Here is a 144,179-nt window from a genome sequence, read left to right as displayed (position 1 = left end):
TCATTAATCTTTGCTTTTCTTCTTCCTCTGACACGAACTGCTATCACCTCATCCAGCCAGGACTCATCTCTGCAGGAAATAACACAGACATCTAAAGCTGATAATTTCTACAAGACATTCCCCACTCTTTCCCTGACTTCTACACTGTGCTAGATGAAGAAAAAAAATAAGTGCCACTGTGCCGCCATGCACAGTAACAGGACCTCCCCCATTGAAAAAAGGATCCTCAAAATTAAAATATTTTACAGCAGTAATAATGTCCCTCAATTGGCCCCTACAGTAGTTATTACCCCCACTTTCCATAATAAACTAATAATGTGTGTTCCTTATCCTGGCCCCCATACAGTGATTATGTCATCCATCCTTGCACCTTCCTGTAGTAATAGCCGCCATCCTGGGCCTTTCCTGAAATAATGGCCCCATCTTGGTCCCCAAATGTCCCCCATCCTGGTCCTCATATGCACTCCATCTTGGTCCCCATTTGTGCTCCCTTCTGGTTCCCAGTTGCACTCCATCCTGGTCACCATGTGTGATCCATCCTGGTCCCCACATGTGATTTCTTCTGGTCGCCATATGTGATCCATCCTTTCCCCTGTATATGATCAATCCTAGTCCCCATTTGTCATCCTGGTTCCCGTATGTTATCCACCCTGGTCACCATATGTGCCTCATCCTGGTCTCCACATGTGCTTCATCCTGGGCATCATATGTATCCCATCCTGGCCCCCATAAATCTCACATCCTGGTCCCTATATATCTACCATACTGGTCCCTATATGTCTCCCATCCTGGTACCCATATGTCTCCCATCCTGGTCCCCATGTGTCTTTCATCCTGGTCACCACATGTTCCCATCCTGTTCTCCATATGTGATTTATTCTGGTCCCCATATATGATTTATCCTGGTCCCCATATGTCATAATGTTCACTATATGTTATCCAACCTGGTCCCCATATGTGCTACATCCTGGTCCCCATATGCACGCAACGCTAGTCCCCATATGCACTCTACACTGGCCCCCAATTGTCTCTTATATGTCTACCATCCTGGTTTCCATATGTCTCCCATCTTGGTACCCATAAGGCTCCCAAAATAGTCCCCATTTTTCTCCCATCCGTCTCCCATCCTGATCCCCATATGTTTCCCATCCTTGTCCCCATTTGTCTCCCATCCTAGTCCCCATATGTCTTTTATCCTGGTCCCCATTTTTCTATCATTCTGGTGCCCATATGTGTCACATTCTGGATCCCATTTGACTCTCATACTGGTCCCCAAATGGCCGTTCTTTATTTTAAAAAGAAATAAAATAAATTCTACTTACCTGTCCATGGTTTAGCAATGTCCTCTTCCTACTGCAGGTTGATGCATGGCAGTGACATCACATGCTGGTACTGTGCATGCCTACGTCAGTTGCCAGCCTCTGATAGGCCGGCAGCTATGTTAAATATTGTGGTGTAGGAACGTTTTCCTGCACAGCAATATATTTCAACTGAATGTGCATCTGAGGATGCCGGAACTGCGCTGCTTCTTGTCAGTTTGGGCAACCGGCTGCAATTTTGACAATCGGTTCCTCCTAACCAGGGAGAACTGACTGACTCTGACCCCTGTCTATACTACTATAAATAGAACAGGGGTATGTATTCTGGTTGATAACCTACTGTACAAGGTTCAGGTTATTAGCTATAGTGGGGTGAAAGATTAAAGTGCTGGAGGGGCTCTGCAGTATGTTAATGTGACGCCCCTGGGGTAACCAGGTGTCACAAAAATAAGGTAACAGCTCGGGTCCTACATGACTGTGCCAGTCGCTACACACACACTAGCACTCCAGGACATTTACACTCGCTGTACCCGGCTGGGAGCCTCACCTAGCCAGATGACAGGGCTGGGCACTGTAGATAACAGGCAACCAACTGGGAAGAAGAGACCAGACCTGGGGGAGGAGAGAGTGACCTGGGGAGTGTGGCTAGACAGTCAGTGAAAGGAAGTAAAAGAGGAAGGTTGTGAGTTGAGGAGAGGAGTAGAAAGAAAGGTGTCAAGACAGACCACAGACTCTTGAAACACATTGAAAGCAGTAAAGAATCCGCAAAGACCTGAGTAGAAAGATCAGCCACTCAGAGGAGAAAAGTAGCTGGAGAGCGAGAGAGCAAGCTCAAAGGACAGAGGGATCCTGTGGGGAGGACATCCAGGGCTCACAGTACTTTTCACACACGGGTTGCAGATCCCAGAACAGACCAGGACTTCAAGCCATCTGTTAACTCTGCCAGGCAGGTGGGTTTCCAGGACTCATCTGCCACCACTAACGTCCGAGGTATTAGCAGCAAAGAGGGGACCGGGACTTATTCCCTTAAATAGTCCAAGCTGCCTGCGGCAGGACCCAGACACCAGGAGGACCTCCAAGTGCTCCATGCCAGGGAGGACCCACATACACAAGAGTGCACAGGTGGAGAGTGGTACCAGGTCGTCAGGCACAGCCATCAGTGACATAGGCGCACCTGAGATCCAGCACATCCCCAGGGCGTGAATCCAGTGAGTAAAAACCATGAAACTGCCCTCTTTGTCTGGACTGCTTCATTGTCACACGCCTCCACGTTAACCCTTCACCTACCCCTGGGGAAAAGCCCTGCTCGCGGAGGGCTCCACCATCCACGCTGCCCCCATCCATCATCCCCAGTGAGAACCCACAGCGGCGGCCCTACTATCCCTGGCCGCAAACCAGTGGCATAGTGGCATAGTCAGACTTTCTTTTTCTTTTCATTTAAAACTGGTCGACGGTGCCCCCGGGTCCAGCACGCCTCAAGCCACGGACCGCCCGGATCCGAGCAGCTCGGCTGCCCCAGGGTGCGGGATTATCAAAGGAATTTTGTCACCATAGTATTCATGATTCATGGTTAAATAGGAAGTAAATTTCAGCCCATGTCTTACCCTATAGCTGTAGCAGTTAACAAGCTTTTGTCGCATTTTCCGAGACCCGTAGCGTTCTCATTTTTCTGAATCTGTGGCTCAGTGATGGCTTATTTTTTATGTTTTGAGCTGAAGTTTTAATTATACTATTTTTTGGGTAGATACAATGTTTTTATCTCATGTTATTACATTTTAATGCAATGTTGTGGTGACCAAAGAAACATAATTCTGGCGTTTTGATTTTTTTTTTCTTGCTACAACCTTTACCGATGAGAGTAATTGATTTTATATTTTGATAGATCGAGCATTTCTGAAATTGGTGATACCAATTATTTGTATTTTTTATTATTATTACTGTTTTTTTTTCAATGGGGGCAAAAAAGAGAGTGATTTGAACTTTTAATTTTTTATTTTTTTTCATATTTTTTTAAAACTTTTTTTTATATTTCTTATTGATTATACTAATCCTTTTAGGGGACTTTATGACTGCACTGTCTGATCACTTCTGCTGATCACAGCAATGCTTCAGCAATCAGCTCTAATCAGCAGAAATGCTGGTCTCCTGTGAGTGCCGCTGTTCTGCATTCACAGGAAGTGTGTCATGACAGTCATTGGGTCATGTCAACCTATTGGCGCCTCATGATTGAGTGGCGTTATATCTCACAGCGCGATCAAAGGGGTCAAGAGACAAGATGGATCTCTGATGCATTCGTGCCTGTTAAGGACGCTTTACACGCAACGACATCGATAACAAGATATCGTTGGGGTCACGGAATTAGTGACACACATCTGGCTTTGTTAGCGACGTTGTTGCGTGTGACACCTATGAGCGACCGCTAACGATCAAAAATACCCACCTAATCGTTGATCGTTGACACGTCATTCATTTCCCAAATATCGTTGCTCGTGTTGGACCCAGGTTGTTCGTCGTTACTGAGGCAGCACACATTGCTACGTGTGACACCCCGGGAACGACGAACAACAGCGTTCCTGCATCCTCTGGCAATGAGGTGGGAGTGTCATTAATGCAGCTGCTCTCCGCCCCTCGGCTTCTATTGGTCGCTGTGTGACATCGCTGTGACGGCGCATGAACCTCCCCTTTAAAAAAGAGGTTATTCGCCACCCACAGTGACGTCGCTAGGAAGGTAAGTATGTGTGACACGTCCTAGCGATTTTGTCCGCCACAGACAACGATTTGCCCGTGATGCACAAACGATGTCGGCGGGTGCGATCGCTAGCGATGTCTCAGCGTGTAAAGCGCCCTTTAGTTGTACATGTCTGCTGATTAAACACGATCCCGCATTAAAGGAGCAGACATAATTAAGGAAATATATATACATTCTTGATCTTGAAGGGCTTAAAATAACATAGGAAAAATACATTCTACCAGAGGTAGAATTTATTGGCATGGCTGTGATGGCTCAGGAAGTGCTCACAGTGTAAAAGCAAACTCTATTTGGCTGGCGAAACCAAACAATAAAATGGACATCGGGTTGGAAATCCGAGACTCGGACACCCGGTGTTCAGTACAAGCCCCGAACTTTACAGATCAGGTTCGCTCACCCCTAAAGAAGTCTTCATATTGGTTGATATTATGTTGTTGTTTGTGGTGAAGTGTATTGATGTCTTCCAGGTTTCTGGATGGTTGAGGATGATTATCATTAGAGGAGGGGGAAACATAAGAAAATGGACATAATGCCCATGTTCCCCCTTGAAGACTCAAGTGTTATTGTAATGTGTAATGTAAGTTGTGACATGTGTTACTAATGTTGAAATGTGTTTTGCCTGAGAATAGGGAAAGTAAGAGTTACTTTATGGGACTAGCCAAGAGTGGGATGGGCTATACTGCAGGGACATAGTTACATACTGTAGTTACATGGGTTCAAAAAAGACCTAGGTCCATCCAGTGCAACCTTCCTCCCAGAGTTCTACATTTTGTCCCTAAGTCATTTATAACCAACAATGTTGTGTCTACTGAGGAAATCCTCCAGCCCTGATATAAAAGCTGTTATAGTATCTGCCATTACTACCTCTTGTGGTCGGCATCCACAGTCTGACTGCTCTAACTGTAAAGAACCCTTTCCTATTTAGCTGCCGGAATTGCTTTTCTTCCACTCGCAGTGAATGCCCCCTGGTCCTTAGTATTGTCTTTGGAAGAAATAAGTCATGAGCCAGTCCTTTATATTGACCACACATGTATTTATACATATAAATGAGATCTCCTCCGAGACGTCTTTTTTCTAACCTAAACAAATCTAACTATTTCAACCATCATATGGCAGGCCTTCCATTCGTTGCAGTTAGGGGCCACTGTGCAGTAGCGATGGATCTAAGGTCTGGCTAGTAAGCAGAGTCGCATGACGAGGGTGCCCTTGACATGAGAGGAGACCAAGGTAGAGGATATTGTGATCTGGACTACTGAGGAGATTAGACTGCAATACAGAGTGATTGGCTGGAGACAGGTCCTCGGACAGGACGCCTAGCAGTACAGCCATGAGTTTACAATACTACTCACCATTATTGGTACACTGTACAATATCTTTAGAAATAAATGGAAATGTACCAAAGTTATTTCCTCATGTTTTTTTAATTAATGGTCCAAAGTATTACAACAATTAAACATTGTTTGCCAACTTACATGTTGCAATTTCAAAGAATAAACAGAATAAACAGCCTGTGCAGCAATAAACACACCCCTAATTAATACTTAGTTGCACACCCTTTGTAGTAATGGAGGGACTGGTAATCAGGACTCCTAAACTATCCCTCAGTCTAGGGGAGCCCCTAACTGTCCCTCATCGCAGAGGTACACCTGATTGTGACGAGGTCTGGACCACCAGTGTAACCCTAACTCCTGAGAAGCCATGATCTTATACCTCGCCGCCATCCCGGGAGGGGGTCGGGAGATGCGACTCTAGTGTTAAATCCCCATACAAATAGACAGACAGGAAAAAACTAAAACTGACACTCACAGCAGTCACTCATGGAGCTAAAGACAATATGTGCATGGGGGGAAATAAAGAAAACTAAGGAAATTCACAATAATGAGGATTTCTCCACTATACACCATAATAGCAGACAATAATGCTCCAGCCGCTGAATCACCATGCACCAAGACTGGTATCGCTTTCATCATATTTGGCATGGAGGAGCAAGTTACACCATCTTTTCAAGGGTGGAGGTGGCTGTGATAGGTCTTCAGCAACTTGTGACCTCAGCAGCAATTCACAAGCTAGCAGGAATTAACTCCTGCCAGACCGATCATCTGTGAGTACAAAGCTGGTCGACGCCCGTCTCTAACTAAACAACACAGAAGCACCACGTGGTGTGTCAGACTCTGCAGTGTTAACAGAGTTCAAAGTGGCTATAACACCTGGTGCGTATAGAGCAGCAAACCACATGACACTTTGGCATTGATGACAGCCTCCAAATGTTTTTTGTAGCCATCTATAAGCTTTTTGCACTTCTCAGCTGGTATTCTCCAGCTCTTCCTTTGCAGCTTGTTGAAGGTCTTGAATTTTTGCAGGGTTTTTTTTCCCATTGGCAAAATAGTACCAGTCCTGTGTACATTTAGATGTGGGCTTTGGCTCGTTGTCTTGCTGGAGCACCCATGACCTTCGACTAAAACTAAGTTATCTTACACTAGGTAGGACATTTTGCTCTAAAATCTCTTGACAATTCTCTGATTTTATGATTTCTGTAATACGGTCAAGGCTTCCAGTACCAGAAACAGCATTATGGAATCTCCACCATGCTTAATTGTTGGTAGGTTGTTCTTTTTATAAAATTCATTCTGCCGTCTGTAAACAAAATGTTGTTTTGCATTGCCAAAGAAGTCTACTATTGTTTCATTTGTCCTTGATTGCACCCGCAAGAGCCTTGAGGGTCTAGACAGAAATGTATATGCTGTGTGCCATGGTATGTAATTTTATTCTTCGTCTTGTCTATCTCAGGAAAACAATATCTCTGTTACTTCTCTACCTGGACCTGCTCCAGCGACATGTGCTTCTTTCACCATGTGCTGCCATATTCATTCTGCTGGTGGTTCTGGTGATGGAGAAGATATTATATCCAATATTACTGTGGCACAGGCACTGTGTAGCCAGGGATGCTGGTGCAGTTGGGACTTATGCTGATCAGCAAGGCAGAATGGGTGTGTGCGCTGTGCATCAGGTCAGCAGTGGCTTTTTATTGTGGCCAATGGGGCAGTTTCCCAACTTATTTTTTTTTAACTACAAACGGAACATTTAGGGAAAAAAATTGAAATTAGACAACTCCTTAATTCTAAACATACTTCTGCAAATTTGACGCTGAAATGTCTGCACCAGATTTCAGCACCAAATTTGCACCTCCTAGAAGAAAACGACACCAAAACGATATCAAAACTGTTTTTGTGCATTTTTTTGCCAAGAGATGCCGTTTTAGTGCTGAAATTTTTATACCATATTCCTGCACCCAATCTACACCTCCTGGCAAAAAAAAAAAAATCGCATCACTATCGCATCATAGCGCATGCAGTAGTGATGTTTTGGTTTTTTTTGCCACGAGGTATAGATTGGATGCAGGAATATGGTTTAGAAATTTTAGCACCAAATCTGCATCTCTTGGCAAAAAAGATGTAGTTTTCTGCCAGGACATGCAGGTCTATGAACTCAGTGAGCGCACATTGAAGTCCCCTGAGGTCAGGTTACCTGTGATCACAGGTGGAGGGCTGTGGGAACCTCCAGCTGTGACCGCTAATAACCTGAGTGAAGTCACCACTGATCACAGAGCTCAAACTCATAGCGGTCATTAATGTTCTATGGCGTTCAATGTGAATTCAGATGTAGCAGAGCTGGAAGCGTCGTGGGACCGTGTAGTGTCGATTACGTTGAACCAGGGTGTTTGGGGGGGGTTAATAAATTGGTGAAAAGGATGTTTTTGATTTTTTTAATAAAACAATTTCCCTGTATTTATGTTTATTTATTTTTACTTATAAGATTAGTGGTGGGAGGGTCTCATAGGCCCTCCCCATCACTAATCCAGGGCTTAGTGGCAGGTGTAAGCTGCCATTAACCCTTTGTTACCCCGATTGCCAAGGCATGAGGGCAGTCGCAAAGAGCCAGGTAAAGTGCCGGGATTGTCGCATCTAATGGAAGTGACAATCTTGGGCGGCTGCAGGCTCCTATTTTTAAGCTGGGGGGGGCTCTCATTAAGTATGGATCTCCCCAGCCTGAGAAAACCAGCCCCCAGCTGTTGGGCTTTATCATGGCTGGGTATTAAAATTGGGGGTATCTGACGTTGGTTTTTAAAATTATTTATTTATTTATGTAAATAATAAAAAAAAGTCACATGCAGTTCCTCTAATTTTTCTACACAACCAAGATAAGCGCACGGCTGGGGCTGCAGCCTGTAGCCTTATGCTTTAACTGTGCTGGTATCAATATATGGGTGGACCCTATGCCGATTGTTTTATTTATTTATCACCAGTAGAAGGACACAGACAGCATGTGTGATTCCAACCAATCACACACTGTCTCAGAGGGTGGAGGCGTGGTCCAATGGCAACCAATCAGAGACTCCAATGGAAGGGGAGAGCAGTGAATATGCATTAGTGATAATTGCCGGACCCGGAAGTAGCACTGCAGCCGCAGGGACGCAGTAAGTATGTACTGCTTTAACCCTTTTGTTCAGTTTTTTTTTACAGTGGCCAATCACAGCCATACCAATATATGACATGGCTGTGATGGGTAGAGAGAGGATAGTTTGTGCCATCCGATCATTTATTGATCTTTGGCAAGATTGCCGACATTTGTAGTAAATACTCAGATGTCTGATCCCGATCCGGCCAAAGATTGTACAATTGTAACATTTTCCGATTTTTGCCGATTAGGATCACTCATCTCTAGTCATCAGTATCTCAGTCTTAAAAAAACTCCTTTAAATATAGTTCTGCACATGCACAGCTCTATTGGAATTTTTCTCTCCACATAGACATGAAGGCTAATTTTTTGCAGGATGAGATGTACTTTTTAATGACACCATTCATTTAACCACGTAGTGTACTGGAAAATAGGTAGAATATTTAAAATGTGGAGAAATTACGGAAAAAAACATTGCATTGCTGAACGTAGCAGAAATCACTGTCTCCTTGAAGTTTGCTCATAGGTTGACACCCTACTGTCATTGCCATCCATCATGTCAAAATAAGAAGAATTTGGAAAACAAAGATTTATTTCTTTTACTAATTTGCGTATTTTTTTTTACCACAGCCTGTAACAGTGCCGAATAAACCACAAGGTGTCACTAGATTAAAAATGATTAAAATATCATGATAGAGACATAGTTAAAACATCTACGCAGTTTGGTGCGTGACACTCTTATTCGATAAGGAGGACATATGAATGTTCTCATTCATCTTTTTCTGCTATCATCTGGTTCAATCTATCAGACAGCAATCAGCCTGTCAAAAACCTAATTTCACAAGAGGAGTGCCGCAGGTTGCCGAGTCCTGATGTAGGTGGAAGAGCCCTGCTGTTACCAATCGGGAAGAGAAAGTTCTGTTGTGGCCAAGGGGACCACTGAGGAAAAAATAATCCCTTTTATGAATGCACAAATTTGGCAAAATTTGATCTGGAGCAACCTGATGCATTGCTAGACAGCAGCTTCTTGCAGCATTCCTGAGAAATCTTAACACATTCCTCATGGGTAGTAACATCTAATTACCTAATATGATTGGTGCTGTCTGCTGCAACTGCCTTCCTCATATTCTCGATTCTATGGTATTCAAGTTAGGTGACTATGATGACCACTTCAGAATGTTCATTTACTTCTTCTGAAACCAAATCTTGAAGGATTTTGATACTTGGGATCACTATCAGTTTGGAAAGTCCAATAATGACCAGGCTTCAGCTTTCTCACAGAAGACATGATGTTTTCTCATAGGATTTCCTGAGTTTATTGAATCCATCTTGCCTCCACATTCTGCAAGCTTTCAGTGTCAGAGAATGTAAAACAGTCCAAGAGCATCACCAAGCAGCCAAAATGCCTGAATATAGTCATCACTGGGCCGCATCCATGCTTAACTCTAGGCATCACCAAGTAACCACCATGCTTCACTGTAGGCAGAATGTCCTTTTCAGTATCTGCTTCACTCATAATTCTCCAGATATACCACTGATCCATAGACTCAAATTGGTTCAGTTGTGTTTCCTCGATCCACAGAACAAACTCCAATTATGTTTGTGGCTTATGTGGTTATATGGTTTTGAGTAATTTGAAGAAGACTTTTTTTTGTTCTTTTTGGTGAGTAGCGGTGACATTTTTGAGTCTGAGCATGGAAACCTTCACTGTTTAGTAAGAGCTTTACTGTGAAAACTGGAAACTCAGCACCTACTCTCACCAAATCTTGCTACAGGTATTGTCCAGTCTCTCAAGGATTTTGACCATGAACTTGGAAGCTGCCAATGACAGCTTCCCCTTTCTGCCATATGTGGACTCTGCTTCCAGTTGTATCTCTAGGAAACATTCAATACCTTTGTAACTTTTTAGATCTTTTTCATTATTGTGATAGACACTGATCTCTTAACTAAACGTTTTGGACCACTATCTTGAAAACTCAAAAATATTAGCAAATCGGGCTAAGATTCATCAGTAATGGTACCAAAAGCTGGTGTTTGGTTTTGAATAACATTGGCAACAGGTTATAACAGCCAAAGTTTTACTATACAATGTGGGAAGTCAGGACAAGATGGCAAAACACAGTGTAAACAGCATACCAAGCTCAAGTTAATCAAGTTAATACATACATCAGATACATTGAGTTATTAAAGTGTCAATAGTGCATAAAGATGGATACGTGGGCAAGGTATACGAAAATGAAAGCTCTCACATAAAGAACTGATGGAATCGTAAGTGGCCCAGGTTTGAATATTATTCCAGGATGGTTGCAGCAAGTGCTAATTAAAATATGACATACCGGTATGGTAAATGTGGAAGGGCCTCAAGGAGGTAGAGGGGCATCTGTCACAGAAAATATAGAAGCCCCAATGCACGTTTTGCTGGATGAGATCACATCTGGATGAGTTGCCCCCCTGAGGAAGCTGTGATCTCATACAGCGAAATGCGTGTTGGGGCTGCTATATTTTTTGTGACAGATGCCACTCTACCTCCTTGCAGCCCCACAACATTTACCATACCAGTCTTGGCATTTCGTCACATTATTTGAGTTTCTGCCCCCAATTTTTCCCTACTTCCCCTTTTTATGTACTTGATATATATATCTATTATTAATAAATTGGATTTTCCATTATTTATTGCACTTATACTCATTGTACTGTTACTTTTTTATTTGCTTTTTGTATGTAATAGAATGTTTATACATTTTTCAAATAAACCTAATTTGCAATGTGGATTGAATAATCCTCATTACAACTGTATAAACAGACTCTGTCAAGATACTGTATATTTAATGATCTTTTTAGTGGCAGGCCTATAACAAGATTTGGTTTGGTTTGGACTTGATGAACTTGCTCTTCAGTACTACCCATACCACAGCCTGCTCTGTTTTCAATAGGTTCCATAAAAATTAAAGAGGGGGTTCACTACTTTGCAATAGTGGCCACAGCTCTGTAAAACTGATAGCGAAGGCTTTTTTAAAATACCTTGATCAGCCAATTCTGTCTGTGAGCGGTGCTATTGCAGTCTGCTCATCCCCGTGAAGTGACCCCCGGGCTCCGTGACCTCTGAGATCCAGTGATGTCACGTCAACTTCTAGTTGACCCGACATCAACGAGGCAGGCCCCAGTCTTCCTGAGTGACTGTATGTGGGCAGTGTTTCACCACTCGTCACAGCCCAGCATTGTTCCTACTTGTGGCTCTCTGCAGTCAATGAAAGAACGCGCAACGTGTTGTGCTGTGATGAGCGGTGAAACTCCACCGACAGCTCAGTCACTCAAGGTTCGGTGATGTCACGTCAACTGGAAGTTGTTTCTCATGTTAACTGGAAGTTGACGTGACCTCACCGGATCTCAGAGGGGATGAGCGGATCGCGATAGCACTGTTATCGGGCAAAATTGGCTGAACAAGGTATTTGACAAAAGCCATCCCTATTATTTTTAAAGGGATTTGGCACTATTGAGTAGTGAACCACCCCTTTAAAAACCACAAAGCAAAATTATTCTGTCTACAAACGAACCAAAAATTTCAAAATGGTCAGTTGCCATTTATATTGTTTCCAAAAGTGTCTAAAAAGGGAGTGTGGCCAAGTTGAGTAATGCAGCCAAGAGTTGGAGTAAAGTGGGGAAAGGTATCTAATCTGTCATGCAACTGCAGCAAGTGTCACACTTCATTGCCTCAGTGCAGATACTAGACCTGATTCAGATTGACGTTGTTTTTATTTTTGCCAGTGTTAATTATTATGAGTATGGCTCATGACTATATTTCTCTTTCTTTGCAACTTCCTACTTAATGCATGTGGTTTATGAAGCAACGCATGTTGCCTCACCATTCTCCGAGTTTCTCCTTTTTGCTGCCTTGCACAAATAGCAGATACAATCAATTCATATTGTTTTCTCAAAAATGTTTACTGCTTTGACAATGACTTTGTAGACCTAATTATTAAAAAGAATGGCCCTGATTGATTAACACTGGCATTCCATTGGTGTAACCAGGGGCCCAAGAGATTGGGGGGCCCATATCTAACTCCAAAAGCAGGTGCAAGTTTGCATTTTTATGAGCTCTTGGACTGCAAAGGACCCATATATTCTTCTTGCACAGGGGCCCTTTTCCATCTATGTCCACCAGTGTTGGCTTTGTCTTGATGAGGGGGCATGCTGGAGACAGAGACGCTTGAACTATGTGCATCTTAAAAATGTTGTGCATCCCCATGCACCATTTTGAAAATCTTACTCAAGTGAGGGATTTGTGGTGAAGGCAAGAGCTACTGAATTATCTGATTAGGCGTCACATTGCAACCCCGTTCCACCCCAGCTCCCCTGATTTCGGCAATGCTGACCAAAAATGGGCAAAAATGTGGCAACTGTTCAAACTGTTTTACACCACATCTGGTGTAAACACCTTGATGATGCCAATATATTCAGCTAAGCTTTAGCAGAATGTGTTTGGGTTGATGATCAGCAATTTGATGCGGCTCAAGATTGACAATGCCGGGGTTCAGTTCAGTCCTACGGTAGCTATTAGATAGAGGATTAAGGTGGCAAAGTTGTGTAGTAAAAAATAATTGCAACTATTTCTCTTTCTTTTGAAGTTTTTGCAGTTTATCCTGAGTCCAAGGCAATCATGGTGTAACATTGAGCGGCATATCCAGAAGCAATCCAGAAAGGAAAAAGTCCACTGTGCCAGAAGATCTTTATTCAAAAAGGTGCAGGGTAAAAGGCAGGAGAGGAGCTAGGTGCAGGCTCTTCCCATGGACGATGGCCGTTTCGCATCTGATTACGCTTCGACTGGTCCCAGTCGACCAGTCGAAGTGTAATCAGACGCAAAACGGCTGTCATCCTTGTGAGGAGCCTGCACCTAGCTCCTCTCCTGCCTTTTACCCTGCACCTTTTTGAATAAAGAAGATTTTCCGCCACAGTGGAGAGTGCGGTCTTTTTTCTTTCTGGATTGCTTCTGGACTTCTTATTCTACTTGGATGAGCACTCCCCAGCCGTGATCATTTAGTGCCCGAGCTATGCTCCATGCAAGTGTATGATACCGCAAGTGGTGCGGGACTGTTTTCTTCATTCATGATGCATTGAGCGGCATATGTGTAACAGACAAATTAGTCTTTACAATTAATATGATCTTTTTCATTTACAGTCATATGAAAAAGTTTGGGCACCCCTATTAATGTTAACCTTTTTTCTTTATAACAAATTTGTTTTTTGCAACAGCTATTTCAGTTTCATATATCTAATAGCTGATGGACTGAGTAATATTTCTGGATTGAAATGAGGTTTATTGTACTAACAGAAAATGTGCAATCTGCATTTAAACAAAATTTGACCGGTGCAAAAGTATGGGCACCTCAACATAAAAGTGACATTAATATTTTGTAGATCTTCCTTTTGCAAAAATAACAGCCTCTAGTCGCTTCCTGTAGCTTTTAATGAGTCCCTGGATCCTGGATGAAGGTATATTTGACCATTCCTGTTTACAAAACAATTCCAGTTCAGTTAAGTTTGATGGTCGCCGAGCATGGACAGCACGCTTCAAATCATCCCACAGATTTTCAATGATATTCAGGTCTGGGGACTGGGATGGCCATTCCAGAACATTGTAATTGTTCCTCTGCATGAATGCCTGAGTAGATTTGGAGCGGTGTTTTGGATCATTGTCTTGCTGAAATATCCATCCCCTGCGTAACTTCAACTTTGTCACTGATTCTTGCACATTATTGTCAAGAATCTGCTGATACTGAGTTGAATTCATGCGACCCCCAACTTTAACAAGATTCCCGGTGCCGGCATTGGCCACACAGCCCCAAAGCATGATGGAACCTCCACCAAATTTTACTGTGGGTAGCAAGTGCTTTTCTTGGAATGCCGTGTTTTTTTGCCTCCATGCATAACGCCTTTTTGTATGACCAAACAACTCAATCTTTGTTTCATCAGTCCACAGGACCTTCTTCCAAAATGAATGTAACTGGCTTGTCCAAATATGCTTTTGCATACCTCAGGCGACTCTGTTTGTGGCGTACTTGCAGAAACGGCTTCTTTCACATCACTCTCCCATACAGCTTCTCCTTGTGCAATGTGCGCTGTATTGTTGACCAATGCACATTGACACCATCTGCAGCAAGATGATGCTGCAGGTCTTTGGAGGTGGTCTGTGGATTGTCCTTGACTGTTCTCACCATTCTTCTTCTCTGCCTTTCTGATATTTTTCTTGGCCTGCCACTTCTGGGCTTAACAAGAACTTGTAACGCCTGCCTGGATCCACAGACCCAGATGGGCTGTAATGGGGAGGCTAGAGGGAAGCCACTCACCAAGCAGGACTCCCAGAACCCTTAAACCCTTTAACCCCTCTACAGGGATTTGAAATTGCACAGGGAACTGGAGATCAGTATCTGTGGAAGGCTGCAGTCCGATGAGAGTAGTAGTCAGGCAGGGTCAAACCAGGAATTGCAGAACAGGAACAGAATCGGCACGCAATGACGTAGTCAGCAAATGTAGCAGAGGTCAAATCCGGATCGGGCAGCGAGGTACAGAAACAGTAGGCAGGAGGGTAGTCAGAAAACACGCAGAAGTCAACACACAGGAATCACCAACAGAATAGGACGTAACAGGAGCCAGGAAAATCAGAACTATCTCTGGCAGTGGTCATGTGACAGGAGGGGGAATAAGAAGGGTGTAGTATCTTCCCTTTGGCTGTAGCTGAACGCTGGCAACTTCAGCTGGAAGACACATGCCACCCAGAGTCAGCCAGCGGTACTGCAGATCCCAAGCTAACCCAGCCCAGTGGATGATCGGAGCCTGCGCCCACCGCTGGCATTGACTCCTCTCCCATCACCAGCACCATCCACGGCAGGAACACGGCGTCGCCTGGCGATCGGAGCAGAAGTCGCTGGAGCAAACTCCGGCGGTGACGTAACAGAACTGTACCTCATTTCAATCCAGAAATATTACTCAGTCCATCAGTTATTAGATATATGAAACTGAAATAGCTGTTGCAAAAACCCAAAGTTTTATAAAGAAAAAAGGTTAACATTAATAGGGGTGCCCAAACTTTATCATATGACTGTACATCTTGTGATGCCTGATCCTCCCCTGATATCTTCTTCTTTCGCTAGGCACTACTGTAAACTACTGTAAACAGGAGTCAGGAATATAATGCAAGAAATGCAGCTCGGTGGTGACTCACAAGAAGTATTTATTTTATAGGAAAATAAATTAAAGGGAGGACAATTAATGAAACAAATGTTCAAGATAAGGCAAATCAATTCACAGTGAGCAAGATACCTGATAGCAATTGATTGTTCTATTTCAAACAACTTTTAAAGATTTTAGTTACCAAATTGTACCATCGTTAGCCTAATCTCAGTCTTTTTGTCCTGGGACCATCAGTGTCGCCCTACTGATAGTGCATACAAATCAGAGTGAAAAGGGGGTTAATGCCGCGCATCAGCCAAAATGAAGATGTAGCACGTTGATGTTATAAATACTATGTTGATGCACTGGTCATGAAGAAGAGGTATATCCTCGAAACGCGTAGACCGATGGAATAAAAGAATACGTTTATAACATCAACGTGCTACATCTTCATTTTGGCTGATGCGCGGCATTAACCTCGTTTTCACTCTGATTTGTATGCACATTCACGTGGGGCTGCAGCAGACGCCATCATCCTATGCTCTATCAGTGGTTGTGACTATCACAACCATTTCAGGTGAGTGTATTTTTCCTGATCTACCTCACTGATCTGTTGGTATTACACTATCAGCGCTCCTTATTTTTCAGCCCTACTGATAGTCACAGTATACGCTTATGCATGGAAACTCAAGTCCTATATAAGTCTATTTATCGTAACGGCACTCTAGGTTTCACGCTGTTGAATTGGAATTATCTGTTTCAACAGTTTAACTTCAGTAACTAGTAATATTCTCTAAATACCATACGTATAGTTGGGAAATAACGGCCCGACTCATACTGCACTGGAGCAAATGTTTGTTTTACAGTCTCTGGTATTCTGTCTTCGGTGTTTGACCACACAGTGTGGTCCTTTTCTGGAGACAGTGATTAATGTTCTATTTTTGGTGCTTGACCATGAAGACTGGTCTTCCTCTGGAGATGGTATTCAGTCTTTGGATTCCTCCGGCAAAGGTATTCGGTATTCAGCCTTTTGGTTCCTCTGGAGGTGGTTTTCGGTATTTGTATTCCTTAATATTCGGTGTTCTGTTTCTTCTGGAGACAGTATTTGGTCTTCAGACTCCTTTGGAGATGGTGTTCGCTATTTTGCTTTGGGGTTCCTCTTGAGACAGTGGAACTCAGGTCTTCTATGCGTCAAGGGTGTCAGGTGTGTCACGGGCCAATCGCTGCCCGTGGCGCAGAACATCGCTAGGACCCGTCACACGTACTTACCTGCCTAGCAACGTCGCTGTGGCCGGCGAACCGCCTCCTTTCTAAGGGGGCGGTTAGTGTGGCGTCACAGCGACGTCACACGGCAGCCGTCCAATAGAAGCGGAGGGGCGGAGAGTAGCCGAAAGAAAGTGACGCACACCTCATTACCGGAGGACACAGATAAGGTGTTGTTCCTCGTTCCTGGGGTGTCACATGCAGCGATGTGTGCTGCCTCAGGAACGACAAACAACCTGCATCCAGCACCAGCAACGATATTTGGGATTAGAACGACGTGTCAACAATCAACAATTAGGTGAGTAATTTTGATCGTTAGCGGTCGTTCGTATGTTTCACACGCAACGACGTCGCTAACGTGGCCGGATGTGCTTCATGAATTCCATGACCCCAATGACATCTCATTAGCGATGTCGTTGTGTGTAAAGCTCCCTTTAGACTTAGGGTACTGTCATGTCGCGGGCGGAGGAGGGGACGCCGCGCTCTCCCACTGCTCGGGTCCGGCTGCCACTGCTGCTGCGGCCTGCTGCTGCTCGGTGGCTCGAGCGGTGGGCCGGATCCCGGGGACTCTAGCGGCGCTCCTCGCCCGTGAGTGAAAGGGGTTTGGTAGTTGGGATAATGTATTGTCCGTGACGCCACCCACGGTTGTGGTGATTGAGGGTACACCACCGCTGCTCTGGCTGGGGAACCCGGGAGTGATGGTTTGGAGCAGCCAGTTGTTGTTTTGCCCCTCCGTGGGTAGGGGTTGGTGATCCCGGGGCCCAGTGATGGGGTTGGGTAGTGGACAGGCGGGTTATGGGGCCTGTGGAGGTGCAGGGGCGCAGGGACAGCGCTGTGCCGCACGGCACGGAGGTACTCACTCAGCCAGTAAACACGACACAGTTCTCGGTAAACAAACGGCTGGTTGGACAGGTCCCTCGGACGGCCACGGTGCTGATGTTCCCTGCAGTTGACGGTGACGGTCTCTTCCCTGCACCTATGTGTAATCTTCTGGTAGCGATGGGTTCCCACCGGTAACCCGCTCCCCGACCTGGATATGAGCCGGAGGAGCCCCACTCTTGCCCGCATGCACTGGCCCTGGGAAACTGGTGCCTTGGCAGTGGCGGTGTCTCCCTTTAACGGTCGGACTGTTGCCTTCAATCGGGACTTGGTTGTTGGGAGACAGACGTCCCCTTCACTGACGGATTTGGCAAATTATGGCGACTCCTAGCCTTGCCGGGATCCGAAAGGCCCCTGCCCTGGTGCTGACTGTTCTTTGTATACTGCTCCGGTACCGCGGGGTCACCACCCGTCCACGGTCCTTTCGGCAACCTCGGAGCAATCTCTCCTGCAGACGGTCACCGCCGTCTGCCAACCTTGCTGTCACTTTTCTCTGTCACCTACAACTCTCCTCTTACTCTCACTGTTTACTCCTTCACTCAAGCTCTGCCTGAGCTAAACTGCCTGGTTTTCCTGCCTCCAGGGCTGTGAACTCCTCGGTGGGCGGAGCCAACCGCCTGGCCCACCCCCTGGTGTGGACATCAGCCCCTGGAGGAAGGCAACAAGGATTTGTGTTCTGACCTTGAGTGTTCCTGCAGGGAATGTGGGCTGCGTGTGGTGTTGTGACCTGTGACCCCTGGCTTGCCCAGGGCGTCACATTCCCCCTTAGCAAAACGCAGACCGTTCTCGGGCTGCCCGTCCAACACCGGTTTTATTTTCCTTTTGTTTTTCTGTGAAAAAGATAGAAAACGGTAACATATTTACAAGTAAAATAACTTCTTCCCACATCGGGAGGTACTCGTACTTAAACGGTTTCAAACGGTGTACGGTCACGGTCTCCGCTCTCTCCCACCCAAGCAACCTGGCCCTGATGCTGCCCCTAGAAAACAGGCAGCACCCCTTGACCCCAGTCCTGCACCAAGTTACCCGAGCGGGATCTGTCCTTCCCCTCCAGAGGGTAGCCACCGGTTACTGTGGTGGCTGGGCCCCAGCCGGCTCTGCTGCGGGCCCTCCCTCCAACCTGCCTCTCCGGAGGCGGCAATTGCGGAAATGGTAAAACTTCCTCCCCCCTTTTAAAGGACGGTTTCCCTGTACCTAAGTGGGGGTCTACCTAAGTTGGGACGGGTGGACCTCCGGGGTCCGGTGTAAGTAGGGCTAGGCAATGGGGCGGAAGGGACAATCAGTTCCTCCTCCCTGCTATCGTGTGGGGCAGGCGGAGGCATAGGGGAGCTGGGTACAGGTTCATCCCTGGGCACTGGTACTGACTCACAGTTGACCGCTTCCATCACTCCTTCATCCACGGGTTGTGGGAACAGTATCACTGGAAGAATCACCGCGCCGTTCTGTGTAGGCCAGTCCGCTGGGAAGTCTCCCATCGCAGTGTGGATCATCTCTTTTGCCTTTTCTGCTGGTAGGGGAACCGGTACTTCAGCCGCCGCTCTTAAGGCTGGTGGGCACCTTTTCAGATGGTCCCGGGAAACTGTGGCTAGAGTGCCCCCTTGGTCACGACTGATTTGGTAGGCCTTCCCATCTTCCCATCCTGTGGGCTGTATGACGTACGGGTTTTGTTCCCATTGATCATCCAGCTTGTGGGTTCTCCTCTTCCGCTTCAGTACGACATCTCCGGGCTGAAGAGGGTCAGCAGACGCCTTTTGATTGAAGCGCTGCTCCTGCAGTTCCCGACTCCGACTCAAGTTCTTCTCAACATATTCTTGAATCTGCCGGTATTGTACCCTCCGCCGAGTTTCCCATTCAGCTGTCGAAGGGAGTGCTTCTGGGGCCTCCAATCCCATTTCCAGGTCCACCGGCAATCGGCCGGGGCGAGCCCTCATCAAGTATACTGGGGTGCACTTCGTTGAGCTGGACGGGATGTTGTTGTACATGTCGACCAAGTCGGGTAGCTTTTCCGGCCACAGGTTCTGCTCTTCCAGCGGTAACGTCTTGAGGAGTCCCAGGACCAAGTGATTCATTTTCTCACACATGCTGTTGGTCTGGGCATGGTAAGGGGTGGTCCGGATCTTCTTACAGCCGTACAACTGGCAGAACTCATGGAACACCTCTGCTTCAAAAGCCGGGCCTTGGTCAGTAAGCACCTTTTCTGGATATCCATGTGGTCGACAGAAATAAGCCTGGAATGCTCTAGCGGCAGTGCGACCAGTTAGGTCCTTGACTGGGACAACCACCATAAATCTCGAATAGTGGTCCACTATGGTCAACGCGTAGGCGTACCCACTTCGGCTGGGGGTGAGCTTGACATGGTCCAGGGCGACCAGCTCCAGCGGCTGATGAGTGATGATCGGATGTAGGGGCGCCCTCTGGCTAGCCTCGTCCTTCCTCCTTAGCGTGCAAGGACCGCACTCTCGGCACCAGGCTTCTACCGACTCCCGCATCCCACTCCAATAGAACCGCTCCCTCAACAGCATCTCCAGCTTCTTCCATCCGAAGTGTCCGGCACCATCATGGTATGCCCGCAAAACAGTGGCCACATTAGCTTGTGGAATAACCAGCTGGCAGATTTTCTCATGGGTCTTCGGGTTGATCAGCTCACGGTACAGCTTCCCTTGATGTAGATACAGCCATTTCCGTTCCTTCCACAAGCGTTGGGCCTCAGCTGGGGCGGCAGGGTCCATTCCAATAGCGCCTTGTTCCACCAGGGTCTTGACGAGGCGGACAGCCGGTGCCTGGTTTTGGGCTTCCTGCCATTCTTGACTGGGCAGTGGATCCAGGTTCACCCGTTGTTGGTGAACCTGTACCTTCTCGGTTGGTGGCTGGTGAAATGCAGGCAACTCGATCTCCTCGAGGTCTTCATCCTCGCTCCCTTCTTCCGACAAGTGGGGCATCCGAGAGAGTGCATCAGCATTGATGTTGACACGACCAGCCCTGTATTTGATCGTGAAGTCATAGTTGGCTAGTCTGGCCACCCACCGCTGCTCCAACGCACCCAACTTGGCCGTGTCCAGGTGAGTCAACGGATTGTTATCCGTGAAGGCGGTGAACTTTGCTGCGGCCAAGTAGTGGCGGAACCACTCTGTGATAGCCCACACCAGTGCCAGGAGCTCGAGCTTGAAGAAGCTGTAGTTCTCAGGGTTCCTTTCAGTTGGCCGGAGCTTTCGGCTAACATAAGCAATCACCTTCTCCTTCCCATCCTGGACCTGGGACAGGACTGCCCCTAATCCCACATTGCTGGCGTCTGTGTAGAGGATGAATGGGCAGCCATAGTCGGGGTACGCTAGGACCTCTTCTCCGGTCAAGGCCGCTTTCAGCTGGCAGAAGGATTCCTCATGCCCTTCTTCCCACACCAGTGGGGCTCCGATGGGCCTACCACCCTTGGTCTGTCCCACGAGGAGGTCTTGCATGGGGGCAGCCATCTTCGTGTACCCCTTGATAAAGCGCCTGTAGTAACCCACCAGACCCAGAAACTGCCTTACTTCCCTCACTGTGGTTGGTCTCGGCCAGCCTTGGATGGCAGTGATCTTCTCAGGGTCGGGAGCAACACCTTCTGCACTCACCACATGCCCCAGGTACTGCACTCTGGGTTTCAGCAGGTGGCACTTGGAGGGCTTCAACTTCATCCCGTATTTAGCAAGGGACGCGAACACCTCGGCCAGGTGCTCCAGATGGGCTTCATACGTCTGGGAGTACACAATCACATCATCCAAGTATAACAGGACGGTCTCGAAGTTTAGATGTCCCAGACAGCACTCCATCAGCCGTTGGAAGGTTCCTGGGGCATTGCACAGCCCGAACGGCATACTGTTGAATTCACAGAGCCCCATTGGGGTGGTGAAGGCGGTTTTCTCCCGGTCCTCCGGTGCCACTGCCACCTGCCAGTATCCACTGGTAAGGTCAAGGGTGGAGAAGTAATTTGCAGTTTTCAGTGCGGCCAGAGACTCTTCAATACGGGGCAGCGGATAAGCATCTTTATGCGTTATCTGGTTAATCTTCCGGTAGTCCACACACATCCGCATGGTGCCATCCTTCTTCTTGACCAGCACCAACGGGGCAGCCCAGGGACTACAGCTGTCCCGAATAACCCCTGCCTCCTTCATGTTCCTCAACATATCTTTGGCGCACTGATAATGCGCAGGGGGAATAGGCCTGTACCTCTCCTTGATAGGGGGGTGCTCACCGGTGGGGATGTGGTGTTGGACCCCCTTAATCTGCCCAAAGTCTAAGGGATGTTTGCTGAAAACTTGCTCATACTCCCGCACCACCCTGTACACCCCCTCTTTGTGATGTGTAGGGGTATCGTCAGTGCCCACATGTAGCTGTTGGTGCCACTCATTTAACTCCCCTTGAGGCGGGTGAGTGCTGGCAGTAGGTGGAGAGACTGGGGGAGCTGCCTCGTGAATCGTGTGGGGATCAAGGGTGAGTAGCTTGGCAAGGGTGGCATACCGGAGAAGCCTGACTTCTTCCTCCCCACAATTCAGCACCCTCACGGGCACTCTCCCCTTCCTTACATCTACCACCTACATCGGGCGGCCATTACGGTGGGCCAGTGTTCAGAGGGCATGGGCTCTATCATGGCAGGGTAGTCACGCCCCTGTGGCCCTACTGCCGCTCTACACCAAATCCTCATCTCACTCCTAGGGGGTACAATCAATGGAGCAACATCCATCACTCTCACTCCACCAATCTCTCCTCCTGTTGAGTTCACATGTTGGCGGTACATCAAGGCTTGGATCTCACGCTGCACCGCCCTCTGTCGGCTTCCCGCCGCCGTGGCAGCCAACTGCTGCAGTAGGGCCAACACATCACCCATACAGTGCTCCATCACATTGGTTCCTAGCACTATCTTTGGGTTACGGTCACTGGGTTCGTTCATAATCACAATCATACCCTGGTGTTGCAGTTCAGCTCGCCCCACAGTCATAGCCACTTGTTTATAACCCAATTGGGTCAATGGAAGTCCATCAGCGGCAATCAGTGTTATACTAGTATCTGGGGGTGCCAGCTCGTCTGTCCCCCAATACCGCTGGTATAATGTGTATGGTATGGTGGTTACCTGTGATCCAGTGTCCAAGAGAGCCATCACCAGTATGCCGTCCACAGCCACGGGGATGATGGGTCGGGCACCGATGTACCGGTCCCGCCAGTCTGGGGGGCCACGTGGTTCTACTCCTGAGGATTGGCCCGTGGCCCCAGGGGTTGCTCGTTTAACGGGCACTGACGGAAGTAATGGCCAGGCTTGTTGCACTTGTAGCAGGTGGGAGGTCTGTTCCGTGGGTTGTTAGCACCTCTCCGCTGCATCCAAGGAACATCTTCAGGGCGGTCGGCGAGCTGGATCTTTGGTGGAGGCTGGGACCTGGTCAAAGGTTGGAGTGCAGCGAGAATCTTGGCGAGGTCCCCATCCATGCGGCGGACTTGGGCTGCCAGTTCTTCCATTGTGCTGCTGGGAGCTGTAGGCCTTGGAGAGGCTGGTGGAGCAGGGGCCACTGTGACAGGGGCGGTCTCAATTGGCCACGGGGCTGACTCCAAGACTTCTGAAGCTGGGGGTTGCAGTGCTTTAATGGCCCGTTCTTTTAATACAGCAAAGTCCACATCAGGGTGTTCCAGGGCCCACAGCCGGAGCTGTTTGCGATCCTCAGAGGACCTCATCCCCTGCACGAATTGCTCTACTAACATCTTGTTGCTGTCCGCCTCATTGATAGTGTCTATCCGCTTTATGGTGCGAAGGGCGGTTTGCAGGCGTAAAGCGTAGTCCCGAATGCTATCCACAGGCCGTTGCCGGCATTGGTAAAACTGCATCCTCAGCTCAGCTTCGGTACGGGTCTCAAAGGCAGTCTGTAGCTTCTCAAAGATGGTGGCTACAGAGAGCCGGTCCCCCTCGGCCCAGGTCTCCGCTTCCTGCTCAGCCGCACCGGTTAACTGGCCCAGCACTACCGCTGCACGTTGCTTATCAGTCAGGGGGTACAGCTCCAAAAGCGGATTAAGCTGTTTCCGGAAGACCTGTAAAGCATCAGGTTTCCCGTCATACTGCGGTAGCCAGGTAGCATCGGGCGCATAGGGCAAGGAGAACGGCATCACCTGAGCGAGAGCGGGGGCCGCGGCACCTCCCGCCAGTATGGCCGGGACCTGGGCAGGCCCATTCCCATACACGGGTGCCCCTGCGGCCGGGACCACCGCTCCTCCAGCGGCTCCGTCGGACGCAGACATCTTGTTTCCGTCCCCCTTAGCTTCATTCCAGCCCCTCCTCTATTGGGGCGGGGTTTTGGCCTTCGCGCCTCTGCTACTCGAGAAGACGCTCGAGCGGGAACTTTTCGCGCCAAAGATGGCGGCTTCTGAAATTTTTCTGCCGGACACCTCCGGCGGTCACAAGGCGCACCTCTACCCAACGGCAGAACGGTAAGATCCTGTTTGTGACGCCAAGTTGTCGCGGGCGGAGGAGGGGACGCCGCGCTCTCCCACTGCTCGGGTCCGGCTGCCGCTGCTGCTGCGGCCTGCTGCTGCTCAGTGGCTCGAGCGGTGGGCCGGATCCTGGGGACTCTAGCGGCGCTCCTCGCCCGTGAGTGAAAGGGGTTTGGTAGTTGGGATAATGTATTGTCCGTGACGCCACCCACGGTTGTGGTGATTGAGGGTACATCACCGCTGCTCTGGCTGGGGAACCTGGGAGTGATGGTTTGGAGCAGCCAGTTGTTGTTTTGCCCCTCCGTGGGTAGGGGTTGGTGATCCCGGGGCCCAGTGATGAGGTTGGCTAGTGGACAGGCGGGTTATGGGGCCTGTGGAGGTGCAGGGGCGCAGGGACAGCGCTGTGCCGCACGGCACGGAGGTACTCACTCAGCCAGTAAACACGACACAGTTCTCTGTAAACAAACGGCTGGTTGGACAGGTCCCTCGGACGGCCACGGTGCTGATGTTCCCTGCAGTTGACGGTGACGGTCTCTTCCCTGCACCTATGTGTAATCTTCTGGTAGCGATGGGTTCCCACCGGTAACCCGCTCCCCGACCTGGATATGAGCCGGAGGAGCCCCACTCTTGCCCGCAGGCGCTGGCCCTGGGAAACTGGTGCCTTGGCGGTGGCGGTGTCTCCCTTTAACGGTCGGACTGTTGCCTTCAATCGGGACTTGGTTGTTGGGAGACAGACGTCCCCTTCACTGACGGATTTGGCAAATTATGGCGACTCCTAGCCTTGCCGGGATCCAAAAGGCCCCTGCCCTGGTGCTGACTGTTCTTTGTATACCGCTCCGGTACCGCTGGGTCACCACCCGTCCACGGTCCTTTCGGCAACCTCGGAGCAATCTCTCCTGCAGACGGTCACCGCCGTCTGCCAACCTTGCTGTCACTTTTCTCTGACACCTACAACTCTCCTCTTACTCTCACTGTTTACTCCTTCACTCAAGCTCTGCCTGAGCTAAACTGCCTGGTTTTCCCGCCTCCAGGGCTGTGAACTCCTCGGTGGGTGGAGCCAACCGCCGGGCCCACCCCCTGGTGTGGACATAAGCCCCTGGAGGAAGGCAACAAGGATTTGTGTTCTGACTTTGAGTGTTCCTGCAGGGAATGTGGGGTGCGTGTGGTGTTGTGACCTGTGACCCCTGGCTTGCCCAGGGCGTCACAGTCACACTAAACAACGTACCAGCGATTCCGACCACGATACGACCTGGTCAGGATCGCTGGTACGTTGCTACAGGGTTGCTAGTGAGCTGTCAAACAGTCAGATCTTTCCAATGACACAGCAACGATACGGCGGTCGCTAGGACCCTGTCGCATAGTACGATTCAAATTTTGATTACTAATATAGGCGTGCATCTACATTGCCTTTTCCGCGCCCCCTCTGCTCCAATTGGTGGTCGTAACTGCGTTGTGACTGGGCGGCCTTAGGGGTACTTCTCACATAGCGAGATTGCTGCTGAGTCACAGGTTTTGTGACGTACCAGTGACCTCATCAGCGATCTCGCTGTGTGTGAGCAGCGACCTGACCCCTGATGTGAAATCGCTGATTGTTACACACTGTTCTGGTTCATTTTTTGGTCGTCGGGCTCCCATAGGGCAGCACGCATCGGTGTGTTTGACACCTTACCCAACGATCTCGTTCGCAACTCAAGTAGGCATGCATCTTCGTTATTTTCCACGCCCTGTCTGTTCCGATTGGTGATCGCTACTGCATTCGGGTTGGCCGCTTCCATCCTCTGTTCTGGCTTGTGGATCGCAGTACATTTCAGAGGGCTGAATTCACTTGTCCTGGACAGCGTGTAGCAGCAGATCATACTACAGTTCATTCTGTAACGGGACTGAAGGATGGACAAGGATGGAGAAGGATGGAAGAGCTATTATGTTGCCTTCTCTAAAGGCATGGCCTCCCAGTCACAACGCAGTTACAACCACCAATCGGAGCGTAGGGGGCGCGGAAAAGGCAATGTAGATGCACGCCTATGTTACTAATCAAGATTTGAATCGTGTTATGTGACAGGGTCCCAGCGACCGCCATATCGTTGCTGCGTCATTGGGAAGATCTGACTGTATAATGGCTTACTAGCCCCTGTAGCGACGTACCAGCGATCCTGACCAGGTCGTATCGTGGTCGGAATCGCTGGTACGTCGTTTAGTGTGACGGTACCCTAACTTATCGATGAGCTACCTGAGTCGCTGTTATTAGCAGTAAACAATTTAGACAGCCAGAACATCACAGCTCCGTATTGAAACCATAAAATCCTATTAAAGCTATGTGTCATTTGTCAAAATGATTTTACTGAAAAAACACAGTCCTTTTATGGTGTTTTTTAGGATTGTGTTAGATCATAACACAGAGCTAAGATGACAGTACCCCTCTTGTCTTGCATTGCCAATCATTTTTGCAGATGTACGGAGCAGACAGGAGATTAGTCAATGCGTGGGGACAATTTCCTCTATTAATGTCTATTAACTTTTACAGTAAAATATTGCTGGAGTTTTTTTATGTAAAAAATTGTTGCACGTCAATGATATTTCACAATCCTCTCTGGTTATTTTAGTAATATATAGCATTGGGCTTTGAGCAAGGCTTTGACTTTTATGTGGAATAAAGGCTCCCCCACATTCTCTTATTCACCACTGTGTTGCTTCAAAATAAATCGTGGAAGTTCTGACGTAATCCACAGAGTAATGTCCTATGACGTCCATTGATTCCCATGGGCCTTGTTGTGGGAACTTTCTCAGAACAACGCTTCATAGTTCATTGCGGGTCTTTTTCAAGAGTGGAAGAATTCAGTGCATACCGATGACCGGCAGTGACCCCTATAGGAATCGATGGACGTTGTGGGACATTAATCTTTGGATTATATCGGAACTTCCAGGATTTATTTTGAAGCAATAAATTGATGAACAAGAGTGTGTGGTGTTTCTATCTTCTCTATTCAATAACACTGGACCTTCCAGGATTTTTTTTTCATGCAATAAATTGGTGAACAAGAGCATGTTTTCCCTTTAGTGGTGTCTTTTTTTTAACTCTTTACTTGCCGGGTTAGTAATGGTGATGTCTGATAGACACTTCTCCATTACTAACCCTGGGCTTGATGTCACCTGTCAATTCACAGCTGAAATCAACCCCACAAGTATTACCCCAATTGCCACCATACTAGGGCAATCGGGAAGAGCCGGCCAAAGCATCAGAATTCTTGTATCTAACGGATGCATCACTTCTAGGGTTGCTGCAGGCTGCTATTTTTAGTCTGAGGAGGACCCAATAACCATGGCCCTTCACAGCCTGATAATACCAGCCCCCAGATGTCTACTTTGCCTTGTCTGGTTTTGAAAACTAGAGGGGACCTCCACACAATTTTCTTAAATTATTTATGTAAGTAGTAATATAAAAAAACGGCATGGGATCCCCTCTATTTTTGATAATCAGCCAAGGTAAAGCAGACAGCTGAGGGTTGCAGCTCATAGCTGTCTCTTTTAGCTGCACTGGTTATATCAAAAATAGGGGGGAGCCTGCATCAGTTCTTTTTTTAATATTTATTGTTCTCAGCAGCGTAGTTATCTTTCACATGAAATAAAGTTTGTTGATTGACTGCGCCTTAGCCTTTAAACAAACTTTATTAGCAAATCAAAAGTACTCAAACTCTGATGCAGACCTTTTTTTTTAAAAGTTCATGTTTGAGTCCAAGCTCCGGACACCAGGTATCTGGTACGAACCTTGAACTTTACCATTTGGGTTCACTTATCCCTACTTACAAGTCACCAGAAAAGAAGGGACCACGGGGAAGACTATTCTCCATACGGAGATCTGACAAACCAGTCTGGCTGCCAGTGAGGAGTCTTATAGCTGAAATGCCCCTTTGGGAAATATTCAAATGTCTCTCCAGGGAGGAAGGAGATGAACTCTAGCACCACCTATTGGAAGTAGCAATTCTAAAAGTTAAAGTCTGGCATAAATCCTTAGAAAATTTACTCTTCTAAAATAATGGAAGAACATCAAAATTTTTTTTTTAGAATGAGTCAGTCCAAAATACTGCATATTAAAGGGTTTGTCCTAGACTAACTTGTTGATGAGGTATCTGAGTCGCTGTTATTAGAAGTAAACAATTTAGACAGCCAGAACATCACAGAAACATATTGAAACCAGAAAACCCGTTTTAAGCTATACTTCTCATGTGTCAAAATGATTTTACTGAAAGCACACAGCACATCTATGGTGTTTTTAAGGCTTGTGTAATGCACTGGTTAGCAGTAGCAGATCATAACACAGAGATAAGATGACGGTACCCCTCTTATCTTGCATTGCCAATCATTTTTGCAGATGTACGGAACTGGCAGCAGACATATTAGTCCATGCGTGGGCACAATTTCCTCTATTTATGTCTATTAACTTTAACAATAAAATATTGCTGCCGTTTTTTTATCCCATAAACAACCACAATACTGGTTGAAACCAGTGACACAAGGTCTAGTATTTACCGTATTTTTCGGACTATAAAGCCTGCTTTACACGCTTCAATAAATCTTTCAATCCGTCGTCGGGGTCAAGTTGTAAGTGACGCACATCCTGCATCGTTCGTGACGTATTTGCTTGTGAAACCTACGTGCGTTCAAGATTGACCGAAAATACGGTGATCGCATACACGTCGTTTATTCCTCATACATTGAGCGTTTTGTTGTATGAACCTAGTGAATTGTAACGTGTGACATCCCTCATACGATTTTGGTGTCTGAGGCTATGTGCGCAGGTGTGCGCTCTGCACCGCAGCTTAAAAAAGGTCCGCTTCAGAGCGCAGCTGAAAAGCTGCGTTCTGAAGCGCCTCACAATGTCTGTCATTCCCTAATCTCTGTCAGTCGGTCACTATCTGTGTCCCTCTCTCTCTGTCCATGTCAGGCTATCCCCCTCTCTCATATACTCACCGATCCCCGATCCCCGGCGCTGCACGGCGTTCACACTGCTCCGGCGGCTTTTACTGTTTTGAAAAAGCCGGCCGCCCATTAAACAATCTCGTATTCCCTGCTTTCCCTGCCCACCGGCGCCTATGATTGGTTACAGTGAGACATGCCCCCACGCTGAGTGACAGGTGTCACGCTGCACCCAATCACAGCAGCCGGTGGGCGTGTCTATACTGTGTAGTGAAATAAATAATTAAATAATTAAAAAAAACGGCGTGCGGTCCCCCCCAATTTTAAAACCAGCCAGATAAAGCCATACGGCTGAAGGCTGGTATTCTCAGGATGGGGAGCTCCACGTTATGGGGAGCCCCCCAGCCTAACAATATCAGCCAACAGCCGCCCAGAATTGCCGCATACATTATATGCGACAGTTCTGGGACTGTACCCGGCTCTTCCCGATTTGCCCTGGTGCGTTGGCAAATCGGGGTAATAAGGAGTTATTGGCAGCCCATAGCTGCCAATAAGTCCTAGATTAATCATGTCAGGCGTCTATGAGACACCTTCCATGATTAATCTGTAAATTACAGTAAATAAACACACACACGCCAGAAAAAATCCTTTATTAGAAATAAAAAACACACACATATACCCTGGTTCACCACTTTAATCAGCCCCAAAAAGCCCTCCATGTCCGGCGTAATCCAGCATGCTCCAGCGTCGCTTCCAGCGCTGCTGCATGGAGGTGACCGGAGCTGCAGAAGACACAGCCGCTCCGGTCACCTCCACGCAGCTAATGAAGACAGCCGCGCGATCAGCTGCTGTCACTGAGGTTACCCGCTGTCACTGGATCCAGCGGTGGCCTCGGGTAACCTCAGTGACAGCAGCTGATCGCGCGGCTGTCTTCATTAGCTGTGTGGAGGTGACCGGAGCGGCTGTGTCTGCTGCAGCTCCGGTCACCTCCATGCAGCAGCGCTGGAAGCGACGCTGCATCATCCTGGAGTACGCCGGACATGGAGGGCTTTTTGGGGCTGATTAAAGTGGTGAACCAGGGTATATGTTTGTGTTTTTTATTTCTAATAAAGGATTTTTTCTGGCGTGTGTGTGTTTATTTACTGTAATTTACAGATTAATCATGGAGGGTGTCTCATAGACGCCTGACATGATTAATCTAGGACTTATTGGCAGCTATGGGCTGCCAATAACTCCTTATTACCCCGATGTGCCAACGCATCAGGGCAAATCGGGAAGAGCCGGGTACAGTCCCAGAACTGTCGCATATAATGTATGCGGCAATTCTGGGCGGCTGTTGGCTGATATTGTTAGGCTGGGGGGCTCCCCATAACGTGGAGCTCCCCATCCTGAGAATACCAGCCTTCAGCCGTATGGCTTTATCTGGCTGGTTTTAAAATTGGGGGGGACCGCACGCCGTTTTTTTTAATTATTTAATTATTTATTTCACTACACAGTATAGACACGCCCACCGGCTGCTGTGATTGGGTACAGTGTGACACCTGTCACTCAGCGTGGGGGCGTGTCTCACTGTAACCAATCATAGGCGCCGGTGGGCGGGGAAAGCAGGGAATACGAGATTGTTTAATGGGCGGCCGGCTTTTTCAAAACAGTAAAAGCCGCCGGAGCAGTGTGAATGCCGTGCAGCGCCGGGGATCGGGGAATGGTGAGTATGAGAGAGGGCTGCTAACTTCAGTCACTCGGGGGATTAGTGGTCACCGGTGAGCCCTTCACTGGTGACCGCTAATCAGGACTCGGCACAGACAGAGCCGCAGCATGACAATGAAGTCGGGTGAAGTTAACCCGAGTACATTCTGACAGTGCGGCTCTGTCTGTGTCTGCTGTCATCTGCCATTCAGCTCTGCTACATGGCTGTCTGTGTCTGCTGTTAGCGGCCATGTAGCAGAGCTGAACGGCAGATGACATAGTAAAAACGCATCCCTACACATTACACACGCTTGGCAAGTCAATAAAAAAAAAAAAGGGTGCCCAATGCATACGTCACAGAACACATGATCTAAAGGATCACACACAAAATTGATCAATTTAACATAGACTACTAACGCTCGTGTGACAGCAAATGAACGACCTATGTGCAATCTCATTCAATCGCATATGCGACCTGGGCGTGTCACATCGCATACGAGATCGCATACCTAATTGTAAGGTGTAAAGCTGGCTTTAGATGCACCAGACCATAAGACGCACCCTGGTTTTAGAGGAGGAAAATAGGAAAATAGAATTTTAAGCACAAAAGTGGTCATGACACACTGTTATGGGGCGAGAATCTACTGCTGACACTGTCATGGGGGTAATGTCCCTAAATTCTCTACTAAGGTCCCTCATCCTGATAATGATCCTACTGCCTTGTATATACAGTATATGTCCCTCATCCTGGTATAGCCCCCATCCTGCTATATACCGGCATCCTGTTATATACCCCATCCTGCTATATGCCCCCATCCTGCTATATGCCCCCATCCTGATATATACTGCCATCCTGATATATACTGCCATACTGATATATGCCCTTATCCTGCTATATACCGGCACCCTGCTATATGCCCCCATCCTGATATATACTGCCATCCTGGTATGTGCTCCCATCCTGCTATATACCCCCATCCTGCTATATGCCCCCATCCTTATATATACTGCCATCCTGATATATACTGTCATCCTGGTATATGCCCTTATCTTGCTATATACCCCATCCTGCTATATGGCCCCATCCTGCTATATACCCCTATCCTGCTATATGGCATGTATCCTGTATCACACAAAAAAATAAACGTTTATACTCACCTTTCCTCGCTCCATGCAGCATTGCTCCTCCCCCTGTCTGTGGCGGCAGCAGCGCCGCTGATCTGTGTGGAGTCGTCACCGGTCATTTCCCTGCAGCACCGCTCGTCCTCCTGTCTGCCGGTTAGCTGACCTGCGTGACTAGCGGCGCGCACCGCGATGACGTCATCGCTGTGCTCACCGCTCTCTACACAGATCAGCTGGCCGGCAGACGGGAGGACATCGCGGTGCTGCAGGGGAACGGTGAGTATTACGTACTTATTCACTACCCCCCGTGCTGATAATGATGCGCGGGGAGCAGTGAATACAGCTGCACATGATCACTCCAGGCTGTAGTTGCCAGGGGTGATCACGGCCGTCTGTTAATTATGCGCTCACCCCCCGCCCATCTGTCAGCGCCGGCTTCAGCACTGACAGATGATGGGCGGGATGATGGGCGTGCATATTAAATGAGGGAGTCCACGTGGTCACGGCTACAGCCTGCTCATGCCCCCGATGACCCACTCCACTGCAGCACCCTCATTCCCGGCCGCAGCCCTATATTCAGACCATAAGACGCACCCCCCACTTTCCCCCAACATTTGGGGGGAAACAAGTGCGTCTTATGGTCCGAAAAATACGGTAAGTAAATTTATTAAACAATATGTTCACAAAATTTTAGATACAACAAGGTGTTTCAATGAATATTAGTATAGCACTCGGGACTATTGGACACATATATGGACGAAGTGCACAAATATTACAAAGTCACATTCCAAAAATGCAAATTCTACATTAAATATACATAAACATAAACCAATGTATGGAAATAGAAATTGAAAACCAATTGGTATCAGTCAGGGATTGAGAAACGACACCATAAATAAAATAGGGGGCACATGACCTAGATGTAGGTAAGCCTTATACTTAATAAACACCTGTGGTGATGAAATGTCGTAACAAAGAATTAAGCCTGCTTTACACGGTACGACCGATTGTGCGATTTCACAATCGATCGTACCCGCCCCCGTCCTTTTTGTGTCACGGGCAAATCGCTGCCCGTATCGCACAAAGTCAGTAACCCCCGTCACACATACTTACCTCTCGTGCGACCTCGCTGTGGGCGGCGAACGTCCACTTCCTGGAGTGGGAGGGACGTTCGGCGTCACAGCGACGTCACACGGCCGCCGGCCAATGGAAGCGGAGGGACGGAGATGAGCGGGATGTAAACATCCCGCCCACCTCCTTCCTTCCACATAGAGCCGGCGGCGGCCGCGGGAGGCAGGTGAGTTGCTCATCGTTCCCGTGGTGTCACACGGAGCGGCGTGTGCTACCACGGAAACGATGGTCAACTAAATCAACCGATATTATGGAACCTAACGAGCAGTACCCGACTCACGATTTGTGAACGATACTGCGTCGCTAGGAGGTGTCACACAGGCCGGCATCGCCAGCGATGCCGGATGTGCGTCACAAAGACCGTGACCCCGACGATCTATCACACGATAGATTGCCTGGTGTAAAGCAGCCTTTAGGCATCCCTCGCAATATGACAATGTCAGTGTCAAATCACACGCCCAGACTGAATGCAGAGTCCATGGATATCTGTGTCAAATCTGAAGTGACAAAAAAATGAAGGTACATAGGTATTATATCTTATTATAGTGTACATTTAGTAGAACAACCATAACAGTCTGTATAAATAGAGTGACCATAGGGACAGTGGTAACCTGCAACTGACTGTCAGATGTAAGACAGTAAGGGGTACTTTGCACACTACGACATCGCAAGCCGATGGTAGTGATGCCGAGCGCGATAGTCCCCGCCCCCGTCACAGCTGCGATATCTTGTAATAGCTGCCGTAGCAAACATTATCGCTACTGCAGCTTCACATGCACTTACCTGCCCTGCGACGTCGCTCTGGCCGGCGAACCACCTCCTTCCTAAGGGGGCGGGTCGTGCGGCGTCACAGCGACGTCACACGGCAGGCAACCAATAGAAGCAGGGGGGCGGAGATGAGCGGGACGTAAACATCCCGCCCACCTCCTTCCTTCCTCATTGCAGCCGGGACGCAGGTAAGGAGATGTTCCTCGCTCCTGCGGCTTCACACACAGCGATGTGTGCTGCCGCAGGAACGAGGAACAACATCGTAACATCGGTCCTTCCGAAATTATGGAAATGTCAGACCCTACCCCGATGATACGATTTTGACGCTTGTGCGCTCGTTAATCGTATCAAAAACGATTTACACACTCCGATGTCGACAGCGACGCCGGATGTGCATCACTTTCGATTTGACCCCACCGACATCGCAGCTGCGATGTCGTAGTGTGCAAAGTACCCCTAAGGATTACCTACAAAAAGGCCAAAGAAGGGTCAGCAGATGGTGGTATTAAGACCATAGGTACTATATTACCAGGTGCTACTTGAATACCGAAGGATCAACGCCAGACAAAACTATACAGTACCATTTGGGGATCTGGGTCGTGGACACAGCACTGGATGGCACACATTCAGGTACATTCTTTATTATTGTAGTACTGTATAGTTTTGTCTGGCGTTGATCCTTTGGTATTCAAGTGGCACCTGGTAATATAGTACCTATGGTCTTAATACCACCATCTGCTGACCCTTCTTTGGCCTTTTTGTAGGTAATCCTTACTGTCTTACATCTGACAGTCAGTTTCCGGTTACCACTGTCCCTATGGTCACTCTACTTATACAGACTGTTATGGTTGTTCTACTAGATGTACACTATAATAAGATACAATACCTATGTACCTTCATTTTTTTGTCAATTCAGATTTGACACAGATATCCATGGACTCTGCATTCAGTCTGGGCGTGTGATTCGACACTGACATTGTCATATTGCGAGGGATGCCTAATTCTATATTACTAAATGTCATCACAGGTGTTTATTAAGTATAAGGCTTACCTACATCTAGGGCATGTGCCCCCCATTTTATTTATGGTGTCGTCTCTCAATCCCTGACTGATACCAATTGGTTTTCAATTTCTATTTCCATACATTGGTTTATGTTTATGTATATTTAATGTAGAATTTGCATGGCCAATTGTAATTTTTGGAATGTGACTTTGTAATATTTGTGTACTTCGTCCATATATGTGTCCAATAGTCCCGAGTGCTATACTAATATTCATTGAAACACCTTGTTGTATCTAAAATTTTGTGAACATATTGTTTAATAAATTTACTTAAATACTAGACCTTGTGTCACTAGTTTCAACCAGTATTGTGGTTGTTTATGGGTTAAAAAGTGTATCCTAGTGTGGTCTGTGACATAGGACTAATACAGGACTTGATGTTTAATCATGCAGTTTTTTTTATGTAAAAAATTGTTGCACGTCAATGTGATTTCACATTCTTCTCTGGTTATTTTTGTCATAAATAGCACTGGGCTTTGAGCAAGCCTTTGACTTTTATGTAGAATAAAGGCTTCCCCATACTCCCTTATACACCAATGTATTGCTTCAAAATAAATCCTGTTCTGACTTAATCCAAAAAGTCATGTCCCACGATATCCATCGATTCCTTATGAGAACTTTCTCACAACAACGCTCCGTTGGTCACTGTGAGTCAGTGATCGGCCCGGAGTTTCTTAACAGCGTGAGAGTTTCAGTACATATGGCTGACTTCACAGCTGAAATCAACCCAACAAGAATTACCCCAATTACCACCACACCAGGGCAATCAGGAAGAGCTGGCCTAAGTATCAGAATTGTTGTATCGAATGGATGCACCTCTTCTGGGGTGGCTGCGAGCTGCTATTTTTAGTCTGAGGAGAACTCAATAACCATAGCCCTTCCCAGCCTGATAATACCAGCTCCCAGCTGTTTACTTTGCCTTGGCTGGATTTTTTTTAAAAATAGAGGGGACCTCACCCCATTTTCTTAAATTATTTATTTAAATAATTAAAAAAAAAAAACTGCATGAGATCCCCTCTAATTTTGATAAGTCCATGTTTGAGCCCAAACCTTGGACACCAGGTATCTGGTACGAACCTTAAACTTTACCATTTGTATTCGCTCATCCCTACTTACAAGTCACCAGAAAAAGGAGTTACATCATGACAGAAAAAGCACTCTATGGGTATGTGCACACGATAAGGATATGCTGTGTCCTGGACGCGGCAAGTCTTGACCTGCTGGGCTGCAAATCTCCTCAACAGGAGACTACAGCTGCTCGTGCCCATGATCCGGGCTCAGGCAGTTGCGGTCTCTCGCTTGTGTTCTCCCTGCGGAGAACGCCTGTGTCTCCGCAGCAAAGAATTGATATGCTGCGGCTTGAGAAGGTCCACCACAGGTCAATTTTGGCTGTGGGTAAAACAAGCACATTGGGCATGGGATTTCTAGAAATCCCATCCACTGTTCTTTTACTCTACAACACAGCATTTTAGACGCAGCTGACATACGCTGCGTTCAAAACTCTGTGAACCCTAATCATGGGCACGCGGCATACTGCTCCAGCATGCAGTAAATACATTACGAGATCTTTTTCAAGTGAATTCTGCCTGTAATTTACCTGAAAAAGAGTTACATAAAATTAACACAGTGCACAGCAATGTAAAAACGGCATTGCTTTACACATGATCTGTCTTTTGTTGCTTCTTTAAACTTGCTTCAGATTCCTAAACCATGAAGGAGTTAAAAGAAGTGGCATGTTCATTATTTGCTTTCCGAAACAGTGGGAAGTGTAGAGAAAACGATGAATGATGACGATAAACTGCCAGCAAAGCTGCTTTGGGAAAAACCCCGCCGGCATTTTCCTGAAACGGCATTGACTACAAAAACTTGGTGCCTCTGCTGCTGGAAAACAGATGTTGCGTGCATTATTGGTTTATACTAAAAAAAATCATCAATATCTTGGCATGGTTAAGGACTGTTTGGCCATATGAAATGAGTTGGAATTTTTTACAGTTTGGGGAATTAAAGGAAAATGTTAATGGTGTCCCAACGAAAAAGCAAAAAGGTTTAAAGCCAATATGAGCAGGTTTTTTTTTCCAGTTGAGAATATTGCTGATTTCCATGTCTTCAGCATTGAATCCCTCCCAAATTTGGTTTAGATTATGAAAATAAACTTGCTACAAAGCTGAAATATTGATCATTTAATGAACACAGAAAGGTCAGATTTCGGCAAGACAAAAGTTTTGTCGCCCACAGAAAGTAATGTGAAATTCAAACAAATAATTAACTTCTAAAACAAAGATATGTTGCATAACATTGGTGAATGATGTTGTAGTGCTATTAGAGCCATATTTAATATTTTGTGTGACTTCCATGAGCTTGAAGGACTGCATCCATGCGGTTCAACAATGATTCATACAATTTATTGATGAAGTCATCAGGAATAGCAGAGAATGCAGTCTTACATGCCTCCCAGAGTTCATCTAGATTCTTTGGTTTTGTCTTCCAGGCTTCCTCTTTCATCCTACCCCAAACGTGCTCAATGATGTTCATGTCTGGTGACTGGGCTGGCCAGTCCTTCAGCACCTTGATCTTCTTTGCCAGGAGGACCTTTGTTGTAGAGATGGATGTATGAGATGGAGCACCATACTGCTGCAGAATTTGACCCCTTTTATGATTGGGAATGTAAGAGGTAGCTAATACTTCTTGATATTTTAGGTTATTGTTATTGCCTTCCACCTTGCAAATGTTTCGCACACCCCCATACTGAATGTAATCCCAGACCATGATCTTTCCACCTCCAAACTTGACGGTTTTCTGGATCCATACGGGCTCCAGTAGGTCTCCTGCAGTATTTGCGGCGGCTGTGGTTTAATTCAACTGAATATTCATCAGAGAAATCCACCTTCTGCCGCTTTTCCAGCGTCCATCTGACCCTCACTCAGAGCTGAATCTGGCTCTCAAGGTCAGAAAGGTTGGAAACACAAGTCTAGAACATCCAAACTTTTGGGTATCAGGTATCATGGTATTTTCCCATATCTAGTGTGACAGATACCATGTCTAAAATGTTTGACTTGGGAGATTGAATGAAAAAGACATTTGACTTGCAAGTTATTTGGGTCGAGGAAGGAAGCAACCAATTCAGTTTTCTTTGCACAGAATCACATTTTGGCCAATAATTTTTAGGAAATATCGGAATAGCATTTTGTTTTCTGTGTACTGTATTTTTCGTTTTATAAAATGCACCGGATTATAAGACGCACCCCAAATATACACTCTAGAGATTTTTTTTTTTTTTTAAAAAAAAGGGGTCCGTCTTATACGCCAGTGGTGTCTTACCGTAGGGGGGGCGACAGCAATGGTCGAGCAGGAGTCACAGGAGACAGGGGGTACTGGAGTCAGGCAATGCTGGCTGCTGTGTGGCCGGCTGTGCTGTGTGGCTGGTGGCTGTGCTGGCTGGTGTGTGGCCGGCTGCTGTGTGGACAACTGCTGTGTAGCCGGCTGCGGTGGGCTGTGTGGAGCAGAGCAGTGCCGCGGGTGATATGCTCTGTTGGTGTTGCGCTAATAATAATAATAATGCCACCGGGAATTGGCACCTGCACAGACTGAGCTCTCAGATGCGGGTTGTGTGGAATAGAATGGTGCCGCGGGTGAGATACTCTGTTAGCATTTCGCTACTCACAATAATGCCGCCGGGATGCCGTGAGTAGCGAAATGCTAACAGAGTATCTCACCCGCGGCACCATTCTATTCCACACAACCCGCACCACCGACAGAGCATCTCACCCACGGCACCGCTCTGCTCCACATAGTGCCCACTGCAGCCAGCACAGCTCTGTACTGCCGGCAGAGCATCTCACGCTCAGCAGTCAGCACCACCGCATCTAACCCGCCAAAGTCAGCCCAGCCTCGCACCACCGACAGAGTATCTCACCCGCTGTAGCCAGCACAGCCCTGCTCCATACAGCGCCCACCGCAGCCAGCACAGTGCCCATTCTCCACCATCCCGGTAAGCTACATTCGGATTTTAAGATGCACCCCTCATTTTCCTCCCAATTTTTTGGGAGGAAAACGCATCTTATAATCCAAAAAATACGGTATTCATTCTAGTTAGAGTTTAAAAATGGTTCCAAATTTAAATCTGTACAGGGCCCAAATATACCAGTAATAATGCTTGGGTCTACCTATTTAGCAAGCATGGCTAAGTTCAGGGCTCAAGTGCGACTGCACATCGTATCACATCACCCCCAAATGTCATACGATATAACCTTTATCTTCTCAATTACTCTGCTTTATCCTCCAAAGTATCCCCACATGGAAAAGATTTCTGCAATTGACATTACCAATCCATAAGTCGTCTTGCTATAAAAAAATTAACAGTTTTAAAGAAAATAACCATTTTTTAAAATTATTTTAATAGCACTTATACAATTACACAAGACAGAATTACAGACAAGTATAGTCACAATATACTATTTATTGTGAGAGAATACAATCCATTTTGTTCTTATAGAAACTATCTTGTCTTATAAGTGAATGATGTCAGAGGGCTCAGCTAACACTGATGGGCGGGGAAGTTTCACATTTCTGTACACACCCCTGTGGCTCTTATTGGTGCATAGTTCTGAGGAGTTATTTCTTTGTTTGAGGTACTATATAAACTGGTCGCATGATGTAATAAAGCAGAAACTTTCAGTAAACCACAAAGCGTGTGTGCTGCAATGATTTCCCAAGCGCTTGTAAAACAAATCTTACTAATTTGGAGCTCCGATGGCATAGAAGGAGTGTATTTTGCTCACAGTGTCAATATATTAAAGAACTGAATTCACATATTGTATTTCACCCTTTTTTATAACTATGGCTTATTTTTTTTCACTACTGCATATAGGCTGGTATCTGTAGGTTTTTCTGGTTGAGTGTCCTTTTTTAGGATGTTCCTGTTCAATTTGGCATACGTGATTCCATCATAATTATCTTCATCCACAACTGTATCTTTCATATCGACCTTCATCTGTAACATCAAATATGTATTATTAGTTTTTTGTGCTGCTTTATATGTTTTTCTATTACAATTAAAGTTATTTTTTGTGTAAAAAAACCCCCATAGTAGTGGGAAAGTTCTGTTCCAAGCCCATAGTTACTAACAATTAAATACCAATTTATGTAGTATTGTGTGACCCAACCAGTAATGTTAGAAAAGTCTCTTTAAGAGCCTGTTGGAGAGACAAGTTGTCACCACTCTCCATCCAGCATCCAGGCTCGTTATTGAGGAATGTAAAGAGATAGATATTGGAATATATCAACAATATAAACAATAACTTGTTCATTTCACGCCTGAAAGGCTTGGTGCTGTCCTTAAATGTCATGGAAGTCATGAAAAATACAAGTTGTGGTAGTTTTTCATGTCGGGTGTACTCCTTTTTGCATCAACTAATTTGAATCAAATTGAAGATGTATATTATTAACCTTACTTTCACGTTAAAATTCATGTTATATATTTTTAAAGTGTTATTATGTTCTGTGAGATATTGATTAAAATATTTCTGTATTTTCCAGATTGTAAGATACACTCTTTTCCCTGAAAACTGGGGGGAAAAGGGGATACGTCTTATAATCCGGATATGGCTTACCGGGGAGGCGGTGATTGAGTAGGATCACCGGTGGCAGGGTCAGAGATACTGAGGACTCAGAGGAGGGTGTGTCACTACAGTAGAGTGGCTCAGGAGGGTCACAGGACAGTACTGCGGGATCAGGAGTGTCGCGGCAGTGGGTACCATTGATCTGCTGGTGGGCTACCGACTCAACAGAACTGCAGCCTCCATTGAACTGCTGGCGGTATGCAATGGACTTGAAGAAAATAGCTGCGGAGGCCAATCTGTGCATGCTCTTGAAGTCCATCATGTCAACCACTGGCAGTTCAATGGAGCCCACAACCTGCAGCGCACCAGGAGATCAGTGGCACTCATTGCTGCGATACCCCCGAGCCCGCAGTTCCACTGACCCTCCTGAGCAGCGACACCCCCTCCTCCGAGCCCACAGCATTGCTGACCCTGCCTCCTGTGAACCTTCTGAGCCGCTCCACCACCACCACTACGCCCTGGTGAGATATAATAAAACACACTAGAATTATAAGATGGACCCACATTTTAACATTAAAAAATATTTTTCCTATTTTCCACCTCAAACTCTGGGGTGCGTCTTATAATCCAGTGCGTCTTATAAAACAAAAATATGGGACTTTTCAAAAGTAAACCCCATGACCACATTTAGTTATTACATAAAACTATTCTATCAATGCCAAATCTTGCCACCATACAGTGAATAAATGTTACTGTCCTACTATTACTTGTACTGTGTGAAGACCAATATTACTAAGATTACCAATATACAAGGCCAACATAATATCACCAAGTCATGATCACTACCATTTTCACGTCATAGAGACTTAATATTATCATACTTAATTTATACCAGTATATAAATACCAATAACACCAATTTTCAAAGCTGAAGTATTATTGTCACACCATGACCACATTACTACAAAGTGACTGAATAACATTCAATCCAACAATCACTGAATAAAAAACATTTGCCACATATTTCTGAGAAAATTAGATCCTGGTGCTGCCAATTTGTGTGTTACATGATTGGCACCTACAGAGGTGATAGCCCAACTGCCTGACACCTTAGCAGATATGTTTGATTATACCCCAATTTTTGATGATGGAACCTCTAGGACAGTAACACTTGATATCACCTGAGTAATCGGTCTTCAAACAATGCTCTTTAGACAGCCCATATCCTGATTGGAACCAGGATACAGATTGAAGCCTTCGTCTATCTTATCAAACCAGATCCCTTTCAGGCTGTTCACAAAATAAGATTACTGACTAAATGAAACGTTAAAGGGGTTGCCCATTACTAGGACAACTGCTTCTGATTCCACATCTTTCCGCCCAGGTAACATCAAAAAGTCTATACTCACCTCCCATTCCGGTGATGTTCCAGTGGTGCTTCAGCTCATGTTCCCAGGGCTCACATGACGTTGTGACGTCATGAGAGCAAGGCGCTCAATCTCTGCCGGCTTCTGTCTCCCCACTTTCAGACCAAACGAGTTAATCAACAGGAAGTAAGCGTTGCGGCTGCCGCTCACTTCTTGTTGGTAGCTCCTATGTGCGAAGACTGGGAGATAGAAGTCGGTGGTGATTATGCTGGAAAGGTGCCAGTACGTGAAGTGAGTATAGGCTTTATTATTTTACCTGGAGGAAACATGTGGCATCAGAAGGGGTTGTCCTAGTAGTGGACATCCCCTTAAAGGCTCTCAGACATTCAGATTGAGCTATTGATCTATTCACTGTAAAATCATTCTACAAAGAGACTGTAGAAACCTAATAGTTACATCTTTTTAATAAAATGCTAAAGCCAAAAATTCTTTATAGTAAAAAAAAAACCCTACATGTTGTTATATATACTAAAATTTCCCCAAAAGTACTGTTAATCATTACACTTTAGGGTCTAGATCAAATTAGCGCTTAACTAAGGGCAGAAAATGAAGCCAGGAGACAATACTTTGGAATTTGAATGTCATCATAATATGGCTATGAGTTTCCTGAGGGAAAAAAAGCAGAGATTGCACTTTGCATGACTTCATTTTTCCATTCTATAGAAAAGGAACAGTTACATCTTCTGTTTTACAGTAATGATGCAAGTGTGTTCTAAAAAAAAATTAAAGCTGAGTTCAGCAAGTTATACAGGGCAAATTACTTATACAGCGGGTAAAATAAGTATTAAATAATTCACCAATATTCTAATTAAATATATTTCTAAAGGTACTGTTGAGAAGAATTTCTCACCAGATGTCGGTAGCAACCCATCCAATCACCACAGGCAAAGAAATCAAACCATAGATGTCCATAAATGAAGTTATGTGTAATAATAAGAAATGACGCAGGGAAAAAGTGTTGAACACAAGGAAAGAGATGCAAAAAAACATGGAAAGTCATGACATTTGCTGAGACCTATCAGTAATTAGAAGCAATCCTGCCATTTAGTGAAAAATGATATCAGCTGGTTTAACTGATGGCCTATAAAAAGGTGTCTCATTACCAAGGTGTCACACAAGAAACATCTCATGATGGGCAAAACCGGTGAGCGCTCTCATACCTTCACAAAGTTATTGTTAGGGTTGGCGGATTGGAAGTAAATATTGTGTTCCAATCACAACCCGGGGTCCACCATGCTCTAAGATGGTAACGAGCTGCTAAGGTCCTGAGGACTGGCCGGACAACAGCAGACCACAATAAGGAGAGCACACTACAGGCTGTGTTACACATCCCACAGGTAGCATGCAGTAACCTATGTTACTTCACATAAGTATATGACTCTGCGTTACTCCACACAAAGCAAACATACTGAAGTCTATGTTACCTCAAATAGACTTGAGGTATAGAGATTAGTGTTACTTCACACAGAGCTAGCATACAGAAGTCTATGTTACTTGACATAGACAACACAAACACACACTGAAATAACTAAAGAGGCTAACAGACAGTACAGCAGGCCACAAGAGCGTTGCCGTAAGAAAGGAGATAGTGAAGACGCAAATTCAAATGGCTAGGAATGTGTTTGCATGCAACCACGTGCACACACCACTATGTTAGAAAGGTTGATACTAACATATTTGCCTGTCTAGTGTTGTATAGTGATGCTTCACCAGCATGCAAAACCTACCCGGCACACACACACAGACACCAGGACACCGTGACTGCGTTCATACAAACACTCTCTCAGAAGTACATTGATCTCTGCGCACCCATGTGCACCAGTGGAAGGTTTAAATAACCTAAGCACCTCCCCAAACAATTGACACCCAGTCGACATGGGTGTTGACCGTGCACCACTCCTGTAGCGCCACGTCATCAGCCCTGCTGACGTCAGACCCCCAATGGGAAGCTGCCACGTCACACACGTGCAATAGAGCGGAATCTATTCTTAGTCTCTGCAGGCAAAGCAGCTCCTTTCTGCGCATGTGCCATGGAGCCTACTTGGGACTTAGCTGTAAGGCCCGTTTCACACGTCAGTGAAAAACACAGACGTTTTTCACTGGCGTGTAAAACATGAATCACGGCACACGTGGGTTGTCTAAGTGCAATCCGGGCTCCGTTCTCCGTGGCCTGTGATTGCACTTAGAAATCAACTCACCTGTGCGCGCTCCCGCTCTCCATGGTGCTGATCGCTCCCGCGATGCAGCATCCGGCCGGCGCTGACCCCTACAGCAGCTGCTTCCGGGTCGGCTGTGTCGCGCATCATTAATATGCGCGACAGTAATCAGCCGGCTTAGAAGCAGCAGGGAGAACGGGCTGCAGAGAGCGCGGCTGAAGACGGGTGAGTAAAAATGTTTATTATTTTAAATGCACGTTTTTTTCTGGCACGTGTTTCACGGACCACACCACTGCGTGGTCCGTGGGACATCAGTGATGCCAGAAAAAAATGGACATGTCTCCGTGCGGCAATCACGCACACGCGGGTACGCCGCACGGAGACACGTGCAGTGAAAAATCACTGACGTGTGAGCAGACCCATTCATTATAATGGTGTCAGTGATTCTGGTACGTTTAAAAAAAAAGCACAAACGTACCAGAATCACTGACGTGTGAAAGGGGCCTAACATGCAAAGTAAAGTGAGTGTATCTCACATAAGCATGCTAAGCGCTGGGACTGGTGCCTTGGCTGAGCAGCAGTCTCAGCAGCTGTCCCAGAATGGTAGACCTCAGCATCCAGGGGCACTTGGGATCTATCCCACGAAGCAAGAATATGCCGACACATAACACTTATTGCTGCAAAACATACTGATAGCATTGGTTATAGAAGAATTTCTAAACTACTGAAGGCTCCAGTGAGCACTGTCAGGGCCTATTATCTGAATGTAGAAAGAACATAATTTCATCATAAACTGGCCAGAATCAGGTGTTCCCAGCAAGATTTCAGACAGAGTAGTGAAAAGATTTATCAGATGAGTTGTTCAAAATACCTGGAATCAGTAGGTACAATTGTTTCAAAGAAAACAATAAGTAATTTACTCAAGCTTCATGGCCTGTATGCACGCTCACCACGCAAGACTCCATTGCTGAACAAAAAGCAGGTTCAAGTGAGTTTAAAGTTTGCTCAACAATATTTTGACAAGACTGTGACATACTGAGAGAATATAGTCTGGTCAGATGAGAGCAAAATTGAACTCTTTGGATGCACACCAAGTTTGGAGGGCAAAAGGCATATGACCCCAAAAACACCAACAACAGTGAAGTTTGGAGGTGGGGACATGGCGTGGGGATGTTTTCTGGCATACAGCACTGGCAAACTTCAAATATTTGAAGAAAGGATGAATGGACAAATGTACCTAGACATTCTTGGTAAAAATCTGCTGCTATCTACCAGGATGATGAAGATGAAATGAGGGTGGACATTTCGGCAAGACAATGATCCCAAACACACAGGCAAGGAAACTCTCAATTGGTTTCAGAGTAAGAAAATAAAGCTGCTAGAATGGCCGAGCCGATCACCGGAGCTGAATCTAATAGAAAATTTATGAAAGGAACTAAAGCTCAGAGTTCATAGAAGGAGCCCACAGTACTTTCTGGACTTGAAGAGTTTGTGTGGAAGAATGGGCCAAAATCCCACCTGAGCATTACATCCCACTAGTTTCTCCATACAAGAGGCGTCTTGAAGCTGTGATCACCAAAAAGCTTTCGTACAAAGTATTAATAAAATTTTCAGTAAGCGTCTTCAATACTTTTTTGTGGTGTCATTTGTCGCTGTTGCACATCACTAAATTTATGACAACTTTGGTTTGATTTCGTTGCCTTTGTGGAATGGTTGGGTTGTTATTGATATCGAGTGAGAAATTCATGTCAAAAGCACTTTTAGTGTAATATTTACTTAAAAAACTGGTTACGTGGTCAATACTTTTTACCCTCTGTATGGTAATTTGATACTTTTTTTAAAATAAATATTTGTACCCTCTATTCCATAATACATTTGTGATATGCCGATAACATTAGAGTTTATCATCCTCAGATAAAAATTGTCCCCTGATAATAAGAAAACCACAAGGTGTTCCATAGTTAACAAATAGACAAATGCCCATCAAGTTCAACCCAGGGATGGGAAAGGATAAAAGGAAAAGACATCTGAGTAACAACAATACATGATCCTGTGCAAATTAAGAGCTCATCCTTCCCACCTCATTCCAATTTTCAATCCACAGAACTAATCACTCAGAAAAGAACATTACACATTTGCATAATTATTTGTTATTTTCTTTGAAAAAAGCATCTAAGCCTTTTTTCAACTATCATCGGGTCCCACTATGACCAGTTGAGGTAGACTGGTCCACAGATTAATAGTTCTTAAAGGGGTTGTCCACTATTTTTACATTGATGGCCTGTTTTTAGGATAGGTCATCAATGTCTGATCGGCTGGGGTCCAATAGCTTGAACCTCTGTTGATTAGCTGTTCTCAGTGCCGGCTATAGCAGCCAGAAATGCTCAATTCCAGAGCTGCTCCATCTTCTGATAGTGGCCACGGGTACTGCACATCCGCCTCCCATTAATCTGAAAAAGAGGCAGATGTGTAGTACCTGGTCACAACCACTATCAGAAGATGGAGCAGCTCCGGAACTGAGCATTTCCGCTTGCCTGCTGGCGCCGTCGGCACCAAGAACAGCTGATCAGCGGGTGTGCTGGCTGTCTGCCCCTGGCTGAACAGACATTGATGACCTATCCTAAGGATGGGCCATCAATGTTGAAGTAGTGGACAACCCCTTAAAGGCAAAGAACTTTTGTCTCCTCTGGAGATTGATCCTTTTTTCTCTCCCTCTTTTGAAGGTTGATATGGAAGGGTTAATAGTTTCTATATTTCTAGATTATAAATACTTTATTATTACATTCAGTTTTAATTAGTACATTTTGTTTTAGTACATGCAAGTCTCATAGTCTGATATTCAAGGTTTTATTTTTGTATATAAATCATCTGTGTTTCTGAGAGTTAGGCCTCTTTCAGACGTTAGTGATTCTGATACGTATGTGCTAGCTTTTATACATACCTGAGTCACGAACATACGCAAACCCATTATAATCAATGGGTCTGCACACATATCAGTAATTTTTCACTGACCGTGTCTCCGTGTGTTCTGCATGGAGACATGTCCGTTTTTTTCTGGCATCACTGATGTCCCTCGGACCACGCTATGGTGTGGTCCGTAAAACATGTACCAGAACAACAAAATGAAAAGCATTTTATACTCACCTTCTCCAGCGACGCTGTGTTCAGCCTCTGCTAGCAGCTGCTTCCTTCCCGGCTCATTACTGTCGTGCATATTCATGTATGCAGCTAGAGCCAACCCGAAAGTAGCTGCAGAGGTGAGACAGCAGGGCTGTGGAGTCGGTGTTCATTTTGGTGGAGTCGGAGTCGGTATAAAATGGACCGACTCCGACTCCTAAAATACAGTTAGATCGAGAAATATTTGGACAGTGACACAAGTTTTGTTATTTTAGCTGTTTACAAAAACATGTTCAGAAATACAATTATATATATAATATGGGCTGAAAGTGCACACTCCCAGCTGCAATATGAGAGTTTTCACATCCAAATCGGAGAAAGGGTTTAGGAATCATAGCTCTGTAATGCATAGCCTCCTCTTTTTCAAGGGACCAAAAGTAATTGGACAAGGGACTCTAAGGGCTGCAATTAACTCTGAAGGCGTCTCCCTCGTTAACCTGTAATCAATGAAGTAGTTAAAAGGTCTGGGGTTGATTACAGGTGTGTGGTTTTGCATTTGAAAGCTGTTGCTGTGACCAGACAACATGCGGTCTAAGGAACTCTCAATTGAGGTGAAGCAGAACATCCTGAGGCTGAAAAAAAAGAAAAAAATCCATCAGAGAGATAGCAGACATGCTTGGAGTAGCAAAATCAACAGTCGGGTACATTCTGAGAAAAAAGGAATTGACTGGTGAGCTTGGGAACTCAAAAAGGCCTGGGCATCCACGGATGACAACAGTGGTGGATGACCGCCGCATACTTTCTTTGGTGATAAAGAACCCGTTCACAACATCAACTGAAGTCCAAAACACTCTCAGTGAAGTAGGTGTATCTGTCTCTAAGTCAACAGTAAAGAGAAGACTCCGTGAAAGTAAATACAAAGGGTTCACATCTAGATGCAAACCATTCATCAATTCCAAAAATAGACAGGCCAGAGTTAAATTTGCTGAAAAACACCTCATGAAGCCAGCTCAGTTCTGGAAAAGTATTCTATGGACAGATGAGACCAAGATCAACCTGTACCAGAATGATGGGAAGAAAAAAGTTTGGAGAAGAAAGGGAACGGCACATGATCCAAGGCACACCACATCCTCTGTAAAACATGGTGGAACATTCTGCAATGGCCAAGTCAATCACCAGATCTTCACCCAATTGAGCATGCATTTCACTTGCTCAAATCCAGACTTAAGACGGAAAGACCCACAAACAAGCAAGACCTGAAGGCTGCGGCTGTAAAGGCCTGGCAAAGCATTAAGAAGGAGGAAACCCAGCGTTTGGTGATGTCCATGGGTTCCAGACTTAAGGCAGTGATTGCCTCCAAAGGATTCGTAACAAAATATTGAAAATAAAAAATTTTTTTTTGGGTTTGGTTTATTTGTCCAATTACTTCTGACCTCCTAAAATGTGGCGTGTTTGTAAAGAAATGTGTACAATTCCTACAATTTCTATCAGATATTTTTGTTCAAACCTTCAAATTAAACGTTACAATCTGCACTTGAATTCTGTTGTAGAGGTTTCATTTCAAATCCAATGTGGTGGCATGCAGAGCCCAACTCGCGAAAATTGTGTCACTGTCCAAATATTTCTGGACCTAACTATATATAATAAATTGGGTACAGTAGTTGAATGCGGAAAGTTATGAAATGTCCTGTAAATGGCTGTTCTATTCCTGATCTAAGGCTACATTCACACAGCGTTTTTGCTGTATTTTTTGAGGATACGTTTTTCAGCTGCAAAAGCAGATCAGCTTTTTAAAAAAACCGCATCACCTGAAAGATTTTTGAGCTCATAGATAATATTTTCAATAGCAAAAGCAGATTAGAAAAATGGCACACAAACTGATATGCTAATTCTTTGTGAGGATCCGTTTTTGAGCCCAAAAATGGATCCTCAGAAAACAATGCTTCAAACATGATAAGTACAATTAAACTGATGAATGAGAGTAATGACCAACATCTAGAAGAAAATTTAGAATTCAGTATGTTAGAGATGGAAGGCCACAGTACTTTTAGTTCAAGCAATCGCTCAATCATTAAATAACCATTTCTTATAGATATGGTGAACCCTTAGGTAATCCTTAATGCAGGTCAATGGACAGAGGTGGGTGAATTGAAGGAATTGCTGAATCACCCATTTACCGTGACTAAAAAATTACAAGCTGAGGATTTAACTCCTGGCATTTTCATAGGGGAGTGGAAGAACTTGCTATTTTGCCTGTCCCAAAGAGGTTTAATCGCACATGGCATTTCTGCTTCACTGAAACGGAGAGAGAGACAGCTATTGGAAAATAAAATTCTTCTGGCAGCTGTTTATGTGGACCCAAGTCATCGAATACTGCTTGATGATCAACAGCTTACTAAAGGAACAGAAGCTCTGACTGAGGTAGCAGTTAGGATGAGTGGCCTACAGGACTGCCAGGCGCAAGAGGACTTGGGTCCTGACAGTGCTACTGCTGCCATACCTTTATTCTCATCAGATGAGGAGTTTAACTTTGACAAGTATTTGGATGACATGGAGCAGGCAAAGCGTTGCCACAAGGAAAAAGATTTCACTCCATCTCCTATAGCAGCAGACAGAGTTTCCAGAGATGCTCAGCACTGGTTGACCCTTTTGCCTTCACTCTGCGGTCCAGCTCACCCCAAACCATCTCGATTGGGTTCTGGTCTGGTGACTGTGGAGGCCAGGTTATCTGGCGTAGCACCCCATTACTCTCCTTCTTAGTCAAATAGCCCTTACACAGCCTGGAGGTGTGTTTGGGGTCATTGTCCTGTTGAAAAATAAATGATGGTCCAACTAAATGCAAACCGGATGGAATAGCATGCCGCTGCAAGATGCTGTGGTAGCTATCCTGGTTCAGTATGCTTTCAACTTTGAATAAATCCCCAACAGTGTCACCAGCAAAGCACCCCCACACCATCACACCTCCTCCTCCATGCTTCACGGTGGGAACCAGGCATGTAGAGTCCATCCGTTCACCTTTTCTACAAAGACACGGTGGTTGGATCCAAAGAGCTCAAATTTGGACTCATCAGAAAAAAACACAGATTTCCACTCGTCTAATGTCCATTCCTTGTGTTCTTTAGCCCAAAAAAGTCTCTTCTGCTTGTTGCCTGTCCTTAGCAGTGGTTTCCTAGCAGCTATTTTACCATGAAGGCCTGCTGCACAAAGTCTCCTCTTAACAGTTGTTCTAGAGATAAGAAGGTGTGTCCAAACTCTTGGTCTGTACTGTATATATATATATATATATATATATATGATCTATATATAAATATATGTAATCTATGTTACATATTGTATTACATATTTACAATGTATTAGTTTGTGTTCTAAAGTTGCATTCCAATAAATATATTTTATGTTCTGATTATTGTATGATAAAAATGATTAAAATGTCTGATGTTCACATTGTCCTACAATACATTTTTCACTTAAATATTAGCAATATATGTGGGAGTCGGAGTCGGTGCAAGGGAAATTGAGGAGTCGGAGTTGGAGTCGGAGTCGCAGGTTTGGCTTACCGACTCCAGAGCCCTGTCAGACAGTGGTGGCCGGATGCTGCATCATGGAACTCTTCAGCACCAATCAGAGCACAACAGCAACAACAAAGGTGATTTACAGGAAACAGCTATAGACCATACTTTTTGTATGAGCAGTTAATGAAGTCACCCCTAAAAGACATTTCTTCTCAAGACTAAATAAATGTTATTTAAATTTTTCCTCATTTTGTAGCCCTTATTCATTGTTTGAAAGGCGCTCCAGCAATAATTTGTAATCTTTAGCGGAATATAATGGCAAATGTTCAATTTCCCTGCAGCACGACCCCAGGAGAACTAAGGGGAAGTATTTATTAATAATCTCTGGGTCCCTTTTTTACACCAAGAAACACTGAACTCAGTCATACTTCCTCACATTTCTTCTACTAGCAGCCAAACAATCTCTTGCCCAACCGCCTTCCTTCTTTTTTCCCTTTTGATTCTGTTTAGCGACTGATACTTCAGTTACACACCCCTCCAAAACTCCATTTACTGATCCTTATTAGGACTATAATGACTGTAACGATATCTGGCTCTTTTGCCTTTCTTGGTTCCTTCAATGCCTGATAGGAAGGATGTAGTATTAGCAAGTTCAAATAAATTTAAATATCACTATGCAGTGCATAGAAAACCTCCTAATAACACGAAATACAACAATGCAGCACAAAATACTTCCCCAGAATCTTCTAACAAGTGGAACATAGAAGCAAAAAGTAGTACTCGAAAATTATAACTCAAATTGTACAGTTCAGCAGAAAATACCTTCCTGAAAGTGCCAAATCACATAGTGCACCAGTAAACACAACACCTATAAATTGAGGCCGCCTTGCCATTGGCTGTTGGGCTCACATAAAATCTGGCCATTTTTGTGCTAAGTATCTAAATTTTACATGTTTTCCATAGCAGTAATGCATATCTATATTCCCATATTTATTGTTTCACATATCCTATCACTACAGAGTGCAACTGTCTCCTTTTTGTTACTATATTTCATGCTCAGTTTGCACCTGTTCACATTAGAAAGGTAGGATGTGCCATCAGTCTTTTTCTCAGCAACAAAAATAAGTTTACAAACAGTGCAAAAGATCAGACAGAAATACCTGTGCAGAAGTGCCAAGGACCACAGTGCAACATAAAGTAGCTCCCCAGAAGAGCCATAGAGCGTATTATTAAACCCTTCACCCCCGAGCCTGTTTTCACCTTCCTGACAAGACCAATTTTACAATTCTGACCATTGTCACCTTATGTGATATATTCCAGTGATTCTGAGATTGATTTTCATGACACATTATACTTCAAGTTAGTGGAAAAGGTTGGTCGATATTATTTGCATTTATAATAATCAAATATAATATATTTGATAATATCAAACATTTTACAAAAAAATTCTAAAATTTCACAATTTTTAAACTTGGAATTTTTATGGCCTTGAACCACATTGTTATATTACATAGTTAATAATTTAACATTTGCCACATGTCAGCACCTTGAAGCATAATTTTTTTTTGTTAGAAACGTTAAAATGTTTATCAACAATTTCTCATTTTTCCAACAAAATTTCCCAAACTAATTTTTTTAAGGACCACATCACATGTGACTTTGAGGGGCCTATATGACAGAAAATTCTCAAAAATGACACAAGTTTAAAAGCTGCACCCCTCAATGTACATAACTGTAATGGCAAGCCACCCACTAAGTAGGACCCCGAGCTACTGCAAAACCCTTTAACCCCTATACAGGGATCTGGAATTACTGCAGGGGCCAGGGGTTCACTGCCTATGGTAGGCTGCATTCCAGAGGTGGGGTAGTCGACAGACCGAGGTCAAACCGAGATGTCAGGCGAGGTACAAAACAGCAAGCAGGAGGAATGTACAGAAAACAGGCCAAGGTCAAATCGAGATGTCAGGCGAGGTACAAAATGGCAGGCAGGAGGTACGTCAATAAAGAAAGCCGAGTTCATATGAGGCATAAAGCAAGTTGCACAGTACCAGGAAGGATGTGGCTAAAGGCAACACAAGACTATCTCTGGCAAGGAATCAGGGACACTGAAAGATATAAAAAGGTGTGGTGCCTTCCCATAGGCTGAAGTAGGAGCTGATAGTAGCTGGAAGGCACACACCCCTACAGTCAGTCAGCAGCCCACCAGAACCACTGGAACTGACTTCTCCACAATCATCAGCACAGCCTGCAGTGTGAGCAGAGCAGCACCTGGTGACCGGGGCAGATGTCACCGGAGCAGGCCCTGGTGGAGACGTGACAATAACTTCACATGACATACAATGACAAAAAAGACAGTTGCCTTCTGTAATGTTAAAGTATGTAAACCATGAATGTAAGAATGAAGACATGCATTACTGGTAAAGGAAATGTAAGAAAAAATAGAGATATTTAGCATACAAAAATGGCCATTTCTATATCTGCCCAGGAGCCACGTCAAGGCAATCTCAAATACTGGGTAGCTAATCTAAACTGAAGCCTCTCTCTGGATTTAAAAACCTCCTGTGTATGGGCAAGTAGGAGCTTTCTGACTGTGCACCCCTACAGGAGATTACCTTGACGCAGCTAGTGGACAGATATAGAAATGGCCATTTTTGTATGCTAAATATGGCCAGAGACTATACCTGGCAAACCTGGTAGTCTTTATCGGACTTTGCGTTTCCATAGGAATTATTGGCAACCCATGATTACATTGCAGGAGTCCCAATCACGTGGGAGAGAGAGTGCACTCCCTCTCTCAGCCTCCTAAATGCTGCGATCACTATTGATTGTGGCATTTAGGTTGTTTAACAGACCGTGGTGGTGAGTGGACCAAGCTCCCTTCAGTGATCGTGTAGGCACAACTCAGGTGCCTCCTTGATTGGCACGACGTACCTATCCATCATCGGTTGGGAACCCCTATCCCACCATGATCTATGGATGCGTAAAGTGTCGTGAGATGGTTAAATACCTTCCGAATGGTCACCAAAGTCCATAATCCAAAACAAATACCACAGCTTCGCACAAATACCTCCTTAGAACCATCCCAAAGTGCACTAGAAAATACTTTTGAAAGACCAAGGTGCAGTACAAAATATCACCCCTGTATGGCCTAAAAAATACTAGAAAGTAGCTCAAAATACCTCCCGAGAAATAAACAGACATCCTCAGCAGCACCAAACAATTGACAGCTGCATTAGCATTCTTTTCCCCCTTTTCCTTGTATTCTTGCCCAAACAATTCTTCCTCACTGAGAACAATTTCCCCATTATTACCCCTTTCAGATTGTTAGGAGCATTGTTGATGTTCTCCCCATTACCTCGTCTATAGGTAATTTGTAGCCTGTAGATTGTTAAGAACCAACTCTCTGGATGCAAAACCTGCAGATCTATGGTTATTGGACCATATTGTCATTGTAGGTCCTTCATATATTCTTGCTTCAGCAACTGCACTGATAATGAAGGGTTGGCATTGTCAATGTAGTCCCTGTTTTGTATTTTATGCTTTCTACTCATGCCCACTTCTGATGAAAACTGGAAAAGGTCATTGTGTTGGGAAGGAGGATAGCTGTGATATCACTGATCACTGCTGGTTGCATCTATTGTGAATGGTGTATCCTATGTTATGTAATGTATGTACAGGTGTTGTCTGCACAGATAATGAGACTGCTGAAAAGTCTTCTGTAGAAAACAAGAAGTATGAGTTGAGTTGACTTATTGACTTAAACAATAGGTCCTTCTTTTCTGATGACATGTGGAGAATACTCACATCAGTAGTTGCTCTCAACTCCTCCACTGTACAGTCTGTAAAAATCAAACACAAAGAAAAACATTGAGACCAATACGTTCCATAAAATTAATTAGGATACAGGTTAATATTGTATTTCTAGTTCATTTCCTTTCCTGGCACAGCATGTTACAGATATAACTTTAAATCTAATGTTCGTATACAATTTGTGTAGAATGACTATGTAAATTAGGCCACATCCTACACAAATAGCTAATAGCATAGTGAGCAGTGACTGTATGGTTTGGGCAGTTTGTTACATTTATGGATTGCTAAAGCATATTATATTAAAAAAAAGTCATACATTTTAAATTAATTTCATGGACTTGATGGGGCTGGTGTACTTACATTGAAAATGAGTAAATACATTTAGGCTTAATTTTTTTTGTATTAGGCGGTAAAAGTTTCAAAAAGATTATATAGCCATTTTGATACGGATTTGAAAAGTAAGTAAACAGCAGGTCTAAGAGGTTAGGTATATCAATTATTGCAATGCAGCTTGTATTGTGAAATCTGGTGATAGATTGACTTTAAAGGGGTTGTCTAGGTTTAGGATGACAGAATGCATACTCTGTATATTACTGCAGACTTAAGAATTATCAGAACATGCTGTCAAGATGTTCTGGTGCCAGCGGCAAGAGTGGGCAGTGACGTGTCTGCAAGTATTTTACATAGTTATATTATTTTACATACTTTATTTACATTACATACTTCTGGCCACATTCCAACTAGACGTGCTCAGCCTCACTCAATACAAGTCAATGGAGAGAAGCTGACTAGATGGCAAATCACATACTTGCAGTCTTGTAACTGCCCGCTCTCACTGCCAGCACCGGAGAATCCTGACAGTATTCAGTGTGCATGCTATTGTCACGGGGTATGTAATGACAGGTGCCCCTAGGCTGGCCCTCAGACTAGAGTCCTTGTGCTTCAAAGAGGGGGGGAGCCAGCACTGCCTGAGAATGGTGTGCAAAAAAAAATGTTTTTGTGTAAATTCACAATTATTCCAACTGTACTATAATGCAAATTGAGATTTTTAGCAAATGATTGATCAATAATTTGAGCCGCCCCTCCCAACGTCAAGGCAAATCTCTATAGAGGGGTCCTACCTATATTAATATTTGCAATGTACCATATGGCTAACTAATTAAATTAAAAGCAGAACCATATTAAAGCAAACAGGGGCGGCTCAAATTATTGATCAATCATTTGCTAAAAATCTCAATTTTCATTATAGTACAGTTGGAATAATTGTGAATTTACACTAAAAAATATTTTTTTGTATGCCATTCTCAGGCAGTGCTGGCTCCCGCCCTCTCAGTTAGAGTCCTTGTGCTGTCCGTTATCTTAGAGGTAGATTTGATTGTAACCAGGTCTGAGCTTCCAGCGTCACCCTAAAGCTGGGTTTACACACTGCAACATCGCAAAGGACATCGCTGTAACGTCACCGGTTTTGTGACGTAACAGCGACCTCCCTAAGTCTCTGCTAAGTCTCTGGTGAGCGTTCAAACAGGCAAACCTGGCCAACAACACAACAGCGATCCGGACCTGCAGAGCGACCTAGCTGGTTGTTGGGGACGTTGATAAGCAGCCTTTTGAAAGGGAAGTTGCTAACAAAGTCGCTGCAAAGTCTTCACACACTGAAACTTCATGCTGCACAGCGGGAAACAAAGGACCTAGGAATGGTCCTGAACGATTTGTAACGATTACAACTTCACAGCAGGGGCCGGGTTGCTGATAGGTTTCAGACACTGCAACATCGCAAACAACATCGCTATTGCGTCACAAAACCGGTGACGTTACAGCGATGTCGTTTGAGATGTTGCAGTGTGTAAACCCAGCTTAACTCCTTTTCGAGCCCTGATCTTACTCTCCCTCTCCCACATCCTCGGGGCGGCCGGAAAACACAGACAAAACCCCACAAAAAGACATGGACAAGGGAGAATGGAAACTTATACACACTGCACTCATAACTCACAAGACAGACAATATGTGTATTGGGAAACAACGCAAAAGGGGGGTGTGAAGATGTAATTTACCCTCTCACTGTATATGCTGTACAGATTCCTATTTCAAGCTGGGTTCTTTGTCTTATTTGAACTACTTCTGTGTACATTTCTATTGTTGTAGGTAATCACCCCCTAAAATGCAAGGTTATATCCTCTTGAGGCACTTCCATCCCTGGGAGTAGGGGGAGGTGGGCCTAGAGTCCAACTAGTGTAAACTCTGGTTACCTGGGAGATTCTGGCAGAGTGAGCTGAAACTTGAAGAGAGCAGGAGCTCCAGCCTGTGTGGCTGTGGACACGGACGGAGCTAGGCCTGTGTGGCGGCCCGTGGGATTGTGTGGAACTCTTTGGACTACTGTAAGGACGATTGCTTTGTAATCCGGTCCGAGGATTGTCGGGAAGGGCCCCCGAATCTGTTTTACGTGGACTTATCGTGTGCTGTTACAGTGTTCTTGTGAATAAACCTGTTGGATCGTCCCTCGGCCTCGTCCATCCTTTGCTCTGTTGTACACCCCCGTCACAAACTGGTTGGCAGCGGCGGGATCAGAGCAGAAGAAATGGAGGACAACAGCCAATCGACGTCTGAAACCAGAACCTCAGGATACAGGAACTGGACTGTGGCGAGTCTACAAACAAAGGCCCGTGAATTAGGTGTCGGCTACAAAGGACTCTCTAAGGAGCAACTAATTGAGGCATTGGAACACGCTTGCCTGCAAGATGGCACCGAGGAACAATTTCCACAGCAAGGGGAGCAAAGACGGGAGCCGGAGGTGAATACCCAAAAAAGTCAATGGGTTGTGTGGTACAAGGAAAAGATGGCACTGCTTGGAGATGAGGCCACCATAGAAGATAAGAGGGAGGCCATGCGTGGAGCTGAAGAGAAGGAGCGCAGGATGGAGGAGATGGCATTGCTGGATAAGCAGCTCGCTGTGGAAGCCGCGAGAGGTTCCAGACAGACTGTAACTCCAGCACCCATCATGAGGGAACTTCCCAGGGTGTCCCGCAAAGACTTTAAGCCGTTTAATGAGGCTGCAGGCGACATTGAGGGCTTCTTCCAGGACTTTGAGCATCAGTGTCGATTAATGGAAGTCCCGGACAGGGAGCGTGTCCGGCATCTGGTTGGGCTCCTAGAGGGGGGAGCTGCTGAAGCCTATAGAGCTATGGACCCTCGGTGGAACTGTGAGTATGCGGATATTAAACAGACTATTCTAGAACATTATGCTGTGACCCCAGACACTTACAGGACTCAGTTCCGTGCTTTAGCATGTGATGGGGAAGTGTCTTTTAAGATATATGCTCATAGACTCAAACAAATATGTAATCGCTGGCTGGAGGCAGAGGAGGCCTTATCTTGGGAGACCTTCCTGCAGGTCATCCTAAAAGAACAATTCTTTGCCCAGTGCCCCGCTGAGATCCGGGAATGGGTGCGTGAGAGAAAACCAGCGACAGTGGAGGAAGCTGCTGCTCTCGCTGATGAGGCTCTCACCATCAAGCCTCAGTGGAGGGTTCTGTTGGAGGATGGAGAGACGCCTAACAGCTCCACAACACCGGATGCCCCCAGTTATTCTGTCCCCATTGTTCCCCATTCCTCTAAGCCACCACATGTTGATACCCGTGTTAATGTGCCTCCAGTTGCTTCTACTGCACTTTCTGGAATACGCCGGGGAGAGGAAGTAACAGAGCGCAGGTGTTATGTTTGTAGGCATCCCGGGCATTTGCAGGCCTCATGCCCAGCCAGGCCATGGAGGAATCATCCTCAAACCCCTACAGCACCTTCAGGTGGGAGCCGGCCTCCAAGTTCCCCTACCCCTTACCCAAGAGGACGCCTTGGATGGAGGGAGACCCAGCTCAGATGCTATCAATGTGGACAGCCAGGGCATCGGCAAGTCTCCTGCCCAGCTGTTCAAATGAGGACTGATCCTGCACCCAATCGGATTGTTAATTATTTACAGCCCAGTGCCATGGAGGAAGATGTGGCACCGTTATGTGAGGACTGGCCTAGTGACTCAGCCCCCCATGTTGCACCACCAGGAGTTTACGGGGTGCGACCCGCAGTTATGACGACTTCTGATCATCGAGGTAAGCACTTGCAGGAGGTTGTGCTGGATGGACAGAGACTTGTTGGATTTTGTGACTCGGGTGCTTTCCTCACACTGGCTGATCCCCGAGTGGTTCGGCCTGAGGCAATCCATAGAGGACCTGGGATTGTTATTGAACTGGCTGGTGGACAATGGAGGACTATTCCCACAGCCACTGTGGATCTGAACTTTGGTTTTGGGGTCAGGCGATGTGTGGTTGGGGTGATGGGTGGTCTGCCTGCAGCTGTTCTCCTGGGCAATGATGTGGGAGAGCTACGATGCCAATTCGTGGCTGCATGAAGCCACATGTAAGTAACGCTCTGCCTGTGTGTACTTAACCAGTGACCTGTAGAGGTCCCTAGTACGTACACAAGTTGGGAGGGGGAGGGATTGTGAAGATGTAATTTACCCTCTCACTGTATATGCTGTACAGATTCCTATTTAAAGCTGGGTTTTTTGTCTTATTTGAACTACTTCTGTGTACATTTCTATTGTTGTAGGTAATCACCCCCTAAAATGCAAGGTTATATCCTCTTGAGGCACTTCCATCCCTGGGAGTAGGGGGAGGTGGGCCTAGAGTCCAACTAGTGTAAACTCTGCTTACCTGGGAGATTCTGGCAGAGTGAGCTGAAACTTGAAGAGAGCAGGAGCTCCAGCCTGTGTGGCTGTGGACACGGACGGAGCTAGGCCTGTGTGGCGGCCCGTGGGATTGTGTGGAACTCTTTGGACTACTGTAAGGACGATTGCTTTGTAATCCGGTCCGAGGATTGTCGGGAAGGGCCCCCGAATCTGTTTTACGTGGACTTATCATCGTGTGCTGTTACAGTGTTCTTGTGAATAAACCTGTTGGATCGTCCCTCGGCCTCGTCCATCCTTTGCTCTGTTGTACACCCCCGTCACAGGGGGCAGTAACACACAATAGGGGAACAAACACACCACTCAGAAGCGCAACACGGATCACCATTATCAGGAAAATCACCAAGACCAGGATCGCTGGAGCTAAAGCTGACGCTATCATCAACACATACAGGAAGGAAGCCGTGCTATAAATAGGAAAGAAACAGCTTCATGAGGCAGTTAGTAACCTGAGCTCTTAGGTCCTGCTCACCAGTCAGCAGGAATTAACCCCTGCAGAGCTGAAGACCAGTGAACCTGAACCAGCCAACGCCCAGCTCTGGCTGAACAACACAGAAGCCTCAGATTGCTTGTCAGGCTCTGTGGTGTGAACAAAGTCCGACAACACTGTGTCAGAGTGTGTGCAGAGCTGAACATCACATGACAGCTATGGGAATTCAGAAGTCTGCAAGTACAGAGCAACTCCAGACTTTCATCCCAAACCTGGACAACCTCTTTAAGCAATGTCTTCCTTGAAGAAGGAGGACTCGTATAAAATTTAGAAGCAAGCAATGCAATTTTCTTCTTTTTAGGACTTTTCATTCCAGCAACAACCTTTTCCTGCAGATATTACTTGTTTTGCTTATCATACTTACATGCTGGCTCAATGATGCTTTCTGTTTGTTCATTTTCAGGAAGAATACTGGAAAACATATAAAAATTTTTTTTTAGAATGTGTACCCACCTTTCTGAATGTCCTTCCCACAGTCCAAATTGTGATCAAGATTTTTGAGCAGGGTAGGGTAAACTGTCTTGGTGGTCAAAGAGAAGAACTTTGCATATGCCCCTCCACTTAAGCGGGCTTTACACACTACGAGATCGCTACAGTGATCTCGTTGGGGTCACGGATTTTGTGATGCACATCCGCCTGCTGTAGCTATTTCGTTGTGTGTGACTCCTAGGAGCGATTTTGGATCGTTGCAAAAACGTCCAAAATCACTCCTCGTTGACATGGGGGTCCATTCCCAATTATCGCCTGTGTCGCTGGGGCGAAGTTGATCCTCGTTCCTGCGGCAGCACACATCACTACGTGTGACGCCGCAGGAACGAGGAACCTCTCCTTACCTGCCACACGCCAGCAATGAGGAAGGAAGGAGGTGGGCGGGATGTTCGTACCGCTCATCTCCGCCCCTCCGTTTTGTTTGGGCAGCCACTTACTGACGTCGCTGTGACGCCGAACGAACCGCCCCCTTAGAAAGGAGGCGGATCTCCGGTCACAGCGACGTCACTGAGAAGATAAGTAGTGTGACGCTGCCATAGCGATAATGTTCGCTACGGCAGCGATCTTCACATATCGGCATAACGATAGGGACGGGTGCTATCACGCTCGCCATCGCTAGCATTGGATAGCGATGTCGCAGCGTGTAAAACCACCCTTAGTCCTTTGATGTCCAACAAAAAAAGCAGCCCGATGGAGAATTAAAGGGAACCTGTCACCACTTTTTTGCCCTATAAGCTGCGGCCACCACCACTGGGTTCTTATAAACAGCATTCTAACATACTGTATATAGGAGCCCAAGCCGCTGTGACAACATAAAAAACACTTTATAATAATTGCCTAACGGTCGCGCTGTGGTGGATGAGGGCCTAATGGGCGTCTACATTGTCCGGAGCCAGCGCCTCCTCTTTTGGCCATCTTCGGCTTCTTTCTGAAGCCTGTGTGCATGACGCATCTACGTCATACACACTCGCCGGTCCTGCGCAGGCGCACTACAGTACTTTAATCTGCTGAGGGCAGATCAAAGTGCGCCTGCTCAGGACCTGAATGCCGGCGAGTGTGGATGACGTCGGACCCGTCATGCACCGCGGGTAGAGAAGAAATAGTACCAAGATGGCCGAAAGAGGCAGCTCCGGCACCGAACAATGGAGAAGCCCATTAGGCCCTCATCCATCACAGCGCGACCGTTAGGTAAGTATTATAAAGTGTCTTTTATGTTGTCACAGCGGCCTGGGCTCTTATATACAGCATGTTAGAATGATGTATATAAGAGCCCAGTAGTGGTGGCCGCAGCTTATAGTCCAAAAAAGTGGTGACAGGTTCCCTTTAAGCAGCCACCAACTATGCAATTTGCATATTTGGATGTATTATTGTTGCATTTAAAATTCCTTAGGTACACCTTGCATCTGGCTATTCATAACATTTGCAGCAGGTCGTAACAGCCAGAGAGGCTCTAAAAGTACTACAAACACTTGTTATGAAGTTAAATAATTCTAAGACTGGAGAAGTCATTAACAGTGGCAATTACGCACAAATTTGGTTAAACCACTTGCTATATTAGCTGTGATCTGCTATTAAAATTGATCTTCTTTTATTAATTTATTGGAAGAAGTTAAAATATTTTCCTAAAAAAATTATTTGCAATTTGCTTTTGATTGTATATCTGCCGGTGTAATGTTTATATAGTATCTCTTGTTCTGCTATACATTGCTACACGCTCAGACACATTTGCCAGTATAACCGTGGAACAGAATGTAAATGCAGCATATTATTATTAGATGAAATGATAAGTAAAGTAATGTCTTACATACCAGTTTGTCTCTGTTTTTGGTGATGTTCCTGTTGAAGAAACACATTTATGTTAAAAGTAATTGTCACATGCTTATTGCTTGTTCTTAATTGATATAAAAATGTTTTTCTGCGAAAGGAGAAGTGTTTTGACCAATGTTACAAGGTAGCTAATATAAGCAGAAGACATCTTATCTTCACAGGAAGGATAACACAGATAGCTGAGATCCTAGTTAAAGCTGCTGACACAGGATCTCAATATTAACAGTACATTGTAGAAAAACTCTGTTCATCCTCTTCCACCTCTCTGCGCAGTGACTACTGTTCATATCAAACCCTGTTCACACTATAGAGTCTGACAAGCAATCTGAGGCTTCAGAATTGTTCAGCCAGAACCGGACATCGGCTGATTCAGGTTCACTGGTCTTCAGCTCAGTTAATTCCTGCAGACTTGTAAGCAGGAACCAGGAGCTCAGGTTGCTAATTGCCACATGCAGCAGCCTCCTTCCTATTTAAGGCATGGTTTTCTTCCAGTATGGTCTAATGATAGATTCAGCATAGCTCCAGCGATCCTGGTCTTTGTGGTGAACCTGTTGATGGTGATCTGCGTTGCGATTTTGAGTGGTGTGGACATTCCCCATTGTGTATTTACTTCCCTCCCTTTTCTTTATTCACCTGTACACATATAGTCTCTTCTTTGTGTTTGAGTGCAGTGTGTACGAGTTTTCATTCTCCCTTGTCTGTGTTGTTTCTATTGAGTTTTGTTATTGTGTTTTCCGGCTCGCCCCAAGGGTAGGGGAGAGGGGGAGTAAGATAAGGGCTCGGACAGGAGTCAGGGTCACGATGGGGGCTCGGACCTGGCTGCCATCAAGCCTACCTCCGAAATATGGGACAGTGCAATGATTCGAGTCTGAGGGCCAGCATAGGGGCCCCTGTTCTATCATTACATACCTCATGACAATATCACAGTGCATGCATACTACAACCTCTTTTATTAGTCAAAGATATATTTTCTGTCTTAAGCTGGTGTCACACATAACGACGACGACAACGACATCGCTGCTACGTCACCATTTTCTGTGACGTTGCAGCGACGTCCCGTCGCTGTCGCTGTGTGTGACATCCAGCAACGACCTGGCCCCTGCTGTGAGGTCGCCGGTCGTTGCTGAATGTCCAGCTTCATTTTTTGGTCGTCACTCTCCCGCTGTGACACACACATCGCTGTGTGTGACAGCGAGAGAGCGACGAAATGAAGCGATCAGGAGCCGGCACTGGCAGCTGCGGTAAGCTGTAACCAGCGTAAACATCGGGTAACCAAGGGAAGACCTTTCCCTAGTTACCCGATGTTTACGCTGGTTACCAGCCTCAGCTCTTGCTGCCAGCGCCGGCTCCTGCACTGTGACATGTGGCTGCAGTACGCATCGGGTAATTAACCCGATGTATACTGTAGCAAGGAGAGCAAGGAGCCAGCGCTAAGCAGTGCGCGCGGCTCCTTGCTCTCTGCACTGTGACATGTAGCTGCAGCACACATCGGGTTAATTAACCCGATGTGTACTGTAGGAGAGCAAGGAGCCAGCGCTAAGCGCGGCTCCCTGCTCTCTGCACATGTATCACAGCGACGTTATGATCGCTGCTTCTGCTGTGTTTGACAGCTAAGCAGCGATCATAACAGCGACTTACAAGGTCGCTGTTACGTCACCGAAAATGGTGACGTAACAGCGACGTCGTTGTCGCTGTCGCTTAGTGTGACACCAGCTTTAGTGCCCTTTACGTCAGCTGACCCTGTGTCATGAGTGTGCCGAGTCATGACGTGGAGCCTGGGATCAGGAGGTCTCAGCATTAATCAATTGCAGGATCTCTGTTGAGTTCACTTAACTGTTGTCTCGCTGATGTACTTTCCTTTCTATGCTGACGGGGATAAGGACTCCGTCACTGCTGGTTGAAAATTCTCTTAGTCCTTATCCCATCTGCAATTTATGATTACCAGTGCCTTCCGCTATATTTACCCTCCCCGGGCTTCACTCCATGCTGGATATATAATTTCTATTCTTACCACAGTGAAGGAATTTTCTTCTGTTATGCAGAGGTGTTGCTCCTTTAGCAGCAGCTAAGCTACCTTCTGGAGAAAAGTTTAGAGCCCTTGTATATCTGTTGTCTTACTTGAGTTCCCTATGTGTTTCTTTGCTCTCCTGCCCCTTCACTCCCTTTCGGAGGGAGGGGGAACATCTGACTGAGTTGTTTTCAGAAGCTTAGCAAGGTACGAGATCCAGGTATCCCCACCTCTAGGAGTAATCTTGCGGACAGGGATTAGCCTAGGGATCCCTAGCTTGAGGGACAGCTCAGGTGCACATTAACCTAGCCATCTAACAGTTTTGGGGATGGCAAATTAGTAACTGTATTATCTGCATTGATACTATTATACAGGGTGATTCACTTACTATTTTACCTAGAAATATTGCTGTCACTTCTAAAATAGGATGATCTATTGTGCTAAAATTTGAACTGTACAAAATTTGGCTTATGAGAAACTGATGTTTTAACCCCTTCATGACCATATAATTTTCCATTTCTGCGCTTTTATTTTTTCCCCTCCCTTTCTTTCAAGAGAAATAACTATTTTATTTTTCTGTCCTCATAGTCATTTGAGAGCTTTTTTTTTTTTTTTTTTTTTAAGTATTGTATTTTTGAATAACATCATTAATTTTATCATGTAATGCACTAGAAAGCGGGAAAAAAAAAATCCAAGTGTGTTGAAATAGCAAAAAAATGCAGATGTTTTAGTTTTTTATTTGTTCTGTTGACTATATGGAAAAACTGAAAAGGCAGTATGATTTTCTAGGTCAGTACGAGTACATAGATACAAAAAAATGTATAGTTTTTTTAAGTGGTGACATTTTTTTTGAAAAAGTGTAAGAATTTTTTTTGCTTCTGTCACCATATTCCGTGACCCATAATATTTTAATTTTTCAGGATATGGGGCTTTTTGAGTTTTTATCTTTTGCGCCCTGAGCTGATTATTTTACTGATGCTATTTTGGGGTAGATTCGATATTTTGATTGCCACTTATTAAATTTTATTGCAATGTACCGTACCGATGGCCCAAAATATGTAATTCTGGCATTTTGACTATATTTCTCATTACAAGGTTTACCTATCAGATTAATTTATTTTATATTTTGATAGATTGTAAGTTAACAAATACAGTGATGCCAAATATAAGTATTTTTTTACTTTTTCCACACTTTTTATTGTATACCATAGTCCCCTTAGAGGACTTAAAGCTGCGATAGGCTGATCAATTATGCTATACAAAGTAGTGCATTAGCACTGCACTGTATAGCAGAAATGACAATCTCCTATAAATGTCACTCGCAAGCAGCGTTCATAGGAGGCTCATCATGACAGACACAGAGGTGGGATGGGAGCAGTGAACATCGTGCCCCTCTGCCATCACGTGTTAAATCCCCCTGTCAGAGATTGACAGAGAGATTTAATTGGATAACAGCCATAGACAGTTCTTCAATCCACCCATGGTCATTAGAGGCACATAATGGCTGATTAAATCAGCTGTCATGTGCAGGGAAAGATGTGGCTCGACGTGCAAGCCCGCATCAAAGGCAGGCACACGACCTTTGGTGTACCAGTATGTCAAAGTTCGCGAAGTGGATAATGCAGGTATTGAAAATGTCCACCGTTCCCATCAAACACAACTGCATGCACTGTTCCATATAGATGAATGTGTTTTGGAAGCCATCTCGGCTCATAGCATGAATTTCTCACTGTATGTTCTCTCGGAGTGCCCGTAATGTTTGTGGCTTGTTATAGTTTTCCAAAAGTTTTCACAATGAAAACATGCTCCTCCAAAGTGCTATAATTTTATGTTGTTAATAAATGAAGAAGGAAGTGGAGTGAAATGGAAGCACCAAACATAAACTAATGATGCTCAGAAAGGTGTGCAGAAAGTCTATCTTGTAGTGAAGATGACAAGTCAGCGAGACCACTTGGCGCAAAGATGTTTCTCATTCCTATCGCTGAGGTTCATTGCACTCTCATGTAGCGCCCCATGGGGCAGGTGGTTAACCTACTCGTTGCTGGGCTATTGCAAGTTGGGCAATGTCAAGGGTGGTCTTGCCTGGTTTTGTTGCCCCGAGGCGTGCAGTAAAAGGAAGGAAAGTGGGGCGATTGGGAAAATTTGTCGTGACGCCACCTGTGGTACTCGGCCAGGGATTAGCCGCTGCTGCAGAATTCCTTATCGGGGCAGGTGTTATGGCAGCCAGGATGGTTTCGTTCCCCACAGGCGGAGCCGGCGCCGGGTGGATGACGAGGGTAGTAGTCCACGGGAGTGCCGACGCGTGGGGTGCCGGCAAAGACAGGGATGACACAGGGGGCTGCGGTTCAAAGTTCTCTTTACTCACAGATCGTAAGGTGCCCCGGAGGTGCCACTCTCTACCGCGATGGGCCTCAGTCGGTCCCGGGTAAATCAGAGGCGTCTGTGGCGTGTGAGACCTCCCTTCCCTGCGCTTGGTTGTGGATCCCTGTGGCATGAAGTGGCTTGGGGACCCTAGTGTCTCTGTTAAGTGTCCCGTCCTGTATGCAGGTGGTGTGGATGTTCGCCGCGGGGCCTGGCTGCAATCCCGACCCCGGATGCTATGTGTCACTGTGCTCCGGGAAAATGGTTGGTGGGCGATGGGACTTCAAATCCCCATCCCCTGCAGATTCTGCCAGATAACATAAAGTATAATCTGCCCTAGGGCATCTGCACCCTGTCAGTGCTGGCACTGTGGGAACAGTTAGGCTCGACCTCCAGCTACCATGTTCTCCTCTGTCTCACCATCTCTACCGGTTGCCTCTCGCCCTCTTCCAGTTTGCCCGGTTCTAGCTAAGAAATGCTCTCAAGCACTCTCTCTTAGCGACTGTGTTGTTCAGAGTCTCAGACTATTCTCACTAGAAAATGGTTGTGTGTTCCCACTCCCTGAGTGCAGCCCCCACCTATGAAGTGACTCATAGTGGCTGTTACCCTGGTAACTGGGAATTCCCCAGGCTCTCTGGCCTCCTGTGTGAAAACCAGTGGTTAACCTCTTCTTACCCAGAATGAGCACTATATCTTAAAAGAGATGCAGTCCCCTGTGGTGACCGAAGTCCCAGGGGCACCACACTCACTTCTCATGAACCAAAATATATACAGTCCAAATTTCTGTGAATTTTAGAAGTTACAGCAATTTTTCCTTAGAATAAAGGAAAGAAAAAAAGAAGAGAACAACGGGGCGCCAAATCTAAGTGTAGATGTATGGAAACACAGATTGTATGATCATACGAATTTTACACTCACCGTGCAGATTTCTTCTGTTTTCGCTAGTATGATCCGTGTAGTGGATCAACTCTCTTATTAATCCTCCAGTATGCAGCACGAATCCTCGGGAAAAACAATGAGAGTCCTGAACGGGTGCTCCCACGTGGGTAATGGAGTAAAGACAAAATCCCTTTCGGCGCTTCCGGAGGATAAATGGATTATCAGTGCAAGTTTGCAACAACTTCAAGAACAAGAGTTTATTAAGGGTTCAATAAAAAACGGACAATTACGGACTGTCCTTGAAGTTGTTGCAAACTTGCACTGATAATCCATTTATCCTCCGGAAGCGCCGAAAGGGATTTTGTCTTTACTCCAGCAATTTTTCCTTGTAAAGTAGCGACTGAATCACTCTGTATATATATAAAATATACCATTCTGTGTTGAGCATACACAAATTGTAGAGTATTACTGAAATCAAGGGAATTCTAATTTTTTGGCAAAGATCTCAAAATCCACAACATTCTTTCACATTATGGGGTACTAGGAAATTCCAAATCACACCTCTGATGTGCAATGATCTCTCTCAGCTCACGGACCACTCCTGCTGGTGATACTTCTGCTTCCTCTAATGTCACACAATGACAGAGCAGTTCTCTCTTCCTTTCTACTCTGTAGATTGTTCATAACTTGCAAAATCATGTTGATTAAGAGCCGTTTCCCTTCTGCGTTAGGCTGAGCTAATTGTTGTGAGCGAAATACACTCCTTCTATACCTCTTGAACTCCAAATTAGTAAGATTTTTTTACGAGCGCTCAGGAAATCAATAGAGCACACGCCAATTCTCCTTTATTAGTACATGTGACCAGTTTATATAAGGTCAGAGACAAAGTAAAAGTCCCCACTGAACTATGAACCAATAAGACCAGTAGAGATGTGACCGGAAATGTGAAACTACCCCCCGACCATCAGTGTTAGCTGAATCCTATGACATCTTTACCTATAAGACAAGATGGACACAATGAGAACAAAATGGATTCTATTCCATTGTCAATCAACATGATGTCCGCAGTGCAGAGCGGAAGAGAATGAACTTCTCTGTCGATGTGACATCACAGGAAGCAGGAGAATCGCCAGCCAAAGTGGTGCATGACCACTCAGAGGCAAAGCCAGACAAGATTGTCGGATGCCAGAACAGGCAGGTATTTAACAACTAACTGTCTAAAAGTGCTTCCACCTATAGATAAAAAAAGTCTCAGAGAAACACTAAGTAAATCTAAACCCCCCCAAAAATGTTTTGGGGTAACTGCAGTTTAATAATAAAATTACATTCTAATACTGTTTTGTACATTATTGTAGTGCTCATTACTTACTTTTTTTCCTCATGACGTACAGCAAGATTACAACGAGGATTAAACAGAGGAAACCACCAGCAGCAGCACCCGCAACAGCGGGAATCAAAGCACCTGAAGAAAATAAAAATGACAAATAATAATGAAAAATTGTATAATGTCATGCAGTCAGAAAATAACTGAATGTAAAAGATTAGACCTAAATCTATAGTGAGTCTTACTTTTGTAACAAATATAAAATTTTAATCTCTGAACATGAACAATGTCTGTACAATTGGTTTTTTTTATCCAGCTGCTTCTATTTACACTGGACTTGGTTTTAAATGGTGAATGTAGTTTGTTTTTCTTCTTTAAATTTTACACCGATCAGCATGCTCCCACAGTTAGCCACACTGGGGAGCGGGACCCGACTAGTTTTATGCTACTGGGACCAACAAAGACGTGAACTAAGTGCCAGGAGGAAGGTCACAGATCACCAGGCAACACCATCGGGGACGGGACCCAAACTAGCTCCCCTCAGCGGCAGCGGTGTCCAGAACTTTGGTTTATCCAGTTGTTGGTGTCAGCTTTATGGACTGTGGGAGTACGAAAGTGTCCCTCTTCGCTCTCCACAGCACCCCCCAGCTCCCATCACCGAGTCCCGGGGCATCCCCCCTACCCGCCCCCAGGTACTCCCAACGGCAGCGGTGGTACTCCGCATTATCACACACCATGGGTGGAGTCGCGAACTCTACACATAACCTCCTGTAAATACCCCCTTCATTTGAATGGCCGCACGACCCCCGGGTCCAGACGCCCCTCGATCCACCGCGGATCTGGATCTGAGCAGCCCGGCTGCTGACACAGGGGCGGCATAATCACATTAATGTGATTTATTACTAGAGATACGAGGGGTACTAAAGTAAGTAGAGGCTACCCACACTGCTGTCCATCCTGTCTATCTGATGTAATACTGCAGATACAGGGTACTGAGGTAAGAAGAGGCTGCTCACACTGCTGTCCACCCTGTCTATCTGATGTAAAACTGGAGATACCAGGATACTGAGGTAAGAGGAGGCTGCTCACACTGCTGTCCACCATGTTCTCCTGATCTAATACTAGAGATACCAGGAGTACGGAGATAAGAAGAGACTGCTCATATTAATCTGATTTATTACTAGTGATATCAGGGGTAGTAAGGTAAGAAGAGGTTGCTCACACTGCTGTCTATCCTCTCTATCTGATCTAATACTGATATTTGTAGCAGTGATACTGTAACAGTTAATGTTGTAGTCTGGAAATACTCCTAATACCCTTTTAATGTAAATGTAAGTGTCCATTAAAACAATTGTTATGACTACATGAGAAAAATGAAATTAACAAAAACAAACAAAAACAACCTCCAATAAACCTAAAAATCTTGCTTTAGCCCAGACCACAGTGACCTCCCCACCTTGACTTTCAAAGACTGTAAATACCCATGTAAAATGTAATTGAGTGACCATTTTTGCAACTAATAAAAATAGAACATTTTTTTGGTTTTCACATTTTTCCCAATATAAAAAGGCAGGAAATAGAAAAAAACATTTGCATACTAAAATTTATAGTTAACATGTATGAAAAAATGTAAGTCAGAAGAGCTAGCTTAACATGTCAATAGTATGGTCCGGGCTTACAATCTGCATATGTTCAGGAGTTTTTCTAACTTCTTTTTTTTTGTAAGGTATGCAGTCCTAAAGGCGAGTTACAGTGAGCACTCTTAGTTTAGAAAAGTATTTCACTAATGTCGTGGAGAAAGAAATACAGTTTATCAGAGGTGGTGATTAGTCACATTTTCTTTTGATGTTTAAGATTCCTTTGTACTTTGTGTCATTAGACAGCATCTCTTTGCTTGCTTAACCACTTACCTTTGGCAAAACCTTCTGTTTCGTCTTCACCTACAACATCCAGAAACAAATTTAGAAGAGAAATTTTAAAGAAAAACAGTCAGTATCCAAGAAAATTGAAATGTTTCTTTCATATATTGTTATTCTTGAAAAATGCAAATTAGTAATCAAGTTGATCCTTCTTTTTTGTGGTATCTAAAAGCTCAAAAATAAAATGTAAAATTTAAAAAATAAATAGAAAAATGAATTACAATTAATTTTAATTAGAAAGCCCAGATACAATATTGTTAACTCCTTCCATGCTTTAAGTTTATGCACACAAATGTTTTTGTCACCCGGACCTTGTTCATGGCCTGTTAGGAGTGGTGTGTTTGATGCTCCTCAGAGAGGCTGACAGCAAGACGGCTAATGTGATCAAGGTCCAGGAGGACTGAAACTGTGGTCATTTTGTAAAATAATTATTTGCAACTGAGGAATGCCGTGATCTTTTATATATTATTCTTATATGTATAGTGTTGCCTGAATAGTTCATTTGATGGTTAAGAATCTGGTGGCCATGATCTCTAAAGAATATCTATTGTATAATAGAGGTTATTCTATTGGATCTACAGGTTTACAATAATTTACAAAATCAAACTAAAATATTTTTCCCTAGACACAAGAGATGTTAAAGCTAATTTTAGCGGAAAAGTCCAATAGGACAGATCTGATAACAGTGTAATGGTAAAACTATTTGCCAACTCTGTTGGAAAGCATAAAAATGTGTATAGACAGTGTCTGATCTAAGTGACCGACCTGACCAGGTCCTGTCTGGTCAGAGAATGGGTCATGATTAGAGATGAGCGGACCCATTGACGTTCGGTTCAGCGGGTTCAGATGGATTTTAGACAGCATTCAGTTTGGGACCCAGACTTGACCTGAACGCAATGGAAGTCACTAATTGGGCAGTTTGGGTCTCCTGCACACACACAGCCAGCCTTAAACAGATCATTTCCGGGAGAGGGTGGGTGGTGTTTTACCATTTTTGTTTGGTGCACACTACATCCGATCACTCTGTTGTTACCCCCAGTGCAAGTCGATCAAACACTGCAAGCGACTCACACTGGGCTGAGACTGAGCGTACCCGAGCACAGCGATGCTCACACAAGTAGTTTGCATATGTAAAGCATCTGAACTCTGAACCCTAATTCTGTTTTGTTTTAAAGACTGTTTGGTATGAACACCAAACATCGAATCTTGGGTTTGTCAATCTCTAGTCTTGGTTAGAAATGAGCAGACCCATGGAAGTTTGGGTTTTGCGAGTTAAGCGAAACTTTGGAAACAGTTCTCTTCTGGAGCTAAATTTGACCCGGACTCCAAAGAAAGCATTGATTGGGCAGTTTGTTCCTCCGCCCACACTCAGCCAGCCATAAGTGAAGTACTTCTGAGGGAGTGTGGGAGGATTTTTTCATATCTTTTTTTGTACACACTACATCCAATCACACTGATGTTACCCCCAGAGCGAGCTGTTCAAACACTGCAAGTGGCCTGCACTGGGGTTGAGCACTGAGCGCTACCGGGCACAGCGATGGTCGATCGAGTGGCTTGCATATGTACAGCACCAGAACTTTGAGCTCGAACACTGATTTTTTTGCAAAGTCCATGTTCAGTACGACCGCCGAACTTAACTTTTCAGGTTCGCTCATCTCTATCAGTGTTTAGTCAGATTTTCCTTGGATATTTAAGGTTCCTTTGTACTATGTTTGTGTCGTTAAACAGCATCTCTTTTTTGCTTAACTAACCACTTACTGTTGGTAGAGTCTTCCCTTTCGTCTCCACCTCCAAAATCTAGAAATAGAAATTGGAAGAGAAATTTTAAAGAAAAATAGTCAGTATCCAAGAAAATAGAAAAGTTTCTTTCATGTTTTGTTACTTTTGAAAAATGCATATGAGTTAACATGTTGGCCCTTCTTTTTTGTGGCAGTGTTTTCTCTAAAGTATGTGGAAAATGTCTTTTTTGTACTTCTGTTTCTACATAAATTTATACCAAATTTCCCTTTTCTTAGGCCTGTTTCACACATCAGTGATAAGCACATATGTTTTTCACTGACCTGTAAAAAATGCATAAGTCCCTCTGTGTGCCGTGATTTACTGCACACATGGGTTGTCCATGTGCTATCCATGATCCGTGTCCATCATCCGTGATAGCACATGGACGTATACTCACCTATTCCCACTCCTGCTGTCCGTGGTGCTGAACTCTTCGGCTCTGCAGTGTATCCGGCCACCACTGCAGATACTTCTAGATTGCGGTGTCGTGCATAACTGAATATGCATGACCATAACGAGTTGGCTCGGAAGCAGCAGCCAGGTGAGGATCGCGAAAACATCACTGCAGAAGGTGAGTATAAAATGCTTTTTATTTTCAATGTCCATGTTTTCCTGGTAAGTGTTTCATGGATCACACCATAGTGTGATGGATAGTTTCATGGATCACACCATAGTGACATCAGTGATGCCAGAAAAAATGGACATGTCTCCGTGCGGAGCACACGGACACGCATGTGCGCTACACGAAAACACATCAGTGAGAAATCACTGATGTGTTGCAGACCTATTGATATTAATGGGTCTGTGTATGGCTGTGATTCTGGTACGTATAAAAACTAGCACATACCAGAATCACTGATGTGTGAAACAAGCCTTAGGGGAATCCATCACATGACTAAATTCCAATGTTTAGGTCTTAATGAGCCATTATGGCTATATGTAAAGGGTACAGTAGCCTTCTATAGTCTAGAGTAGAGAACATGGTGGGTTGATCCAATAAACTGAAATTTTGAATATAACCTTCTTAAAATGTGATAAAGTCTCTATTGGGAAGGTAATGATTTGTTTGAAGACTTTATAAATGTTCTGCGTTTACACACAGACTCTTGAGGTGAAAGCGTATTCTGGAAAGTTGTACCAATGTGAACCCTGGGCCACCACAAAGTCTGTGCTTTCTATAGTAGAATATAGTAGAGTATGGTTTGTACTCTGGGTGGATTGTGAAGCTCAGTGGTAGCATGGATTTTCCAACAAAAATATATCAAAGACCATGTATTTTTCATGTAATATTGGAGATACCAGAAGTTGCAGAGAGAAAATATCATTATTGATCTTGCAGGGAGAAAATATCATTATTGATCTTTCATCATAACATATTCAAGGGTAGCACTCTTTAAAAAATGGCCAACTTTTTGGTTTTCATCAACAGTCTTCATGACCAGTTAGGAGCAATGCGTTAGATACTCCATGAAGGGGCTAAAAGCAAGATGGCCAATGTGATCAAGGTCCAGGAGGACCAAAACTTTGGCCATATTGCAAAGTGTCGTACCCTTGAATATAGCCTGTTGACAGACCAATAAATATTTTCTTCTTTACAGCTAAAGGAATTTACAATGAGAAAAATGAAACAAAAAAAAAGCAAAAAAGCAATCTCCAATAAACAAAAAAAAATATCCTGTTCTTAGCCCAAACCACAGTTGCCTCCTCACTAGTGATGAGCGAGTATGCTTGTTACTACTCGGTACTCGCACGAGTATCACTGTACTCGGGCTACTCGGCGGGGACCGAGTAATCTCGCGATACTCATGCTGTACTCGTGGTCTTCATCCCTGCATGTTGGCGCTCTTTTGAGAGCCAGCCCTCATGCAGGGATTGGCTGGCAGACCACTGCAATGCCACAGCGCTGTTAGTTGTGGAATTGCAGTGATTGGCCGGCCTGCACAGCGTGACCGAGCCTTTATACCGGCGGGCGCGCTGTGCTCTGCACACAGCCATCCAGACAGTCAGTGCAGGGAGAGTGTTGCTGCTTCAGGGAAAGGTTTGCGGCCCTTTATAGCTATTTTCGTAGCAGGGCTGCAAACAGTGTGACCAGAAGTCCTTCTTAGGACTATTATAGTTGTATACAGGCAGGCAGGGTATAGCCAGGTCGGAGTACAGTAGCAGAGTCCTTCTCAGGACTATTGTTGCTGTATACAGGCAGGGTATAGCCAGGTCGGAATACAAGCTAGTGATCAGAAGAGTCCTTGTCAGGACTATTATAGCAGTATACAGGCAGGCAGGCAGGGTATATAGCCATTCCTAGTGGTGACCGTATACCAGCCTTCATCATCATATCTGGGGCTGGTGTACACAGTCTAAAACAGTCCAGATAGTGTCAGACTTCTCAGTAATTGTCGCTCCTAAAAACCTGTTAGGTTCTTAGTGCGTCCGTGCTTGCATTTAAAAACCGCACGTGTGTGCCTGTCGGTGGCAGCGTACAGGTGCACGTTTTGCACAAACTATTATATAACGCACAAGTCTAGTGAATAATACACGTCAGTCAGCAGTGTCTGATAGTGTCAGACTTCTCAGTAATTGTCGCTCCTAAAAACCTGTTAGGTTCTTAGTGTGTCCGTGCTTGCATTTAAAAACCGCACGTGTGTGCCTGTCGGTGGCAGCGTACAGGTGCACGTTTTGCACAAACTATTATATAACGCACAAGTCTAGTGAATAATACACGTCAGTCAGCAGTGTCTGATAGTGTCAGACTTCTCAGTAATTGTCGCTCCTAAAAACCTGTTAGGTTCTTAGTGCGTCCGTGCTTGCATTTAAAAACCGCACGTGTGTGCCTGTCGGTGGCAGCGTACAGGTGCACGTTTTGCACAAACTATTATATAACGCACAAGTCTAGTGAATAATACACGTCAGTCAGCAGTGTCTGATAGTGTCAGACTTCTCAGTAATTGTCGCTCCTAAAAACCTGTTAGGTTCTTAGTGCGTCCGTGCTTGCATTTAAAAACCGCACGTGTGTGCCTGTCGGTGGCAGCGTACAGGTGCACGATTTGCACAAACTATTATATAACGCACAAGTCTAGTGTATAATACACGTCAGTCAGCAGTGTCTGATAGTGTCAGACTTCTCAGTAATTGTCGCTCCTAAAAACCTGTTAGGTTCTTAGTGCGTCCGTGCTTGCATTTAAAAACCGCACGTGTGTGCCTGTCAGTGGCAGCGTACAGGTGCACGATTTGCACAAACTCGGATATAACGCACAAGTCTAGTGAATACACGTCAGCACAGCATTGCAAAATGCGCAAGGGCGTTGGCAAGGAACAAGGAAGTGGACATGATGGTGGTGCAGGCAGAGGCCGAGGTCGTGGGCAAGCTCTAATTTCGCCACAACAAAGGGCCACATCTAGTCGCTCGCACGTCCTGTCCCAAATTCTTGGGGACCGCAGCAGTACACCGCTCTTGAACCAAGACCAGTGTCAACAGGTTGTTAGTTGGATAGCGGATAATGCTTCCAGTCAGATTGGCACCACCACAAACACTCTGTCTTCCACACGGTCAAGTGTCAGTAGCCGTGATACTGCACCGCACATTTCAGAACCTGATCCTCCTTCCTACCACAAGGCTGAGTACACGTCCTCGGACATTACTGATCCCACACTTGGACACTCGGAAGAGCTGTTCACATTTCCATTCGCATATTCTGGCCTCTCGCCAGCTCCTGTTGAAGTGGGTCATGAGGAGATCGTATGTACAGATGCCCAAATATTTGAGCAGCCACGTTCTCACGAAGTTGGCAACGTGTCTCAACAAGGGGTGGACGATGATGAGACACAATTGTCAGGAAGTCAGGAGGAGGAGCAGGGTGCGGAAGAGGAAGACGACGTGGTGGATGATCCAGTAACTGACCCAACCTGGCAGGAGGATATGCAGAGCGAGGACAGCAGTGCACAGGGGGAGGGAGGCGTAGCATCCCAACAGGCAGTAAGAAGCAGGGTGGTGGCTCCAGGCAGAAGTCAGGCAACCGTTCCCCGGAACAACAAAACGACACAAGGTGCCTGTACAAATGTTAGGTCTTCCCGAGTCTGGCAGTTTTTTAAGTTGGCTCCAGATGATTCTAAAAAGGCCATTTGCAACACCTGCCGTGCCAGCATCAGCAGGGGTACCAAAACTAGCAGCCTGACCACCACCAGCATGATCAGGCACATGTCAGCCAAGCACCCGACTTTGTGGGAAGTACAACAGAGTCGAGGAGCAGTGCTTGCTGATGTCACTGCTACGTCTTTGCTTGTTGTGCATGCGAGCCAATCCCCTGTCCATGCTGCCTGCGAACAAGCCTCCTCCGGTCCTGCACCTGCAGTTGCCTACGCAGAAATAACACCATTATCAAGCACGTCCTTGTCCCAGCGCAGCGTTCAGTTATCCATTCAGCAAACCTTTGAACGCAGGCGCAAATACACGGCCAACGCCCCACATGCCACAGTTCTAAATGCTAACATTTCACGACTGCTTGCGCTGGAAATGTTGCCTTTTAGGCTGGTGGAGACAGAAGCATTCCGCGACCTGATGGCGGCAGCTGTCCCACGTTACTCGGTCCCCAGCCGCCACTATTTCTCCCGGTGTGCCGTCCCCGCATTGCATAACCACATGTCACAAAACATCACACGTGCCCTGAACAACGCTGTTTCAGCCAAAGTCCACCTAACCACAGACACGTGGACAAGTGCTTGTGGGCAAGGCCGCTACATCTCGTTGACGGCACACTGGGTTAATATTGTGGAAGCTGGGACCCAGTCTGAGCGAGGGACGGAACACGTCCTTCCCACACCAAGGTTTGCAGGCCCTACCTCAGTCAGGGTTTCACCCACAATCTACAGCTCCGGAATGTCATGCTCTTCAGCCTCCTCCTCCTCCTGTGCATCCTCATCCACTTTACCCTCCACACCAGTCCCAAGCTGGAAGCACTGCAGCACTGCCTCGGCGAAGCGGCAACAGGCTGTGCTGAAGCTAATCTGCATAGGTGACAAACCCCACAATGCAGAAGAGGTGTGGACAGCTCTGAAACAGCAGGCAGATCACTGGCTCACACCTCTGAACCTAAAGCCAGGAAAGGTCGTGTGTGACAATGGCCGGAACCTGGTGGCGGCTTTGAGGCGAGGCCAGCTGACACATGTTCCATGCGCGGCCCATGTGCTCAACCTCGTGGTTCAGCGGTTTCTAAAGTCATACCCAGAGCTGTCTGATCTGCTGGTAAAAGTTCGCCGCCTGTCTGCACATTTTCGAAAGTCACCTACTGCTTCAGCCGGCCTTGCCGGCTTTCAGCGCCGTTTGCATCTTCCGGCTCACAGACTGGTGTGTGATGTCCCCACGCGTTGGAATTCAACTCTGCACATGTTGGTCAGGATATGTGAGCAGAAGAGGGCAGTTGTTGAGTACCTGCATCACCTAAGCCGCCGGGAAATGGGTCAAACTCCACACATAACACCTGAGGAGTGGAGATGGATGTCAGACCTATGTACCATCCTCCAAAACTTTGAGGACTCCACCAAGATGGTGAGTGGTGATGACGCCATTATTAGCGTCACCATACCACTTCTCTGCCTTCTAAAATGGTCTCTGCTCAAAAACAAACATGATGCATTGCAGGCGGAGCGCGATGAGTTGCAGCAAGAAACAGTAGTGGGTGTGGGTGATAACACACAGCCCAGCCTCGTCTCATCACAACGTGCAGTGGAGGACTATGACGAGGAGGAGGATGAAGACATGGAGCAACTCTCTGGCCAAATTGAGGATATGACATGCACACCAGTCATATCCTCGGTTCAGCGTGGCTGGCCAGAGGACAGGGTAGATGAGGAGGAGGAGGAGGAGGAGGACAGCATGTTCAGTCATCGTGTTGGTCAGGATACTGAAGTACTGGCTGTTAAGAGTCTGGCGCACATGACTGACTTTATGGTAAGCTGCCTGTCTCGTGACCCTCGCGTTAAGAACATCTTGGCCGACAATCATTACTGGTTGGTAACACTGTTAGACCCACGCTACAAGGAGAACTTTATGTCTCTTATTCCCGAGGCGGAGAGGTCAACCAAAATGCAGCAGTTCCGGAAGGCCATAGTCACGGAAGTAGGCAAAGCATTCCCCTCACAAAACGCTAGCGGCATAGGTCAGGAATCAGTGGACAACCAAGGCGTACAGCCGAGAGAGGCACAAGTCCAATCCGCCAGAGGTAGGGGAACAGTCTTTAAGATGTGGGACAGTTTTCTCAGCCCCTCACGTACCACAGCCCCTGAGGTGCGGGGTAGTGCCACAAGAAAGCCTAAGTTTGCCCAGATGCTCAAGGAGTACCTTGCAGATCGAACAACTGTACTCCGACATTCCTCTGTGCCTTACAATTATTGGGTATCCAAGGTGGACACTTGGCATGAATTGGCTCTCTACGCCTTGGAAGTCCTGGCCTGCCCTGCCTCTAGCGTTTTGTCAGAGCGTGTTTTTAGTGCCGCAGGTGGAATCATTACAGATAAACGCACCCGCCTGTCAACTGAAAATGCTGACAGGCTGACTCTGATCAAGATGAACAAGGGTTGGATTGGGCCAGACTTCACCACACCACCAGCAAATGAGAGCGGAATTTAAAGTTTGAAACGGGAATTTGCCATGTACCTCCACTCACCCATGGGTACACACTTCTGGACTTTGGCTAATCGCTGGACTGCTCCTCCTTCTCCTCACGCGCCACCATGATGACCGTTACAATAGTTAGGCCTTTGTTTCAGGTATACCCCCAGTGGTAAATTTTTTCGCCCATTCTTTCAGAATGGACATTACAACGACAGGAGACCCGCTCCTTTGCAATGGGAACAATGTTTTGAGGCCCTCATGCACGTCTCTATCCAGGGACAATGTGGAGCCTCCCAATTTTTGGCTGCCCTGCCAAAGGGCTATACTACAATAGACCCACTTTCTTACAATGGGCACTTCAGGTTTACAGGCCCTCATGCACGTCTCTATCCAGGGACAACGTGGAGCCTGTGGAGACACGGGGCTCAGTGGGCGCTCTCGTCCACTAAAACCCGCCGCCTTTAGAAAGACAGCGTGGCTCAGGGCTCATCCCAACTGAACGCCGGCCTCCCTAACCGTGGGCGTAACACTACTCAGACAACACAGGGTGAGGGAACCACAATAATTAGACTTTATTGGATCCCCAAACAATTAACGGCACATAACGCATAACCAGCAAAACACACAAATGTAACAGGCAACAGAGTCTCACCCTTCCACTGGCTCACCAGGGATTTAGAATGTCCATGCCTCACAGGTTCCAAGCTGTCTGAGGTCTGCAAAGTCTGCAACAGGTGACTGAACTGTCCCAACCTGAGTGTCCTCCTTAGGTAGTCCTGGTTTGATGTTAAAATCCTGGCAGCCGGAGTCGAAATCCCTAGGCTGTGGATATGGTCTCCAACCGGATCCGGAGTCCCTAGATTGAAGCCATAAGATGTCCTGATCCTCCAGTCAGCTCCAAAGAGCTTAGACTGAATCCCTCCACCATCAACAACCTGGTGGCTTAAAGAAGTCCTCTCTTATAGCCACAGCCCTCCCCCTGGACACACTGCGTCCTCATCCATTGGTTGGACAAGATTGCTTTTCCCATTGGACGAATTTCAAGCTACATGGACAATGCTCATTCAAATGATGTGCTTAGAAAGGCTGAGGGTGTACATGTAAACTGGGAGCCACTGACTAGACAATGGCTACTAAGGTAATTACATTATCAATACACAACTACAATACAATGGTTACTGGAAATGTCTGGAGAACAATAGTCTAGCTTTCAGTGGCCAACACAATTACATTGAGTCAACAAGAGTCTTGTAAAAACAATGAGGGACTTCTCCCCCATCTATAGACAATCTATCATGCTGTCTGGCTGGATTTTAAGAAACGTTAACCCATGAGAGTCCATGTCGTCACAAAGCCTCCCAATTTTTGGCTGCCCTGCCAAAGGGCTATACTACAATACACCCACTTCCTGACAATGGACACTTCAGGTTTACAGGCCCTCATGCACGTCTCTATCCAGAGACAACGTGGAGCCTCCCAATTTTTGGCTGCCCTGCCAAAGGGCTATACTACAATAGACCCACTTCCTTACAATGGGCACTTCAGGTTTACAGGCCCTCATGCACATCTCTATCCAGGGACAACGTGGAGCCTCCCAATTTTTGGCTGCCCTGCCAAAGGGCTATACTACAATAGACCCACTTCCTTACAATGGGCACTTCAGGGTTACAGGCCCTCATGCACGTCTCTATCCAGGGACAACGTGGAGCCTCCCAATTTTTGGCTGCCCTGCCAAAGGGCTATACTACAATAGACCCACTTCCTTACAATGGGCACTTCAGGGTTACAGGCCCTCATGCACGTCTCTATCCAGGGACAACGTGGAGCCTCCCAATTTTTGGCTGCCCTGCCAAAGGGCTATACTACAATACACCCACTTCCTCAAAATGGGCACATTAGACTCAAGAGGCCTTCATGTACGTCTCTTCTCAGGGACATCGGAGTGCCACACAATGTTTTCACGTAAAATCTTTCATGTAATCTCCAAAAGTAACATACACCAGCTCTATCTCACTATTGGGTATGTGCCCTTAACATTTCCGCCATGAAAATTCATTTTGGTGTCATTTTGGAAGGTTTTCTGGTGAGTCCGTAAAAATGGCGTAAAACGCGGACAAAATTGTTCGCAGCTGTGACTTTTGAGTGATAAATGCTTCAAGGGGTCTTCCCCATGCTGTTGCCATGTCATTTGAGCACTCTTCTGAGACTTTTGTGACATTTTTAGGGTTTCTACATGCTGCCGGGGGTCATTTCATAAAAATACTCGGGTCTCCCATAGGATAACATTGGGCTCGGTGATCGGGCCGAGTACACGAGTATCTTGGGATGCTCGGCCCGAGCCTCGAGCACCCGAGCTTTTTAGTACTCGCTCATCACTACTTCTCACCTTAACAATCAAAGACTGTAAATGCCTATGTTAAATTTTATTTAGTGGCCCTTTTTGCCACAAATAGATGTAGAATTTGCAGAAATGTTTATATTTTTCTAATATAAAAAGGCAAAGAGAGACAACAAAACTATGTTAATACCAAAATTAACAGTTAACTTGTATGACAGTGTAAGTGAGAAGGGTGTTGGTGTTTTTTATATATTAAACTGTTCTACATATTTTTTAAAAGTTGTCAGGTTCAGTTATGAAATCAGCCATTTTTTAGTAATTTTGACCTCCTGAATTCAAATCAGGCAATTAAAATTTTTAGTTTGTTCTTGCGTCTATGAAATCAAAGCATTTTTCTTCAACTGCTACATAGAATTAATGCATAAAAGTTTCAGTACTTTGAAACATTATTAGTTTTGCAAATATAAAGATGCAGAATATTTGGTTATGCAAATTTTCTGATATTTATTTAGATGAAACTTAGCAACAATTCAAATAACTAAAATCTGTCTAAACACTATTGTGAATTATATACAGTTACTAAAATTGCACTACAAAATTTGTTCTTCATTCAGTGATAACTCGTTTTTGCTCGTCTCTTGTTCTCCTACATCGGATCATGTCTCACAATTGTCCAGCAGTAATCTGCAAGCATTGATGGATTCCATTTTCTTTGACATCTTTCCTCCATAGCCACAATACCTTGGTGAAATCTCTCACTATGCTCATTGCTCTATGCTCCGCAGTTTGAGGGAAAAAGTCTAGATGCGAAAGTAAGAAATGAATCTTTGAGAACATGTCAAAGCCAAGATCCTTATATGTTTTGAGGAGATTCTCTGCCAACTCTTCATAGTTATCTGCTCTTGAGATTCCCCAAAAAATCAGTTACCTCTAATGGGATGCCACCCATGCAGTCTTTTCCTTGCCCTGCAAAAAACAGATAAACTCCTCATCTTGAAGAAGCTTACGAATCTGAGGTCTAATAAAGACTACTTTCTTTATCTTTACTTCACTCAATATTGGAAATTTATCAATGAGATACTTGAATGCTTTTACATTTTTATCCATTGTTTTTACAAAGTTCTTCATTAGACCCAACTTGATATGCAATGGTGGTAACAAAATCTTATGTGGGTCAAGAAGTGTTGGATGCAGGACATTTTTTACTCCATGGCAGATGTGTCAGAAAGGCCATTTTCTTTTATTGTAGTGATATCTTCTGGCACATCTCTCCCACTGATACCAAAAGCAGCAGTACTTTGTGTATCCATCCTGAAGACCAAGTAAGAGGACAGCTACCTCTAAGTAACCACAGAGGGGCCACATTATTGGTCATAGATCAAGCACCTCAACAGCTGTTCAATGTTGTCATAGGTTATATTCATGTGGATGGCATAGCCATCTGGAATTGAAGGTAGCACATTGCCATCATGCAGCAAGATGGCTTTTAGGCTTGGTTTGGATGAATCGATGAAGAGCCTTGATTCATCTGGATTATGACTTATCTTCAGAGCTTCCACTAAACTGTTGATGTTGTGGCATGTCACAAGATTGCCCTCTATGAAGAGGTATTGAACAAGATCTTTATTACTATTGCTGAACAAAGAAATTCAAACATCACCCTCTAGAAGATTCCATTACTGTAGCAGGGGACCCAAGAGCTCAGCCTTACTCTTGGGCAGATCCAAATCTCTAACAAGATTGTTCAGATGACTTTGTGTTAAGGTGCGGTTCAGTTGAGGTTGATGACAGGAAATCTGGGTTGTGTGAGCACATCAAGCTCCCTCTTCTTCACTTGACTGGACTGAAAATGGTTCTGGGGCTTTTGGAGCTGGCAGTTCTTCTATATGTTGTAGTAGGCGTATTGCAGATGAATTGTCTGGATACTGTAAAGTCCACTTCTTCCTTGAAATTCCTTTCCTAATGGTGGGCAGCATGCAGAAATAGCACTTGGTAGTGTGATCAGTTGGCTCTTTCCAGGTTATTGGGACTGCAAAAGGCATAGATTGCCTCTTCCAATGCAACCACTGGGTAAGATGTCACACACATCTATTGCAGCAGATGTGTGGAGCCCCACACTTGCCCTGATCTCTTGTTCTGAAGCCAAAGTACAGATTGTAGGCTTTCCTTATCAGGGTAGTCAAGTTTTCCCATTGTGATGCAAAAGTGACTTCTCATATGAAGTAAAAACAATTCATTTATTAACGCAATGAAAAACATGAAGAAACATGTCAATATGCTAAGAAACTAAGCTAAGAAATCCTCAATATGTATAATTACACAGACAGCATTTATAAAAGTAGGTCATGCAACTGTAATTATGATTACGCCATCTGAGCTGAGTTTGTATTTATTGATTGGATACCCTAATATGATACAACTAGAAGGTGGCCCGATTCTACGCATCGGGTATTCTAGAATTTACGTATTGTGTAGTTCATGTATGATTTTTGTTATATATATATATATATATATATATATATATATAGAGATGTTGTTGTGTGTAGTTACCAAGTGTTTGTGTAGGCGCTGTACATGCTCTGGGTGTTGTCTGGGTGTGGCGGGGGGTGAGAGCGGTGTTGTATGTGTGTTGCGTGTGTTGCGTTGTTTGTGGAGCGCTGTGTGTCTGTAGCGTTGTGTGTGTGTGTTGCGCGGTTTGTGTGTGTGTGGTGTGTTTTGGGGGAGGTATGTTTTGTGCAATGTGTGTGTTGTGCGGTATGTGCGTATATTTGTGTGTGCCGCGGTGTTTGTGTGTTGGTTGTTGTGTGTGTGCAGCGTTGTCTGTATGTGTGGGTGTCTGTGTAGGGCAGTTGTTTGTGGTTCCCAGTGCTCGCGTGTGTGTGTGGTGTGTTGTGCAGTGCGCGCGTGTGTGTGTGTGTGTGTGTGTGTGCATCAGCCTCTCTTCTCTCAGCCTACCTCTCCCAGCCTCCCTCCTCCCAGCCTCCCTCAGCATCAGCCTCCCTCTCCCAGCCTCCCCAAGCATCAGCCTCCACCAGCATCAGCCTCTCTCCTTCCAGCCTCCCCCAGCATCAGCCTACGCCAGCATCAGCCTCTCTCCTTCCAGCCTCCTCCAGCATCAGCCTCCCTCTCCCAGCCTTCCCCAGGATCAGCCTCTCTCCTCCCAGCCTCCGTCCTCCCAGCCTTCCCCAGGTCAGCCTCTCTCCTCCCAGCCTCCGTCCTCCCAGCCTTCCCCAGCATCAGCCTCTCTCCTCCCAGCCTCAGCCTCTCTCCTTCCAGCCTCCCCCAGCATCAGCCTCTCTCCTTCCAGCTTCCCTCAGCATCAGCCTCCCCTTCCCAGCCTTCCCCAGGATCAGCCTCTCTCCTCCCAGCCTCCTTCCTCCCAGCCTCCCCCTCCCAGCCTCCCTCAGCATCAGCCTTCCGCTCCCAGTCTCCCCCAGCATCAGCCTCCCCATGCATCAGCCTCTCTCCTTCCAGCCTCCCCCAGCATCAGCCTCCCCTTCCCAGCCTTCCCCAGGATCAGCCTCTCTCCTCCCAGCCTCCTTCCTCCCAGCCTCACCCTCCCAGCCTCCCTCAGCATCAGCCTTCCGCTCCCAGTCTCCCCCAGCATCAGCCTCCCCAAGCATCAGCCTCCACCAGCATCAGCCTCTCTCCTTCCAGCCTCCCCCAGCATCAGCCTCTCTCCTTCCAGCCTCCCTCAGCATCAGCCTCCCGTTCCCAGCCTTCCCCAGGATCATCCTCTCTCCTCCCAGCCTCCTTCCTCCCAGCCTCCCTCAGCATCAGCCTTCCCCTCCCAGTCTCCCCCAGCATCAGCCTCCCCAAGCATCAGCCTCCACCAGCATTAGCCTCCACCAGCATTAGCCTCTCTCCTTCCAGCCTCCCCCAGCATCAGCCTCCCCAAGCATCAGCCTCCACCAGCATCAGCCTCCCTCGTCCCAGCCTCCCCCTCCCAGCCTCCCCCAGCATCAGCCTCTCTCCTCCCAGCCTTCCCCATGATCAGCCTCTCTGCTCCCAGCCTCCTCCAGCACGCCGTGCTCCTCTGTCGACACTCACACACCCGATCGCATCCACTCACACACACCCGATCGCATCCACTCACACACACCCGATCGCATCCACTCACACACACAGACACTGACGATATCGCACATACGCGCTTATACTCACAACATCCGGAGGTATCACATGCTTCTGGCCATGTGATCCTCCCGCAGGTCCTGGAAGCTAACAGCACAGTACCGCCGCCGAGAAGCAAGCGATATCCCAGGATGTTGTGAGTATGTGGATGCGATGTGATGTGTGAGGTGTGTGTGAGTGTGATCTGATTTGTGTGTATGTGTGTGCTGTTATGTGTGTGTGCTGTTATGTGTCTGTATTTTCCGCCGCTGCAGGACCTTGATGTGTGGATGCGATGTGATGTGTGTGTGATGTGTGTGTGAGTGTGAGCCGGTGTACACTGGTAACTATGATACACATCGGGTAACTAAGGGACCTTAGTTACCCGATGTTTATAATGGTTACCAGCTTTCACGGCCTCCGTCAAGATCCCAGCATCGCAAGGTTATGTCTGGCGCTGCCGGGATCCTGACGGAGCCGGTGTAGAAGCAAGCGATATCCCAGCATGTTGTGATGTGGGAGGTGTGATGTGTGAGAGTGAGTGTGATCTGATGCGTGTGTGTGTACTCACCTGGGAGTCGCGGCTCCTTGTCAGTTGGGCCAGAGCGAGCGTGCATTGCGTGAGGGGGGCGGGGCCTGCAGAGAGCCGGGGAGAGAGGCCAATCCGTGTGGGGGGGCGGGGCCATGGCGAGCCCAGCGGCCAATCAGCTTTGTGTCCCCGTAAGGACACAATTTCGGAGCATGACAGACAGACAGACAGACAGATAGACAGACAGACAGACAGACAGAATAAGGCAATTATATATATAGATATTGAAGGCTCAATACACTAAATAGATGATATAACAGACTAATCTAATCTAATATATAAAGCTGAATGTGTGTGTGTGTGTGTGTGTGTGTGTGTATGTATGTCCGGGATTGGCATCTGCACCGTCGCAGCTACAGCCACAAAATTTTGCACACTCACTTCTGGACCCCGAGAGCGTCATAGGCTATGTTTTGAGGGGAAATTTTAACCCCGCTCTTTACAGTTATTCACCAAAAAACCTGCCTCCATTAAAGCGAATGGAGCTGGGAGCCACAGTGCAGCCAGAACTTCAGAAGAATGCGCAGCCACGCCCTTAAATGGAATGTTGGCCTGTCACAATTCAGCCAGGGAAAGAGACAGACACAGACAGGGAAAGAGGCAGACACAGACAGGGTAAAAAACAGACATAGACAGGGTAAGAAACAGACACAAAGAGACAGACACAGACAAAGAGACAGACTGACAAGGAAAGAGACAGACAGGGAAAGAGAGGGAAAGAGAGAGACAGGTTAAGAGACAGACACAGACAGGTAAAGAGACAGATACAGACAAAGACAGAGACAGACACAGGGAAACAGACAGGGAAAGAGATGGAAAGAGAAAGACAGGGTAAGAGACAGACAAAGACAGGTAAAGAGACAGACAAAGAGACAGACACAGGGAAAGATACAGAGGGAAAGAGGGAAAGAGACAGACAGGGAAAGAGAGGGAAAGAGACAGACAGGGAAAGGGACAGACAGGGAAAGAGATAGATAGACAGACAGGGAAAGAGATTGAGACAGACGGAGAAAGGGACAAACAGTCAGAGACAGACAGGAAAAGAGAGGGAAAGAGACAGACAGGGAAAGGGACAGACAGGGAAAGAGATAGATAGACAGACAGGGAAAGGGACAGAAACAGTCAGAGACAGACAGGGAAAGAGACAGATAGACAAAGAGATAGAGAGAGAGAGACAGAGAGATATATACAGAGGGGAAGACAGACAGAGAATGGGAGAGAAACAGAGAGACAGTTACTATCCCGGGCGTTAATACATTCTATTTATACATTTATCCCGGGAATGTTAATACATTCTATTTTGTTAACAACAGAGAAAGAGGGAAAGAGACAGACAGGGAAAGAGAGGGAAAGAGACAGACAGGGAAAGTGACAGAGATAGATAGACAGACAGGGAAAGAGATAGATAGACAGACAGGGAAAGAGATTTAGACAGATGGAGAAAGAGACAGAGACAGTCAGAGACAGACAGGGAAAGAGACAGACAGACAAAGAGATAGATATACACAGACGGGGAGACAGACATTATAATTACATTTCTATCTATTTGTTTTGTGGTTTTTGTGTGCAGAATACATTTTTGTTAATACATTCTATTTTGTTAACAGCAGTTATTAACCCGGGCGAAGCCGGGTAGTACAGCTAGTCTAATATATAAAGCTGAATGTGTGTGTGTGTGTATGTATGTCCGGGATTGGCATCTGCACCGTCGCAGCTACAGCCACAAACTTTTGCACACTCACACTTCTGGACCCCAAGAGCGTCATAGGCTATGTTTTGAGGGGAAATTTTAACCCCGCGCTTTACAGTTATTCACTAAAAAACCTGCCTCCATTAAAGCGAATGGAGCTGGGAGCCAAAGTGCAGCCAGAACTTCAGAAGATTCCACAGCCACACCCTTAAATGGAATGTTGGTGTGTCACAATGCAGCCAGGGAAAGAGACAGACACAGACAGGGAAAGAGGCAGACACAGACAGGGTAAGAAACAGACATAGACAGGGTAAGAGACAGACACAAAGAGACAGACACAGACAAAGAGACAGACTGACAGGGAAAGAGAGGGAAAGAGAGAGACAGCTTAAGAGAAAAACACAGACAGGTAAAGAGACAGACAAAGAGACAGAGACAGACACAGGGAAACAGACAGACAGGGAAAGAGAGGGAAAGAGACAGACAGGGTAAGAGACAGACAAAGAGACAGACACAGGGAAAGAGACAGAGGGAAAAAGGGAAAGAGACAGACAGGGAAAAAGAGGGAAAGAGACAGACAGGGAAAGAGAGGGAAAAAGACAGACAGGGAAAGAGACAGACAGGGAAAGTGACAGAGCTGGATAGACAGACAGGGAAAGATATAGATAGAGTGGGAAAGAGATTGAGACAGATGGAGAAAGAGACAGAGACAGTGAGAGACAGACAGGGAAAGAGACAGACAGACAAAGAGATAGAGAGAGACAGAGAGATATATACAGAGGGGGAGACAGACAGAGAATGGGAGAGAAACAGAGAGACAGTTACTATCCCGGGCAGCGCCGTCGCAGCTACAGCCACAAAATTTTGCACACTCACACGTCTGGACCCCAAGAGCGTCATAGGCTAGATTGAATTAAATTAAATTGTGAGGCGAAATTTTAACCCTGCGCGTTCCAATTTACCAATCAATTTTGCCCCTATCTACATAATGGGGAAAAAGTGAAACGAAAAGTGTATCCACACCGTCGCATTTGCAATCACGAAATTTTGCACAGACACCTTATGTGACCCAGGGAATGTCGTATACTATGTTTTGACAGGAAAATTTAACCCCGCGCTTTACAGTTACTCTCCAAAAAAACATGCCTTCATTAAAGTAAATGGAGTCTGGAACTACAGGTTATTAGTAGGAGCTGTGATTGGTTGCTATAGGAACAAAAGGCATTCATAGTATAAGAAGTTTATATGTGAGGTAATAAGATGTCGGTGGGGAGACGGATAGAGAGAGACAGACAGAGAGAGAGACAGACAGAGACAGAAAGGGAAAGAGACAGAGAGATAGAGACAGACAGGGAAAGAGACAGACCGAGACAGACCTGGAAAGAGACAGACCTGGAAGAGACAGATGGGGAAAGAGACAGACAGAGATGCGGACAGGGAGAGAGACAGGCAGAGGAAGGAGGAGACAGCCAGAGAGACAGACAAAGATAGATGGGGAAAGACACAGACGTTGCTAGAGACAGACGGGGAAAGAGACAGAGAAATAGAGACAGAGAAGGAAAGAGACAGACAGACACAGGCAGACAGGGTAAGAGACAGACAAGAAAAAACACAAACAAAGAGACGGGGAAACAGACGGGTAAAGAGACAGACCTGGGAAAAAGACAGACCTGGAAAGAGACAGATGGGGAAAGAAACAGAGAGATAGAGACATACAAAGAAAGAGACAGACAGAGACAGGCAGATGGGGAAAGAGAAAGACGGAGAAAGAGACAGACGGAGAAAGAGACAGATGGGGAAAGAGACAGACGGGGAAAGAGACAGATGGGGAAAGAGACAGACCTGGGAAAGAGACAGACCTGGGAAAGAGGCAGACCTGGAAAAAGACAGATGGGGAAAGAAACAGAGAGATAGAGACATACAGAGAAAGAGACAGGCAGAGACCGGCAGATGGGGAAAGAGACAGATGGAGAAAGAGACAGACGGAGAAAGAGACAGACGGAGAAAGAGACAGACAGGGAAAGAGACAGACGGGGAAATAGACAGACGGGGAAAGAGACAGACATGGAAAGAGACAGACGGGGAAAGAGACAGACCTGGCAAGAGACAGACCTGGAAAGAGACACCTGAAAAGAGACAGACAGGGAAAGAGACAGACCTGGAAAGAGACAGACCTGGAAAGAGACAGACGGAGCACATTACTTGGCCAATTTAGTTAAATGTGTGTGGAATATCTGTGGTGTGAAATGCTTCTATTAGCTTAGTTTTTGCCTTTTAATAATTACATTTCTATCTATTTGTTTTGTGTTTTTTGTGTGCACAATAAATTTTTATTAATACATTCTATTTTGTTAACAGCAGTTATTAACCCGGGCGAAGCCGGGTAGTACAGCTAGTAATACAATAATAATAATAATAATGCTATTTTTCAATAAGCTTGCATGAAAGGTGTCATAAGTAATTATAACCTTTTATAGTCTGCATCTTGAAAATTAGAGACAAACAGCAAATCTAGGCATTATATTCATTTTCAGCACCACTAAGTTAGTTTCAAGTGTTTTTGTCTCTTAATCAATTTGGCTCTAGAATAGTGTTATTGAGATTTATGGTGTTGCCTTAATAGTTAATTTAAGGTTTAAAAATCTGGTGGCCGTGATCTCTAAAGAATGTCAATGGTACAACTATGATTTCCATAGAAAAAAATTATATGGAAATAAAAGATAAAATGCTAAGTGTTTATAGGAGTTGGAGATTTACATAGCATTTTATTATGCCTTTCAATTTGGATTGGTTTCCTTAGCTTTTCTCACATTAAGTACTTACCATTGATGTTATTGTTTGTTTCTTTACAATCTAAAAAATGAAAAACAAAGTTTAATATTGAAAAAAAGTAATAGAAAAATGTATTACAATTAATTTTAGATAGATTGTCCAGATACAATATTGTTACCTACTTCCATGCTTTAAGTTTATGCACACAAATGTTTCGGTCACCCCAGACCTTGTTCATGGCCTGTGAGGAGTGGTGTGTTTCATGCTCCTCGGAGAGGATAATAGTAAGATGGCTAATGTGATCATGGTCCAGGAGGATTGAAAATTTGGCCATCTTGTAAAACTAGTTCTCTTTGGATATGACATGCTGACAGTTAAATAAGTTATATATTGTATTTCAACTAAGAAATAATCTGAATAGTTCATTGGAGGGTTAAGAATCTGGTGACCGGGGTCTCTGAAGAATGTCTATGGTATAAATAAGGTTATTCTATTTGACCTACAGATTTACAACAAATTACAAGTCAAATTAAAAGATTCTCTCCCTGCACATAAGGGATATTAAAGCTAACTGTTGTGGTAAAGTCCAATAGGACAGATCTGATGACAGTGTAACTGTAACACTGTTTTCCATCCCTGTTGGAAAGCATAAAAATGTGTATAGACTGTGTCTGATCCAAGTGACCGACCTGCTCAGGTCCTGTCTGGTCAGAGGATGGGTCATGAATAGAGATGAGTGATCCAAAGATCAGATAATGTTTAAATCATATGATCGTTGGCCAGATTGGGATCTGACATCCAATCATTTACTGCAAAAGTCGGCGATCTTGCCAAGGATCGGTAAATGGTCTTATGGCAAAAAACATCCTCTCTCTGCCCATCACAGACATGTCAATCATTGGCATGGCTGTGATTGGGCATTCTAAAAAATGGAAGCAAAAGGGTTCATGCAGTATTTATCCAACCAATCACAGACACTGTCTCTGAGGGTGGGGGCAATCAGAGCTGCTGGTGGGCGGAAAAAGCAGTGAATATGCATTAGAGATAATTATCGGACACAGAAACAGTGCTGTAGCTGATGGATACTCGGTAAATTTGTACTGCTTTAACCCTTTTTATCTTTGTTTATTTTACAGTCCCTCCTACACCATTTTACAACACATCACTTTTGCCTCCCATTGAATTTAATGGGTTCAGCTAGGATCGATGGTAGGATAAGCTAGCATCGATGATTCGATCAGTGATCTCAGGTGAGATTGGCGATCCTGAACCGATCCGATCCTTCTCAGTATCACTCCTCTCTAGTCATGAATCAGGAACAGAGTTGGATCATCTTTAAATTTTTCAAAAGCTCACGTTAGTTGGCTTTTACTTTCCAAGTTATCTACCAGTTTAGTAAAAAAAATCAAATTACCTGCAATCTAAGTGGCAGACTATAACATATACACAGTATATCACAAAATTGAGTACACCCCTCACATATTTGTAAATGTTTTATCTTAACTTTTCATGGAACAACACTGAAGATCTGACACTTTTATACAGGGTAAAGTAGGTAGTGTACAGCTTGTATAACAGTGCAAATTTGGTGCCAAATGTCTAAACCACTGGCAATAAAAGTGAGTACAGTGTAGGATTGTTATCCTTTTCCCTTTTGGCTGCCAAAAAGGAAAGGAGAAAGAAGTTTTTATCATGTCTCACGATGGGATCCAATTCATGCATTGACAGACCCGGTACAGTAAATATGGACATAGACAATTAAAAAAAGTTGCAGATTTGTTTAATCAGTTTGAAGAAAATCTGAAAATTGAAATACGGCACCAAATAGATGCTGACTTTAGATATTTGTTATGATCTTGAGCAAATCCCCAAGGGTTTTAAAATTAATCTAAAAAGCAAATTTCCAAATGATTGTGGTTTTACCAAAAATTGGGAAAAAAACCCACTGGATTCATGTTCCTTTGATTTAGTGAGAATTTTGAGTGAAAAACAGAAAATGTTAGCAAAAGAAGTGGCGCAAAAATGTGAAAGCATCCTAATCGATTTGGAAAATAGAAATTGATTAAAGTTTATAAGGAATAAAACGATATTGTGACTAGCAAATTAGAAATGAGAAATTTTTGAAACTAATCTATTAGAACAGAAAAACAAAAAATTTAGACAAGACAACACACAGGGCATACCACCCATGAAACCAAAGGTTTTGTCCCTGGACAAAAAACAATAGGTTCAAACCCAAGGATAACGCTTCCAACAATATGAGTACAACATTGTGGAATGTTTATTTATCTCATTTTTCAAATAGAGGAGCATCCGCTAAGGCAGGGGTCAGGAACCTTTTTGGCTAAGAGAGCCGTAAACGCCACATATTTTGAAATATAATTCCGCGAGAGCCGTACAATATGTTTAAAGGGCCATTGACAGATCAATCGCTCCAATGTTCACTTAGTACAGCAAGGAATGCTCCTCCCTGCTGTGTAAAGCCACAACTGGACTGAAACAATGGTAATTAGCAGTAAAAAATCAAATAAATAACTTACATTGTGAACTTGCGATGCATGACATCAGTCCAGCAGTCTGGCTTCTTCTTTTTCCTGCGCATGACTGGAAGCTGGCATTCTTCCAACCTGATGTTGAGAGAATGCCAGCTTTGAGGCATTCGCAGAAGAAAGAAGCTGGAATATTGGACATGTCACACAACTCATTGTCAGTTATGTCAATTATCTATTTTATTATTTTACAGCGAATTATTGTTTAGGTCCAGCGGTGGCTTAGTGCAGCAGAGAGGAACACTCCTTTGTGTACTAAGTGACCGCTGGAGCAATTGTATCTGTCAGTGGCCCAGACACCCTGCTTCCCATACAGCCTGCACCCCCCATATCACACACACACACTGCTCCCCATACAGCCTGCACCCCCCATATCCCACACACACTGCTTCCCATACAGCCTGCACCCCCCAGATCTCACACACTACACCCCCATATGTCACATACCCTGCTTCCCATACAGCCTGCACCCCCCCATATCACACACACACTGCTCCCCATACAGCCTGCACCCCCCATATCCCACACACTACACCCCCATATGTCGCATACCCTGCTCCCCATACAGCCTGCACCCCCATATCACACACACACTACACCCCCATATCTCACACACCCTGCTTCCCATACAGCCTACACCCCCATATCTCTCACACCCTGCTTCCCATACAGCCTGCACCCCCCATATCACACACACACACACTGCTCCCCATACGGCCTGCACCCCCCATATCCCACACACACACACACACACACTGCTTCCCATACAGCCTGCACCCCCCAGATCTCACACACTACACCCCCATATGTCACATACCCTGCTTCCCATACAGCCTGCACCCCCCATATCACACACAATACACCCCCATATCTCACACACCCTGCTCACATATCTCACCCTGCCTGTACCCCAACTTACCCCTCTCAAACACTCTGCACCCCTTCACATGCTTCTGTCACAGTCTGCAGCCCTCATATGCCCCTCACCCTGCAGCCCCCCTCACCCTCATGTCCCCTCTTTTCTTATTACCAGTCATGTGTCCAAATCTCCTTCAGGATTCAGTTCTCTTGCTTTCTGCCCGGCATCCTGTGTCTCCTCCCACACAGTCACATGGGCGTGACATCATCGCAGGTCCTGCAGGATGGAGATTCCGTCTGCTGTGCAGGTCAGGACTAGCACTCCTGCAGCTCAGACATGGCTGGTGGCCTCTCCAGGTCAGGGGCCCCTCTACTGACACTGGGCTCCCCTGACTCACAGTTCGGCCACTACACAGCAGCACTACACATAGACGCAGAGCGGCTGCCGGGCCCCTATGTGTACTAGTGCCGCTGTGTAGTGGCCGGCCTGTGAGTCAGGGGAGCCCAGTGTCAGTAGAGGGGCGGCTCACTTCTCGTTCCCCCGCTGATCCGGTCTCCTCGGCGCATCGTCCATTGCTGTCGCTCGCTGACCTCTCAGCAGGCGCGCAGTGATGACGTCACCGCGCTCGCTGCAGAGCTGTCAGAAGAACGCCGACAGTCACAGCGGGGAGAATGATAAGAGAGAGAGCGCCGCTCACTCTCTCATCATTGCTCTCAATTGTATCGGCACCTGCGATGCCGATGCAATTGAAAGCTCGATCCTCGGCGGGGGGCGGTGACAGCGCGGCCACCGGGCCCCCCTGAGTAGCGGTGCGCCACTCCTGCCACCGCGAGTGGGCCTCCCCGGCAGCTCAGGGCCCCGGCATTTGACCGGGTTTGCCGGGTGCTGGCGCCGGCCCTGATCCTTCCCATAGACAGGTAGGAGCCCTGTCTGCGAGCCAGATACGGCCATCAAAAGAGCCATATCTGGCTCGCGAGCCATAGGTTCCCGATCCCTGCGCTAAGGTATTCCCCCCTTCATACACCCTTTCTGCATCAACACAAATAATCAATCAAAACATTAGTGAACAAAAATAGGTGTTTCCCTGTCAATATCCTGCACCAAATTCAGGCTTGCCACCATTGTATCCATCTGCTACCAATAGATTGGATTCACATATAGAGGACACTTCCAACCTTATGGAATTAAACATCAGTGACCTAACTATACATGATAACACATACACTTTCTCTGCTAACACATTAGAAACCACTATGGTAATATCTATGCCTCTACCATCACCCTGTCACATCCTCACTGGAGTCCACTCCTGCAACTTCTGCTTCGGTCACCAGGCACCGCCGTATGCCCGCCATGGACTGTGCTGGTGATAGGAGAGGAGTCGGTGCCAGTAGCTCTGGTGGGTGCAGGCTCTGCTCTTCCACTAAGCTGGGTTTCCCTGGGACCTACAGTACCACTGGCTGACTGTAAGTGGCATGTGTCTTCCAGATGAAGTTACCACCATTCAGCTACAGCCAATGGGAAGACATCACACACTTCTAATTCCCTCTCCTCTCTACTAGTCACTGAAAAAGATAGTTTTGTATTCCTGCTAGTGTCTGGTTCCTGTTCTGTTCTGACTATTGATCCCTGTGTTTTGACCTCTGCCTGCTCATTGACTACACTCCTGCCTGCCGATTTTGTCCCTTTTTGTGCTTCCTGGTTTGGAACCTGCCTGACGACTACTCTTTACTGGATTGCAGCCTTCCATAGGCAGTGATCTCCTGGACCTTGTGTAATTCTAAATCCCTGTGCAGGGGTTAAAGGGTTTCAGAGTTCTTGATATCCTGACGACTTGATGGCTAGCCCTAGTCTGTCTTTGACAATCATCCTGAGTCTGTGGTTAAGGGCAAACATTACACTCACTCGTCCACAGCTTCACATATATCTTTTTTAGAAGTAGGTTAACATGCATTACTGTGGAACAGAGGCCTTTGTCGCAAAAGACACAGGTTTCTCCTCCACATTCAAAACAAAAAAACAATAAAAAACTATTTTCTCCCACACAATCCTATGAAAAGAAAAGAACAACCAGAAATCAAGGTGCAATTGTGACGCCCTGGACTAGCCAGGTAGTCACAAACACAACATCACACACACCCCCTCCCCTGGATAGTCTACATCAGTCAAACAAAACCCTTGTTGCCTCCTCCAGGGTCTGATGTCCACACCAGGTGGGGCGGAGCCAGGCGGTTGGCCACACCCACCGAGGAGTTCACAGGCCTGGAGGCGGGAAAAAGCAGTTAGTTCAGTTTGGAGTTCAAGTGGAGAGGAGGAGTTCAGTTTGGAGTTGGAAGTGAGAGGACAGAAACTGTGAGTGTCTTGGTAGGAGCCCAGGCACTGTCAGCAAGGTTGGCAGATGGTGGTGGCCGTCTGCAGGAGGTGGTACAAGTCAGCGGAACCGTAGGACCGGGGACGGGCGGTGGCCCGCCTGTACCGAGCCGGGAAGCAGAGTTGTACCAAGCACGCCAAGGCAGGGCCATCGGACCCCGACTAGGCTAGGAGCCGCCGACAATGGTCAAATCCGAGAGTGACCAGAACCCCAGGGGTTCCCTAACACCCAAGACCCGACAGAAGGCAACTGTCCACACCGTGAGGATAAAAAGCCACCGCCATAGGCTAGAGATCCAAGGGTCAGCGCCTGCGGGCAAACGGGCTCCTTCGGTACATACACGTCGGGGAGCGGACTACTGTTGGGAAACCATCGGAGTCAATACAGTCTACAAAGGTGCAGAGAAAGACAGCCACCATCAACCTGTCCGGGGAGAGCAAAGACACTGCAGCCAGCTGCGGGACCCATCCATCCAGCCGTTTGGTTTACCAGAGACTCTGTGAATCTGTGTCTGAGTGAGTACAACAGTACCATCCGGCACCAGACCGCGCTGACTCCGCAACCCTGCATCCCAGCTATCCAGCTTCCCCGTACCACCACCGGACCCCGGGATCACCAACTCCTACCCATGGAGGGGGAACCAACATCCCAGCTGCTCCCTGCCATCTCCGTCACCAGCAGTGGTGGTGCCCATTATCACCACGACCCGTGGGTGGCGTCACGAACTATCTCCCCAAACAAACCACCCCTTTTCACTCGTGGGCGAGGAGCGCTGCTCGAGTCCCCGGGTCCAGCCCACCTCTCGAGCCACCAAGCAGCAGCAGAAGTCCCCGGACCCGAGCGTAGCGAGCGTGGCCCCTCGACACGCGACACAATCAATACAAAATGTCTAATGAGAAAAGTATTGCAACAGTAAAAATATTTAATCTTTTGTCTCATAAATTACCATTGGGAGAAATTGTGGTTCTGAACAAAAGCCTCAATTTCTGTCCAACATAAAATACTAATGAATTTGAATTTCAATTTACAAGAAAATTAACGTTATCACGTCATTTTTTTATTAGAAAAATTAAAAATAAAATCCTGTGTAACAGGGTCAAGTTACATAGATATTTTTCAACATCAGGATGTACAGCCCAAATGTGTTTATCCCTTGCACCATAGGAGGCATCATTTGGAAACCATTTTTGCATTGGTCTCGGAGGAATTTAGAGACATCAGTTCTAAACAGAAAAGGTCCACTTTCAATCTCTCTTTAGAGGAATTGAAGTCTCTACAGCAACTTAAACATAATTAAAAAAATTTCATCAGTCAAGCAGACAAAAGGAAGGGGGAAAGTTATTCAAAATATTCAGGATTATATGGAGAAATCAAATAAAATCCTGTCAGATAAAAGATACTATGAAGAATTAAAAACTGACCCCACCCCTTTTTACATTACAAAATAACACAAGCTAATTAATAAAGCGTTCAATAAGAATATATTAAACAAAAAAGAAAAAAGTTTCTAACTAATCTCAGTCCTAGTTAAGCTTTTTTCTACCACCTATCTAAAATGCACAAAAATTAAAATAAAAAAACAAAACAAACAAATCCCCCTGGGCACCCAATCATTTTGGGAGTAGGGTTGCTTACTAGCAACCTTTTACATTATATAGCTCTATATTTAGAAGATCTAGTGAAAGAATTTCCTTGCTACCTAAAAGATTCAAATCAATTAATTGAACATCTGAAAATGATCGAGTGAGAAGAAGATATTTTTTATCCATAACATGAGATATTACAGCCTGCAGCTCCAGCACAGTGCCTGCAGCTCCAGCACATTTCCCGCACCTCCAACACAGTGCCTGCAGCTCCAGCACAGCGCCTGCAGCTCCAGCACATTGCCCACACCTCCAACACAGTGCCTGCAGCTCCAGCACAGCGCCTGCAGCTCCAGCACAGCGCCTGCAGCTCCAGCACATTGCCCACACCTCCAACACAGTGCCTGCAGCTCCAGCACAGCGCCTGCAGCTCCAGCAAAGTGCCCGCAGCCCAAAGCCTGAGCACAGCGCAGCTTCAGCACAGCACCAGCGGAATTTCTCCTGTGCCCCCTCTCCACCATCCCCAGTAAGCTACATTCGGATTATAAAACCCACCCTTCATTTCCTTTCCAAATGTTTGGGTGGAAAAGTGCGTCTTATAATCCGAAAAATACGGTACTTATTGCAACAATTGCCAATGATGAGCATTTATCCAGCATCTGTTAAATCTGGTAATAATGCCCCTTGGATGTAATCATATATTAATGTAACAGATACAGGTGGAGACTCTATATGGAATCTATTGACCCCAAGGGCTTGATAAGTAGACTAGAGCTATATGGCATCTTTGGCCAAGACCAGGGTCATCATTACAACCCCATACTACAGCCACAAGCAAGTTGCAAAAAATTGGACACGGGTGAGTGTTCTGAAACTTGCTTGTCACAGTTGTGGTGCCATAGTGGGTGCAATGTGATTCCCTCCCATAGTTCTCCTATAGCCTCAGCCTTATTGTTAATGTTGAATGGACTGCAGAACGTCACCACCAGAAATCACCAATTATTTTCACACAGTTGTAGATACAGTATATGATCAACACTTATCAGATTGTCAAATGGTCCATGGCACATAGAAAGCTCTGATTTATTTATCACTTACCTCCAATATTTGTAGACTTCACTATATTACTAAACGGTGATTCGATGCGATTGTTTTCTACTTGTAAAGTATAAGAACATCGGTACTCTCCTGCGAAATTAGTAACTTTAAAAGTCACGTCTCTGGAATTTTTGGTAACAGCCAAATTTTCATGGGGCTCCGATCCAGAATGCAGAGTAAAACGCTCAATACTATATTTCGTTTTTTGACTTTGTGCTGAGGGGGCTGTGCAGGTTATTAGAAGATGTTTTCCTTTTGCGCCATCTTGTATACATGCAGAGATGGTCGGTTTCCCCACATCTAGAAGAGTTAAAAGTTGTGGCGATATAATACATCTATGTAGCACCAAATAAAAAAACATGCAAGATGCCTAATAATAATAATAATAATAATTTTTATTTCTATAGCGCCAACATATTTCGCAGCACTTTACAATTCAGAGGGGACATGTACAGACAGTATGAGACAATACAAAATAACAAAGTTAAGATACCAGGAGGACTGAGGCCCTGCTCGTAAGCTTACAGTCTATGAGGATGCATAACTACCTGCCTTTTTGTTTTGCGTTTTTAAGTGTTTAAAATAAATCAGAGCTCTGTATGATAAAACTGTACATTTTAGAGTGGCCTTTTATTGTGGCCAGCCTAAGGCACACCTGTGCAATAATCATACTGGCCAGGCTAAGGCACACCTGTGCAATAATTATACTGGCCAGGCTAAGGCACACCTGTGCAATAATCATAGTAGCCAGCCTAAGGCACACCTGTGCAGTAATCATACAATAATCATGCTGCCCAACCCAAGGCACACCTGTGCAATAATCATACAATAATGATGCTGGCCAGCTTAAGGCAAACCTGTGCAATAATCATACAATAATCATACAGGCCAGCCTAAGGCACACCTGTGCAATAATCATGCTGGCCAGCCTAAGGCACACCTGTGCAATAATCATACTGGCCAGCCGAAGGCCCACCTGTGCAATATTCATGCTGTCTAATCAGCATCAAGATATGCCAAACCTGTGAGGTGCATGCATTATCTTGATAAAAGAGAAGTGCTCACTAACACAGATTTAGAGAAATTTGGAAAAATAATCAAAAAAAAAGGTCTTTTCTTTACCTAGAAAAAAATTCTTAAATCTTTGAGTTCAGTCCATGAAAAATGGAAGCAAAGAGAAAAGTGTTGTGTTTATATTTTTGTTCAGTTTAGTTTTCCATCAACATAGCCATATGAGGGCTTGTATTTCGCAAGACAAGTTGCAAGTATGTTCCTTACCAATTACTGTACCATGTAATGTGCACAAACGCACAAATGTAATGAAAGGGGGAATTAAATTAATGAGATTTTGCAATGTTTTTTGGAGTTTAGCTTTTATGACATGGTTTTCTTGGTAAAAATGGCCTGATAGCTTGATTTTTCAAGTCAGTATAAATATGTCAATACCAAACTTGTAGGATATTTTTAGTATTTTAACCTCTTTACAACCTGATCAGCAGAGATGTGTGGCCAATAGGTGATCCACCCATGCCTATTAACCCTTTAGGTCGTGCTGTCACATACTGACAGTACGATTTAAATGGCCGTGGCGGGCATCACGCATCCCTCTGAACAGCAGAAATGCTGATCTCCTGCGAGTACCAGAGCTCTGGCGGCATTCACAGGAACTGAGTAATGACAGTGACAGCGGTCATCATCTGACCCCATGCTGTCATGGCAACCCATTGGGATCGTTTCACGGGGCCGCTGATAGCGGTGGATAACAGCGCAATCCCAGCCAGAGCACGTTTGATCACACTGTCAAAGTTTGACAGCACCATCTAAGGTGTTAACAGACACGGATGGAACTCTTAGGGGTACTTTGCACACTGCAACATTGCTAGCCGATGATAGCGATGCCGAGCGCGATAGTACCCGCCCCCGTCGCACATGCGATATCTTGTGCCGTACAGGAGATGAGGGGGACGTAAACATCCCGCCCACCTCCTTCCTTCCGCATAGCTGCTGGAGGCAGGTAAGGAGAAGTTCCTTGCTCCTGCGGCTTCATACATAGCGATGTGTGCTGCCGCAGGAACGAGGAACAACATCGTACCTGTCGCTGCAGCGATATTATGAAAATGACCGACACTACACAGATCGACGCTTTTGCAATCGTTTATCGGTGCATCTAGGCTTTACACGCTGTGACGTCGTTACTGGCGCCGGATGTGCGTCACTTTCGAGTTGACCCCGACGATATTGTAGTAGCGATGTCACAGCGTGCAAAGTACCCCTTAGTGCACATGTCTGATGATCAGATCATCAGCCAACATGTGCAGGGAATAATGCGGCTACAACGCAGGAGCCCGTTACATCATATGGAACACCTCATTTGTGAAATATCTAAAAAAGTTGTCCACTATTCTTAAGATAGTTCATCAATGTCTGATTGGCCAGGGACCGACCCCCGCCTATCAGCTACTCTCTGTGCTGGTGGTGGCAGCAGGTGGATGGAAATGCTTTTTTTCTGGAACTGCCCTGACATTTGATAGCGGCCACAAATGGGTACTGTACATCTTCCGCCATAGATTGTAAGCTTACAAGCAGGGCCCTAACTCCTCCTGTGACTGTTGAACTATGTGTTACTTTGTTTTGTTCTTATTGTCTGAACATGCCCCTGCTTAATTGTAAAGTGTTGCAGAATATGTTGGCTCTAAATAAATAAAATGTGTTATTATTATTACCTGGCTGTGGCCGCTATGAGAATATGGGGCAGCTCCAGAACTGAGCATTTCCGGCTGTTTGCTGCTGCTGCAGCACCAGGTGCAATTGATCCGCGGGGCTGCGGGGATGGTCCAGGAGTAGCGGACAGTGAAACATTCTGAATATGTGCCCTTAATGCAATATATGTGCATGGCTTAAATTAAAGGCATGATCTTATCAATCATTATTTCCGCTGTTATCAACCAAAATCAAATGCTGTTTTTCTAAAGGTCTTTTAAGTATTAAAATGAATTAGTTTTAATTGTTCAGCTCCACCAATGCTAAAATGATATATGAGATTACAGGTGAGAGTGTCTCTAGTAATTGTATAAATTATTTCACAGTTTATGTAAAGATGGCTACAAGTAAAGACGTATAGTGCCCAAAATGTGTCAGTGGTTTGCATACATATGTGGTATTGTTTAATGTTGCATGAGAAAATACTTAAGTAAAGGATAGAGTTTACCCCCCCCCTGAAATGAAGCATTAATTTATCAGTGATCTCATTTCAGGAGGTGGTCTGGTCCCTGCGCACTGTGCGATGTGCACAATGACAGCGCACTCTCTGTTGTTTTCTCAGATAGGCAGTAATGAGCCAAAAGGCGAGGAGAGCGCACTGTAAGTGTGCAGTGTAAGAATACCCAACGTGCAGAGACTTGCGATGTTACTTGAAGGGGCAGTGCTGGGCTCTACGCGCTGGACATTTTTGAGACTGTGCACTAACAGTGTGCTCTGCGCTGTTGCTGGGTCTTTACTACTGATCTGAGCTGGCAACAGAAAGCGCGCTGTCATTGCATTGTGCACATCGCACAGCACACAGGGTCCAGACTAACCACTGAAACAGGGTCACTGATGATGCTTGGAGGAGTGTGGTGAGCTGTTTCAGAGACTTTAGGCCCGATGCATTAAGACTGGCATTGCTCATGTTAATTTTCATAAAATGACTGGCTGGAGTACAATATACCTTATGCATTATGAAGTGCATGCCATTTAATTAATTATATACCGTACATCTCTCTACTCTAGTCAGAGATATAACCAGCAAAATTTCTGCCACAAAAATGGAGTAAATTTTAATGAATTAGATGGGTGGGTGTAGCCACGATTTGTCCCTCCCATGATCCGTACATTGCGGCAAAGCTGGCCAGTACTGGTGTGAAAATGGCAAATGTTGCAAAAAAAACAAAAAATTTTTTTTACCACAATTTAAGGTGTTTTCTGCCAGAAAAGTGGTGAAAACTCCATCATGAATTTGGGCCTTTGTTTCTATACTATTCTACAAATAGGCAATCAATATCTTATGAGTGGACAACCCCTATAATATAACACTTTCAATTTAATATGGTTTGTTATAAACATGAATTCATCTTTCGTTCATTGAGTCCTTGGTTTTTACCATGCTTTCATGTTAAAGGGAGTCTGTCACCTTAAATGTATTTTCTAAATATCTATCTTTGCACCCTAACCAATTTTGTAATTAGTTTTATTACACAATATACTACACTTCTCCTTATCTAGATAATCCCTAAGACTAGGTTCATACACTGCGTTTTTTTAACGCTGCGTTTTTGTGCGTTTTTTGCGGCAAAAACCACACAAAATAGCGGCAAAAAATGGTGCGTTTTTTGCTGCGTTTTGCTGCGTTTTTGCTCACTGTGTCTTTATGCGTTTTTTATCAGTGAACAATGCCATTAAAGATTGTTGAAAAAAAAAGGTCTGATGTCATTTCCTTCTTCAATATGTTCTTCATTCTCCACTAGTGTATGCAGGCGAGCATACAGCTTCAGAACTACAAGGCTCAGCATACTCCATCCAATAGTGTATGCAGGAGAGCAGACAGCAGCTGCAGAACAACAAGGCTCAGCATCCTCCATCCAGGACTGTATGCAGGAGGGAGAGGCAGGAGGAGCAGAACTAGAAGGCTCAGCATACTACATCCAATAGTATATGCAGGAGAGCAGACAGCAGCTGCAGAACTACAAGGCTCAGCATCCTCCATCCAGGACTGTATGCAGGAGTTTTTTGCCCCCCCCCCCCCCAAAAAATGATGTGGGCTTCGCCATATTTTTGTATGCTAGCCAGGTACAGCAGGCAGGTACGGGCTGCCCCCAACCCCCAGCTGCCTATTTGTACCCGGCTGGGAACGAAAAATATAGGGAAGCACTTATTATTTTTATTTCATGAATTTCATGAAATAATTTAAAAAAAATGACGTGGGCTTCGCCCAATTTTTGAGTCCAGCCAGGTACAACTAGGCAGCTGGGGATTGGAATCCACAGTGCAGGGTGCCCATGCTTTCTGGGCACCCCCGCTGCGAATTGCAGTCCGCAGCTACCCCAGAAAATGGTGCTTTCATAGAAGCGCCATCTTCTGGCGCTGTATCCAACTCTACCAGCGGCCCTGATGCCGGGTGGCTCGCTGGGTAATAATGGGGTTAGGGCTAGCTGTATATTATCAGCTGGCCCTAAGCCCGAAATTCATGGTGTCACGCCAATATTGGGCATGGCCACCATGAATTTCTAGTAAAGATAAAAATTGGGCAAAGCCCACGTTATTTTTTTTTAATTATTAAATTAAATATAGGGAAGCCCTTTTTTTTAATTATTTCTTGAAATTCATGAAAAAAAAAAAAAAAAAGGGGGCTTCCCTATATTTTTGATTGCCAGACGGGTACAAATAGGCAGCTACGGGTTGGGGGCAGCCCGTACCTGCCTGCTGTACCTGGCTGGCATACAAAAATATAGCGAAGCCCATGTCATTTTTTTTTTTTGGGCAAAAAACTCCTGCATACAGTCCTGGATGGAGGATGCTGAGCCTTGTAGTTCTGCAGCTGCTGTCTGCTCTCCTGCATACACTAGTTCTGCAGCTGTCTGCTCTCCTGCATACAATGAAGAACATATTGAAAAAGGAAATGACATCAGACCTTTTTTTTTTTTCCATCAACAATCTTTAATGGCATTGTTCACTGATTAAAAACACAGTGAGCAAAAACGCAGCAAAAAACGCACCAAAACGCGGTAAAAATGCATGCGTTTTTTCCGCGTTCTTTTGCTGTGGGTGCGTTTTTTTGAGACAAAAACGCACATAAAAACGCAGCGTGAAAAAAATGCCTAGTGCGCACATACCCTTAGTGTGTTTTGTTAACTGCCTTTCCTGTGAAGGTTTATTTGAGAGGATTCACAGGAGGCTAGGGCTGCACTCATTCCCTGCAGCATCCATCACCTCCTCTGGAGTCGGATGTCGTCAGTAGTGTTGAGCCACCCCCCTAGTGTTTGAGTTCGGTTCGGTTCGTCGAACGGCGGCTCAGTTCGGCAAACGTTCGACGAACACCTTCGAACCCCATTGAAAACAATGGCAGGCAAACACAAACACATAAAAACACATTATACATATACACATACAGTTAATAAACATTGCCATTACACTTACAGCTCCCCGCGACACGTCCTGCACTCTGTCTCCCGCCGCTTTCCCTTCCGATCATCGCTGCGCCCTCCCGGTAACCAGCACTGATGATAGGACCTTCCGTGACGTCAAAATAGCATGTGACCAGTCACGTGTCTATTATCTCATTGGCTACAGACTGGTCACATGGCTAGACGTCATGCTAGGTCCTGTCAGTGCATCTCTCCAGTGCGCGGTGCTCGTTTGAGCATCGCCGTGTACCAGCGAGATGCTCTGGCACATGGTCGACTCCCCGTCCATTCATGTCGGCACTCTTTACAGAGTCAGACCACATGCAAGGACTGGATGCCACAGCCGGTGAATAACGGAGATCACCGTTGCTATAGTAATCCGCCTGTCAGCGGTGACGTCACCGTTTACAGCCCGCAGCCTCTGCTCACTCACTGAGTGATTAAACTGCATGGGAGCAGCAGCGTCTTCCTCCCATGCAGTGCTGTCTGATGAAGCAGAGCTGCATGGGTTGAAAGAGAAAGAAGACAGAAGACCAGGATCGTGGAGGGTTGAGAGGGAGTAATAAACATGGAGTTTCTCATGTGTCTGTGTATTTATTTCTATTAAAGTATTTTTTCTCTGTGTGGTGTCTTTTTTTTAACCCTTTATTGGAGATTCTTAATGGCCGGGTCAAACTTGCCTGACATTAAGAATCTCTGGCTTAATACTAGCTAGTAAAACAAAGCTAGTATTAACCCATTATTACCCAGCGAGCCACCTGGCTCCAGGGCAGCTGGAAGAGTTGGATACAGCGCCAGATGTTGGCGCTTCTATGAAAGCGCCATTTTCTGGGGGCGGCTGCGGACTGCAATTCACAGCAGAGGGGCCCAGAAAGCTTGGGCCAACCTGTGCTGAGGATTCCAATCCCCAGCTGCCTAGTTGTACCTGGCTGGACACAAAAATGGGGCGAAGCCCATGTCATTTTTTTTTTTTTAATTATTTCATGAAATTCATGAAATAATTAAAAAAGGGCTTCCCTATATTTTTAGTTCCTAGCTGGGTACAAATAGGCAGCTGGTGGTTGGGGGCAGCCGTACCTGCCTGCTGTACCTGGCTAGCATACAAAAAAATGGTGAAGCCCACGTCATTTTTTTGGTTGGCAAAAAACTCCTGCATACATTCCTGGATGGAGTACGCTGAGCCTTGTAATTCTGCAGCTGCTGTCTGCTCTCCTGCATACACTAGTGAATGAAGCATGCTGAGCCTTGTAGTTCTGCAGCTGCTGTCTGCTCTCCTGCATACACTAGTGAATGGAGCATGCTGAGCCTTGTAGTTCTGCTCCTCCTGTCTCTCCCTCCAGCATACAGTCCTGGATGGAGGATGCTGAGCCTTGTAGTTCTGCAGCTGCTGTCTGCTCTCCTCCATACAGACAGACAGCAGCTGCAGAACTACAAAGCTCAGCATACTCCATCCAGGACTGTATGCAGGAGTCCCCCCCAAAAAAAAAATTACGTGGGCTTCGCCGTGTTTTTGTATGCTAGCCAGGTATAGCAGGCATCTACGGGCTGCTCCAACCCCCAGCTGCCTATTTGTACCTGGCTGGGAACCAAAAATATAGAAAGCCCTTTTTTTTTTTAATTATTTCATGAATTTCATGAAATGATTAAAAAAAAAATTATGTGGGCTTTGCCCAATTTTTGTGTCCAGCCAGGTTCAACTAGGCAGCTGGAGATTGGAATCCGAAGCTTTCTGGGCACCCCTGCTGCAACTTGCAGTCCTCAGCCACCCCAGAAAATGGCGCTTTCATAGAAGCACCATCTTCTGGCGCTGTAGCCAACTCTTCCAGCTGCCCTGGTGTCACGCCAATATTAGACATGTCCACCATGAATTTCTAGTACAGATAAAAAAAACCACAGAAAAATATTTTTATTAGAAATAAAAGACAACACAATTAGTGACTCCATCTTTATTGAAATAAAGAACCCCCCCTCCGCAGTAATCCTGGGACAAGGGTCCCGCGCCGTCCAATCCAGATCCAATATCATCTGATCGGTTTGCTGGAAGGCAAAGTGATCAGATGATGTGTCAGGTTCAAGGGCCTGAATCACATGACACAGCAGCTGATTGTATAAACGGCTTTTATACAATCAGCTGATGCATCAGTGCAAAAAAAAACAACAAAAAAACTACACACTTCTGTGCAGACTCCTGTCTGACAGCAGCAGTTGATAGTTTAGCCGGCTGGGCGGTAAAAAGCCGGCCTCACTGCTCGACTTATAGTGTCACCTGATTCCGTCAGGTGACCACATCAGCTGATCATTGCCAGGTCTGAGAGAAAAGAGAAGAGAGAGAGGGAGAGAGAAAAGAGAGAAAAGAGAAGAGAGATAGGGAGAGAGAAGAGAGAGAAGAAATGAGAGAGAGAAGAGGAGAGAAGAGAGAGAGAAGAGAGAGGAGAGAAGAGACAGAGAGAAGAGAGAGAGGAGAGAAGAGAGAGGGAGAGAGAGAGAAGAGGGAGAGAAGAGAGAGAGAGAAGAGAGAGAGTAGAAAGCAATGCAGCCTCATTCCGTGAACTGCTCCGATTTTAGAGGTGTGTCCCGTGGCTCACAGTTGATGTCCGGCTCCTCCCCTCAGTGCATAATTAAATTAAATTAAATTATATTTATAAATAAATAATAATTATTATTTAAAATTAAAAATAAATTAACTTCTTTACCGGGGCAGCCGGGACTTGAACTCATGAACTAATGCTCCTTAGGCAGTAGCTCTAACCATTGAGGCACTGCCTCTAATGAGAAGCATAGGAAGATTTGGTAATCTTGACCTCTGCATTGTAGAGTGAAGTCTCCGGTGACAGCGTGGCTCACTTCAGGTGCTGCGTGGAGAGGACACAGAGCGCTTGTGTTCTACGGTGCTCCCTGTCATCTTCATGTAGCAGAGCTGAAAGCGTCATGTGGATTACTTCGGACCTGGATTGTTGTTTGGGGATTAATAAAGAGGTAAAGGAGCGGGTTTTTTTGTCTTTTATTCCAAATAAAGGATTTTTTGTTGTGTGTTTATTTACTTTCACTTACAGGTTAATCATGGAAGGTTTCTCGGGGAGACGCCTGCCATGATTAACCCTTTATTACCTCGATTGCCACCGCACTAGGGCAATTCGGGATGAGCTGGGTAGAGTCCCAGGACTGCTGCATCTAATGGATGCGACTTCTGGGTGATATTGTTAGGGTGGTGGGCTCCCCATAACATGGCGCTCCCTATCCTGGCAATACCAGCCTCCAGCCGTGTGGCTTTATTCTGGCTGGTATCAAAATTCAAAATCAAATTTTTTTTTAAAATTATTTATTTATTTATTTTACTGCAAGATATAGACCCGCCCGCTAGCGGTTGTGATTGGTTGCAGTCAGACACGCCCCCACGATGAGTGACAGATGTCTCCCTGCAACCAATCATGGGCGCCGGTGGGCGGGGAAAGCAGGGAATACCTGATTGAATAATGAAGCGGCAGCCATTTTGAAAAGAGGAAAAACCGACGGAGATTTGTGTCAGCCGTGCAGCGAGGCACCCGTGATCGGTGAGTAGGAAAGAGAGAGGGATTGTGCTGGGGACGCAGGACGCATGCAAATGCACAACGTGCGCACATAGCCTTACTGTGAAAAGCCATGCTTTTGGTGATCGAACCGTTATCGAATGATAACTCGAACTGCCGAACTTGAAGCAAATCGTTCGAGCTCGTCGAACGACTCGAACACCGCCCAAAATCACTCGAATTTGAAATTGTCGAACCGCTCGAATCAAACATCGCTTAACTCTAGTCGTCAGGGGGCAGCACTGCAGTTACTTACCACAGTTTCCTGCATTGCCGCCCTCTGAAGATGTCCTGGGTGATTGAAGCTGTGGGAGTTTGAGTGCAGCGCTGGGACTCTGCTTTTATTTCCACCATCTTAGCTTCTGTGAAAGACATTGTCAGAGGTGGAGATAGAAGCAGTAAGGGACATCAGCCCCACAGTTTCTGGCACTACCCTCAATGAATTATCATCAGGGGGCGGTGCTGGTGTCACTCTACTTTTATCACCAACCCCTTATGATAACTTGTTTGAGGGTGGTGATAGAAGCTGTGGGGCAGTGCTGATGTCACTCATTGTTTCTATCTCCGCTAGTGTTGATATCTTTTACAGTTTAACCCTAGAGCGCGCAACAATAGAAATCTACAATAGAAAACAAGTAACCTAGCAGGCCTGCGATGCCCCAGGTAAGCGTTCCAGGGTTAATATCTATAGCAGAGACAGATTGAGAGTGCTGATGCTGCACTCACCTCTCGCAGAGCGGCTATCATCATTGATGCAGGATATCTTCATAGGGGATGCTATGCAAGAAAATAGTAAGTTACTGCAGCGCCATTCCCTGGTGATGTCCTGTTTCCAGAAGAGGCGATAGATGCTGCGGGGAAGTGAGTGCAGCCCCAGCCTCCTGTTATCTCATGTTTGATAAAAATATTTAGAGAATAGCAGGATAGGGGAAAGTGTATGGTGCTGTGTAATAAAGCAAATTACAAACAAAGTTTAGGTTGAAAGGATAGATACTTTGAAAATACATTTTAGGTTCCGGACTACCCCTTTAATAGGAATATTTAAGTCTGATCTAGCAAGGTATGATGATTATCACAAACACGGTCATGTATATTAATACCATTTACTTACTTATTAATTGTAACGTAAGGTAATCACTTGGGTCACTCCAGTGATGCATGAAATATTGACGACAGTAATAATCAGTAGAGTTATTTTTCAGCACATTTGTCACAGTAAAGTTTTGTTCATACACGTTGGTGTTTCCATATATATACCACGAATGGTTTTCTCTATTTAGTAAATGAAACATCCCCGGAGATTCATTTGATGAGCACCTGATTGTTATGTCGCCTCCCGTCCTCATTACTTTACCAGGAAAGGATCGGATTTCTGGTTTATTTCCTTTGTAAAAGAAAAAAATAATAAACGAGAAAAGACAGAGAATTTATTTAGGTCTTTCCAGTACTGCAAAGTGAGAGTCAAAACTTTTTTCCTCCATGTGTGGAATGTTATGATTACAATTACAATACAAAGATGAAGATTTTTTTTTTTATCTACACTTTTGCACAATAAAATCTTTTTGTCTGACACACAGGAGACTTTTATTCTGATTGCTCTTTCTTTGTGTCAAGATTAGGGATGAGCGAATACCGTAATATTCGCTTCGCCGAATATCCGGCGAATACGTCACCACTATTTGCGAATATTCGACACCCAATGTATGTCTATGGGAAACCCGAATAATTTCATGTTGGACCTAACGGCGAGCTGTGGTGACTGAGGAAAAGGCTGAAATGGATGGGAAAAAGCAGACACAGTATGGACGCAGCCTATAGAAGGTGCGTGAGTGCATTTCTGCCCATCCCGACCCACAACCCCCTACAAATCATCCAAGATGGCAGCGCGCACACTACAGCACTGCCCGCATTCACCCTCTTCCTGTGCCTTGACTCATGCGGCTGAAAACTCGTCCCTGGGTCCAGCTAAGTCACCCCCCACATCCCCCCAGTGTCTCTATACCTACCACAGCGTTGATCCCCGCAATCCCTCCTCCTTCACAGTAAAGGATGGGCGCATGCACAGAGCGGCTGTCAGGTCAGCTTCCTGCTTTGAGAACCGCTATGCTGGAATCATGCCTGGTCTCTCACTCTCTCTCTCTCTTTCCATGACTCACTTCAGTTGCTGCGGGGACCTCAAAGGAGCAGCGGTGTTCTTCGGCCGCTCCTGTCAGCTTTCGATGTAGCAGAGCTGGATGCGTTGTAGGACCTCGTGTGGATTACACCGGACCTCGAGGGGTATTTGGGGATTTTAATGAAGTGGTGAAAGAGGGTGTTTTTTTTTGTCTTTTTATTCCAAATAATGGATTTTTTGGGGATGTATGTGCCTATTTAGTTTCACTTACAGGGTAATCATTGCGGGTGTTTCATAGACGCCTGCCATGATTATTCTAGGGCTTAGTGGCAGCTATGGGCTGCCATTAACTTCTTATTACCCCGATTGCCACCGCACCAGGGCAATTCGGGATGAGCCGGGTAGAGTCCTTGGACTGTCGCTTCTAATGGCTGATATTTTTAGGCTGAGGAGCTCCCCATAATGTGGGGCTCACTATCCTGAGAATACCAGCCTTCATCCATGTGGCTTTATCTTGGCTGCTATAAAAATTGGAGGGGAACACACGCTGTTTTTTTTAAATTATTTATTTATTTTACTGCACTACATAGACCCGCCCACCGGCGGCTGTGATTGGTTGCAGTGAGACAGCTGTCACTCAGTGTGGGGCACGCCTGAATGCAACCAATCATAGGTGCCGGTGGGTGGGGGAAGCAGGGAATACGAGATGGAAAAATGAGCGTTCGGCATTTTCAAAAGGAGAAGAAGCCTCCAGAGCAGTGTGACAGCTGTGCAGTGCCGCGCCGGTGATCAGTCAGTGATCGGTGAGTATGAGAGAGGGAGGGAAAGGGAGAGACTGACAGACAGATAAAGAGAGACCGAAAGATCTGTGCTCTGTTTGTCAAAAAAAGCGATTTATGGAGCTGCTAGCTAGGGATGGGCGAACCTCCCGATGTTCGGTGTTTGGGAGACTCGCCCGAACATTTTGTAAAGTTCGAGTTTGGGTTCTGATTTAACGCAAACTTGCATCCGAACAATGAACTTGGACTTTACAGTTATGAGTAGAGTTGAGCGCGGTTCGTGGTTCTCCAGTTCACGGTTCGAGTGATTTTGGGGGGTGTTCTAGTTAGAACTCGAACTCGAGCTTTTTGCTAAAAGCTCGACAGTTCGAGTTACGTTCGAGAACGGTTCTATTAGCAAAAGCGTGGCTTTTTACAGCTACAGTGTGCAGGGAGCCATCGCTGGCAGCCTACGGTAAGCTGGTAACCAAGATAAACATCGGGTATCCAAGCAAAGTGCTTTGGTTAGTAACCCGATATTTATCCTAGTTACGTGTGCAGGAAGCCAACACTTCCCCGCTCAGCTCGCTCCGCCCCCCTCCTGCACACGGCATGTACACACACACTCACACAGTCACACTCACCTGTCCCCAGCCATGCAGTCCACGACACTGACGTCCTCAGCGCCACATGGCCCCACTAGGCTCCACCCACTTCGCACTCCGACGCCCGCACACATGGCCCCACTAGGCTCCACCCACCTGGCAGTCTGCACACATGGCCCCGCTAGGCTCCACCCACCTGGCACTCTGCACACATGGCCCCGCTAGGCTCCGCCCACCTGGCACACTGCACACATGGCCCCGCTAGGCTCCGCCCACCTGGCACTCTGCACACATGGCCCCGCTAGGTTCCGCCCACCTGGCACTCTGCACACATGGCCCCGCTAGGCTCCGCCCACCTGGCACTCTGCACACATTACCCCGCTAGGCTCCGCCCACCTGACACTCTGCACATATGGCCCCGCTAGGCTCCACCCACCTGGCACTCTGCACACATGGCACCGCTCGGCTTACCTGCGGTGATGAAGTCCCGCCCTCCCGACCTCAGCGCTGTCACTGTCCTCCATGGCTGCCGCTTCACATCTGTCACTGCGGCCCGAGACTGTCACTAGCGGTGACGTCACAGGCTCTTGCGATACTTGCCTGTGAAGGTCATTGAACTCAGTGACAGGTCTGCTGTCAGCAGTGCAGGAGATCGTCACCGCAGGTAATGTACCTCGCTTACAGCAGCACTTGTCATGCCCTGCAGTGACTTGGGCTGACCTATTGATGTTAGCTCAGGTCACTGCATTGCTCTCCCAGCCAATAGGGAACATTCTGTTCTTCATGGACTGGGACATTGACTATGGTATGGACCGTCATGGGAACCCCTTGTATTACAGCAGACCTGGATTTGTTTTTCTTTCTAATAAATTGGTAAAAGAGGGAATGTATTGGGGAGTGTTTTTTCAAATAAAAATGTGCTTGTCGTCTTTTTTTTATTATTACTGACTGTGTTGGTGATGTCGGGTATCTGATAGACGCCTGACCTCACCAACCCCAGGGCTTGATGCCAGGTGACATTACACATCTGGTATTAACCCCATATATTACCCCATTTGCCACCGCACCAGGGCACGGGATGAGCTGGGGCAAAGCACCAGGATTGGCGCATCTAATGGATGCGCCACTTCTGGGGCGGCTGCGGCCTGCTATTTTTAGGCTGGGGAGAGTCCAATAACCATGGACCTCCCTAGTCTGAGAATATCAGACCCCAGCTGTCCGCTTTAACTTGGCTGGTAATCCAATTTGTTTTTTTTTTATTATTTATTTAATTTAAAATAACAGCGTGGGGTGCCATCAGTTTTGGATTACCAGCCAAGGTGAAGCTGCCAGCTGTGGTCTGCAGACTGCAGCTGTCTGCTTTACCCTAGCTGGCTACAAAAATAGGGGGAACCCCACGTCATTTTTTTAAAAAATGTATTTATTTTTTTGGTAAATACAAGGCTAAGCACCCCTTAGTGCCACATGAAAGGCAACAAAGGGTGCAAAATTACAAAATGCAGGAGAGTGGGATATTATGTGTCTTTCTGCCATTATAATGACAGAAAAGACTGATATGAAGTGTACAAATTTATGTATTTTCCCTCCTTCAGTTTTTTGGCAGTACGCCAAAAAAACGGAAGGCGCACGGATGATAAACGGATGACATACGGACCGTATATGTGTGACGCTCCCGATGCCTCGGCACCGCTCCTTACCCACTGATCCGGTCGCACCTGCACAGCACCACTCCTTACCCACTGATCCGGTCGCACCATCCCGGCACCACTCCTTACCCACTGATCCGGTCACACATGCACGGCACTGCTCCTTACCCGCTGATTCGGTCCACGTGTCCACCGGTCACGGCTGCCGCTCCCGCTCGTGCTTTCCTGTGTCCTGTCCCCAGTCTCATGTGTCTGATTCATGCTTCTGTATAGGGTCGGGCCGCGCCCACTCACCTGGTCTTATGGGCCCAGCACTGCTGCAGCACGATATGACATGAGGCTGTGCTGGGTATATAAGACTGGCCTTGCCATGTGGGCGGGGCCTGATCAACGTGTCTTGTAAGCATTGTCTTGAAAGCTAGGTGCTCAGGTCCCCCTTGTGCCGTGTCCTGTGATCAATACTATTGCCTGACATTCCTACCCGGCACCTGTGCCGGATTCCTGCATTGTCTCCAGGAACTCTGAAGCCCCAGTGACTGTTCTACCCGTCCCCTGTGGGACGCAGTCCCTGCCACGCTAGTGCTCTGGCTACCGTGCACCCAGGCCTCCGGTGGGGTGCACGGCCCAGTGGATCCGCCACCCGGACCTAACAATACGGAACGGAAATGGATGCCACACGGATGCACCCGTGAAAAAAACAGACCGTTTTTTGCGGACCGCAAAAACGGATCGGTTGTGTGAATGTAACCTTATTCTGATCTGCCATTTATAAACAGCAGGCAGAAATAAGTGAACAGTGCCCCCCAGCGTCAGAAAATCTCCGGGGTTTTAGGGGTAGCTGAGACCCTGGAGATCATGATTCAGGACGTTTTTTCCGATCCCCGCTCACGTGATCACCGGTATACACTGTATACCGGTGATCACGTTACAGTAAATGACAGCGCCGGTAAAAAATTATTTATCTCCCATCTGGCATGAACAAACATGTCAGATGGGAGATAAATCTCTTCCCCGGTCCCCTCCGGTCCCCCGGTGTCGCCAAAGTGCCCCCCCGACCCCCTCCTGGAAATCCAAGATGGCCGCGCGCACAACACCGCGCCGGCCGCATTCACCCTACTCCTCTGATTTCTGTCGCATGTGCCATGACACATGCGACAGAAAACTCCTCCCCAGGCCCTGCCAGGTCATCCCCTATAACCCCACCAGTGTTCCCCGGTGTCCCACGGTACCTGTGCAGCGTTGATCCCCCGCGGCCCCCTCCTTCACAATAGATGCTGCCGCATGCACAGAGCGGCTGTCAGCTCAGCTTCCTGTGTTCAGACACAGTGAGTGGCGGTAACCATGCATCTGTAAGCTACTGCAATGCCCTGCTCATGAGCTAAGGAACATAGTTGATCAGGAGAGCTATACTACATTTACAAATGGAGGGATTTGCTATTTCTGTTGCCCTGCTGAACGACTACCAAACATGAGAGTCCGTTATACGCCACAAGAAAACATGTCTAAATAGTGAGCTCTGTTTAGTATTCATTCAGCTGGATAACTGGACTTAAAGGGGTATTCCATCTCCAAGATCCTATCCCCAATATATAGTAGGTGGAATAGCAATAATATCAGCAAATACCAATATTTGGAAATGTAGAATAGTTCTCCTGATTAGGCATGCCCTTACCTCATGAGCAGGGCATTGAAGCTTTGGTAGCAACAGTTACGACATGGACTCTGCTGCTGTGGACCCGGGGACAGTGGGTGCAGATTCATTAGACCCACACGCCTCACATGGAGGGTCTGCACTTCTAGAAAATGGGGGATACGTTCCCTGAGCGTGTCCCCCCATATTCTAGACGGTCCAGAGTCATCGTGGGACCCCCTTATTTTTTTTCCTTACAATAAATTGGTGAAAGAGGGAATGTTTTGGGGAGTGTTTTTTCAAATACATTTTTTTTCATCTATTTGTTTTGTTAGTACTGACAGTTTGTGATGTCGGGTATCTGATAGACGCCATGACATCACAAACTGCTGGGCTTAATGTCAGTTCACCTTACAGCTAGTATCAACCCCATTTATTACCCCGTTTGCCACTGCACCAGGGCACGGGATAAGCTGGGGTGAAGCGCCAGGAGTGGTGCATCTAGTGCATGCGCCACTTCTGGGGCGCCTGCGGCCTGCTATTTTTAGGCTGTGAAGGGCCAATAACTATGGACCTTCCCACCCTGAGAATACCAGACCACGGCTGTCCGCTTTACCTTGGCTGGTGATCCAATTTGGAGGGAGCCTACTTTTTTTTTGTAATTATTAATATTTATAAAATAATTATAAAAAAAGAGCCTGGGGTAACCTCCACATTGGATCCCCAACCACGGTAAAGCTGCCAGCTGTGGTTTTCAGGATACAGCCGTCTGCTTTACCCTAGCTGGCTATCAAAAATGGGGGGACCCAACGTCATTTTTTTTTTTAACTATTTTTTTAAATAAAAAAAATTAATGGGCTTCCCTGTATTTTGATTGCCAGCCAAGGTAACGCCAGGCAGATGTGGGTGGCAACCCATAGCTGTCTGCTTTATCTGCACTGAGAATCAAAAATACCACGGAGCGCTACGTCATTTTTTTTAAAGATTTATTTTTACAGCACTATGATGTCCAGCAATCAAAATACAGGGAAGCGCATTTTGTTTTTAGTTATTTAAATAAATAATTAAACAAAATATATATGGGCTCCCGCTGCATTTTTTGTATTGCTAACTAAGGGTAATCCAAGCAGCTACTGGCTGCTAACCGCCACTGCTTGGTGTTACCTTCACTGGCAATGGAAAATCCAGGGACGCATTTTTTATTTTTTTTGCCAAAAAACTACAAAAAAATGACGTGAGCTTCGCCATATTTTTGTATGCTAGCCAGGTAGAGCAGGCAGGTATGGCTGCCCCCAACCCCCAGCTGCCTATTTATTCCCGGCTGGGAACTACAAATATAGGGAAGTCCTTTTTTTAATTATTTCATGAATTTCATGAAATAATTAAAAAAAAAAAACGATGTAGTCTTCGCCCCATTTTTGTGTCTAACCGGGTACAACTAGGTAGCTGGGGATTGGATCCGCAGCACAGGTTAGCCCGAGCTTTCTGGGCCCCTCTGCTGCGAATTGCAGTCCGCAGCTGCCCCAGAAAATGGCTCTCTCATAGAAGCGCCATCATCTGGCGCTGTATCCAACTCTTCCAGCTTCCCTGATGCCGATGGCTCGCTGGGTAATAATGATTTCAGTTGATAATATACAGCTAGCCCTAACCCCATTATTACCCAGCAAACCTCCCTTCACCAGGTCAGCTGGAAGAGTTGGATACAGCGCCAGAAGATGGCGCTTCTATGAAAGTGCCATTTTCTGAGGCGGTTGCAGACTGCAATTCACAGAAGAGGGGCCCAGAAAGCTCAGGCCAACCTGTGCTGCGGATTCCAATCCCCAGCTGCCTAGTTGTACCTGGCTGGACACAAAAATATGGCGAAGCCTACGTCATTTGTTTTCCAATTATTTCATGAAATTCATGAAATAATAAAAGGGCTTCCCTTTATTTTTGGTTCCCAGCCGGATACAAAAGGCAGCTGGGGTTTGAGGGCATCCCGTAGCTGCCTGCTTTACCTGGCTAGCATACAAAAATATGGCGAAGCCCACATAATTTTTTAGGGGGCAAAAAACTGCTGCATACAGTCCTGGATCGGTTATGCTGAGCCTTGTAGTTCTGCAGCTGCTGTCTGTCTGTATGGAGGAGAGCAGACAGCAGCTGCAGAATGACAAGGCTCAGCATGCTCCATTCACTAGTGTATGCCGGAGAGCATACAGCAGCTGCAGAACTACAAGACTCAGCATACTCTATCCAGGACTGTATGCAGGAGTTTTTTGCCCACCAAAAAAATGACGTGGGCTTCGCCATATTTTTGTATGCTAGTCAGGTACAGCAAGCAGGTACGGCTGCCCCCAACCCCCAGCTGCCTATTTGTACCCGGCTGGGAACCAAAAATATAGGGAAGCCCGTTTTTTTTTTTAATTATTTCACTTATTTCATGAAATAATTAAAAAACAAATGACGTGGGCTTCGCCCCATTTTTGTGTGCAGCCGGGTACAACTAGGCAGCTGGGGATTGGAATCCGCAGCACAGGTTAGCCCGAGGTTTCTGGGCACCTCTGCTGCGAATTGCAATCTGCAGCCGCCCCAGAAAATGGAGCATTCATAGAAGCGCCATCATCTGGCGCTGTATCCAACTCTGCCAACAGCCCTGGTGACGGTGGCTTTGCTGGTTAATAATGAGTTAATACTGGCTTTGTTTTACTAGCTAGTATTAAGTCAGAGATTCTTAATGTCAGGCAAGTTTGACCCGGCCATTAAGAATCTTCAATAAAGGGTTAAAAAAAAAACACAGAGAAAAAAAACTTTAATAGAAATAAATACACAGACACATTAGAGACTCCATGTTTATTCCTCACTGTCAGCCCTCCACGATCCATGCTCTTCTGTCTTTCTCGTTCAACACATGCAGCTCTACTACATCAGACAGCACGGCATGGGGGAAGACGCTGCTTCCCGTGCAGCCTTCACTCCATGAGTGATCAGTGCTGCTGGCTTTTAGCGGTAACATTACCGCTGACAGACGCGTTACCATAGCAACGGTGCTCCGATCATGTGATTCCCGGAGCCGCGGTTAGCTATGGCAACGGTGATCTCCTTATTGACCGGCTGTGTCAGCCGGTCCCTAACGGAACGGGGAAGCAGAACGGGGAGTCGACCGTGTGCTAGAGCATGTCGCCGGTACACGGCGATACACAAACATGCACCGTGTAACAGAGAGATGCAATGACAGGTCCTACATGACGTGTCATAGTCATTTGACCAGTCTGTAGCCAATGAGATAACAGACACGTGACTGGTCACATGGCTATTTTGACGACGTCACGGAAGGTCCTGTCAGTGCTGGTTATCGGGAGAACGCAGCGATCATCGGAAGGAATAGCGACAGGAGACAGAGTGCAGGACTCATCACGGGCACCGGTAAGTGTTATGGCAATGTTTATTAACTGTATGTGAACATTTATAATGTGTTTTTATGTGTTTGTGATTTCCTCCCATTGTTTCCTATTGGTTCGAGTGGTTTGCCGAACCGGTTCGCCAAACCGAACTAGAACCAGACCTCGGTTCGGCGAACCGAGCTTGAGCCGAACCGCGACCGGTTCGCTCATCTCTAGTTATGTGATGGGGCAGGGGGCTGTAAAATAAAGAATATAGTTAATAATAACATTGTCATTATACTTACAGGTCCCGCGACGCGTCCTGCAGACTCCTGCCACTTCTCCTTCCGATCATCGCTGTGCCCTCCCAGTAACCAGCACTGATGATAGGACCTTCCGTGACGTCATAGCATGTGATCAGTCACATGTGTATTATCTCATTGGCTACAGACTGGTCACATGGCTATGACGTCATGCTAGGTCCTGTCAGTGCATCTCGCCAGTATGCGTTGCTCGCCCGAGCATTTCTGTACTCAGTATACTCGGCAAGTGCCGTGTACCGGCGAGATGCTCAGGCACATGCTTGGCTCCCTGTCCCTGCATGTCGGCGCTCTTTACAGAGTCAGCCCACATGCAGGGATTGGCTGCCACAGCCGGTGAATAGCGGCATCGGGAATCAGATAATCAAAGATCTCTGTTGCTATAGTAACCCACCTGTCAAGTTACTATTGCAACGGTGGCAGCGGTGATGTCACCGCTTACCATCCCGCAGCCTCTGCTCACTCATTGAGTGACTAGACAGCACGGGGAGCAGAAGTGTTCTTCCTCCCATGCAGTGCTGTCTGATATAGCAGAGCTGCATTGGTTGAAGGAGAAAGTATACAGAAGACCAAGATCGTGGGGGAATGAGAGGGAATAATAAAGATGGGTTCTCTAAGTGTGTCTCTGTATTTATTTATAATAAAGTATTTTTTCTCTGTTTGGTATCTTTTTTTAAACCCTTTATTAGAGATTCTTAATGCCTGACATTTAGAATCTCTGGCTTAATACTAGCTGGTAAAACAAAGCTGGTATTAAACCCTTATTACCCAACGTGCCACCCGGCATCAGCGCTGCTGGAAGAGTTGGATCCAGCGCCAGAAGATGGCGCTTCTATGAAAGCGCCATTTTCTGGGGCAGCTGCGGGCTGCAATTTGCAGTGGGGGGGCCCAGAAAGCTTGGGCCAACCTGCACTGTGGATTTCAATCCCCAGCTGCCTAGTTGTACCTGGCTGGACACAAAAATGGGGCGAAGCCCATGTCGTTCTTTTTTTAATTATTTCATGAAATTCAGAAAATAATTAAAAAAAGGGCTTCCCTATAATTTTAGTTCACAGCCGGGTACAAATAGGCAGCTGGGCGTTGGGGGGCAGCCAGTAACTGCCTGCTGTATCTGGCTAGCATACAAAAATATGGTGAAGCCCAGGTCAATTTTTTTTTTAGTTTTTTGGCAAAAAACTTAAAAAAAAGTGCTTCCCAGGATTTCCATTGCCAGTGAAGGTAACACCAAGCAGTTCGGGTTAGCAGCCAGTAGCTCCTTGGATTACCCTTAGCTAGCAACACAAAAAATGCAGCGGGAGCCCACACATTGTTTTTTTAATTATTTATTTAAATAACTAATTTGATTGCCTGACATCACAGTACTGTAAAAATAAATAAATCATTAAAAAAATGACGTAGCGCTCTGCGGTATTTTTTTTATTCTCAGCGCAGATAAAGCAGTCGGCTATGGGCTGCCACCTTCACCCCCATCTGCCTGGCGTTATCTTGGCTGGCAATCAAAATACAGGGAAGTCCATTATTTTTTTTTATTTAAAAAAATAATTAAAAAAAAAGATGCGTGGGCTCCCGCCGTATTTTGATCGCCAGTCAGGTAAAACCAGGCAGCTGGGGGCTGGGATTCTCTGCAGCCCGCAGCCACCCCTGGAAATGGCGCATTGTTTCTTAGCGCCATTTCCAGGTGCTTTACCCAGCTCGTCCAGTGGCCCTGATGGCAGTGGCTCGCTGGGTAATAAAGGGATTAATACCAGCTTTGTATTCTCAGATGGTGCTAAGCCCGAAATTCATGGTGTCACGCCGAATTAGACATGGCCACCATGATTTTGTAGGAAACAGTAAAAAAGCACAACACAGAGATTTTTTTTATAAGAAATAAAACAAAAAACATTTAGAGACTCCACCTTTATTATAAAAAAAATCCACAGGGACAGCAATGTCAGCTTTGCTACATCACTGTGCACAGACACATAATAAATAAAGAAATGACGTTTGAAACACCATTCTAAAGCGGGCTTTACACGCTGCGACATCGCTAATGCGGAGTCGTTGGGGTCACGGAATTCGTGACGCACATCCGGCTGCATTAGCGATGCCGTTGCGTGTGACACCGATAAGCGATTTTGCATCGTTGCAAAAACGTGCAAAATCGCTAATCGGCGACACGGGGGTCCATTCTCAAATCTCGTTACTGCAGCAGTAACGAGGTTGTTCCTCGTTCCTGCGGCAGCACACATCGCTGCGTGTGACGCCGCAGGAACGAGGAAGCTCCTCTTACCTGCCTCCCGGCCGCTATGAGGAAGGAAGGAGGTGGGCGGGATGTTACGTCCCGCTCAGCTCCGCCCCTCCGCTGCTATTGGGCGGCGGTTCAGTGACGTCGCTGTGACGCCGCACGGACCGCCCCCTTAGAAAGGAGGCGGTTCGCCCGTCACAGCGACGTCGCCGGACAGGTATGTATGTGTGACGGGTCTGGGCGATGTTGTGCGGCACGGGCAGCGATTTGCCCGTGTCGCGCAACAGATGGGGGCGGGTACCCACACTAGCGATATCGGGACCGATATCGCAGTGTGTAAAGTAGCCTTTAGTCTGAACTGAGTGCAAAAACCTAAAAAAAATTCACTATACAGAGAGAAGTGACTATGCAAAGGGAATACATGTAATAGCAGAAACTGCTGTGTGAATACTGGCCTGAAAAATACAATAGCTACATGCAAAATGGAATCTGCATTACTGCCATGAAATATGAATAAAGAGAAATGTAGCTATTGAATTGATCAATGCAACAGAGCCCCAAACCTCTTCACGGTATTCTCTTATTTTTGGGGTCCATAGCTAATGTGTGTCCTCTCATGCAGATCAGACTTTGGGGTACGTTGCACGTTGCGAAATCGCAGGTGCGATGTCGGTGGGGTCAAATCGAAAGTGACGCACATCCGGCGTCGCTGTCGACATCGCAGTATGTGAATCCTTTTACATACGATTAACGAGAGCAAAAGCGTCGTTATCGTATGATCGGTGTAGGGTCCGACATTTCCATAATTTTGCAGCAGCGACAATACGATGTTGCTCCTCGTTCCTGCGGCAGCACACATCGCTGTGTGTGAAGCCGCAGGAGCGAGGAACATCACCTTACCTGCGTCTTGGCTGCAATGCGGAAGGAAGGAGGTGGGCGGGATTTTTACGTCCCGTTCATCTCCGCCCCTCCGCTTCTATTGGCCGCCTGCCGTGTGACGTTGCTGTGACGCCGCACAACCTGCCCCCTTATCAAGGAGGCGGGTTGCCGGACAGAGCGACATCGCAGGACAGGTGAATGCACGTGAAGCTGCCATAGCGATAATGTTCGCTACGCCAGCTATCACAAGATATCGCTGCTGCGACGGGGGTGGGGACTATTGCGCTCGACATCGCAGCATTGGCTTGCGATGTCGCAGTGTGCAAAGTACCCCTTAGAATGGTGTTCCAAATGTTATTTCTCTTTATTCATATTTTATGGCAGTAATGCTGATTACATATTTTTTTCATTTTTACATGTAGCTATTGTATTTTTCAGGCCAGTATTCACACAGCAGTTACTGCTATTACATGTATTCCCCTTGCATAGTCACTGGTGTGCATACCTTCTCTCCATATTACAAAACCAATTGAATAATTAGGTCCATAATATCATAACCCATGTGTATGAACGGTCACCAAAAAAGACCACAAAGACAGCAAAAAGACCTTCATATTAAATAATTATTGCACCTCTGTCTAATTAAATACTCCAAAAACATGTTTCATTTTGTAATGAGGTGCAAATTTATTTATGAGTATGCAAAGTTAATTAAAGGGATAACAAAAAAGAGCACAGAGTTCACAGTAGTGTTTGTAGATTCATATTAAAAACAGGGGGGTGCGCCTGGAGGGTCCAGCCCAGAAAACATGATCATATGGGAAATAATTCATAGGGTACAATGGTAACAAAACTAATGGATCAGATCACCAGGTTATTCAAAAGATCCCACAACATGCCATAAGTATTCATAGGACATACAGTGTCAGTTATTGCACAAATTGCCCACCAATTTATATTATAGCAAGGTGTGCAGCAATCCAACAGCATACGGAGCAACAAAATACACAGAAAGATAATTGAGTCTTAATCATATGCCAAAGGAGGCAGTTGAAACCATAATGCAACCCTTGGCATAGTATATACAATAATCAGACCCTATTATACAATTGTGAATGCCCAAAATAGCAGATATAAGTTAATGGTACCATATTAATAAAGAGAGTTCCATGATTAAGTATATACATGAAAAATAGTGGTGCCACCAGGAATCCTGAGTGGGACCAATGAGCTGTGTTGCTGGATCTGGTATCTCACCACAGAATCTGGGGAGACCCTCAACATGCACACCCCCCTGCACCTCGACGCGTTTCTCTGCCGCTTCGTCGGGCGGTGCAGGGGTGATGTGGGTGGCCGTTTATATAGGGGCCAGTGTTCCTAACCGTCCTATGGTGGCGCGCCGCGGACACCCGATGTCCATCACCCACGCCGCCCGGCGTCCCGGAAGTCAGACCGCGCATGCGCGCAAGCCAGACTCCCAATAGGACTCCGGGCAGAGAGGAGGAGGGAGGATCAGGGGGCCGTGCGCGCACAGGACGGAGGCTGTCAGCACCATATTGGAGAAGGGACACCCGATGTCCATCACCCACGCCGGCCGGCGTCACGGAAGCCAGACCGCGCATGCGCTCAAGTCAGACTCCCAATGTGACGCCGGGCAGAGAGGAGGAAGGAGGATCAGGGGGCCGTGTGCATACAGGACGGAGGCTATCAGCACCATATTAGAGAAGGGAAAGAAGGAGGGCAGCACAGCAATGCTGCACAGAAAGCGGACAGCCAAATCCATAGAAATAAATAGTCATCACACCAATGTTACAATAAATTAAGAGTACAGGACATTTCTTTTCAGGTGTGCTGTTCATATATATGGCTGTAAATCCATAGGTGCAGACATCATTTCCGCTTTCTGTGCAGCATTGCTGTTCTGCCCTCCTTCTTTCCCTTCTCTAATATGGTGCTGATAGCCTCCGTCCTGTATGCACACGGCTAATTATTAGAGAAGGGAAAGAAGGAGGGCAGCACAGCAATGCCTCGGGCTGTCTAGACCCCTAGATGGGCATTCCCTACCACCTGGTCCCGCCCACTGGTGTGTCTGTCTTTCCCTGAGGGTCGGCTGAATGTAACCCAGTGAGGGAAGGTGTTATGCGGGGGCCTATGTGTGACTACCTGGTTTTGCCAGGGCGTCACATCACGTGTGTGTCATGCATGACAGACAGTCCTGTGGTTTCTGGCTATAGAAGGTCACAGCGTTTGGCTACACAAGCTGCTCTCTGACTTTCCCTTTTTCTCTGTTTGTGGTTTATCCCTTTATTTTTATGGCCCTGCTGATTTCCTCACCTTTTAAGCTGTTAATTTTCACACTTCCCTTTGTATCTTTAACTGCACTTGTGTTTTTAATGCACTCATTCCCCCTTGCTCTGTGCTCTGTGCTGGTGATACATATAAAACCCTTAACAAGTCTTCAGTGCAAACAGTTGGCTATCATTCATCTGTAGAAACTTTTTGACACATCGTTCCTTTCCCGATTATCGTTGCTGTTGCAGGACGCAGGTTGTTCATCGTTCCTGCGGCAGCACACGTCGCTATATGTGACACCGCAGGAATGAGGAACATCACCTTACCTGCGGCCGCCCGCAATGAGGAAGGAAGGAGGTGGGCGGGATGTCCGGCCCGCTCATCTCCGCCCCTCCGCCTCTATTGGGCGGCCGCTTAGTGACGCCGCTGTGACGCCGAACAAACTGCCCCCTTAGAAAGGAGGCGGTTCACTGGCCACAGCGACGTTGCTAGGCAGGTAAGTACATGTGACGGGTCCTAGCAATGTTATGCGCCACGGGCAGCAATTTGCCTGTGACGCACAACCGACGGGAGCGGGTGCTTTAACCAGCGTTCACATATTGGTCATTATTTGGTCCATAGCTCACATCAGTATTTGTAAGACAAAACCAGGTGTGTATGTACTGTATATGTGTGTGTGTATATGTGTTTATTTATGTGTCTGTATATATGTGTTTGTATGTATATGTATTTATGAGTGTATGTATGTGTTTGTATTTGTTTATGCATGTACTATATGTATGTTTGTGTATGTACAGTTAGGTCCAGAAATATTTGGACAGTGACACAAGTTTTGTTATTTTAGCTGTTTACAAAAACATGTTCAGAAATACAATTATATATATAATATGGGCTGAAAGTGCACACTCCCAGCTGCAATATGAGAGTTTTCACATCCAAATCGGAGAAGGGGTTTAGGAATCATAGCTCTGTAATGCATAGCCTCCTCTTTTTAAAGGGACCAAAAGTAATTGGACAAGGGACTCTAAGTCCTGCAATTAACTCTGAAGGCGTCTCTCTCATTAACCTGTAATCAATGAAGTAGTTAAAAGGTCTGGGGTTGATTACAGGTGTGTGGTTTTGCATTTGGAAGCTGTTGCTGTGACCAGACAACATGCGGTCTAAGGAACTCTCAATTGAGGTGAAGCAGAACATCCTGAGGCTGAAAAAAAAAGAAAAAATCCATCAGAGAGATAGCAGACATGCTTGGAGTAGCAAAATCAACAGTCGGGTACATTCTGAGAAAAAAGGAATTGACTGGTGAGCTTGGGAACTCAAAAAGGCCTGGGCGTCCACGGATGACAACAGTGGTGGATGATCGCCGCATACTTTCTTTGGTGAAGAAGAACCCGTTCACAACATCAACTGAAGTCCAGAACACTCTCAGTGAAGTAGGTGTATCTGTCTCTAAGTCAACAGTAAAGAGAAGACTCCATGAAAGTAAATACAAAGGGTTCACATCTAGATGTAAACCATTCATCAATTCCAAAAATAGACAGGCCAGAGTTAAATTTGCTGAAAAACACCTCATGAAGCCAGCTCAGTTCTGGAAAAGTATTCTATGGACAGATGAGACAAAGATCAACCTGTACCAGAATGATGGGAAGAAAAAAGTTTGGAGAAGAAAGGGAACGGCACATGATCCAAGGCACACCCCATCCTCTGTAAAACATGGTGGAGGCAACGTGATGGCATGGGCATGCATGGCTTTCAATGGCACTGGGTCACTTGTGTTTATTGATGACATAACAGCAGACAAGAGTAGCCGGATGAATTCTGAAGTGTACCGGGATATACTTTCAGCCCAGATTCAGCCAAATGCCGCAAAGTTGATCGGGCGGCGCTTCATAGTACAGATGGACAATGACCCCAAGCATAGAGCCAAAGCTACCCAGGAGTTCATGAGTGCAAAAAAGTGGAACATTCTGCAATGGCCAAGTCAATCACCAGATCTTAACCCAATTGAGCATGCATTTCACTTGCTCAAATCCAGACTTAAGACGGAAAGACCCACAAACAAGCAAGACCTGAAGGCTGCGGCTGTAAAGGCCTGGCAAAGCATTAAGAAGGATGAAACCCAACGTTTGGTGATGTCCATGGGTTCCAGACTTAAGGCAGTGATTGCCTCCAAAGGATTCGCAACAAAATATTGAAAATAAAAATATTTTGTTTGGGTTTGGTTTATTTGTCCAATTACTTTTGACCTCCTAAAATGTGGAGTGTTTGTAAAGAAATGTGTACAATTCCTACAATTTCTATCAGATATTTTTGTTCAAACCTTCAAATTAAACGTTACAATCTGCACTTGAATTCTGTTGTAGAGGTTTCATTTCAAATCCAATGTGGTGGCATGCAGAGCCCAACTCGCGAAAATTGTGTCACTGTCCAAATATTTCTGGACCTAACTGTATGTGTGTATTTGTGTGTATGTACGTGTGTGTATATATGTATATATATGTATTTGTGTGTGTATGTATGTGTATGTGTGGGTATGTGCTTATTAATGTATGCATCTGTGTGTATTTATGTGTGTGTGTCTGCATATGAATCATTGGAATTATATTTAAAATATAAAAAGTGTATATACTCACCAGACGTTAAATGTAATACAGGTAACAACAAACCTGAAAGATAAGTTATATTCAATTAAAACCAAAACAACTAAATGTTGTAGTTAAATCAGTTGACTGAGATGCCTCGAAAAATTGGTGTTTTCTGGACTACAAGAATACCTAAATATATACTGCTAGTGCTGCAGCTTCCTGTAGCCACAAGAAAGCCACCAAAGCCACAAGAAAATAGACTTAGAACACAGTGTGTGTTACATACTTACTTACTGTATATACATACATTGATATATTTTAAAACAGAATTAACTTACATGGCTCCATAATTTATATACAAACCAGAACATCTGTGTGTATCTCATTGAATACAAAACCAGTTTTAGTGATATTTTGCATGCCCTGTCTTTAACGCCAGACTAAAAATACTGAGAATATTAAAACTCAAAATCTCCCCCTTTCACAAGATTTAGCACCCCCAAGTTTAGGCTCAGTAGAAATAAAGAAGAAAATAGACGTCTGTGTGTTAAATGCAAAACCACAGTTTTTGTCCAAAGGGTCTAAAAGAAATAAAGTGACGGGGCCCAAAGAGACACTCTTAAAGGAGCAGCAATCATATAAAGTCTGTAATTTTAGTAATGGTTGTTAGTAACCAGTGCAGAAGTAACTTGGGCCTCATTTATGAAAATTGCCTCCTATTAAATTAATATTGTTCTGGTTGCCTATAACCACTGCAGAAGTATCTGGGGACTCATTTATGAAGATTGCCTCACAATAAGATCATTCTGGTTGCCTGTACCAACTGTTTTTGCCTAAAGGGTCTTAAAGAATAGTTCACATGTGGGGAGATAATGGGAAAATACTGTAGGGATGTTTAGGGGACTCTGATAGACATCAGTCTTTTATGTCATTGTCAGTATTGTTTCCATTGGTCTCACCCCCATCCTCCCATCTGCTCTCTGAGCCATGACTGTACCTTTAAATCAAGAGACCCCCCCCGCAGCTGTTACTCAAAAGGATCATTCAATGTAAAGAGCCAGGGACATATCACCCATCACACACCTGACGTCACAACATCAGGGGGATCAAAACATTCTAGGTCACACAAACTGCCAGACTATACACATTGATATGTGCAGTAAAGTCACCCATACCAAACTGCTCTCATAGTGCTGGAATGTACCACCAAAATTGAGTCAGATTATTATGTTAAATGTATTTTTTTTAAATGTTTTTTTCCAATTTTCCTTATAACAAACAAATCTGCGATTGCCGCCAGGACTTCGGCTTTCCTGACACCTGAGCCTCAGCACTCACAGCCATGGATGGTCCCTGTGCCATCCCTGCCTATTTAAACCTTTGAATGCCACAATTAATATCAATTTAGTGGGCTGGGAGAGGGATGGCACGCCCTCTTCCCTCCAATCGGTACATCCACTAAGTCATCACAAGGGCCCAATGGTTTACAACCTTCGGGTTACCAAACTACAGTAAGCCTCTGGGATCATGCCTGGAGCATGATCACAGATGCTTGTGTCAGAGCAGTATTGATAGATCTAATGTATTTCAATGCTGGTGCATTGCAATACATTAAATAAGTAATATACAGTGGAACCTTGGATTACGAGCATAATTGGTTCCGGGAGTGCGCTCTTAAACCTAGTTACTCTTATATCAAAGCAAATTTTCCCATAAGAAATAACTGAAACACAGACAGTTCGTTCCACAACCCAAAAATATTTACAGTATTTATACAAACTTATTACAGTAATACAAAATAATGTACTGTATTCATATAAAATTATTACAGTACACTAATAAAAAATACTGTAAAGTACAATAAAAAACATGTAAAACAAATTAAACTACACATTAGCTTCCAATAGAATTGTTGGTGTGTGAGAGGTGCATTATAAGCGATGTGCTGCACTGGTTAGCCGAAAGAGTACAATACTGTATCCACAAATGCAAATTGATAGACATGCTATATAGTATATACTGTACTGTGCTATAGTATACTGCATACAGTAAACAGTACAAATAGACAAAAAGTTACCTCCAGAGCGGGTCAGAGTGCGGTGAAAGGACGGACCCGGAAGTGTACACAGTGAGAATTTGCTCTTATTGTAAAGCATTGCTCTTAAACCAAGTTACAAATTTTTAAAAAGCTTTCCTTGTCTTGCAAAACATTCTCAAACCAAGTTACTCTTAAACCTAGGTTCCACTGTATTAATAAGTAATACAATAAAAAGTAATGTTGCATAGAGGAACAAAGTAAAAAAGTAAAAGAAATTGAAAAAATATTTTTTAAAAAATCAGAAAATAAAGAACAAAAAAGTGAAAACAAAAATATACCAATAAATAAGTATATTCTTGTAAAAAAAATAAAACACATTATTGCCACTTCAGTAACAATCAGATCTATAAAACTATAAAACTAGTTAACCCCATTCAGTGAACACCGTAAAAATAATACCGCAAATATAACAAAAACTGTCTTTTCACCATACAGCTGATAAAAGTGGAATAAAACAAGATCAAACAGTCACTTTTAAATAAAAATGATATAACTGAAAACAACATCTTGTCCTGCAAAAAAGAAGCCATAATACAGCTCTGTCAGGAAAAAATAAAAATCCTATAGCTCTCAGAATACAGCAATGCAAAAACTATTTTTTTCTGTAAAATTGTTTTCATTATATAAAAACATAACAAAACAACAATATAAATGTAGTATCATTGTAATCATACTGGCCCAAAGAATAAAACTGTTATCACTTTTACGACACGGTAAACAACGTATAAAAATAAAAAAGTGCCGTTTCTTCTTGCTTCTGACTCACAAATAGTGAAATACAAAGAAATCAAAATGTATTATGTGGCCCAAAATTGCACCAATAAAAAATTAAACTCATCCTGCAAAAAACAATTCCTCACATGACTCTGTTGGCACAAAAATAAAAAATACTATAGTCTTCAAAATTTGTTTATGCAAAAAACCTTTATTTTGTAAAAAATCGTCTTAAGGTACCGTCACACTAAGCGATGCTCCAACGATCCCACCAGCAACCTGACCTGGCAGGGATCGCTGGAGCGTCGCTACACAGGTTTCTGGTGAGCTGTCAAACAGGCAAATCTCACCAGTGACCAGCCCCCAGCCAGAAGCGACGCGTGGAAGCGATGCTGCTCTTGGTAACTAAGGTAAATATCGGGTAGCCAACCCGATATTTACCTTGGTTATCAGCGCACACCGCTTAGCGCTAGCTCCCTGCACTCCTAGCCAGAGTAAACATCGGGTTAATTACCCGATGTGTATTCTGGCTGTGTGCAGGGAGCAAGGAGCCGGCACTGACAGCGTGAGAGCGGCGGACGCTGGTAACGAAGGTAAATATCGGGTAACCAAGGAAAGGGCTTCTTGGTTACCCGATATTTACATTGGTTACCAGCGTCCGCAGAAGCCGGCTCCCTGCTCACTGAACATTCAGTTGTTGCTCTCTCGCTGTCACACACAGCGATGTGTGCTTCACAGCGGGAGAGCAACAACTAAAAAATGGTCCAGGACATTCCGCAACAACCGTCGACCTCACAGCAGGGGCCAGGTTGTTGCTGGATGTCACACACAGCAACATCGCTAGCAACATCGCTGTTGCGTTACAAAAGTCGTGCCTCAGCAGCGATGTTGCTAGCAATGTTCCTTAATGAGACGTGGCCTTTAGTGTGATAGTATCCAAACCTAAAACAACCTATATATACCTAGTATTGCTGCAATTGTACTGACTGTAGGAATAACTTATACTGCAGAGTGAACAGTGGAAAAAATAAGTAATCAAATCAAATTCTTCAACCGCTGTTGAGTTATTCATTATCTTTTCTTCACTTTCCTCAATAATATAAAATGTTGTGACACACCTGTGGTGTCAATATCCTTACTGTACCCCAGATAAATTCATTAAGGGGTGCATTTTGTAAAATGGGGTAAATTGTGGGGGTTTTCAGCTGTACTGTCACCATTTATTTTTTCATTTTCATGGCTCAATGTTATAAAATTCTGTAAAGTACCTTGGGGTTCAAGGTGCTCACTAAACATCTAGATAAATTCTTTGAGGGGTCTAGTTTTCAAAATAGGATCACTTGTGGGGGGTTCAATATTTAGTCACATCAGAGACACTCAAAACACAACATAGTGTCTACTACCAATTCCGGCCAAGTTCAAAAAGGGAAATGGCGCTCCGTCCCTTCTGAGCCCTGCAGTGCGCTCAAACAATAGTTTTTCACCACATATGGGGTATTGGCGTACTGAGGAGAAATTCGACAACAAATTGTATTTTATCCTGTTTACCTTGTGAAAATGCAAACTTTGGGGCTAAAGGAACATTTTTTGGGGAAAAAGTTACATTTTCATTTATTTCCTTCCACATTGCTTTGGTTCCTGTGAAACACTTAAAGCGTTAATAAACTTCTTGGATGAGGTTTTGAGCAGTTTGAGGTGTGTAGTTCTTAGAATGGTGTCACTTTTGGGTATATATTGTCACCTAGGCCTCCAAGTCACTTCAAATGTGATGTGGTCCCTAAAAACTGCTGATGAACTTTTAACCCTGCTAACTTCCTAACAAAAGTTATGTTTCAAAAATTGTGTTGATGTAAAGTAGACATGTGGGAAATGTGATTTAGTAACTATTTTGTGTGACCTAATTCACTGATTTAAGGATATAAAAATTCAAAGTTTGAAAATTGGGAATTTTTCAAAATGTTTGCCAAATTTCCTATATTTTCAAATAAAAGCAAAAAATATCATGCTACATTTACAACTATCATGAAGTACAATATGTCACAAAGAAAAAATTCTTAGAATCACTGGGATATGTTGAAGCTCCAGAGATATTACATCATAAAGTGACACTGGTCAAAATTGAAATTTTTTTTTCCTGGTAATGAAGGTGAAAAACGGCTGGGGCTTGAAGGGGTTAAAATTACACATTTGTGTGCTGCATGTTAAGGCCACAATTGCAATTTTGCATGAAAGCAAAAATAAAACTAAATAAAAAAAGAATATAAAGTATTTAGTTGGTTCAGGAATTAGACGCTCATTAGTCAGCACTGCCTGCATCAGCTGGAGTGTTCTCCAATTGCTGTATATTAACCACTTAAATGCCTCTGTCAATCACTAACAGTGGGTATTTAACCCCTTTACAACCAAGGACATGGTCGCCTATCTCCCATTACCGCGGGCTCCGGCGGCGAACCCGTGGTAATCCCCGCACATGTCTGCTGATCTGATTAGCAGACATGTGGGACTAACAGGCAAAGATGGATCGTAAATCTGCCCGCACCTGTTAACCCTTTAGATCGCACTGTCAAACAATGACAGCATAATTTAAATGGCTGCGGCAGGTATCGCACTGTTCCTCGCCACCATCGGTGGCCCCGTGATGCGATCATGGGGTGCCAATGTGTTGCCATGGTAGCGCAGGGTCAGCTGATGACCCCTGATGCTGCCATGACTCACTTCCTCTCTCAGAAACACAGCATTTCTGCTAATCAGTGCTGCTCTGATCAGCAGAAATGAACAAGTGATCAGACTTCTGATCCACAAATTCCCCTAGGGAGACTAGTAAAATAAATATAAAAGGTAAGAAAAAAATATGAAAAAATACAAAAAACCCTAAAAGTTCAAATCAACCCTCTTTCACCCCATTGAAAATCAAACAGTTAAAAATTAAAAAAATATACACATATTTGGTATTTCCGAGTTTGAAATGTCTGATCTATCAAAACATAAAATCAATTAATCTGATTGGTATGTCGCGGGCGGAGGAGGGGACGCTGCGCTCTCCCACTGCTCGGGTCCGGCTGCTGCTGCTGCTCGGTGGTGGCTCGAGCGGTTGGCCGGATCCCGGGGACTCGAGCGGCGTTCCTCGCCCGTGAGTGAAAAGGGGTTTTGATTGTGGGGATTTGATATTGTCCGTGACGCCACCCACGGTTGTGGTGAAGTTTTGACACCACCGCTGCTCTGGACGGGGATCCCGGGAGCGGTGACAGGGAGCAGCTTTGATGTTAGTTCTCCCCTCCGTGGGTAGGGGGTTGGTTGTCCTGGGTCCCAGTGATGGGGTAGGGATGGATGGCAGGCGGGTTACGGGGCCTGGTGAGGTGCAGGGTCGCGGGGGCAGCGCTGTGCCGCACGGCACAGTGGTACTCACTCAGCCAATGATGAGTACACAGTTCTCAGTAAAACACACGGCTGGATGGACGGGTCCCACAGACGGCTGCGGTGTTGATTCTCCCGGCAGGTTTATGGTGACTGCCTTTCCCTGCACCTGTGTTGTGTAACGGTTCCAATGGGTTCCCACCGGTAACCCGCTCCCCAGCTTGGATGGGTGCTGGAGGAGCCCCTTTTGCCCGCAGGCTCTGGCCCTGGGAACTTTAGCCTTGGCGGTGACTGTGTTTCCCTCTCTCGGTTGGACGGTTGCCTTCTGTCGGGACTTGGCTGCTGGGAAACCCAGGAGGTTCCCTTCGCTAACGGATTTGGCAAATTCACGGCGACTCCTAGCCTTGCTGGGGTCCGTAAGCCCCTGCCGGGTGGTCCTGGCTTCTCTTTGTATACCGGTCCGGTACTGCCGGGCCACCGCCCATCCACGGTCCTTACGGTTAGCTCCAATAGGCCACTCCTGCAGACGGTCACCACCGTCTGCCAACCTTGCTGATCCATCCGGGCCACACACCCGGACCAACTTCAGTCTGCTCTACTGCCACTTTCCTTCCTTCCACTTCCACTTTCCTAACTGATCTGCAAACTTTCACTACTTTTCCCACCTCCAGGACTGTGAACTCCTCGGTGGGCGGGACCAACCGCCTGGCCCACCCCCCTGGTGTGATCATCAGCCCCTGGAGGGAGGCAACAAGGGTTTTGTCTGACTTTGGTGTGCCTGACCGGGAGTGTGGGGCGTGTTGGTGTTGTTCTCTGTGGCCCCTGGCTTGTCCAGGGCGCCACATTCCCCCCTTAGTTAAATGCAGACCGTCCGCGGGCTGCCCGTCCATCACCGGTTTTATTTTTACAAACTGAAAAATAAGAAAAACGGTAAACAGATTACAAGCATAATAACATCTTCCCACATCGGGAGGTACTCTTACTTAAACATTGCAAACGGTTACGGCTTCCGCTCTCTCCCACCCAAGCAACCTGGCCCTGATGCTGCCCATAAGCAAACAGGCAGCACCCCTTGACCCCAGTCCAGCACAAGTTGCCCGAGCGGGTTCTGTCCTTTTCAGGGGACCCACTTCCATGGGGAACCCCTGAAATCCCCCGGAGGATCGCCACCGGTTACGGTGGTGGCTGGGCCCCAGCCTGCTCCACTGCGGGCCCTTCCTCCAATCTGCCTCTCCGGAGGCGGCAACGGTGAAAACCACAAACATAATTATTTACAAGCCAAAAGTTCGTGGTTGCCTTGCTAGTTCTCAGGCTTGTCCATAAGGAGTCCCTTATGCAAAACTTGTAAGCAGTCCCCACGGGGACAACGGTGCCGGCATCGACCGGTCTCAATCAGGCTGACAATCAGGTAAATCTTTGGTTAATCATTCACTTATCATTCTTTTAAACGGTACTTCTAACACATACAGACACAATTCCCCCTTTTTAAAGAGTAGTTTCACTGTACCTAAGTGGGGGCCTACCTAGGTTAGGACGAGTGGACCTCCGGGGTCCGGTATTAGTGGGGACAGGCAGTGGGACAGAGAGAACAATTAGTTCCTCTTCCCTGCTACCGTGTGGGGCAGGCGGAGGCATAGGGGAGCTGGGTACAGGTTCAACCCTGGGCACTGGCTCCTGGTTGACCACTTCCATCACTTCCTCATCCACGGGTTGTGGGAACAGTATCACTGGAAGAATCACTGCGCCATTCTGTGTAGGCCAGTCTGCTGGAAAGTCACCCATCACGGTGTGGATTACCTCTTTTGCCTCCTCCGCCGGTCTAGGAACCGGAGCTTCAGCCGCTGCCCTCAATGCTGGTGGGCACCTCTTTAGATGGTCCCGGGAAACCGTGGCCAAAGTGCCCCCTTGGTCACGACTGATCTGGTAGGTCTTCCCATCTTCCCATCCTGTGGGCTGTATGACATATGGGGTCTGCTCATATTGATCATCCAGCTTGTGGGTCCTCCTTTTTCGCTTCAGCACCACATCTCCAGGCTGGAAAGGGCCAGCAGATGCCTTCTGATTAAAACGCTGCTCCTGTTGTTTCCGACTCCAACTCAAGTTCTTCTCAACATACTCCTGAATTTGTCGATACTGTACCCTCCGCCGGGTGTCCCATTCAGCTATTGAAGGGAGTGCTTCTGGGGCTTCCAATCCCATGTCCAAATCCACCGGTAGCCGGCCGGGGCGAGCCCTCATCAGGTATGCTGGGGTGCATTTCGTTGAGCTGGAAGGGATATTGTTGTACATATCGACCAAGTCAGGTAGCTTCTCCGGCCACAGGTTCCGCTCCTCTAGCGGCAACGTCTTGAGGAGGCCCAGGACCAGGTGGTTCATTTTTTCCCACATGCCGTTGGTTTGGGCATGGTAAGGCGTGGTCCGGATTTTCTTGCAGCCGAACAACTGACAAAATTCATGGAATACCTCCGCTTCTAAGGCTGGGCCTTGGTCAGTAAGCACCTTCTCAGAGTATCCATGTGGTCGGCAGAAATAAGCCTGGAACGCTCTAGCGGCGGTACGGCCAGTTAGGTCTTTGACTGGGACAACCACCATGAACCTTGAATAGTGGTCTACAATGGTTTGAGCGTAGGTGTACCCACTTCGGCTGGGGTGAGCTTTACATGGTCCAGGGCAACCAGCTCCAGCGGTTGATGTATAACGATCGGGTGTAGGGGCGCCTTCTGGCTGGCCTCATCCTTCCTTCTCGTGCAAGGGCCACACTCTCGGCACCAGGCCTCTACAGATTCCCGCATTCCACTCCAATAGAACCGCTCTCTCAACAGCATCTCTAGCTTCTTCCATCCGAAGTGTCCAGCACCATCATGGTATGCTTGCAGGACAGTGGGCACGTTAGCTTGGGGAATCACCAACTGGCGGATCTTCTCATGGGTTTTCGGGTTAATCAGCTCACGGTACAACTTCCCCTGGTGCAGATACAGCCGGGTCCATTCTCGCCACAGGCGTTGGCCCTCAGCTGGGTCTATCCCAGCAGCGCCTTGTTCCACCAGGATCTTGACTAGGCGGACAGCGGGTGCCTGGTCCTGGGCTTCTTGCCACTCCTGGCTGGGCAGCGGGTCCAGGTTTACTCGTTGTTGATGGACATGCACCTTCTCAGTCGGTGGCTGATGAAACGCGGGCAACTCAATCTCTTCGAGGTCGTCATCCTCAGGCCCTTCTTCCCACAGGTGGGGCACCCGAGAGAGTTCATCGGCATTAACGTTGGCACGGCCGGCCCTGTACTTGATAGTAAAATCGTAGTTAGCTAGCCTAGCCACCCACCGCTGTTCCAACGCGCCCAGCTTGGCTGTGTCCAGGTGGGTCAGCGGGTTATTATCCGTGAAAGCGGTAAACTTAGCCGCTGCTAGGTAATGGTGGAACCGCTCGGTGATAGCCCACACCAGTGCCAGGAGTTCAAGCTTGAAAGAGCTGTAGTTCTCAGGGTTCCTCTCAGTCGGTCGAAGCCTTCGGCTAGCATAAGCAATCACTTTTTCTTTTCCGTCTTGGACCTGGGATAGGACTGCCCCTAAACCTACATTACTGGCATCGGTGTAGATGATGAAGGGGTGGTTGTAATCAGGGTATGCTAGGATTTCTTCTAGCAGCAGGACGGTCTCAAAATTTAGATGCCCCAGACAGCATTCCATCAGCCGTTGGAAGGTTCCAGGGGCATTGCACAGCCCGAACGGCATGCTATTAAATTCGCAGAGTCCCATAGGGGTGGCAAATGCAGTCTTCTCTCGGTCTTCTGGCGCCACAGCCACCTGCCAGTACCCGCTGGTGAGGTCAAGGGTGGAAAAATAGTTAGCGGTTCTCAGCACAGCCAGAGATTCCTCAATGCGGGGCAGAGGGTAAGCGTCCTTATGCGTTATCTGGTTAATTTTCCGGTAATCCACACACATCCACATGGTGCCATCCTTCTTCTTAACCAGTATCAACGGGGTGGCCCAGGGACTACAGCTGTCCCTAATAACCCCTGCCTCCTTTATGTTCCTCAACATGTCCTTGGCACATTGGTAGTGTGCAGGGGGAATAGGCCTGTACCTCTCTTTGATAGGGGGGTGCTCACCGATGGGGATATGGTGTTGGACCCCTTTAATCTGCCCAAAGTCTAGGGGATGTTTGCTAAAAACTCGCTCATACTCCCGTACCACCCGGTATACCCCTTCTTTGTGATGTGTAGGGGTATCATCAGTGCCTACATGTAGCTGTCGGCACCACTCGGCTAACTCCCCTGGGGATGGGTGAGAGCTGGCAGTAGGTGGTGAGGTTGGGGGAACGGCCTCGCGGATGGTGTGGGGATCCAGAGTGAACAGTTTGGCAAGGGTAGCGTACCGGGGAAGCCTCACTTCTTCCTCCCCGCAGTTCAGCACCCTTACGGGCATTCTCCCCTTCTTTACATCTACCACCCCTCGGGCGGCCATTACTGTGGGCCAGTTTTCAGAGGGCATGGGCTCTATCATGGCGGGGTAGTCACGCCCCTGGGGCCCTACCACTGCCCTACACAAAATCATCATCTCGCTCCTGGGAGGCACAATCAAAGGGGCAACATCCATCACTCTCACCCCACCAATCTCTCCTCCTGTCGAGTTCACATGTTGGCGGTACATCAGGGCTCGGATCTCACGCTGCACAGCTCTCTGTCGGCTCCCCGCCGCCGTAGCGGCCAGCTGCTGCAGTAGGGTCAGCACATCACTTATACAGTGCTCCATCACGTTAGTCCCTAGCACTACCTTCGGGTTATGATCACTGGGTTCATTCATTATCACAATCATACCCTGGTGTTGCAGTTGAGCCCGTCCCACAGTCATGGCCACTTGCTTGTACCCCACTTGGGTCAATAGGAGTCCATCAGCAGCAATCAGTGTCATACTGGCATCTGGGGGAGCCAGTTCGTCTTTTCCCCAATACCGTTGATACAGTGTGTATGGTATAGTGGTTACCCGTGATCCAGTGTCCAGGAGAGCCATCACCGGTATGCCGTCCACAGCCACGGGGATGATAGGCCGGGCCCCGATGTACCGGTCCCGCCAGTCTGGGGGGCCATAAGGTTCTACTCCTGAGGATTGGCCCGTGGCCCCAGGGGTTGCTCGTTTAACGGACACCGTCGGGAGTAGTGGCCGGGTTTGCTGCACCTGTAACAGATTGGGGGTCCATACCGTGAGTCATTGGCCCTTCCCCGCTGCATCCAGGGGACGTCCTCAGCGCTGTCGGCGAGCTGCATCTTCGCCGGGGCCTGGGATCTGGTCGGGGGCTGGAGTGCGGCGAGGATCTTAGCAAGGTCCCCATCCATGCGGCGAACTTGAGTAGCAAGTTCTTCCATCGTTCCGCTTGGGGCTGCAGGCACTGGAGGTGCTGGTGGGGTAGGGGCCACCACAACGGGGGCAGTCTCAACCGGCCACGGTGCTGGCTCATGGGCTTCAGATGCGGGGGGTTGCAGAGCTTTGATGGCCCGTTCCTTTAATACGGCAAAGTCCACATCAGGGTGTTCTAGGGCCCAGAGCCGAAGTTGTTTGCGGTCCTCTGAGGACCTCATCCCCTGCACAAACTGCTCACTTAACATTTTGTTACTGTCCGCACTGTTGATGGTGTCCACCCGCTTCAGTGTGCGGAGTGCGGTTTGCAGGCGCAAGGCATAGTCCCGAATGCTATCTGCGGGCCGTTGCCGGCATTGATAGAACTGCATCCGCAACTCCACCTCGGTACGGGTCTCAAATGCAGTCTGCAGCTTCTCAAAGATGGTGGCTACAGAGGACCGGTCCCCCTCGGCCCAGGTCTCCGCCTCTTGCTCAACCGCGCCGGTTAGCTGCCCCAGCACTAGCGCTGCACATTGCTTATCAGTCAGGGGGTACAGTTCTAGTAGCGGACTAAGTTTTTTCCGGAAAACCTGCAAGGCATCAGGTTTCCCATCGTACTGCGGTAGCCAGGCAGCTCCGGGCACATAGGGCAAAGAGAACGGCATCACCTGAGCAAGAGCTGGGGCCGCGGCGCCCCCCGCCAGCGCGGCCGGGACCTGGGTAGGCCCATTCCCATCTACGGGTGCTCCCACGACTGCGTCCGCCACTCCTCCAGCGGCTCCGTCGGGCGCAGACATCTTGTTTCCGTCCCCCTTAGTCTCTTTCCGGCTCCTCCTCTATCGGGGCAGGTTTTGGCCTTCGCGCCTCCACTACTCGAGGAGACGCTCGAGCGGGGACTTTTCTCGCCCAAAATGGCGGCTTCTCAAATTTTTCGGCTGGACACCTCCGGCGGTCACAAGGCGCACCTCTACCAAACGGCAGAGTGGTAAGATCCTGTTCGTGACGCCAAGTTGTCGCGGGCGGAGGAGGGGACGCTGCGCTCTCCCACTGCTCGGGTCCGGCTGCTGCTGCTGCTCGGTGGTGGCTCAAGAGGTGGGCCAGATCCCAGGGACTCGAGCAGCGTTCCTTGCCCGTGAGTGAAAAGGGGTTTTGATTGTGGGGATTTGATATTGTCCGTGACGCCACCCACAGTTGTGGTGAAGTTGTGACACCACCGCTGCTCTGGACGGGGATCCCGGGAGCGGTGACAGGGAGCAGCTTTGATGTTAGTTCTCCCCTTCGTGGGTAGGGGGTTGGTTGTCCCGGGGCCCGGTGATGTGGTAGGGATGGATGGCAGGCGGGTTAAGGGGCCTGGTGAGGTGCAGGGTCGTGGGGGCAGCGCTGTGCCGCACGGCACAGTGGTACTCACTCAGCCAATGATGTGGACACAGTTCTCGGTAAAACACACGGCTGGATGGACGGGTCCCACAGACGGCTGCGGTGTTGATTATCCCGGCAGGTTGATGGTGACTGCCTTTCCCTGCACCTGTGTTGTGTAAAGGTTCCAATGGGTTCCCACCGGTAACCCGCTCCCCAGCTTGGATGGGTGCTGGAGGATCCCCTTTTGCCCGCAGGCTCTTGCCCTGGGAACTTTAGCCTTGGCGGTGACTGTGTTTCCCTCTCTCGTTTGGACGGTTGCCTTCTGTCGGGACTTGGCTGCTGGGAAACCCAGGAGGTTCCCTTCGATAACGTATTTGGCAAATTCACGGTGACTCCTAGCCTTGCCGGGGTCCGTAAGCCCCTGCCGGGTGGTGCTGGCTTCTCTTTGCGTACCGGTCCGGTACCGCCGGGCCACCGCCCATCCACGGTCCTTACGGTTAGCTCCAATAGGCCACTCCTGCAGACGGTCACCACCGTCTGCCAACCTTGCTGATCCGTCCGGGCCACACACCCGGACCAACTTCAGTCTGCTCTACTGCCACTTTCCTTCCTTACACTTCCACTTCCCTAACTGATCTGCAAACTTTCACTACTTTTCCCGCCTCCAGGACTGTGAACTCTTCGGTGGGCGGGACCAACCGCCTGGCCCACCCCCTGGTGTGATCATCAGCCCCTGGAGGGAGGCAACAAGGGTTTTGTCTGACTTTGGTGTGCCTGACCGGGAGTGTTGGGTGTGTTGGTGTTGTTCTCTGTGGCCCCTGGCTTGTCCAGGGCGCCACAGGTACACGGAAAAAAATTCCATACATCAAAATTAGGTTTTTTGGTTGCCACAAATTTTTTTTAAAATGCAATAACAGGCGATCAAAAAGTAGCACCTGCACAAAAATGATATAATTAAAAACGTAAGCTCGAGACACAAAAAATAAGCCACGACTGAGCCCCAGATCCTAAAAAATGAGAACGCTAGAGATCTCGAAAATGGTGATAAAAGCAAAATTCTTTTTTGGACAAATGTCTGAATTTTTTTTTACCAATTAGATAACAGTAAAAATATACATGTTTGGTATCTACAAACTCATACCGACCAGAAGCATCATATGGACAAATCAGTTTTACAAAAAAGTGAACACGGAAAATGAAATACCCCCAAAACAATCGTGCCATTGCACTTTTTTTGCAATTTCACCACACTTGGAATTTTTTTCCCTTTTTCCAGCACACTATATGGTAAAGCTCATGATTTCATTCAAAAGTACAACTCAAAAAATAAGCTCTTATATGACAATATTGAGAGAAAAATAAAAAAGTTATGTCTCTCAGAAGAAAGGGAGGAAAAAGGGAAAATCACACGGGGTAAAGGGGTTAAATGATGTGAACATCATTGGGGAACTGATGGATTTCTTTGGTGCTGTGGTAATATCATCAATCGAAATATTGCAATTTCAAAGTTCACTATAGGAAAAAAAAAAAATAAAAATATATATATATATATATATATATATATATATATATATATATACAGTATATATATATATATATATATATATATGTGTGTGTGTGTGTATATATATATATATATATATATATATATATATATATATAAATGTTTTTTTCACTCCTCAAAAATTAATAATAATAATAATAATAATAATAACTAACAATTTTTGGTATTGTTATGTCCAAAAAAGTCTGATATATATTGAAAATACAACTATATAACCTACGTTAAAAGCTTAAAACAATAAAAAAATCAGAATGCCAGAATAGCCATTTTTTTGGTTGCTGCACTTCCCGAAAAATATAAAAATAAAAATAAAATATAATTAAGATGTCATATGTACACCAACATTCTACCAATAAAAAAGTTAGCTTAGAGCGCAAAAAAGCCAGCCCATAACTAGCTCCATTGATGGAAAAATAGGAAGTTAAGAGTCAATGAAAATAGCCATGCATCCAAAAATTTAATGTAAAAAATTCCAATTTTTTTCCATCACTTATATATTAAAAAAACAAGTAAGTTTTGGATTGTTATAAACGTATTGGCCTACCTGAAAGTTCAAAAATGAAAAAATGTCTCATCCCTGAAGGGGTTAAAACTAAACATCAGTTTATAATGTGTGGATAACGGTACAAGGTCTCATCATAGTTAGGATAGTGAACAGTCGCTACATTTACAGGCAATACAGCACATTAGGAAATTATGCATTCTCCTGTTTATAGCTTGAGGAGATATGCAGCTTAGTGTAATTACATATATCATCATTACAATGAAAGTTACATATAATTTATAGACATTTATCACTTATTTTAACTGACACTCAAAGTATTAGCGGACCCAAAACAAGTAAAAAGTTTCAGGCTTGACATAATGAATGATGAAAATCTACAACCCAAACTCAAGTTCAAAACCACGAAACATAACGGAACCTTACAGCCTGCACAGTCTCCTCACTGCTCACACTATTGTATGGAGATAGTTGTACCCTTACTCCTTTATATGAGAAGTTTCTACTTACAAAGAAAGATTCTGAAGAAATTTGGGGACATTTTGCACCGGCCGAAGAAACCAAAGTGACACTTCGAGATGCCAGAGCTGAATGGAGGAAGTTCTTCTAAATAAATCTAGATGTTTATCACGACTTTGAGCTTCAACTTCCGGTTTCTTGTCATTTTGTGGCACTTTTTAAATTATCTTTCGAAATATCTTACATCTATAAATAAGTATTTACGCAATGTCTAATTTGCTCATATACAGGGGAACAAAAGTTGTGAGTCCCGATGAAGTCAAATAGATCCTGCATCTCCTGGCAGCAAACTACACCTAAAGAGTGTCAAAACAGCATTTTTTGTGTGATTTTTCTGCGAGCAGATGTAGAATCAATGTTGAAATTAATACACAAAATGTTTGCACCAAACCTGCATCTCCTGCCAAAAAATGCATCAATATCACATCAAAAAACTGCATCGCGTTTAGATGCGTTTTTTTATCAAAAGATGCAAGTTTGGTGTAGGAATTTGGTGTATAAATTCTAGCACCAAATATGCATCTCTTGGCCAAAAATCCTTGGTTTTCTTCCAGGAGATGCAGGTCTGATTGAACTCAGTTCACCTGTGATGAAGTCACTCAGATCAATGAGTTCGCCTGAGGTGAATTTACCTGTGGTCACAGGAGGGGGACCATGGGAACCTCCAGCTGTGACCGTAGGTAAACTCAGTAATCTCACCTCTCACAGCTGCAGCTCAGTCAGTGTCTGCCTGAAGCCACAGAGGGTGGTCACATTTTCTGTTTCCACGGCCTGCAACTTCAGTGTGTAGCACAGTCAGGATCTTTGGTGGACTTAGTATGGATTACATAGGGTCTGCAAGGGTGTTTTGTGGGTTAATAAATTGGGGAAAGAGGGTGTGTGTTATTTATTTCAAATAAAGAATTTTTTCAATGTTTGTGTTTTATTTCTTTTCACTTACAGGATTAGCAATGGAGGGATCTAATAGACCCCTACCCATTACTAATTTAGGGCTTGATGACAGCTGATAAATCACAGCTGTCATTAGCCCTTTATATTACCCCAATTGTCACCGCAGCAGGGTAAATGGGATGAGCAGGGTAAAACGCCTGTATTGTCTCATCTAATAGATGCAACAATCCTGGATGGCTGCAGGCTGGCATTTTTTGGCTGAGGAGAGTCCAATAACCATTGTCCTCCCAGGCCTGAGAATACCAGCCCCCGGTTTTGGCTTTATCTTCGCTAGGTATCAAAATTGGGAAAGACCACATGCCATTTTTAATAATTATTGAGCCAAGATATTGTGGATATTGTGCACTGCAGCCTGTAGCTGTATTCTTTATCTGCACTAGGTATCTACTGTATATATGGGGCACCCTACTTCATGTTTTTATTTATTTATTTCTTTTTGCATTTTACTTGGGCAGACAGACAGCCTCTGTGAGGGCAACCAATCAGAGATGCCAGCACGCCGGCAGTCTGACTGCAGCCAATCACAGATGCTGTCACAGATGGTGAGCAGGGGAAGCAGTGAATATGTATGAGATGTAATAAAAGAAAGGGGAGTCAGCACGATCTGAGAGTGACCTCCTGGACAAACCTTTCTTGCGAAACGCGTTGAGGTGCAGGGTAGTGTGGTCGGGACACACATGGCGGCAGCGGCTTTGTACCATCATGCAGTAGCTTTACTGCAGTAGCTTTACCCCCATG

The 144,179-nt window shown here is 45.8% G+C and overlaps 1 protein-coding gene across 2 annotated transcripts; it reads right to left on the bottom strand.

Moving 5' to 3' along the window:
• Positions 1-39,334: 39,334 nt before the first annotated feature.
• LILRB5 (leukocyte immunoglobulin like receptor B5) lies at positions 39,335-142,559 on the bottom strand. Of its 2 annotated transcripts, XM_075329421.1 has the most exons (13): positions 142,482-142,559; positions 127,096-127,128; positions 109,748-110,020; positions 98,913-99,212; positions 90,504-90,533; positions 72,326-72,364; positions 70,559-70,588; positions 68,694-68,786; positions 67,364-67,447; positions 62,058-62,085; positions 60,125-60,171; positions 54,533-54,567; positions 39,335-39,949 (listed from the first exon to the last, which is right to left on the bottom strand). In XM_075329421.1, exons 1-13 carry the CDS (start codon positions 142,510-142,512, stop codon positions 39,794-39,796), a joined length of 1,179 nt encoding a protein of 392 aa, XP_075185536.1. In that variant the 5' UTR covers positions 142,513-142,559; the 3' UTR covers positions 39,335-39,793. The 2 variants fall into 2 exon arrangements, with proteins under 2 accessions (XP_075185536.1, XP_075185537.1); XM_075329422.1 differs by lacking the exon at positions 67,364-67,447.
• Positions 142,560-144,179: the final 1,620 nt, after the last annotated feature.

This window comes from Anomaloglossus baeobatrachus, chromosome 11, assembly GCF_048569485.1.
Source record: "Anomaloglossus baeobatrachus isolate aAnoBae1 chromosome 11, aAnoBae1.hap1, whole genome shotgun sequence".
NCBI classification, from domain to species: domain Eukaryota; kingdom Metazoa; phylum Chordata; class Amphibia; order Anura; family Aromobatidae; genus Anomaloglossus; species Anomaloglossus baeobatrachus.
The sequence above is the reverse complement of the archived record's forward strand: the minus strand, read 5'-3'. Positions and strand labels throughout refer to the sequence as shown.

Bases quoted from the DNA above. Each gene is read 5' to 3' on its own strand.
- LILRB5 (XM_075329421.1), bottom strand. From the start codon at position 142,512: ATGTCCCCAAATTTCTTCAGAATCTTTCTTT. The intron at 110,021-127,095 runs GTGAGTATATAC...TCTTTTACAAAG, and splicing joins TGTATTACATTTAACGTCTG to GAAATAAACCAGAAATCCGA. The intron at 62,086-67,363 runs GTGAGTGTAAAA...TTTCTTCAACAG, and splicing joins AAACAGAAGAAATCTGCACG to GAACATCACCAAAAACAGAG.